Raw genomic sequence first — 141,104 nt, 5'->3', positions numbered from 1 at the left:
TTATTTTTATTTTACATATAAGAGCTTTTTGCCTGAATGAGTGCATGTGCGCCACATGATGTCTGTGCTTCCAGGGGTCATAAGAGAGCATCAGATCCTCTGAAACTGGAGCTACTGTTATAAGTCACCATATGGGTGCTGGGAACCCAACCTAGGTCCTCTGCAAGAGCAGTCAATGCCCCTAACTGTTGAATCATCTCTCCAGCCCCCTCCCACTTGAAATTCTTAATTCACTGAAAGTCTATCTCTGAATCCCATATTGAGAAAGGATCCATCTTTTCTCGTTATTATTTGATGTCATCTTAAGTTTCTTTTCTGTTGCTGTGACCGAACACCCTCACAAAAGTGACTTCGTTGGGCAAGGGTTCATTTCAGTTCACAGTCATTCAAAGTTATGGTCCATCAATCTACCGTGGCAGGGCAAGAAGCCACAGCCGTAGGAGCTGAGGGTAGCGATTCACGTTGCGTCCGTTGCATCCTTTCATCCTTAGCATCCGTAGCATCCGTAGCATCCGTAGTAAAGAAGCAGAGAGCAGAGAGTCCAAACTGGTGTTCTTTCCCCACGGACACGGTCTGGGATCCCAGTCATAGAATGGCACCACACAGAGGCACCCGGGACGGTTTCCAGACAGTTCCCTGGCATGCTTAGAGGCTCATCTCTAGATGATTTGAGATTTTGTCAAGTTACGTTCGTCACCACAGCGATGGGATTGTTTTCTTGTTGCTGTGTGGAGCTCTCTTCAATTAAGCTGTCACATTGTCATATGTAAGTGAACTTGCTTCAGAGCTGGTTGTTTTGTTTCAAGACAGGCTCTCTCTTTGTAGCCCTGAGTGTCCTGGAACTCATTGTTTACACCAGGCCGGCCTTCAATGCACAGAAATCCTCTACCTCCTGATATTTTGGAGCCTTTTAAAAAAAATGTTAATCCCACCGGCCTGTTCCTGTTATTAACTATGGTTTTGTAGCTGTAGCTGTTTTAGTTTTCAGTCCTGCAAGTCTCTCCCTCTCTTTTTATTCTCCATTAAGAAGTAGAATTTAACTTGGAGAGGAATGACATTTTTGATATTAAAATCATCCCAGCCCCGGTGGTGGTGGCAGACACCTTTAATCTCAGCACTTGGGAGGCAGAGGCAGGCGGATTTCTGAGTTTGAGGCCAGCCTGGTCTACAGAGTGAGTTCCAGGACAGCCAGGACTACATAGAGAAACCCTGTCTCGAAAAACAAAAAAAAACAAAAAACAAAAAAATCCCAGCCAAAAGCCTGAAATATCTGTCCAATTATGCAGATCATCATGTATCTCCTGTATTAAATGTTTATGGTTTTATATATGAAGGCCTTCTGTATTATTTATTAATTCAATACTGTGATATTTTATAATTTTTATTAATATAAAAATATATTTTATTACTTTAAATGTTATAGAGTTTTTACTTGAAGTAAAAAGGCTGTGTTGTGTGTGTGTGTGTGTGTGTGGGTGTTTTGTTTTAGTTTTTTGAGATAGGACCCTGCTTTGTGGCCCTGGCTAGGCTGGTGCTCACTATGTAGATTATCACAAACATATGACAATCCTCCTCCTTAGCCCAAGTGTTGGTATTACAGGCATGTACCACTAGATTCAGCAGCTATTCATATTTATAAGTTGTTTTGGATTCATAAATTTGGTGAAGTATACTATATGCACTATTTATAGCTTGGTTTGGTAGTGTTTGCCTAGAACCTCAGCATTTCAGAGGCAGAGGCTGGAAGCTCAGGAGTTCAAGGTCATGTTCAGCTAAATAAGAAGATCAAAGCAGCCCAAGCTATCGGAATCCTTATTTTAATATAACAGCAAAGGCTGTGCAGAGTGGCCCATGCCAGTAGCTTGTGCTGGAAGGCAGAGGCAAGAGGATCAGGAATTTAGGGTCATCTTCAGCTGCTTAGTAAACTCAAGGCCAACCTGGGCTACATGAGTCCTTGTCTCAAAAACACAAACCAAACAATATGTATGTGTGTATATATTAGATTTGTTGGGAATGTCTATTACTATCACTTTCATAGTTACTGGTTTAATCAAGTAAGGTCTGTCTTTGTAAATTCTGGTCATTTATGTTGCATTGAGGAGCAGGCAGGCTTTCAGCACGTAAGGGACACTTCAGTGGAAACATGCTCTGAGCTCATTCTTCCTCACCTGGAAAGCAGGCATTTTCTAGCCACAATTGGCCTAAATAACCATCAGAGAAAGGAGAGAGAGAGAGAGAGAGAGAGAGAGAGAGAGAGAGAGAGAGAGAGAGAGAGAGAGAAGACCTAAAAGAATAATGTCTATTTGGGAGAAGCAGAGCACTGTAGGGAAGTATGTATAATATAGTAAATTATGGCTGGATTCAAAGAAGCCAAGAGAGAAATTGGGACTGGAGAGATGGTTCAGAGATTAAAAGTACTGGCTGTTTTGTTTGTTTGTTTGTTTGTTTTGTTTTGTTTTTTTAAGATATGAGTTCAATTCCCAGCACCGACTTGACAGCTCACAACTCTCTGTAACTCCAGTTCCAAGAAATTAAACTCCGTCACACAGGCATACATGCAAGCAAAACACCCATGCATATAAAATAAAAATAAAACAAAAACTTTAAAAGAGTATATATTTAAAAGAAGAATGAGAAATTTATGTGGGCTATTTGGACTCAAAATTTATAGATGTGAAGCACGAGTTTGCATCAGTTTATTGGTTGAAGGGCTGTCACTAGGCAGATCCTCTTTTGGGACAATCTTGACTATAAGGTTGCAGTTTTAGAGACATTAAAGATAAACCTGTAGAATCTGTACATACTGAGGCATACAACAGACATTTGATTCATGAAGAACAGTAGTTCTCAACCTTCCTAGTGCTGTCACCCTTTAATACAGTTTCTTACACACTGTGGTGACCCCCAACCATAAAATTGTTTTCATTGCTACTTAATAACTGTAATTTTGCTACTGTTATGAATCATAATGTAAATAAACTGTTTTCTGATGCTCTTAGGTGACCCCTGTAAAATGGTCCTTCAACCCCTAAAAGAGTCGTGACCCACAGGTTCAGAACCACTGATATAGAAGGACTCTCTTGTGGCACATGTGGTCTTTGGAACTCTATTTATCTCCAGCATCAGGAGTGACTGCTCTCCTTGACTCTGATGTTGAGTGTAAAAAGACCAATTTTATCTCTGTATCTGTATCTCCTCACAGCATCAATGTGTCCTCTGAGCATGTGGCACTCTAAGAATCTTGATTTTTTTTTTTTAATAATGTCTTTTTATGGGACATTTCTTTGTGCCAACATTGTTACCAACTCATTTTTTTTTTACCAATGTGACAGTGAAATGAGTTTCAAAGTAGCCTCTGAGTTTTCACTGTTGCTTTTCAGTGTTTTTCTTGTAGGGAGTCAGTCTCTCTCTCTCTCTCTCTCTCTCTCTCTCTCTCTCTCTCTCTCTCTCTCTGTCATTAGTTCAACCAGAACCTGTAAAATTAAAAGAACTTCTTTGAGATCCTATACGTAAATGTCCATAAAACAGGAGCAGAAGGGCTGGAGAGATGGCTCAGAGGTTAAGAGCACTGACTGTTCTTCCAGAGGTCCTGAGTTCAATTCCCAGCAACCACATGGTGGCTCACAACCATCTATAATGAGATCTGATGCCATTTTCTGGTGTGTTTGAAGACAGCTACAGTGTACTCATATACATAAAATAAATAATCTTTTTTTTTCTGTTTTTCTCTCCTTTTTAAATAATTTTCTTTGTTTTGTTTTTTAATTCATTGTTTAATCTTTGTTTTTTACAATCCCGACTTATACTCCTCCCGTTTGTCCTCCAACTGTTCCACATCCCACAACAGCTGCAGTGTACCCATATACATAAAATAAATTAATAAATCTTTAAAAAAAAAAACCAAACAGAAGGGCTGGAGAGATGGCTCAATGGTTAAGAGCACTGACTGCTTTTCTAGAGGTCCTGAGTTCAATTCCCAGCAACCACATGGTGTCTCACAACCATCTGTAATGGGATCCAATGCCCTCTTCTGGTGTGTCTGAAGACAGCTACAATGTACTCATATACATTAAATAAATAAATAAACCTTAAAAAAAAAAAAAAAAAAAAAAAACCAGGAGCCGAATACCTATGGATATGTGTCCCAAGTCTCTAGTCATCTGACCTGTCCATGTGTTTGTCTCAGACATCCACAGTGCAGGGTGGAGGTGACCAAGCTCCCAAAGCAGCAACATTGGAAGAGAAGAGGCTCCATCAGTAAGCTTCTGGTGCTCCATTTTGGAAAGTGTTCAACTTAGCTTTTATTGTAACCTTACTTTTCGCAGAGGATAAACTACATTTTAAAAAATGCCACATTCTATTCAGTATCTGTAGGTATATCACTGTGCAGGTGTTTCCAGATTATTTAGGTCTGTGATGTTTGATGATCACATGGAGATACGTATGCAGAAGGATCTTTGGTAGACATATTAACTGAGATTTCAACACCACTTTTGTTTTGTATCTTAATGGTTTCATCATGAACATATATTATTAAATAATGCATGATTAAGCAAGCATAAAATAAGTTAAAAGCTATCAAAACTACCACTTGATATATTTAGCTCTGTCACTAAACCATGGACTTACCAAATGCTCCAGAATTGTCATCCAGGCTCTTTAGATATTGATGCCGTGATGCAAAAGGAAGGAGTACCTATTTGTTTTATTTTAATGGTGACAAATGTCATTAATAATACCCTTAAACTGACTGAGGGCATCGCTGCAAAGTCCCAGGAGTTTACGACTTTCTAGGAAGACCTTACAGGATAGAATTGAACTCCTAACACCAAGCATCCACCAATTCTCAGCTTCTCAGCCCCATCTCCCACAGCTCAGCAAAAGTACACCTGAAAATTGTCGCAGGGCTCCAGACCTTAGCACAACTCACTCCATGATGCAAGTGCCATTCAGGTTGTAAAACTCAGCACCTAGACAGTACCACCCGCCAAAACTAAAACAAAGGCCTAAGCCACCAAAGTCCATAGTTCTTGGAGTCTCAAAATGTACTAGCCTCACTTTTTGGCTTCTGTTTCTGGCTAATTGTTCCTGTTAACTAAAGTATGTCAACCCAGAACATGGGTTTTGTGCTTAAAAGGTCACCCTGAAGAAGGCTTGGGGCTACACTGGGATCCTGAACATTCACTGTAGTTGCCGAGTGGCTAATAACGACTTTCTGTTGGCTTAAAGCCGTGTCTATCCAGTCTTCTGTGGTGAATGCCCCACCACAAAAATTACAATATGCCGTTTTCAGTGATGTCTTACTAGCTTATAATGTTCCTTTTTGCCTAGAAATTAGCTGACTCTCTGAGCTCTAGCACAAATGGAAATTTATGGAGTAATTCTTCCATTCTGTTTAAGAAAATTAATCAAGGTCTTCTGCATTCACTGATGCATTTCTATTACATTTACCACATTTAAAAAAAATTTGTGTGTGTGTGTGTGTGTGTGTGTGTGTGTACAGGTGTGCACATGTCATGGGACATAGAGAAGTAGAAAACAACCTGCAAAAGTCAGTTCTTTCCATTTACCCTTGAAGGTCATAGATGTAAGTTGACAAGGCTTGGTAACAGTCACCTTTACCCACTGAGCTGTTTTGCTGGTTCCCACATGGTATCTTAGCTGTTTAGGTGGCTGCTTTCCTTACTACTGCATGTCTCTAGAGTACAGGGTTCACATTTATCTTTAGTCTCAGTATGCCAGATAATAATCTAGAACTTAGATTTTTAAACAACACGTTAATAACATGTATGAGTGTGTGCATGCATGCACAAATGCCATAGTGTGCATGTGTAAATGGGAGAACTTATGAAAACTGCTTCACTCCTTTTACTAGGTGAGCTACAGAGGTGGAACCCAGGTCCTCAGGATTGGTGTCAAGCACCTTTGCCTACAGAGCCATCTCATTGCTTCTTTATTATATTTAATAAATTATTCACAAATAAATTAGTAACTAATGATATGATTGTAGAAGACAGCTGAGTTAATACCTGATATAAAACATATCAATATCCCATGGGCAGGATGAGATGTACTGTCAGTAAAATCTCCAATCTATAACATAAATCTAACTTTCTTATTTGTTTTTTTTTTTTTGTGTTTCTCTAGGCTTCAATGCAACATATTCTTTTTTTTTTTTTTTAATGGAGTGAAGACATTGTTCAGGGTGACCTTGAACAACTTCTTTTTTTTTTTTGATTATTTATTTTTTATGTATGTTGAGTGCACTGTTGCTGTCTTCAGACACACCAGAAGAGGGCATCAGATCCCATGGGTGACAGATGGTTGTGAGCCACCATGTGGTTGCTGGGAATTGAACTCAGGACCTCTGGAAGAGCAGTCAGTGCTCTTAACCACTGAGCCATCTCTCCAGCCCCAATGCAACATATTCTTGAACAGATCAAGAAACTCACAGGTCAGAATGACTCTATCCCTTATTGTTAGCTCAAGGCTAATGTCAGATCAGCTGTGTTTCTGCTTTAAGACTCTGGTCTTTGACAGCGAGTGGAAGAAAGTTGAAAAAGAGGGTGTGACTAGAGTAGAGCCATCTTTCTAACATCTTCACTTCCAAAGTCATGCAAACAGCCCCATAACTCCTCCACGGTCCCTTTCCCTGTGCTTCTGTGTCCTGTACGTTTTCATGGAAAGCCCAAAGTATGGGAAAGAAACTCTTCAGAGGAAATGTTCTTTACCTCTGAGACCAGGTGTTATCTGGACCCCTCAAGATTAGTGGCTGATACCTAATGCCAGGCTACTCCAAAGGCCTAACAATGGAAAGTTTAAAAACCCCTACATCAGCTGTAGTCTGAGGAAAGGAGAACACACCCTGTTTGTTTGTTTGTTTTAAAGGATGCTTACAGGGTAGGGCTTAAAAGAAAAAGTCAAGTGGTACAGGTATGTAAGACGTGTCTAAGCCAGTGTTCTATTCTTGTGGAAGACACCGTGACCTTGGCAACTCTTACAAAGGACAACATTTAACTGGGAGCTGGCTTACAGTTTCAGAGGCTTAGCCGATTGTCATCATGGCGCAAGCATGACAGCATGCAGGCAGACACAATGCTGGAGAAGGAGCTGAGAGTTCTGCAAAGATTTGCAGGCAGTAGGAAGAAAGAGACTCTAGCCTTTGAAACCTTAAAGCCAGCCCCCAGTGACACTTGTCCTGCAACAGGGACATACTTCCTAATCCTTTTAGATAGTGCCACTCCCTGGTGATCAAGTATTCAAATCTATGAGCCTATGGGGACCATTCTCATTCAAACCATCACAGAATGTCAGAAAAATAACCCCCAAACCAGATGTTCCCAGCACCCAGGCACCCAAAGGCATGCACAGAACCTGGAGAAGACTCTTGCTGGATTTCACTCACATGCCCGTGGACTCAGTGCCAAATAATTCCTGGTTTCTGCAGACTCCTTTCCAGGATGGAGAGAAGCTCTGCCATATGAAATAGAAAAAGCCCCCGGGAGCAACAGGGGTGCTGCTCTAAAGTAAGTCCCCAGTTGGGCTACCTAAAAGTTTCCAAAGTGACCACGGGCCTCCTTTCAAGGTAAACACTGCTGAGCTCGGCTGAAGCCTTGGGAATTGAACATCATCTGCATGGCACTCGGGATCATTCAACATCACCTGACTGCCCCTGTTCTCTGGAAAGGTGGCAAAGGTTAAAGGGCACATAAGAAATAACTGAAGAAACTCAGTCTCCACGAGCTCAGGTATTGCCCCTGGTCTTCCTCAGACTTAGAAATTCACCTAACTGCCAAGGTCCCCTGCCTGCTGAAGCTCTGTATGGGAGGCCATCCCTCACTAATGACCCTGAAACATTCAACTGAATTCCAACAGATTTCAACAGAGCCATGGATTTGACTTCCCAGGGAACAAAAGGAACCAGCGTTTTTCTGTCTCTGAGAGACATTCTGCTTGTCATAAATGCCTTTCCCACCTCTCATGGGAGTATCTGTGTCTCTGGTCTCAGTCTCTGTCTCTCTCTCTTCCTCTGCCCCCTCTCTCTCCGCCTGCTACTTTCAGATCAGATATAAGCGGCCTATGCCCGCCTGCTGCCATGCTCCTCACCATGGTGATTATGAACTAACTTTCTCAAACTCTCAACAAGCTCCCAATAAAATTCTTTTTTTTTTTTTTAATAAGTTGCCTTGGTCGTGGTGTCTCGTCTCCTCACAGCAACAGAACAGTAACTAAGACACCAGTCCAAGAGCTCAAGACAGTAATGTATTATTTGAGTGTTTATTGTTAAACAGTTTTTCATTTCTGATTATGCTACTATCAAATAATAATATAACTAATTAATATATCATTAAATAGTAAATATATTTTTGCTATACAGTAGTGTATTCTATCTCAATGTTTTATGACTTCAAGCCAAGCACAATGGTTTATTCCCATACTCAAGTGGCTAAGGCAGGAGAATTATCACGTAGCCAGGCAGGCTAGACTTAGCTACATACTAAGTTCCTAGCAAGCCTGGGCTACAAAGAGTGCCTCCCCGCACCCCACCCCCTCCAAAAAGATATTTACTTCTATGCTCATGAGTTGAATTATCCCACACTTTCTTTTTCTGGTTGAGAGTCTTGATTATGTAGCCCAGGTTAGGCTGAAATTCACTGGGTAGCTCAGATCAGCTTCAAATTCATGATCACCTTGCTTCAGTCTCCTTGAATACTGAGGTTAGAACATGTACCAAGACCAGATGCACTCTCCTCATTTATACTCGGTTGATGCTCTTATAAAAACATATTTAAAATTTTCGTACTTTAAATGTTTGAGGTTTTTTATTTTCTTTTTGTTTTCGTTTTTGTTTTTTGTTTTTTTGCTTTTTGTTTTTTTGGGTTTTGTTTTTGGTTTTGGTTTTCCAAGACAGGGTTTTTCTGTGTAGACCTGACCATCCTAGAATTCACTCTGTAGACCAGGCTAGCCTCAAACTCAGAGAGATCAACCTGTCTCTGCCTCCTGATTGCTGGGATTAGCACCACCACCACCATGCCTGGCTGTTTGTTGCTAGTTATATTTAGTTGGTTGGTTTTTTGATATGTGTCTCACATAGCCCAGGCTGACTTGAGATTCACTTTGTAGCTGAGGATAACCTTGAACTCCTGATCCTCCTGATCCTGTGTTGCTGGAATTACAGGCATGCACACCACCATGCCCAGCTAATGGCATTACGAAGTGCATTTAGGAAGGGTGTTATTCTATGCTCACTCTGATATCATATATGTAAGTCTAGAATTAATTATTCCTTGAAGAATGCTGCAACAATGATGCCCTGCAGCCTGGGGTTTTCTTCAGGGTAGATTTTCTTATTTCTTGAGTGGAACTACAACTAGTCTCAATGGCCATGAACATGTTATTTTGAAAAGTTCTTCCATTTTGGTTAAGTGGTGAGAATTCCAGAGACCAGAGTAATTAGCATCCCATAACTAAAGCCCAGATTCCTGCCAGACCACCCTCCCTGCACCCACACCCCACCCCTGCAAGCCCCTACCAATGTCTGGCCACAAGAGATGGCTCAGTGGTTAAGAGCACTGACTGCTCTTCCAGAGGTCCTGAGTTCAATTCCCAGCAACCACATGGTGGTTCACAACCATCTGTAGTGGGATCTGATGCCCTCTGCTGGTGTGTCTGAAGACAGCTACAGCGTACTCACATACGTAAAGTAAAAAACTAGTTATTTAAAACAAACAAAAACCAATCCTGAAGCTGCTAAAGCTGGGCACAGGGCTCTGTGGAAAGAGAGGCACTGTGCAAGTGTGAGAGCCTGAGTTCAAATCTCTGGCATCCTCATAAAAATCACACAGGGGCTGGGCAAGGCAGCTCAGTCAGCATTCCTTAGTTGCCTATAGTTCTTGGATTGAGGCCTCATGGAGATGTCGTTTGTGCCCCGCCCCCACTCCCATCCACTTTGGCCTGTCTGTTTTTGTCCTTGTTCAGCTCTTGTTCCGGCAGTCCTGTGGGCGAGACTTAATGGATATAGCTTCTGACATTACCAAGAGACAAAATCTCACAGCAAACCCCTGATCCTCTGGCTCTTACTGTTGGCATTTAGTCTAGACTCCGCCCCACAGTTACCTGACTCACTATAAAAGGGGCTGTTTACCTCCTCTCTCTCTCTCTTGCCTTCTTGCTCTGTTCTCTCTCTTACCCCTTACCCCTTCTCTCTCCATGTGCTCGTGGCCAGTCTCTCCTCCTCCTGCTCCTCCTCCTCCCCTTCCTCCTCCTCCCCTTCCTCCTCCTCCTCTTCCCTCCTCCTCCTCCTCTTCTTCTTCCTCCTCCTCCTCCTCCTTCTTCTTCTTCTCTTTCTCTCTCTCTCTCTGTCTCTACTACCCTCTCAACTCTCCTTCCCATGTCCTGAATATGGTATTCTATACTATATCATCGTATGGCTGGTCCCTCAAGGGGAAAGAATGCCTCAGCATGGGCCTGCAGATGCACCCCCTTCTCCAACACCTAACTGCACACCCACCATATTCCTCCTCTCCCTATATTTTTATAAACACAACACTTACAGTGCAGACTTTGTCTCAACAAAGCTGAGGACCTTGTGTGAAGGCCAGAAGGGGAGGCACAGTTTCTGTAAGAAGGATGGCCATGCTTCCAGGCTCTTGGGCATCTTCACATATTTCTAGAAAAGGAAGAGTTCAACTCTGGAGCCCTGGGAGGCAGAGGGAACAAGGCAGGCAGTGTGGCCTGAGCTTCAGACCACACTGTCCTAAATGGGTCCACAGGTGAAAGCAGGGCTCCCAAGACCCAGAGTGATGGGGAGGCCACCGGCAAGCTTTGGCTGAGGGACCAGCAGTACCCATCAGTCGCATCAGAAGCAGTTTCTGCCGTTGGGCTCCATGATTCTGCTCTGGAAGGTGGCACTGTCCAAGGCTGATTCCCATCGGTCAGGAGGTTAAAGAAAACCTGGGAAGGCACTCTGGAGCAGCAGGATGGTTACAATAATAAGGCCGACACACAGCACGAGCAGGAGCCATATAGGAACACTCCCTGTGGGCAGATCGAGGGAAGAGGTGAGTGGGCAAAGATACTTTGGAGCTTGAAACCAGAACCCTTAACCGCTTTCATTCAAGGAGGGGCAGATGGATGGGTAAAAACAGTCTATTTTCCCGGGGACAATTTTTGCTATAGCGAAAGATGAAGTTGTACCCTCCACCCCCCCCTGCCCCCACACACACCACCACCACCACCAACGATGATGACAACGACGATGACGAGTCACGCCGTGAGGGCAGCAGGTTCAACTGGCAATGACTATCCACAGCCACAGAGAAAAGAGCAGTTTCATGGGGCCCAAGAAGCTTTGGCCCACAACCCTTCTCAGGTAGAAAGGTCACATCTGTCACCACAATGCCATGGGCCTCCTTCACATAATACAGGCGCTGGGGGGGAAAGCAGTGAGGAAAGCCGAGTTGGAGGCTGCCTTCCGGAAACATGCTCCACAGTCCTAACAGGCTTCCCCTGTGGCCTGGGCCACATCCTTCCTGTGTAATCAGGGCAGAGTGAGCTTGGAACCCTCCCATGGGTTGTGCCAACCGCTACCATTACCTGGAGAGAGAAAGCTATGTAGATGGCGACAGAGCCAGTGACCGTGCCTAGGCCTAGGAAGGTACCCGATTCACTGTAACATACAACAGAGGATTCATTGTTCTGGAAGCTTGTGCAGAAACCCTCTCCCTCAACAGTGGTCCTTAGAGACTGAGTCAGGACTCATTCCCGAGCTCCCTCAAGTGCCCACCATCTCACCAAGCAGTAGGACTTCACACCTGACACTGAGGCAGGAAATGACTTCAGGGCCACAGGACCTGGTCCAAAGAGGCAAGAAGGTGGAACTGTCCCAGGCTGTGAGGTAGCAAGGTAGGGGCTGACTTAGGCGCTTGTGGGCTATCTGCACTGTGAAGAGTCTCAGCCCACTGGGCTGATCTGGAACCTGCCCAAACTTCTCCTTCTCTTCCTCCCCTCCTCCCTCCCTCCCTACCCCCCCCCCCGTGTCTCTCTCTCTCTCTTTCTCTCTCTCTCTCTCGTGTGTCTGTGTGTGTGTGTGTGTGTGTGTGTGTGTGTGTGTCCCCACTGAAGACAGAAGAGGGCATTGGATCCCCTGGAACTAGAGTTACAATTGTGAGTTGCCCAGTGGGTGCTGAGACAGCATCTCTCTAGCCCTTCTGAAGGAGCCTTCTAGTTTCTGGTCTGTTCGTGTGCTATACATGATACTTGTGCTCTCCTAGAATGAGTCGCTAGCAATGTCCTTCCCTGTGAGGACAATGAGCCACTGTGTCCTAGTCAACCCAGGCTGTCCCTGGAGAAATAGACCTATTGGCCTAATCTTTGATTCCAATTGTGTGTCCACGGACTTGAATTAAACACGAGAAGGCCCTTGTAGAGGTCTCTAAGCATCAGGTACTAGAGTGGACTCAAGTACGTAGCATTTGGTGTCCTTCATCCTTCCATCCCCCGGCCTTGTGTGGGACTGGCCTTATCCCATAGCCATTGATTCTGCCCTGTGGGCATAGTGGACGCAAACACAAGATTCTCAGAGTTAGGCTTTATTGGATACACTGAAGGCTAAATGAGGCCTTGGGTGCCTCTGGTCTCGTCAACTAGGGGAGTTCCCAGGGTTCAGAGCAGGAGAACACACCTGGCTTCTGGCCAGGCAGCCCTTCAAGGTGTCTCTGTGCCTCCCCAAGGTCTGAGGAGGCCTGTTTGGGAGGATGGGGTTTGGAGGGGGTACTCCAGAGGGTCTCCGCTGCTCTGGAATTAAGATGACGACTTTCGGAGAATAGACTTTAGGGGCACAGACCTCTTTGAGACAGAAGACCTGGGCTTTGGGGATGCAGTGGCCTGTCTTGTCTCCTGAAGTAGAGACCTGGAACACTGGCTGGGTTTTGGTGATTGAAGGTCTACAGACTGGAGGCTCCCGGCCTGGAAGGATGTGCCAGAAATAACTGATGCCTGACTTGCAGGCTTTTGACTATGGGAGGCCTCTTCCTGGGACTCTACTCCCGTCGGACATTTTTTGAGCAACAGATGTAAATCCTTTGCCTGGCGCCGAGACAGGTGGAGGCTGAAGCCAATGCCCATTTGGAGGCACCCAGATTCCAGGCCCTGGACACAGAGTTTAGGGAAGGCAAGCAGCCGGGGTATAGTCTTGTACTTGGAGGTGGGGCAAGATGGGGTGCGGAGCTGGAGGCACACTAGACATATGGGGTACTCCAGGACTGGGGCTGGGCCGGTTGTGCCTAGCCACATGCGCTGCAGAAGTTCTAGCTTCAGGTCTCCTTGAATTCTGTGGTGCCCCACATGGTCCACCAGGGCTTGGGTGAGGGCCTCTATGTCCTTGAATTCTGCAGGGGCCACCTTGCTTGGCACACATCCCCCTGCTACCCCAGAGGACCTGATGCTTCTGGATGGAGGTCCCTGCCATGCTTGCTCGGTACTCGGAATCTCTGGAGAAGGTGAAGTGGGGCTGGGGGAAGTGATCGTGGAGCTTTGAAAGTCCTGGAGGCAGGAAGAGGACTGGTAGGAGTGAGGAGAGGAACTTTGTAGCTGGGAAAGAGAGGAGGAGCGGGTAAGAGGGGGAGAGGGGCAGACCTGATACTTGGAGGGAGACGTGGAATGGGGGGAGGGAGAGGATCTTGGGCGAGAGGAGTAGAGAAGAGGAGCAAAGTCAGAATTTGAGTCCGAAGAGTAGATGTGAGGCCCAGGAGTGAGGGTCTGTGTCAGAGGAGAGAAAAAATATGCCTGCGTGGTGGTGGGCAATGGCAAGTGGGAAGAAGGGAGGGTCTGATGGGGAGAAAGAGATGCTAAGTTGGGTGGAGGGGAGTCCACGAACTGTGAGAAGACCTGAGGGGGACACTCTGGGGGTGCTGCGTTCTGTAGCAGCACCTGGTCCTTGTTTTGAGGCAACATTGCCTTGAATCAGGAGGGAAGGGGATGGGGTGACAAGACCAGTGGTTAGAAACACCTAACAGTCAGTGTAGGGATCTCTGAAGCCAGCTGTGGCTGGTGGCCAAGACTGCCTTCTGTGCACAGTGTGGCTGCAGCAGCCTCGTTCTGCTGCAGGCATCAGCAGCAGGCCAAGGGGACACACAACCTCTTCTACCTGGCTGTGGCGTGCTCAGTCCGGAGCCTGCATCTAAGCTTGGCTCCTCACGTTTCCTCAGCCATTCGCTGGGGATGTATGGAGACAGAGAATGAGAGCTGTCCCTGGGGAGCTGAGGGACAACCGCAACTCTGTGGGTGGAATCAGGAGGAAGACACAGTCTGTAGGACCTGTGGAGAAAAAGACAGAGGTCAAAATGTCGGGATGATTGGTCCACTTCTAGATTCTGCGTCAGGTGCTCAATTCCAGTGTGAACTCAAGACCCTCAAAGTGAGGTCTTTGGATGTAGTTCAGCTGGTACATTGTTTGCCTAGCATGCATGAAGTCCTTGGCATGATCCCCAACACCACTTAAGGGTGGCATGCTGGCACAAGCCTGTGATCGCTGTGGGGATATAAGGAGCTCGAGGCTAGCCTGGGCTCCATGAGTCTGTCTCAAAACAACAAAGACTAGCAGTTTGTCACCTTTGAGGTCAGAAAATCTGGCAAGGTGCTGTAGAGAAGGCTAGAAAAGTGGAGATTGCGGCTGGAAAGAGGGAGGGGCTGAGGGGAAACGGGCAGCAAAGAGCAGCGAGGGCCCAGATGGGGACAGGACTGGAGAGGACTGTGCAGTGCTTTACCAAGGCGCGTGCCTTCCACCGTTTCAAAAGACACGTCACCAAATAGGGGACCTGGAAGAGAAAGCAGAGTCACGAAACAGTCTATCTACCCGCGTCCTGCCCCCACACTCTGACCCCTAAACTGACTCTGACCCAGTATTCCAGTCTGAGTGGTGCCCTCAGTCCTTCTTCTGGTACACAGAGCTCTTCCGTGGCACAGGATTTTGCCCTAATCCTGACACACAGATTTTGTAAGCAACCTGGTTTCCTGGCATGCTGGTTCCCCTGGCCTCTTGTCACCCTCAGCACCTCAACCCTCAATCTTCTCCCTCAGGCTGGCCTTGGTTGAGAAGGATTATCAGAGCCAGTGGCAGCAACAGTAGGGCCAGCTGGTGAAAGGCTCCAAGAGACTGAGGCTTTGCTGCCCCCAGTGAGAGCTGAGGGGCTCATTCCCTGAAAGCAGCTCTCTCTCTGGCATCAAAAGCCTATGTCACAGAGGTCAGATAATGACATCATAGATTCTGCCTTCTCCTTGCCCTCAGTGCTCTGGGTGTTTCTCAGGGACCTGCAAATGATGTTTTGATAAAAATTTTCAGGTAGAATGGTTTGATGTATACCCACAAACCCAGCTCTGCTTGTCTGCTCTTAACATTTACAGCTCTCATCAGTCTCCAGGAGGCAGGGCTGAGCCTTGCACCTTCCTCATAGGCTTGCTGTCTGAGGGAAGTAACTGTGCTCCGTACCCTTTCGTCTTTGGAATATTACTGTATATTTTAATAGCTATTTTAAATGATTTTGTTTATTTAGATGTATGTCACGTGCTTGCATGTGCCCTTGAAGACCTGAAGAGGGTTGGATCCCCTAGAGCTAGAGTTTTAGACATTTGTGAGTTGCCTGATAATGGTGCTGGGATCTGAATTCCAGGCCTCACAAGCAGTGAGTGCTCTTAACACTTGACAGCCCCTTAGCTGTTTTCTTTTTTAAAATTTTATTTTATTAAATGGTTTATTTGCTTATTTTATGTGTATTGGTGTTTCACCTGTATGAATGTATGAGGGTGTGTCTCGGGGTTTCTATTGCTGTGACTACCACGACCAAAAACCAAGTTGGGGAGGAAAGGGTTTATTGGGCTTATACTTCCAGATCATAGTCCATCACTGGAAGAAGTCAGACAGGAACTAAAGCAGGGCTGGAAGGAGGAGCTGACACAGAGGCCATGGAGGGGTACTGCTTACTTCATATGGCTTGCTCAGCTGGCTTTCTTATAGAACCCAGGACCACCAGCCCAGGGGTGGCACCACCTACCATGGGCTGGGCCTCCCCCATCAATCTCTAATTGAGGAAATGCCCTACAGGTAGATCTAATAGAAGCATTTCCTCAACTGAGGCTCCTTTCTCTCTGATGACTCCAGCTTGTGTCAAGTTGACACACAAAACCAGCCAGTACAGGATCAGATCCCTTGGAACTGGAGTCACAGACAGTTGTGGGCCACCTTGTGGACTCTGGAAACTGAGTCCTCTGGAGGAACGGCTAATGCTCTTAATCACTGCACCCTCTCTGCAGAAACAGCTATTTTCTTAACACTGTGCAGTGTCTGTGTTCATGTGTGTGAGTTAATGCACATGTGGGTGTGTTCATGTGAAAGCTAGAGACCGCTGCCAGATGTCTTTCTGAATCACTTTTCCACTATATGTTTTGAGACAGGTCACTCACTGAGCCTGGAGTAGCCTGGCCAATGGATTCTAGTGATCTGCCTGTCCCTTCCTCCCCACTGCTGGATTCTAGGAAAACAAAGTATTTTCATGTGCTTACAGATTGTTTATATTCAAATGTTTGGCCCATCATTTAATTGGTTTTTGTCATTGAATTCATTTTTTAAGGTTTTATGTGTATGGCTGTTTTGCTTGCATACATGTCTAAATGTAATATGTTCATGCCTGGTGCCCTTAGAGGCCAGAAAAGGGCATCAGAGCCCTTGTGACTGGATGTCCAGATGTTTGTGAGTTGCCATGTGTGTGTGCTGGGAACTGAAGCCCAGACCCTCTGGAAGGGCAGCTGGTGCTCCTACATGCTGAGCTCTCTCCAGCCCTTGCATTTATTCATTGTATGTGCATAGACACACAGCACACAGCACACATGTGGATGTCAAAGGGCAAGTTGATCCCTCCCTCCACATGTAGGTCCTGGAGTCATCAAGTTCAAGGCAAGTGCTTTTCCCTGCTGAGCCATTTTGCTGGCCCCAGTATTTTTATTGCTTGCTTTTTTGATTCCCTGGAGCATTTTTACCCCAATAATGGACCATAATAAAATTAGGAATGAGGACTCAGCATGGCTTGTGTAAAACTGGAGAAGGTGGGCGCTGGGGAGATGGTAAAGTGCTTCTTGGACAAGCATGAAGACCTGAGTTTGGATCCCTAGCACCCACATAAAGCTGAGCACAGAGGCTCACATACATCTCCAGGCCTCCCAGCCCTGGGTGACTGAGGCAGGGGGATCTTGGAGGCTTGCTGGCCAGCCACCCTAGCTGAAATGATGAACACTAACTCTCAATAAATAAATAAGGTTGTCCACCTTATTTATTGAAAACCCTTGGCACTGACCTCTGACCTCCACATGCACACAGGGCACCATCTCCTCCATATCCCCTCCTCCCTCACACATACACAAGAGAAGGGCACTTGTAAAAGGACGTGTAGGGCTGGAGAGATGGCTCAGTGGTTAAGAGCACTGACTGTTCTCACAGAGGTCCCGAGTTCAATTCCCAGCAACCACATGGTAGCTCACAACCATCTGTAATGGGATCTGACGCCCTCTTCTGGTGTGTCTGAAGACAGCTACTGTGTATTCATATACATAAAATAAATTAAGTCTTTAAAATAAACAAAGGAATATAGACATTGAGAGTCCTGGCCACCAGGACTGGCAAGACCTGAGGCTATGCACAAAGATCACAAAATCCCAGATAAACTGGGCTATTTGGTTACCCTACTATTTAAGTCTTTTGGGAACTTGTTCTCATTATAGGGATGTAAGGACCATAATTTGAAGATTGCTTATATTTTAGTATTTGATGTCTTTTGCTATTCCTAATGAGCCCCTGTCAGCCATCCATGAATTTATACTACCATGATGTCTAATGGACCCATATTCAGCTGAACAAACCAGGTGATTAGCAGAGGCTAATTTCAGGCCCATTTACTAACCTTCAGGAAGGAGGGAGGAACTGGACACTGAATTCAGTCACCAATGGCCAATATGTGCCCATTTGATGAAATATTCATTAAAAAAAAAACTCCTAGACTATAGGGATCAATGAACTCCCAGGTTGGTGGTCTCATGTAGGTGCTGGATGGATGCTGTGCCCAGAGAGGGCAAGGAAGTGCTGCACCCCTCACCCTTCATCCTCCACATACCTTGCCCCACACATCTCTTTTCTTCGGCTATTCCTGGGTTCTACCCTTCATGACAGAAGAGAAAGCCTAAGGAAGATGGAACCGAGTTCTGTGTGCTGTTCTGACAAGACCGACAGAGGAAGTCATAGAGACTTCTGGTTCCCAGCCCGTTATTTACAAGTACAGATGGTCAGGACTCAAAACTGGAGACATTGGAGACAAGATCCCTTAGGATTGGTCCCTTTGATTTATGGGATCCAGTGTGAACACCTGTGGGTTCGTGGTGTTAGAAATTTCATTGAATCGTTGGACACCTAGTTGGTGTCTGAGAATTGGAGATGTGTCTGAAAACACCCCACATTTGGTTTTAGGGATGTCAGAAGAAGCAGAACTTCTCACTGTGTGAATGAGAAGCATCTAGGCAAAAACTCCAGTTCACACTGGCCACTTCTCTTACTTGGTGTCAGTTCCCGTTCATAAACCACTGTAGAGCAAGTGAAAGGAAGGTCTCTAAGCACTTGGCAGCCAGGCTGTAATGAAGTTGTTTCAGTTCGATGGTCATTTCTGGTTGTAGATATTATCTACCACATACTCTTCCCACCCAAATTCCTCCAGCTCTAGGCAAGAACATCATGTGCTATTTCTCCTGAACCTTCTACTGCAAATGGTCATTGAGAGGATGGACAAACACACTAACCGGAGTTGGCTAAGAGAGTTTGATCCTGACGCCTTTTCTTCCCTCTTGTTTTTGTCCAGGGGACAGGGGGTCATGCTCTGTAGTGTCCGTGCGCTCAGAGGTCATCTTTCAGGGTTGGTGACCTCTTCCCCTTACTGAAGTGTCTACGTATTTATCACTGAGCCAAGCAACTTCCTCTTGTAGAGCTAATAAACAACTTGTGTATGTAAATAAATGTGCTCGACTCTCCAGGGGTGAAAACTCCCAGCTCTACCTGGAAGGACTGCTCCTTGGCTGAGATTGAATATAGGGATATGTGCATCCTTACCTGCCCAGCCTGGCTGTCTGCCAGGATCACCCCTTGTAGAGACAGATGCCTGATTTTGTTCCCAGTTTTCATCAGAACCCTTTGCTGAACAGTTGCCTTTTGCTTTTGTTTATTGGCCAGAAACCACTTGATTCTGAAACTGTTGTGAGAAGACAAGTTGAGAAACTAAGTCAAGTGGTCGGCCCACAAGGGCAGAGGGAAGAACAGATTATCTTTATTTTTTGTTTGTTTGCTTTTCTTTTTATTTAGTTTTTCCAGACAGGGTTTCTCTGTGTAGCCTTGGCTGTAGTCTGGCCTTGAACTCATAGAGATCCACCTGCCTCTGCCTCCTGAGCACTGGGATCAAAGGTGTGTACCACCAACCCCTAGAAGCTTATCTTGTTTTGAGGTACAGTCTCTATTTTTATTTCTGCACCAAGCTGTGTACTGTAGTCTAGCTGGTCCTTGAGCTTCTCATGTCTCAGCCTCCTATCTCACCATAGGAACATGGGACTTTGGATTTTTTTTTTTTTTTAAACATTGGTCCAACTCAGAATGTTAGGATTGCAAGGTAAGAACCTTCACCTGTGGAGCCTTCTCTCCAGCCTCTCCTCTTTTGGAGTGGGGTGTGTGTGTGTGTGTGTGTGTAAGCTGCTTGAGGAACTACCCTGAGCATCCTTGGAAAAATTATAACTGAAAAAGGTGCCGAGCAACCACAGATAGGCAAATGTTCAAAGAATGAAAACATAATTTCTAGAATTTCAAACCTGTAAATTTCTAGCTGCTGGTCAACAACATTTTCAATCACACTAGTGAATGGTATGGAATGCCTTTGGGAAATGGCCAGGTTCAAGAAAGCAACGTGTGACTTCTATTACTAGTGAATGATATGGAATGCTTCAGGAAACGGCCAGATTCAAGAAAGCAACGTGTGACTTCTATTTCCCCCCCACCCCCCCACCCCCCCACCCCCACCCCGGCTTATGTGTTGTATCAGCAGGGAGAGCGGATGTCATTTGTGTTGCTATGAAAGAATCCCAGAGCCTGGGCAATGTAATGAAGAACAAGAGATGTTTGTAACAGTTCTGGGAGGTCTAAGGTCAGGGGTCTTTATTAGGGTGAAGGTTGGCCAGCTTGCCTCCCTCCTCCTCCTCCTCCCCCTCCTCCTTCTAAAGTTTTTTGAGACAGGGTCTCACTATGTATCTTGGCTGGCCTGGAACTCATTATGTAGATTAGGATGGCCTCAAACTTCTAGACATAATGACATATGTCACCTTTATATGCCACTGTGCCTGGCTAGGGTTTGGGTTTTTTGTTGTTGTTGTTGTTAATTTGGTTTTGGTGATTTGAGGCAAGGTTTCTCTGTGTATCCCTGGCTGTCCTGAAACACACTCTCTCTCTCTCTCTCTCTCTCTCTCTCTCTCTCTCTCTCTCTCTCTCTCTCTCTCTCTCTGTAGACCAGGCTGGCATCGAACTCACAGAGATCCATCTGCCTCTGCCTCCCACATGCTGGGATGAGTCACCTTAGGGCACTGGGTTGGGCTACCAGGCACACATAAGAACCAGTGAGGTAGGGCCTGCTCAAATCCCAGGAATCGCAGAGATCTGAGTCTGTAGGAGTGGAGCTGCTCCTCCCAGCCTCTCATGCCTGCTCTGGAACAGGTAACCATGACCACCAACTGAGAGGACCACCCACCTGAAGTTCTCCATGCTAAGGAGGTATCTAGATAGCCTTAGCCTTCAGCCAATGACCTTCTTGGATATTCTCACACTCTTCCCCCTGGTTCACCCCAATAAAGTGTATGCATCTGTACCCACTCCCAATAAAGCAATATGAACAAGGATTGTTTCAGAGAGTTGCTTCATTACAGATTGCTATGGGGAAGGCCTTGCTTATCCCTGGTGCCTTTCCCCTTCCTGCTTGGTATGCAGACATGAACGAGGGGAAATGAGGACCTAAGGCTCTTGATCCTGAGTTCCTCTCCAGGCAGTACACCTGCAACACCCTGGTACCCAGAGAGGAGGCCCGGGAACTGCAACACTCATCTCAGACCCCACGTTTCCCTTCAGGTCTGGTGAGCAGCAGAAGTGTGTTGACCCTCCCCCAAAGGGAAACATGGGGTACAGATTCTCATTCCAGACTTTGCCCCTTGCCTTCTCCGGGCCAGCCTACTGTGAATACTGGCGATGCCCTAACACCCCTCATAGAGAGGCAGAACTTGGTACCACACCCCACCACTGCCCCTGGCCCTGGGCCAAAGTGAGAAGACACAGAGTATATGTGGGGAATTGGGGAGAGAGCACATGAGTGCCAGGGTATTTAAAGATTATTCATTTATGTATTTATTTATTTAATGTGTATGCATGCTCTATCTGCATGTACACCTGCATGCCAGAAGAGGGCATGAAATCCTATTACAGATGGTTGTGAGCCACCATGCGGTTGCTGGGAATTGAACTTAGGACTTCTGGAAATACAGTGAGTGCTCTTAACTGCTGAGCCATCTTTGAGAAGCTAAGAGTAGCGCCCCTTGCGTGGGCATTGGTGGAAGGAAGGAAGGCTGCAGCAGGATACATGTCAACAGTCTCTGGCACAAGGGCTGGAGATCCAGAGTCCCAAACGATGGACTTGAACCCCAACCTGAAGTGGCATGTCCATCAGAAGATTACTCTGTCAGGGTTAGTCATGGTGTGGAAGGGCACTCTCTTCCTAACCCATCTTCCTGCCTTCCAAGTACGGGCCTTGACCTAGGGCTTGGACATTCCCAGCATGCAGTGCCCCCACCCCTCAGCCAGGATATGTGCCACAGGCAGGCGAAGGCTTTTTGCGGGGGCTGTGCTGGGTGGGCAGTTTTCCCAGAGCAAGGAGTGAAGTAGGACTGAGTTGGTGCCAGCTCCTTCAGATACAGACGTTGCTGGCTGGATGGCCACCCTGTCAGGGCGAGCTTGAGCCCAAGGATCTGTTGGGTACTGTGCCCCTGCTCTAGGGCCTACAGCCCCATACCTCACCATAGTGGCATGTCACAGGAGGCCACAGAGGCACCAGCAATGCCAGGAGCAGGGCATGGGCATAATAAAGCCAAGGCACGGTTGCTTCTAGGCACTGACAGGAAGAGGAGCTGCCTCAACAGGACAAGGCAGGACCTGTGGGAAGACACTAGCTGGACAACCACAGATTCAGCAGAGCCACCTCTGCCCCTCGAGGGACCAGAGCTAGGGGAACAGCTCATGGCAGGGTAAGAACACTCAGAGGAGGGAGCTGGGGAAGGAAGGGTTTGGAGGGCAGTGAGGTGCCACCTCTGAAGGAAGAGCTTTGATCAGTGTTGATGGATCTGCCCAGGAGTGGGATGCTGGCTCCTTAGGTTCCTGGTAACAAGCTGGAGGTGGCAGGACCGGTCAGAGCTTCCTCATAGCAAAGCTCAGAGAGTTGATGTGACTGATTTCTACTGAGGAAACTCAGGACCAGAGGAGATATGTGAATGGCCTGATGTCCCTGAGCAGCCTCCAGTGGCAGGGAACCTGGGACCGAGACTGAGGTTTTTGGTTTGTTCATTTATATGTATGTAGTTAGAGCTGGAGCCTCGCATAGCCCAGGCTGGCCTCAAACTTTTCCTGTACCCTAGAACTTGGACTTCAGATCCTCCTGGCTCCACATTCCAAGAGCTAAGAGTATGTGCTACCACACCAGGTTTATACAGTGATGAATAGGGACTGAACCCTGGGTCTCTCACATGCCAGGCAAACATTCTACCAAGTTAGCTAAGTCTGTAGCCCAGGACTGTGGGGTTTGATCTTTGGTGCAGTCTTTCCCTCTTTACCATGGCAACCCCTTCATCTCAGGACCTAGTTAGGTCAAGGGTCAGCCCTACTAAGCAGGGGCGTGGCTCTATGCTTCCTATGGCACCCAGAGTGCCCTGAGAAGCAGGAGCCACACACTCCCATGGGAGTGGAACAAACGATAATGGGGTAATAGAAAGAAAATGGGGTTCTGAGCCAAGTGTTGCCACCTTCCAGGCATCTGATCCCAGCCTAGGCCTTCCTTCGTTTGTATTATGAGGCATGGCTTAGACCCAGTGAGACCCATGAGTTTCAGCAGAAGACATGGCACTAATGGACCCTTGGAATTCAGGGTCAACCAGGTATAGCAGTATGTCCCTACAATCCCAACACTTAGGAGGTGGAAGCAGTCAGATCCTAAGTTCAAGGCTATCCTGGGCTACACAGGGATTTCAAATCTAGCCTGGGCTACATGAAACTCTGGCCCAACAATAGCAACAATAACAAGAAGCCAGGGTTAGATGGGAATCTGTGTCAGATGCACTCATGGGTCCTCTCTGCAGAGTGAGGCCAGCCCGGAGAACACAGCACGGGAACAGACTCTGGTGAAGACACTACGTCAGGCCTTTCTGCCCCTGCAGGCTGCTCTGCCTGCAGTACCACCTGACACCAAGCTTTCCAAGTTGGATGTGCTAATGCTGGCCACAAGCTACATCGCACACCTCACCTGAACACTTGGCCAAGAGTTGACTGGCCCTGCCTGGCCTCCCTTCCTCCGTGGACTCTGTTACTTGCACCCTTTTAAGGTAGGTCACTGGCCTAGGAACTTGGTCATGAACCTTGGGACACAGAATAGGAAGTGAGGTCATTTTCTTCTAGTTCTCTTAGAAGGAGGCTAGAAACCCTAACTAAGATATCACCTTAATTGTAAGTGCTAAAAGTATAAAATACTTGGTACTTTTACTTCATTTACTATGGTAGCAATTGTCTCATTCCTAAATTAACTTTCTATTCTTATTGGTTAGCTTTCTGGTACTTTGCTATCACTTCAGTTCCACTGACCTACCCTGCTGTGTCCAGTATTTCAGGACTTCCTATGGGCTGGAACTGTAGAGTGAAAAATTATAAAGACACACACACACACACACACACACACACACACACACACACACACACACAGGCTTTTTCTTTACCCTAGACCTGAGCAAAAGAATGTAAGCTCCAGAAAGCGGAACTGAATGTAAGATTTTCACTGCCCCAGGACACATTCCGGGTGGAGGACATTACCCCTGAATCAGAGGACACTTACTGGATTACATTCCTCAAGCCACAGGGAGTAGACCCCACCTGTGGGTGGGAAAAGCTCAAAAGGCAGGAGGACACATTCCTGACCACAGAGAAAGATGCAAGCCATCTAGGTGGGGCTATAGCCAGAAGAAGTGAAAATAGTTAACCTGAAATAGTTGGTAATGACATGGTAGAACTACATTTTTGAGAGGAATGAGTGTGCAGAGTGATTTTCACATGACTCTAATCATTGAGGGTGAGTACCTCTGAAATGTTCCAGTATTTTTATGTTTTGTATCCTTGACAACCCCTCACCCCCCTTCCCACTCCCCTGGTTTGTGGTTTTTCCCTTTAAAACCCTCCTCAGACTGGCTGGCGGGGTCGAACTCTACTCCTGCTCGAGTGTGTAGTTAGACCGCTGGCTGCCAGCTTTCTTCCCTAATAAACCTCTGCTGATTGCATCCAGGTATGGTTTCTTGTGGTTTTTGGGTGGTAGTGATTTCTTGAGACTTGAGGAAGGGTTTCCCGGGTTTGGGGGTCTTCAGAACCAGGGCTATATATTATGGTCAACAGACAAGAGCCTTCAACGGATCTTCCAACATCTAGAAAATGCAAGGTCAGGAAAAAGATTTTCTGGGTAGGAGATAGAGAAATACTTAAAATATAAGAAAGGAAGGAAGGAAGGAAGGAAGAAGAGTAAAGAGGGTGGGGAAAGAAAAGCTTTTGAGTCGTAAAGAACTATTTTTTGAGATTTATTTGTATTTTATGTGTATGAGCATTTTGCATACATGTATGTCTGTGTACCACATGCATGCCTGGTGCCCACAGAGGCCAGAATAGGGTATGCAATCCTCTGGTACTGGAGTTCCTGATGTTCACAAACCACCATGTGGGTGCTGAGAATCAAACCTGTGTTGAAGTAATTATTTAAAACGTCCACTGCTCAAGCGGGTATCTAAGCTGTGGCAACTCTGCCTAACTCAGCAGCCATGTTCTGTGGCCAGAGGCCACGTGCACGCGGCAGCTAGAAACAGACAGCCAGGGCTGGAGAGTTGGCTCAGTGGTTAAGAGCACTGACTGCTCTTCCTAAAGGTCCTGAGTTCAATTCCCAGCAACCACATGGTGGCTCACAACCATCTGTAACAGGATCTGATACCCTCTTCTGATGTGTGTCTGAAGACCCCTACAGTGTACTCACATACATAAAACAAATAAATCTTAAAAAAAGAAAAGAAAAGAAAAGAAAAGAAAAAGAAACAGCCAGCCAGAAACACCAGCCCTGCCACCCATGAGACGCCAGCGTGGGAAGTGGCTCTGCCAATCTTCCACTATGTCTCTGCAAGGCTGAGCATTTCCCAGACCATCCCACCAACCACACAGGCTCAGTACAAATGAGACTCTAAATGCTTAGATGACCCAAAGGCTTATATATTTGGTAATGATCAATAACAAGATGCCCACTCAATCAGAGGTGTAACCCAATACCCAACCTAGATATACCAACTACCTTTGACAGCCAGAGACACATGAACATCCACCTCCATGTTCCCCTCTCTCCTCTCCTCTCCCTTTCCTAGCTCCTCCTCTTCCCTCTCCTGTTCCTCTCCTAGCTCCTCCCACTTTAGCTCCTCCTACAAACCTGTATCTTCTGGAAGAGCAGTCACTGCTTTTAACTACTGACCCATCTCTCTAACCCCCAAAGCAGTGAGGTTGTTTTTTGTTTTTAAATTAAAAATACACTTATTTATTTATTTTTCTTTCTTTCTTTCTTTCTTTCTTTCTTTTGGTGCATGTGTACACATGTGTGTCACATGTATATGGAGGTCAAAGGGCAAGCCACTGGTACCAGTTCTTTTCTAACATACAGATCTTAGGGACTGAACTCAACTCAAGTCATCCAGCTTAATGGCAAGTTGAACGGGAGTGTGTGTGTGTGTGTGTGTGTGTGTGTGTGTGTGTGTGTGTGTGTTTGTAAAACTTAGGTGTCATTCCTTGGATCTGCTCACCTTCTTTTTGAAAAAAAGTCTCTCAGTCAGACTCACTAGTTAGCCTTGATTGGCCAGTGAGCCCCAAGGATGTGCTTGTCTCTGCTTCCCCGACACTGGGCACCATGTACTTTTATTGTCCTGTGTGATCTGGGGATGGGGCACAGCATTTGTATGGCATGCACTTCACTGATTCATCTCCCTCACTTCTGGTAGAGGGATTCTTTACAGAAATAACTGATGCTTGTGAATACACCCCCTTTTCCACCCTCACCTCCCTTACACCAAAAATAGTTTGCACTTGAAATGACCACTTCTTTTGTTCTGTACTAATTTTCCCACTACTGATTCCAAAGAAAACAACAACAACAAAAATCTCTTTGTTTTTCAGCTCAACACGTATGGAATTCGATTTACCAGAATCCCATGATATGTCTTCTTCCTCCATCTTTGACACTGTGGCTCAGGAGATTGTCCTACCTCACTGTTACTGTGAAAATGGGAAACATTCTACTGACTATAGTATATCTTCTGAATCCTCCAACAACAGCTCAATCCTGTCTTATGTTCCAATCTTTTCTGAAAGAACAACTTGGCAAATCCAGAGCAATAGTGTCCCCGATTCCCCAGAAAAGAAGTTGCCCATGTGCAGGAGCCAAAGCACACCACTGCCTACCTTTCAGCTGGCAGATACTGAAAAGTCACATCTTTTCCAGAATTTTGCAGCCCTTCCTCCCTTACAAGCTCAAAGCTCTTTTATTAGCCTGATTTTACAATCCTTAGATCCTGGTAAACAACAGAAAACAAAAGATAAGGAAAAGAATCATTTGCTATCAGATCATGGGTCAAATTGTGTTTTGAATGGGAGACTGGGACCCTTCATCTGGGCTCCACTCCAGCTCTCTCCTTTAGTCAGAGGAGAGCTGGAAGGACATATGTCTCAGGTCTCCACCTTGCAGAAACAAGTGGTACTTCTGCCTGTGAAAAAATCATGGGAAATACTCAATCATCCGATGGATGCACAGGAGATCCCCGAGACTCATTTACCTACACCCATCCCTCAGAGCACTAAGCCAAGTACCAACAGATCTTCAGATGTTCCATCAATTCATCTCCATGCAAACATTGGGGTGAATTCTGAAGTAAACAGGACAGAAGCAAGAATGTCACAGCCACTTACCACCAACAAGCAATTAGAATCTGAACAGGACCACCAAATCATTAGCTACAATCCTTTAGTAATATCAATGGACATGCCACCTTCCAGAAATGTAGAAGTTGATGCAATTTGGGAAGAAACCACTTTACAGAAAAAGGATCCAAAGCCTGTGTTAGAGCTGAATATAGAACAGAGGGTCACAGGTCTTCCAGAAGAAAGGATGCAGTCATATAAGGCACAAGGAACTAATGTGGAGCTGACACCCAAGGTACCATGTTCAGCCACAGACAGCATAAAGGTCACTCTGATGGCATTGCATCAGGTTATGGATGCAATGGGAATGATTCCAGATTTACATTCAGAGGTAACAGACTCTATGGAAAATTCACCAGCCTCAGCATAAAGTTGTGAAAACATTAAACATGGACTCGGGATCACAGAATCAAGCCACAAAACAGATCAGGTTTACTCCTAGGCCACTTCAACGCCTATGGCCACCACCTAAAGTCCTGGATTCATCAAGGATGATTCCAGGATCATCTAAGAAATCCACACATGCTCTAAAGATAAACTCAATGGTACAAGAGTCACCCACAGGAATGATCACACCACTACAAGCTGGTTTGACTGCACAGTCAGTGGCTCAAACCAAAGAATCTCTAGAGTTGCCTTCTGCCTTCAAGGTTCAAGTCAGAGACTCCATAGGGATGACACCACATCAAGGTACAAAGTATGTGTCATTGACTCCAAAACTGCCTCATCAGGTCATGGACCCTTCCGAGTTCACCCCACAGCACCAAGACTTAGACTGTTCAGAGGTGAGCCCAAGGCAAAGTCACAAAATGACAGAACCTTTGGGGTCGACCTTTGATACCTGGCCACAAAAGAAGAATCCTACAGAGATGACACCATCACATCATCAAATGACAGAATCTATGACAACAGCCCCAGGGGCACCAGATCTAGGGACAGTAGCTATAGGGATGAGCCAATGACATAAACTTGTAGAGATAAAAACAGATGGACCGCTGACCCCAATGGTGGTACCTACAGATTTGACCCCAGAACAACATCAGCAGAGCATACAGTCTGAGGAATTAACCACCATACCACAATTACAAACTGAGAAACCTGTCCCAGCAGCCCCAGAGTCTCAGCTTCAAGATGTGAAGTCTGGCCAACTGACAGTTGAACCACAACTCCAAAACATACAATCTGCTGGGGTGGCCCCAAATCCACAGGTGCAAAGTGAATTCAGTAAATTTGATTCCTGGTTCACAGTCTCAAGGTATGGAAGGTGTTCATTCGGCTCTACCACAGGAGGTACAAGAAGATGTAAAAATGGTGGCATTGACCCCAAGACTACCACTTGAAGATGTAAAATCTGCAAACTTGGCTCCAAAACCATGTCCACGAAACACCAGCTCTGATAAGATAGCCCATGTACCACCACTGCTTGAAGATATGGAGATTCCATTGGTAGATTGTAGGAGTTTAATTCCTGAGACCCTGGTGGAAAGCATGAAAGTTGGTGAGTTGATTACACACCTTTTTGCAGTAAAATCTTCAGATGTGAGCCTCAACTCAAGTTATTCTTTCCCAGAACCTGAAGGGCTGACTGAACAGCAACAAGCCTCAGAAGCAAGGGTGACCTCTGACCCTTGTCATCAGGTGAAAGAATCTGCTGAGTTGACACAATCATCAGCAGGAATGACTCCAGCACCAATGAGCCAAACCTCAGAATCTATGGAGATGAGCTTACCACCACTCCACGATACTTTTGAAACTAGGACCGAGTTTGTAAAAGAGATGAAGGAGACTCCAGAATTACAATCCAAAATTAAAAATGTTCTGAATTTGCTACCAGAATTAGAACTGCCCACCATAAACCCAGAAGTGATGGCCCCAGAACCACAGCCCCTGGATGTGAACTTTGTTCATGTGATGCTAGAACCATGTCCAGAAGTTACTAACCCATCAACAATAAGACTATATGAATACACAGAAAGCACCAAATTGACATTGCCTGAAGCTGATGATACACAGGGGACTATTGTAGAAACAGATTTATAAATGGGATCTCAGGGATTGAATCTAGAACCAAGAGTGCAATTCGAGGAATCAGAGTCATTGGCAGAAAAATTGAAATTTGAAGAATTAATCTCTGAACCATCAGTACTAGTTGTAGAACCTGTAGAGTTAACTACAAAATCCGCACCACATATTATAGATGTGATCCCAGGGCCACAGCTCCACAATGTAAAGTTTATGCAAATAGATTCAGAGTTACAAATAGAACTAGAGTTACAAAGTGAGATATCTGTGGATGTAGTACAACAGTCACCTATTGGAGTGGCAGATCATGAAAAGGTAAAACCAGAGCCAGGGTCACAGAGTTTATCACCAAAGGAGTCAGTTGAGGGGACACAGATTCCAAATGTGAAATCCATGGATTTGAATCTGGGCCAAGAGCAACCAATTGTCAAATCAGGATTAATTCCAGGGCCACAACTGCAAAGTGTCAGATTTCCAAAGTTATATCAAGGGCAACTTTTTCAAGGTGAAAATCCAGCAAATTCACATTATAGTGTGAAATCTGATGAAACAATATCATATTCCCCAATACCAGAAATCAGATCATCTGGTTTTATTCCAGGTCCAAAGGTTCCAGAACCACAACCACAACATGTGAAATCTACGGAAGTAAATCTAGGACCATGTTTGCAAGATGTAAGATTTTCTGATTCGATCCCAAAACCCAAGCATCAAGGTTTCAAATATACACAGTTCATACCAGGTTTTCCGCTTCAAGAGAGGACGTCTCAGGGATTTATGCCAGAATCATTTTTGCCATTAAGCTAAGAGCCAAGGTTTGAATATAGGAAGCTTGCTCTGCCTACACAAGGATCAGAGTTTCACAGCATGAAATTTGCATCACAAGCCTCTGAACTACAGCATCCACACGTGATATCTGAGGTGGTCAACACAGGACCTCAGAAACAAGATATTAAATTTTCTGAGCTGGCTTTAAGACCAAAATTTCAAGGGGTCAAATTTGGGAAGCAAATCTGAGGATCCATGTTTGTTATTGGAAGTTCTACAACTCTAGAGTTAGGGATACAAGATCCCAGATTAGCAAAGATGATTCCAGTGCTACAAGATACAAGGCAGGTAAGTTTTAACTCAGGGCCATGGCTGCAAGATGTCAAATTTTTGGATATAATACCAGGAATTCAACCTCAAGGTGTGAAAACTTCAGAGCTAAACTTGGGGCCACACTTAGAATGTGTAAAAAATTTTGAGTTGACCACACAGCCAGAGACGCAAGGGAGAAAACCAGAATTGACAGTACAAGAGTCCCCATTTCAAGATGTAAAATCAAAGTTGGCTCCTGGGAGACACTTAGCGAATGTAGATTATTCTGAGTTGATCAGAAGACCAGAGACCCAAGGCATAGCATCTTCTGAATTGATTGAAGGACAGCTTTTGGGACATATAAAACCTGTGGAGAAGAACACGGTTTCAAAGCAAGAAACTCTTGACATCTGTGGAATTAACACCAGGGCCATATTTGGGAGGTAGTAAATCTACAAAGTTAAAGTCAAAGTCAGAGCTGGAGCATGTCAGATCTATGCTGTCAACGCCAGGGATGCAAGCAGGAGATAGGAAACTTGAGCGGCCTCTGGGCACCAGCTTGAAGGATTTAAAGCCAAAGTTACTACCTTCAAAGCCAAAAGTAGAAGATAAGAAATCTGTGACCTTAACTGTAGAAGAATGTCTCAAGAGGATAAAATCTACTGTGGTATCCCCAAGTAGTTCCCTGAGAGGAGATATGAAGTCTGTCAAGTTGATTCCAGGTCCAAGAATTCAAGATGTGAAAACTAAGGGGTTGGCCCATGGTACACATGTTCAAGATGTAAATGCCATGGACTTGAAACCTGAACCAAAGAAGCAAGGGGAGAGTCCTGTGACTTTGGTACCAAGGATGTTTTTTCAAGAAAAGTCTATGAAGTTGTTTCAAGGGCCTCAACTGCAAGGTATAAAACCCAAGGGACTGAATTCACAGCTACAAACACAAGATAGGAAACCTGTGATCTCCCCATGTTGGAAACAGCAAAGTCTAAAACCTCCAACTGTAGCCAAAACACAAGGGATCTGAGGAGTAAAATTTGTAGATTTCACCTCAACACAACAAGGGTCTCAAGGGATGGCACCCATGGACTTAACTCTTAAGTCTAGACAGGATGACCAGATAACTGTAAAGTCACTAGAGTGGAAAGGTGGGATTTTTGACCACAGAAAAAACAGCTTGAATCAGAAAATACATTGCCCATGGAGTCAGATCAAGAACCCAAACCTGCAGATATGAAACCCATAGAGATCAACTCTCAGTTACTATACAACCTCATTTGTATTGGCTCCTGAGCCAGTTGTTCAAAGTGTAAAAGCTGAAGAGTTCCAACATGAACTACAGGTGTTAAGTATGAAACCTTGACAGTTGACTCCAGGGTCCCAGATGGACCAAGAGAAAGCCTTGGAGTCAAAGTTGGACCCACAGCTTCAAGGTATGGAAACTGAGGCACTGAATACAGAACCCCAAACTGGAGGCACAAAGTCTATTCAATGGATACCAATATCTGAGTTTCAAAGTGAGAAAGGTACAGGGTTAAACTCAAGGTCACAGTCTCAAGATGCCACACCTACAGAACTGAAGCCGCTTATGCTATGGAGAGGTGTGAGGTCATCTGAACTGACTGCCAGGTCAAAAATTCAAGGAGAAAAATCTGTGGCATTTCATCTTGAGCCACAATTACAGGGAGTAAAGACCTCTCCATTAGCAATAGGGTTGCAGGAACCAAAAACTTTTATCTTGACTTCAGAGCTACAGCCTCAAGGCATCACAACCAAGGAGCTAAACAAAGAGCCACAGGCTGAAAGTGTGAGATCTGTCCAGTGGATACCTCAACAGGCATTCCACGGTGTGAAGTTTTTAGGATCCAATAGTGGGTCACCATCTCAAGGTGTCAAATTGACAGACCAGAAACCCTCCATAAAACTGGGAGGTAGGAAGCCATTGAAAATAGCTCAAGGGCCAAAATTTCAAGCGAAAACATCTGGGGATTTTAACCTCAGGCCACAAGAACAGTGTATGAAGACCCTCCAGTTGTCACCAGGACCAGAGCTACAAAAAGGGGGGAAACTTTGTAACATCTTCAGAACCACAGTCTCAGTGTGTGGAAACTGTGCCATTGGACCATGGACCACAGCTTGAAAATACAAACTCTGTCTTCCAAGATAAGAAATCTATGCAGAATCTTGGGTTACAGCCTCAAGGATTCATATCCAAAGAGTTAAAACCCTCAGTACAAGAAAGGGATGTGAAGGCATCTGAGGAGTTGATGACATGGCCCAAGACAGAAGGTAAAGAACTTTCCCGGTCAGTCCAGGAATGCTTGTCTCATGGGTTCAAAACTATTGATTATAAGTCTGAGCTGCCATTTAGAAGTATGAAAACATGTGACCCAACCTTAAGGTCAATGATCAGTAATATAAAATCAATGACATTCAAACCCAGGTTCCATATAGAATGCAGGAGCTCTCTAGAATTGACCCCTGGGACACAGTCACAAGAAGCAAAGGCGTTAAAGTCATCTTCAGGTATACAACAGCCTCAAGATTTGACATCTTCAGTGTTTAAACAAGAGTCACAGTCTTCAGGAGCGAAATCTGGGGTATCAGGCCAAGGGTCACAGTCATAAAACAATAAAAATATAGGATTGAAAAGTGAAAAATCTTCTGAGTTGGCACTTCAGACAAAACCTCATGGTATGAAATCTGAGATGAAGTCTGAGCCCCAGGGACAAAGTACAAAATGTTCTGACTTGACACCTGAAACAAAGTCCCAGAATATGAAATTTAAGTTAAGTCCCAGCTCACAGTTGAAAAATAAATCATTTACTAATTTAATCATGGGGACCAATATTCGAAGGGTCAAGCTAGACTCTAAACCTAGGCCACAGTCCCAAGGTATAAAATTGGATTCAGTTCTGAAGACAAAGCCTCAAGAAATGGAGATGGAAAACTGTGAATCAGGCCCACAGTTACAAGATCTGAAATCTCTGAAGACAATCCTGGGTGTAAAAGTCCAAAATGTCAAATCTATGGGCTTCAGTCCTAGACCACAATTAGAAGATATGCCATCTGAAGTCATTACAGAGAAGAATGTTCATGGTATGAAGTCAGTAGAAATCAAACCTAGTCCAAAATTACAAGGTGAGAAACCTGAGTTCACCCCAAGGAAGCTGTTTTTAGGCACACTATCTATAGGGATGGATTCAGACCTTAACTTGCAAGATTTGAAAAATTCCGAGCTGATCATGGGCAGGAAACTTCAAGATGTAGACTCTATGGAACAACACTTGACAAGTATAAAACCTTCCGAGGTGATCACACAGATAAACTCTCAAGGTGTAACAGCAGTGAACTTTGATTCCGGACCACAGACACAATATAAAAATCCTTCTGAATTGTTTCAAGGAGAAAAGCTCCAAGATATGGAATCAATTGAATCTGTAAAGTTAAACTCTGGCCCTCAGTTGCAAGATAAGAAATATTCTATGTCAATTCTGGGGACAGAGCTTCAAGATAGACGATCTTCAGAGATCAATTCTGGCTCACACTTACAGGGTGTAAAGTCTTCAGAAGGGATTTCAGGAGACACAGTTCAAAAAGAAAAACCCATGGCCCTTGTGTATCAGCCACTTGGGCAAGATGTAGAATCCTTTAAATGGATTTTCTCTAAGGCACTTGATGGGAAACCTTTGCAGTTCAAGGTACCCTCTGAGTTACACATCAGGAAACTAAGTTAAAACCAGAATTACACCTTCAAGGTATGAAGACTGAGGCTTTCAACCCTGGATTAAAGCTGGAAGATGTGAAAGTCCACATATCCACAAACAACAAAGGATAAGGAGGTCAATTATGATGCAGACTTGCAGGTTGTGGTATTCTCTGAGTTGGCCTCACCAATTTATAATGTGGTACCTTTTGGACTCAAAGCCAGAAATCAGAAGCAAGATGTGAAACCTCACAAATTAAGTCAAAAGCAACAGCCTCAAAGTATGAAATCAACAGTGTTCAATCATGAGCCACATTTGCAACATATCAAGTCATCAATCAGACTTGTGTGCAACACTTCAAGACCTGAAATCGATGGAATTCAACTCAGAGCAAGAGTTGCAAGATGTCCTCTTGAGTTGGGCCCGGGAACAGGTACACAGTCTTTAGGGTTCAACCCTGGGCCACAGTTACAAGAGATAAAACCTTCTTCGGTAACCACAGAGGTCAAGCTGCTGGAAGAGTCATCTCCAGAATTCAATCATGAACCTAGATTGCAATGTAGGAAATCCTGTGACTGGAGTCACAGTAAAAATGTTATGGCACCCAACACCGGGATACAAGATGTAGAATCATCTAAGTTGCACCCTGATCCAGACCTTCAGGGTATAAAATCTAAGGTGTTCTGCCCTGGGTCACACTTGGAAGATGTGAATTCTGCATGTACTCCCAATATAAATTCTCAGTATGTAAATTCCAGTGGGTATACATCTGGGCCATATTTGCAAGATACAAATTCCTCTGCATGCATTCCAGAGCCAAACGCTCAGTGTATAAGCTCTGAGTGCAATACTGGAATACATTTGCCTGGAAAGAATTCTTCCTCATGCTTTTCAGGATCAAAATTGCAATGTGTAGATTCTACTGGGAGCAGCCCTAAGTCACATTTGCAAGACATAAATTCTAATGAATGCACCCCAAAGCCAAGTCCTCCATGTGTACAGTCTACTGAGTGCAATCCTGAATCACATTGGCAAGGTGTGAATTCTTTTGTATATACTCCAAGGCAAAATCTTCTGTGTGAAAATTCTAATAGGTATAATCTTGGGCCACCTTTTAAAGGTATGAATTTTTGTACATTTCCACCACCACAAATTCTGTGTGTAAATCCTGTTTGGTGCAATATTAGAATACACTTGCAAGATATAAATTCTCCTGCATGTACTCTAAATCAAGAATCTCAGTCTGAAAATTCTATTGGCTACTACCCTGGGCCACATTTACAAGCTCCAAAACTTCAAGAACAGCACTTGAAGTCTGAATTAACTCAAGGGTCAAACGATTTGGGTATAGCACCTATGGAATACAACCCTGGTCCACAACATCAAGGTATGGATGGTATGAATTCTTCCAGGTTTAATCCTGAATCAAAACCTCAATGCATATGTTCTGTAAAGCCCAGTTCAGGGCCACAGTTGCAAAGCATTAAGTCCTTTGACTTGACCCCAATGATGAAACCCTTGACTTGAAACCAATGATGGCATCAGGACCACAGTCCACCAAGAAGCTCTTAGCAGGACCAGCACTGATTAGTGTCAAATTTTCAAATTTGTCACTGAAATCACAGCAGCAAAATATGAAATCTTTGTTGTTTACTTCAGAGCCAAAGTGGCAAGGTGTAAAACATGTGAAATTGTCATCAGTGTCTCTGCCAGAACCTGGAAAATCTGTGGAGTTACCACCAAAGTCAATTTTTCCAAATATGAAATCTGGGAACCTAATGCCACAGACAATTGATCCAGTCACAAAATTGACTAAAGCAACATATAAACCAGAGCGACAGGTGGTGGATTTTGCAGAAATGATCATGAAGCCTAGGTTGATGTCAAGTCCCTAAATTGGTGAACTTTACCACCAATTTATCAAGATGTGGAATCTTTAAAAACGACAAAAGGATTGGGACAGAAAAGCACAGAAATGATGGGAAAAAATCTATGAAGTTGAACTTCAAACCAACAGATAAAGTCATAGAATCATTAGATAAAGTCTTAGAATCATTACAGATGCCCTTGAAGCTAGTCCTTCAAGTACCAGAATTTGTTGATCTGACTCCACACTAAGTGATCAAGATTCAAAATCCTCAGAGCCAAACCTACAGAAAAGCTACCAGATCCCAGAAACTCCAGAGTTACCGTCTTGGTCATGGCCTCAATTTCAAGATTTCAAGAAGTTACAGACAAAGGAAGTTACAGAATCTGATAGAATGACCCTCGACTTGAAGAATCATGTTGCAGACAAGATAGAGCTGACTTGTGAAGCAAGACAGCAAGGGAAAGAATTTCTTAGAATGACTCCAGAGCCAGTAAATAGAGAGACTGTATTTGTAGAAAAATCTCCAAGGTCATGACCTCAAGACTCAGGACCTCTGGGGGTAGGCTCTAGGAAAAGATCTCTAGGGAACAATCTGTAGTATCAACACCAAGGCCATTCTGTCATGTCCCAGATTCTGCTTCAGGAATAATGCCAGGGCCAGGACCTCAGACTCCCAAATCTAAAAATTTAGCCTCTATGCTGTGGCTGCAGAAAGAATCCTCTGAGTTATTATGCAAGCAAACCAGTCAAGTTGTGGGAAATACTGACTCTGTAGAGCTCACCTTTGGTACACAGCAGCCAGGAGGGGTCTAACAAAACCTCAGAATCTGTGCCTGGAAAATGCAAGCATCACTCCAATAGAATCACTGGATTAAATGATATACTTTGTAGGGGTTAGTCCAAAGCCACGAGATCAAGTGACAGAATCTGCAAAGACACAGCTTCCAGTTCCTCAATCAGTTGTCCTCCAAAAAGTTTCTGAAGCTGTAGAAGTGATCCCTGAACCACCACTTCAAGTTATAAAGTCTATGATGATTCCAGAGAGTATCCCTCAAGAGTCAAACTACAATGATTTGACTCTCAAAATACATGATGTGATAAGTTCAAAATTTGCTCCAAGCCTTTGGCTACAAAATGTGCAGTCCAAGAAATTAATCATAGATCCAACACATCAGGTTTTAGAAACAAAACGCTGGCCAGGCTTTCGAATTATAAAGACTGCATTAACTCCCAAACCACTGCTTCTGTTGGTAAAATCTGAAGAAGTGGCACCAGGACCTTGTCCTCAGACTGTAGAACTAATAGGACTCACCACAAGATCTAGCATTAAAGTAAGAGAATGTTTGAATTTACACCTAAGACCACATCTTCAAGACCTGGTAAAACCTATGGAGTCAACTCCAAGGGCAGATATTCAAGTGACTTCTGCAGAATTAGTATTTCAGCAAACATCTCACCTTAAGGAGCCTACAGTGTTGACTCATGAGCAAAGGCTTCAGGCTGGAAAATCTCTAAGCCTCAAAACAGAATCTCCCAAAGTAATGAAAATTGAGGATTCCAATCAAGGATCAGTGTGTCAGAATAAAGACTCAGAGATGATCACATCAGCAAAGTTACAGGCAGAGGACTACTTATCTAGGTTAATACACAGCCCTCCAATCCCATTTCTCTCAAGCATTGACAAAACAACTGAATTAGAGCACCTTCAGGGTTCTGGGGTGCCAGAAGTTTCAAGAGCTTTTGAAAAACCTTGGTGTTGGTATTTTGCAGTTTTCAAAATTCTATACAAACAACTATTATGATAAAATCTTCATTTCTTCCCTTGATCCTTCAAAATCTATCCTCTGATAAGACAGGGGACACCAAGGAAGCCCCATATCCTGAGATCTGGAGCATGAATATCTTATCTAAGGAAGAACATGAAAAGGAGAAAATGGAGGAATTCCAGAAGTATTCTTCATATTCATTCAGATTACTATCAGAAGAGTTTCAGGCAGGATTAGGGGCTTGAAGAAGCTCTATCCGTTCTTTCGTGGGCATACAACAGAATGTCTGGGAAAGTCATGTCTGCAGGCAGCAACTACCTAGGAAATACCTCTCAATATGTTACTGCTGGGGAATGTCCTGGGAGCCACTATGGAAAGGAAGCCTTGTTCTCAATCATTTTTAACAGAAGGATCCACTATGGACATCTGTCAATCTAATCAGAATTTATTTGGGGTTTCAGCTGAACTGATGGAATTTTTTCAAAGCCGGCTAGAGAGGGTTCCAAGGACCATTTCTCAGACTTCAGTGGTTAAAAACTATATTCAGAGACATATTTTATGTCACAGTAATGAGGGGGAAAAATGCCTTTAAAGATGTGGACACTCGGCTCCATGTCTTCCATAATACAGCAATACTCTGGTACTAGATTAGAAGGAAAGAAAACAAGCTCAAAGCTCAGCAATATATTCCAGGAAATCACTGAGCATGTGTCTGTGTCATGTACTGGGGCCCGGCTTCATGCCTGATTTCAAGATACTTTACACTAGGGAAGATTCTGTTTCCAGGGAGCAGAGTAAAATCTCACTATGTGGTTCACTGGCTGGGACTTTTGAGTCTCAGCCTTCCCTCCAGACAAGTTCTCTCTCACAGTCCAAAACAGATATCTCAAAACAGCTCCAACTGCTAAAAGAACTACAGCTACAAAGAGCAGGAAAACTCCTAAGAAGTCAAATACCCCACAATGTCCCTCCACCTCTATCGTCAGGTCTTGTTCTAAAGTATCCCATCTGCTTACAATGTGGCCGATGTTCAGGACTGAATTGCTGTCATAAGTCACAGTCTGCTTTTGGGCTGTACCTTCTTATCTACCCACAACTCTACCTTTTAAGCACCCCTGAAGGCTATGGTGAGATTCCATTGCATCTTCCATTTAAATTGCAAACTGGGAAAAGAGCTCAAGACTCAAAGTATTATGAAAGAAACAGAGCAGATCCACGGAAGACTGCTGCATCACCATCTCGAAGGACAGCTAGATTCTCTACCCTGGCTTCCAAGAGTCCTAGTCCTAGAAGAGGTTTCCAGTCCAGATCTTCCCTGTCTCCTGCTTCTGTTCAAGTTCACACTCAACAAAAGAATAGGCCTGTGGTGTGGCAGGAAAGACAACAGCCAAAAACTATGAATTCTGTCAGATTCACTCCGTATCAGAGAAAGCAATCAGGATGAAAAATGGGTTAAATCAAGCCTCAGAAAGACCTCTGTCTTAACATATCCAGTGAAGAAAATCGCCAAGGGACCTAAAACACAAAACACAAGGCTCTACAAAATCCTTACAAGCACAAAAAGCAGTCAGTCGTCCTAGAACACTGAGGGGTCTGCCAAGAAGCAGAATTCAAACCACCCAAGCAAGCACTGTTCCTTCCAAGGGACAACCTAAGAAATTCTCCCAGCCCAATTCATCCGACTGCTTTTTCACGGCCTAAGGAAGGCATTCCAAGCAGCACATAGAATTGTGACTTTTACCAGACAGAAACTTGAGTACAAGATGAGGCCAGACAATTTGTGGTCAATCAAAAACTTGCACCCCAAACAAAGAGCCAAGGATTATTGCTTAATGGGAGATAGCAAAGGAGCCAGGACCCCAGTTGTCGGGCACAGGTCAACACTCTCAACCCCTAAGCAAAAGGACAAGTTGCAGGGAGCAAGGGAGTGGGGTAGACAAGCTCAACATCCCAAACAGGCGAGCCCTTTCCTACCCAGACCCTTGCGATTGCAGAAGACCGTGGCTTGTGGATGGGATGTCTTTAACCAAGCTAAGTCAGTCCCAGAACCTTTGAAGAGAATTCAAAATGTCTACAGTATAGCAAAGAAAGGCTGTAGTCGGGAAATACTCAGTCTAGAGGCTAAGAACTGTTGTTCTAAAGTAGGAGCCAGATTTCAGGCCCAAGAGAGGATTGTATCTAACCCACTCCTGAAAGGAACCCTGCAGAGTCACTTTGGAAAGAAGCCCATACACAAGGAAGAACAAGGCTTCCTCAGGGAGAGAACCGTATGCAATAAGCCATTTGAAAGGACCCATCACAGGCTCCCCCAGAGAACTCATGGGCAAAGTCTCTCTGACAGGAGACATCACAGTCCTTGTTGGAGAAGGCATAGCAGTTCCTCTGACAGAACCCTTAGAAGTCTTTCTGAGAGGAGTCATCGCAGTCCCTCCCAGAGAAACAGTCTTAGCTCCTCTCTAAGAACCTATCATAGTCTCTCTGACAGAAGCCATAAGTCTCTTTAAGGGGAGAGGCCACAGTTCCTCAAGGAGGAACCCTTGAAATCCCTCAAGGAAGAGCCCTCACAGTCCCTCAGGAAGGAACCTTCGCAGTCCCTCAGGGCGGAGCCCTCACAGGCGCTCAGGGAGGAGCCCTTGTAGACCTCTGGAGAGAAGAGGACACAGTCCCTCTGTGAAGAAGAGTCTACACAGTCTTTCTGGGCGGAGCCAACAAGGTCCCTCTTCTCTGTGATGCCTCAGTCCCTCAAAAAGGAGCCATCTCAGTCTCACGAGGAGGTCACTGGGCAGTCGCTCAGAAAGGAGCCATCCATGTAGTTCATCTGAAAGATCCTTTTCCATTCCTTCTGGCTGGAAAAGACATGGTTCTGGAATAAACCAATACACTTTCCCTAATCCCAGGCTACACAGGCATTCTTCCACACTCAGCCGCAGCCATTCTGAGAGAGCTCGCTATAGTCCCTCTGAAGGCAGACACAGTCGTTCTGAGTGCCTAAGTCATTCAGAGAGGAACCAGCACTGTCACTGTGACAGACCCTATCACAGTCCCAAGGACAGGCTCAAGCATCCTTTTCCTAAGGAGAGATCCAGAGGTAGCTTGGCTAAAGAGTTCATGTCTTTCAGGGACCACACCAAAAAATCCAAAAGCTGGACAAATTTGGAGGTGTGAAGTTAGTGGATAAGGAGAGATCTGCCCCTATTAAGTGTATTCCTGCTCAGCCACTGCCTGCAGCCTCAGCAATGAAAGAGCAATCTGGGAGGGAAGAGGAAGGGAATGGGTCTGTAATTTGAGATCAATAAGGGGAGATTTGAACTCCATTTGCATCCGTAAGACCACCTGTGGGATGGGTGGGACGCCGGTTCAATAGGAGCCCTTAAATCTTCAGACTCCACCCATTTGCTCCAACCCTCTGGGCCCCACAGCCTCCCTACTCCCCTTTGCGTTGGGGGCGGGGTCTCAATGGAAGCTGAAGCTGAGTCTTCACGTGACTCCTTTCCCGCCGCAGCCCCCTCGGAAGCCGCTAGGCGGAAGTAGATGTTCAGAACAGGGCCAGTCGCCGGCGAGACCACATCCGGGAGAGGCGAGGAGAGCGGAAGTGGCGTTGGTCTGGCCGGAGCCCTTGGGTGAAATTGTTAGGCGTGGAGGGGGAGTGATGTCTTCCAGACTCGGTGCAGTCACCGCCGTGAGTTTCTTGGTGTGACCATTATACTTTAGAGATAGAACTGTCGGGCCGAGAACTCGCGGTCCTTTGCTTTTGTCTTATACTCAGAGTTGGGTTTTTTTCAGAGCCCATCGTAGGCCCCACCCTTTTATATCAGATTCACTTACCCCCTTTTTTCCCCCCATTTTTATTTTTATTGCCTATTCCTCGTATCCTTGGACTCAGTTCCTCGACAGATTGTTATTTTTTTACATTCCTTCAGCATCCCCAGTACCTCCCGTTTCTATATAATATATAATGTATATTATATATATATGTATATTATTTTTCTGTCTTTTCCTTTCAAGCCTCCATCTAGGATAGGGTTTTGAGAATGGGCAAAGCTGAAAGCTTTGCGTATTGTCAACCTGTCTTTACATTTTAGAAAAATACGATGGCACACGTTTCCTAAAAAGTGCCCCCTTCGGTCCATTTGAAGTAGTTACCTGGGACAGCTTCACATCTAGGTACAAGGGGGATTCATCTCTTTGTGGATGAGGTTCAAAGCTCCCTAGCACTCACCCGTGTGCTTGTGATTTGCTAGACCCCGGGACCCACATCCCTTAAGCAGCAGAGGAGCACCAGGATCGTGGGAGCTAAGAAGTAAGTGAGGTTTTTTGAGGACATTTTTGTAGTGCTGCTAAAGATGTTCTGTGTCTGCACTGTGGAGCATCATAGTCACCAGACAGGTGTGGCTTCTGGGCACTTGAGATGTGGCTAGTGCAATTGAATTACAAATTTTATTTTGTTTTAATGGACTAAAACTTCAATAGCCATCTGTATGTAGGTGGTGGCTACTGGATTAGGTAGTGCAGGTATCAGTCTAGTGTGGGGGAAAGAAAATCTAGCTTGCAATTAAAATGCAGTCTAATAAAAATGGAGTGTGTGTTTCAGTTAGTGGTATTCCTGCATGTCCTCTGCCCCCACATCACGTATGTGCTCATATTAATTTGATGGACTCAAGGAAAATAAAAATAGCTATAAGCAATCTTTAAATTTCCAAGCTACTGGGTTGCAGCACTGATTTATTATTTTGTGTAATGAATGTGCTAAGTTTGTCCATGGCTAATACAAAAGAAAAGATTTTATTAACTTGGACCTCCCTGGTGAGTTCATTCACTTAGATAACACTTAGGAAATGTCTGCTCTGTACCAGCTGTGTAGTAGGTTGGGCACCCAGGCATGAAAACAGAGCTGTGGGTTCAAGCGATGAGGTGGGTAATAGTGGCAACACAATCCAGTGTAACAGAAAAAAACTATTTTTCGAGGTAGGGGCTCACTATCTGGAAATTCCCTGTGACACTTAGGTTGGCCTGTAACTTGTAGTCCTCATGTGTCTGTCTCCTGAGTGCTGGAATCACAGGCCTGTGTCACCACATGTTCCTGTTTTTGTTTGAGACAGGGTTTTACTATGTAGCCCAGGCTGACTAGGAGCTTACTATGTAGCCCAGGCTGGACTTTAATTTTTGCAGTCTCTGCCCTCAGCCTTCCAGTGCCGGGATCACAGGCATGTGCTGTGCTTTTAATCTGTGCACTGCTAGTAAATATTTTCATAATGGAATTTAATACCACTTTGGGGAAGTGGAGTGACGATTTCAATATTACCAGAACATTCCACTCATAGACAGAGGCTTGAAGGTCAAAGAATAATGCAGTTAGCTAGTGAGGAGTCCCAACCTCCTGTCCCAAGAGAACAGAATTTGAACTGATAAAAGAAGTTTATAATAACTAGTTCTGTATTGGCATGGGGGATGATAGGAGGAAGAGGGTATTGTGGGTCATCGTTAAGGAGAAATAGCAGGAGCAAGGTCCATTAGGGCATGCTAAGATGCTGCAATTGTAATTATCGTGGAGGGGAAAGGTCACCTTTGAAGAGATGGATTGAAAAAAGTGTGAAAGCTGGCACCAAGACTATTTTACTCAAACCCAAGGAAGAAAGTGAAACAAGAAAGTGAAACGTGTGTGATTGTAACTGAATGTGAAACGTGGCATGTAATTATAACTATATCACAGATGCATGTGATGAGAGAAGGTGAGAGTTAAGAGGGGAAACAGGATGTCGACAGGTTTCTGTCTTTGGCAACAGTTGGATTTTGGATTCATAAACCAAACTGGGAATTTCTGAAACGAGATGTAACATTACCAACAAAATGAATGGGTTTGCACTTAAATGAAGAGCTGATCTGAAGTGCAGACTCAAGAATTACCTTCTGTGAATAATAATTGGGAACATGTTATTTTTTCCTCCACAAGATGAATGCATTCATAAGGTCTTCTAGGAATTTTTGTAAAAGCGGTGTGTGTGAGTGTGTACCTCGAGAAAATTGTTAAGCAGTATGAAAGCAAATGTGTCCGTCTCTTAACCAGGGTTAGAGTCGCTGGGAGTGCTCACCTAAACCCTTTAGACTTATTTATATGTTTGTCGTTCTCACATGAATGTGTGCACCACAGACCCATGGAGGTCAGAAGAGGCCATTGGATCTCCTAGAACTGGAGTTACAGGTGGTTGCGAAGCTCCATGTGGGTGCTGGGAATCAAGTCTGGGTCCACTGCAGAAACAAGTGCTCTTAAGCACTGAGCCTTGCCTCCAGCACCAGGAATACTCACTCATTCTTAATTATCTTCTTAGGAGATTGCAAAGTTTGAGAGCTGATGGTTTGAAGTGAGACCTGAAAAGAGAGGGAACACATGGAATATATTACTCTTTAAAGATAAGTCGAATAGGAAAAGACTACAAAGGATGCTTAGACAAACCAAAGGCTGCTTAAAAAATGAAATCTACATATTTGTACTTAGAAGAATGGGCTACGGAGCAGTGGTTCTCAACCTTTCCAATGCTGTGACTCTATAATACAGATCTTCATGTTGTGGTGACCCCCAACATAACATTATTTTCTTTGTTTCTGCATGACTAATTTTGCTACTGTTATGAACAATAATGTAAATATTGGTGTTTTTCAGTGGTCTTAGGATACACAAGTTTAGAACCACTGGGCTAGAAGCTCTTAAAAATTCTTAATCCGGGCTGGAGAGATGGCTCAGTGGTTAAGAGCACTGATTGCTCTTCCAGAGGTCCTGAGTTCAATTCCCAGCAACTACATGGTGGCTCACAACCATCTGTAATGAGATCTGATTCCCTCTTCTGGTGTGTCTGAAGACAGTGACAGTGTACTCACATAAAATAAATAAAGCTTTAAACAAACAAACAAACAAACTAAAGGTAGTAGCCTAGGTGAGACTCTTAACCATCTTGATTTAATCTGCCGTGCTAATCACGCTGATCCTGTGAACTATGGACATTGCCCCTGCTCACGCTTATTCATGAGACAGAAGATGGAGATTTCTAAGTCCTTGTTGATAGTAAAGAAATTGTTCACAAGACTTTTCTAAGAGGGATCCCATGGGATTTGTCTCTTAATGGCCTATTGGTGTTGTGAAGTCTTTATTAAATAGAGATGGTTCTTATCTTTTGGAATGCTGAGTTTCACCTCGAGGTCTGTCAACTCCTATTATTAAGGTGAAATTGACATATAGTAGTTGCATTTGCTTTATATGCACACTATGTTCAATATTGATATAAGAACAAATCTGTAAAACTGCAACCAGAATAACAGACATTTCTATCTATATCCCCAATTTTTTGTTGTTGTTTTTTGTTTTTCAAGAACAGGGTTTCTCTGTGTATCCCTGGCCATCCTGGAACTCACTCTGTAGACCAGGTTGGCCTAGAACTCAGAAAACTCAAGAGATCCACCTTCCTCTACCTCCTGAGTGCTGGGGTTAAAGGTATGCACCAGCACCACCACCTGGCTCCTCCCAATTTTTTTAAGTATTAAGTTTAACTTAATTTAATGTGTATGGGTGTTTTTCTTGCTTGTACATTTATACCATCTGTGGCCTGGTGCCCACTAAGGCCAAAAGAGGGCGTCAGATCCCTGGAACTGGAGTTATAGGCCGGTGTGAGCTGCGATGGGGATACTGGGAGTAGAACCTGGGTAAGCTGCAAGAGCACTGCTCTTAACTGCTGAGCTGTCTCTCCAGCCCCTCCAAAGTTTTTTTTAAAGACTTATTATTTTAAATTGTGTGTGTGCATTTGTATCTGTGTGGATGTTATGTAGTGAGTGCTGTATGTGCAGAGTTATGAGGGTTGGATTTCCTGGAGCTGGAGTTACAGGCATTTGTAAGCCTCCCAAATTGTGTGCCAGAAACTGAACCTGGGTCCTCTGGAAGAACAACAAATGCTCTTAACTGCTGAGCCATCTCTCCAGCCCTCCCAAAAGTTTCTTGTGTGCTTTTGCAGTCTGTTTCCCTCTTTACCCTGTCCCTAAGCACTGATGACCTGTAAGTAGTGCACTGTAACTGTACAGTGGTTTACATTTTCTACAATTTTATATAAATTCACATCTCATCACCTTGTCTTTAAAAAATTTTTTGCCAGAACAATAATTTTTGATTTGAAAGTAGTTATTAATTACCAAGTAGAATTCCATATGGTTACACCACAATTTGTGTAGCCTTTATGAAAATTCAGGTTGCTGGGCTATTTTTCATTTGGGGAATTACAGTAAAACTATGAGATTCATGTGTCAATCTTGGGTAGACAAGTGTTTTCATTTCACATGGTAGATACCTAAAATAGCATTAAATCCTGGGTTGATTGTGTCACATCACAGCATTGTGTTTAATTTTTTTATTTAAAAATTATTTTCATACTATTTATTTAGATCCTATTCTTCCCCTCTCTAAGTGCTCCCAGATCCTCACACCTTTCTCTCCACCCAACTCCATGGTCTTCATTTAAAGTCCTTTTGTCCTTTGACTCCTACTTTTTTTGTATGAATTAATGTTGTATCTAAGTACTGTGCTGAAAGTGTTTCTCATCTGTAGGAGCTTCCTGGTGGAATTTTTAGGGTCACTGATATAAACTATCATGTCATCTGCAAGTAAAAATACTTTGACTTCTCTTTCAGTTTGTATCTCCTTGATCTCAGATTGTCTCTTTGCTCTATTAAGACTTCAAGCACTATGTTGAATAGGTATGGAGAGAGTGGGCAACCTTTTCTTATTCCTGATTTTAGTGGAATTGCTTTGAGTTTTTCTCTTTTCTTAAATTGATATTGGCTATGGGCTTGCTGCATTTATTATGCTGAGGTATGTCCCTTGTATTCCTAATCTCTCAGACACTTTTATCATGAAAGGTATTGGATTTTATCCAAGGCCTTTTCTGCATCTGATGAGATGATCATGTAGTTTTTCTCTTTCAGTTTTTTATATGGTGGATTACATTGACAGGTTTTTGTATGTTGAACCATCCCTGAATCTCTGGAATGAAGCCTGCTTGATCATGGTAGATGATTTTTCTTATGTGATCTTGGATTTGGTTTGCAAGCATTGAGTATTTTTGCACGTATGTATTTAAGGGAAATTGGTCTGTAATTCTCTTTCTTGTTGGGTCTTTATGTGGCTTGGATATCAGGATAACTGTGGCCTTATAAAATGAATTGAGCACTGTTTCTTTTATCTCTGCTTGTGGAATAATTTGAGGGGTATTGGCATTAACCCTTTTTTGAAACTCTCTTAGAATTCTGCACTAAACCATCAGGTCCTAGCTTTTGATTTGAGGTCTTTTAATTACTGCTTCTATTTCATTAGGGGTCTGTTTAAATTACTTATCTGATCTTGATTTCACTTTGATAAGTTGTATGTATTAAGAAAATTATCCATTTCTTTTAGTTGTTTGGTTTTTTGTTTGATTGGGGTTTTTTTGTTGTTGTTGTTTTGTTTTTGTTTTGTTTTGTTTTGTTTTTGTCGTTTTTGAGAGAGGGCTTTTCTCTGTGTAGCCCCAGCTGTCCTGGAACTCACACTGTAGACCAGACTGGCCTCAAACTCAGATCTGACTGCCTCTATCCTGGGATTAAAGGTGTGAGCCATCACTGCCTACCTGGAGTACAGGTTTTTAAAGTATGGAGATGAAACTGGGAGACTTGGACTTGGAGATATGGAGGTAGTGGTGAGGGTCTGCATTAGCCAGAGTGACCTAGGGTTCCAAGGAATGCTTGTTGGGAGTTGAGGGCTGGGATAAAGCAATTTATTGGGGGAGAAGGAACTTAGGAGGGGAAGATCTGTGTGATCAACTGAAAAGGGAGAGAGTGAAGGGGTGGAGGGAGGCCGCAGCGGGTGGTTGCTACAGAGCAGGGAATAAGACTGAGGAATTGGTTTTGGAAGAGCCAAGGGAGAGGTGAAGAACTGCAGTAACCTACCTGCTCCGCTGGTTGGAGTGCCAGAGGCCTTTGTAAAAATATTCACTTGTGTTTCTTCTTTGTGTGTGTGTTGAGTAAGTGCAGGTGCATGAACATGTATGTGTGCCTGTGGAAGCTAAAGGTCCAAGATAGGTGCCCTCCTCTATTTTTCAGACAGAGTCTCTCACAGAGCCTGGAGCTCAGTAATGTTTAGACTGGCCAGTGAGCTCCTGGGATCCAGTTGACTCCTCCCCTTCCCCCATTGCTAGAGTAATAGATACATTCATCCACAACTGGCTTTTGTGTGTGTGCTGGGGATTTGAACTCAGATCCTCATACTTGCACAGCAAAACTTTATCCACTAAGCCAGCTTCTAAGACTGCATCTGGGTTTTTTTATTTTTAAGGTTCCTATTTAAGAAACCTTTGCCTCCCATGATTGCAGAGATTTCTCTTTCATCTAGTTTTTTCTTGTTTTGTTTTTTGTTGTTATTTTGTTTGTTCATTTGTTTTGAGTTTGGATTTGGCCAGGAGCTTGCTATGTAGACCAGGCTACCCTCAAACTCAGGGAGTTGTGCATACTAATCAAGCCCTGGGCTATATTCTTAGCCAAGGTTCTCCATTTAATGCTTATTTCAAAGAATCAAGAGTTTCTCTACCAGTACTGGAGAGATGGCTCAGAGGTTAAGAGCTCTGGCTGCTCTTCCAGAGGTCCTAAGTTCAATTCCCAGCAACCACATGGTGGTTCATAACCATCTCTAATGAGGTGTGATGCCCTCTCTGGTCTGCAGGCACACATGCAGGCAGAATGCTGTATACATAATAAATTAAAAAAAAATTTTTTTTTCCTAGTTTGTACATTAAATTGTTTTTCCTTCTTTGGTTAAGTATGCTTTCTTAAAGATGTCTTTAACTGACCTTATGTCCTTGACTTTGATCCTCCTGAAGGGAGCAGTTAGAGCTTTGTGTTCCCTCCCAGGTGCCCTGCTACTTGTCTCACACCCTAGGATAAGTGCATCTCGGTTGCTCACTATACAGTATCTCCAGTGTCCTTTATGACTTCATTTTCATCTGTGAATTATTTAGGAATAGGTTATTAAATTCCTAAATATTCGAATATTTTTGTGTTTTGTTTTAGAATATCTTTTTGTTTTGTCTTGTTTTGTTTTGTTGAGACAGGGTTTCATTGTATAACAGCCTTGACCGTCCTGGATTCACTTTGTAGACCAGGCTGGGCTCAAACTCAGAGATCCACTTGCCTCTGCCTCTGGAGCACCGGGATTAACACACCTGGCTTGTTTTAGAATATCTTACTACTCTTAGTTTCTAACTTGATTCTGATACAGTCAAAAAACACATGGTGATTTTCCTCCCTTCGATAAAAAAGTTAACTTTTTTTAGTTTTGGTTTTGTTTTTCGAGACAGGGGTTCTCTGTGTAGCCCTGGCTGTCCCGGAACTCATTCTTTAAACCAGGCTGGCCTCAGAAATCTCTCAGAAATCAGCCTGCCTCTGCCTCCCAAGTGCTGGGATTAAAGGCATTTGCCACCACTGCCCAACAAAAGTTAACATTTGAGACCCAAAATATACTCCATTTTGGTAAATACACAACATGAACTTGAGAAAAATGTATATCCTTAACACAGTATTTTGTAAAGCTACTGGCCATGAGGTATTCTGTAAATACTAAAGACTAATGATATGATTCAGATCATTTATTTCTTCACTGAAGTTTTATCTTATTGTCCGATCAGTTGCTTGGAGAGAGGACTGTAGTCTTTAAGCTTATGGAATCGTCTGCTTTGTCTAATGCTGTCGGTTTTCAATATGTGTAGTTTAAGGCTCTATTATTAGATGTTGCAACACATCATTATGTCTTCTGAATAATCTGACATTTTGTCATTAGGAAGCCTGTCTTTTATATCTGGCAGTACTCTCTGTCCTGAAGTCTGTTTTATCGAAATTAAAATAGCCATCACAGTTGTCTTATGTTTGGTGATTACATACTATAGTTTCATTATTGAATTTAAAAATGTGTAGGTGTGTGCTATGTGAGTATGCGTATGTGAGTATAGGTGCCTGCCAACAGCAGAGGCATCAGATCCCTCTGGAGCCAAACTTACAGGTAGTTGTGAGCCACCTGATTTGGGTACTGGGAACCAAACTCAGATCCTCTAGACCTTAGCACATACTTTTAAATCAGGAGCCATCACTCCAGCCCCGTTTTTTTTTTTTTTTTTTTTTTAATATTACAGGTCACCAGTAATAGGTAGCATATACAAGTATGATATCTTTGTCTTAGGTGTTTTACTGCTGTGAACAGACACCATGATCAAAATGACATTTAATTGGAGCTGGCTTACAGGTTCAGAGGTTCAGTCCATTATCATTAAGTCGGGAACATGGCAGCATCCAGGCAGGCATGGTGCGGGCAGAGCTGAGAGTTGTGCATCTTCATCTGAAGGCTGCTAGGAGAAGACTGGCTTCCAGGCAGCTAGGAATAGTCTTAAAGCCCACGCCCACAGTGACACACCCACTCTAACAGGGTCACACCTTCTAATAGTGCCACTCCCTGGGCTAAGCATATGCAAACTATCACAACTGGAGTGTTTAGCCCGAAAGCATTTGAATTAATATTAACAGGGTTGGATTTGGGTCTTCCTTCTTATTTTTGGCTCTCTGTCTGTCTATGGTTTGTTTCTATACTTCTTTTGGGTCAATTGAATGCTTAGGGTCCCTTTTAAACTGTTAGTGTTTGTACTGTTAGTGGCTGGATAGATAGATAACTCTGGTTAAGAGTGCATACTGCTCTTGTAGAGAACCTGAGTTCAATTCCCAGCACCCACATTGGGGAATCTGTACATTTTTTCATAGTCTATTTAGAGTTAATGTCTGCTTCTGCTTAAATGTAGAAACCTCACAAACTCATAGATTCCTTCCTTCTCCTGTCACCTACCCTTATATAGTCATTTTGGATGTGTTGTCTACATATAGTCTACTGAAAACCTTATAAACAATGTTAACATTTTGCTTTAAATGATTTGTAAAAATGTTTCCCAAACTGTTTGTGCAAGCATACATTCTCATATTGGGAAAGCAAGATGTGCACATCGTTCCTGTCTGCTGTTGCTTCCTTCCTTCCTCCCTCCCTCCCTCCCTCCCTCCCTCCCTCCCTCCCTCCCTTCCTTCCTTCCTTCCTTCCTTCCTTCCTTCCTTCCTTCCTTCCTTCTGTCCTTCCTTCCTTCCTTCCTCCCTCCCTTCCTTTCTTTGTTTCTTTTTTCTTGCCTGCTTTCCTTCCTTCTTCTTCCTCCTCTACCTTCTTCTCCCCTCTTCCTCCTCCTCCTCTTCTTTCTCCTCCTCCTCCTCCTCTTCCTCCTCCTTTCTTCTTCTTCTTCCCAACCCTCAGGCAGGGTTGTACTCTGTAGCTCAGTTTGAACTTGAGACACTTCTCCTGTCTTACCCTCGTAAGTCAGGGATAATAGTTATGAGCTATACATCTGGCTGTCTGCTGCCCCTTCCTTCTCCCTTACCCCTTCTATTTAATTCATCTATTATTGAACTGTCACGATGGCCCAGTGGGTAAAGGCCGAACCTAAAGACATGAGTTCAGTTTCTGAGATCCATATGGTGGAAGGAGAGAACAAACTTTTTCTACACATAACTTTCTCCTTTTTATGTAGTCCAGGACCCAGGAAATAATGTCCATTTCTAGGGTGGATCTTCCTATCTCAATTAGTGAAGTCAAGATAACCACTCACGGGCAGGCCCAGAGGCCAGCCTAATCTGGATAATCTGTCACACAGTCCCTTTGGTGATTCTCAATCCTGTCATTTGACAGTATTAATGGTTAAAACTCTACCCCTTGTCAACTTGACCCAAACACATCAAGCATATTTTTTATCACATTTTTTGTTTGTATATGTGTGTACATGTGTGAGTACCAAGGTACATGTGTGGAGGTCAGAAGACATCTTGCAGGAGGAGTCAGTTACCACCACCATGTGGATCTTGAAACTCAAAATCAGGTAGTCATGTTTAGCAGTATCGAGCTTTACCTGCTGAGCCATCTTGCTGGCTCCCAAACACATCAGTCTTAATCCACACTCTTCTGCTATTTGTCTTCATAGGTTCATGCTACCTCTTAACACAAAAATATACTCAGTCAAACTTCAAAAGTGTCCATAGCCTAACAGTTCTGAAACTTCTAGGTCTCTTGTGACATTTCAGGGAATGTCTTAACTCTGAGCTTCAGCATGATTGAAAACAGGTTACATAGTTAAAGCATGAAGGTATACAAAGTAAACATTCCCAGTCCAAAGGGAAGAGTGGGAGCATAGCAGTGATCAGACCAAGACTGAAACCCAGCAGGGCAAACACCAAATCCTGCATCTCTGTGTCCAGCATCTTGGGATCATGATGGAATCGTCTGGGTTCTGGGGGTGCCTTGAGTGGCTTCTTCCTCCAGCTTCACCACCTGTAGTCTACATCCTCTAACTCCACTCTGTGCCTCTCACTTGCTTTCCTCTCTGTAAGTCCTGTGTCTTTACCTTCACAGCTTCTCACAGTGGGATTGTGGGGCCTCCATCTGAGAGCCTGACCCTGCCACACATTGCCAACTTCAGGGTGGATTTTCCCACTTTGATTAACCTAATCAATGTAATCCTTCATAGGCAAGTCTAGGCTAATCTAATCTAGAAGGTTCCTCACAGGTATGCCCTCACATGATTCTCCAGCCTCTTGAGTGAAAACTCTCACAATTAGCTTACAAAAGACCAGGGGATGGCTCTGTGGTTAAAGTGCTTTCTGTGCAAATGTGAGGACTGGAATTTGAATCCCCAGAAACCCTTGGAAAAGTTGGATGAGTTTGGTGGCCCACCAGTAATTCCATCAGCTAGCTCTGGGTTTGATTGAGAGACCCTGTCTCCAATGAATGAGGTGGAAAAACAATTGAGGACTGTTTTTGACATCAGGCTTGGGCCTCCATCTACAAACATGTATACAACACATGCAATCACACATGAAAATGGAGAAAGGAATAAATCTGAATTTACAAAACAGTAGACTTCCATATGTCATTTCCATACACCCTTAGGCTCAGTGAATCCCATTCCTCCTCCTTCCGCCCCCACCCGGAACCAGCTTAACCCTTTCCACCCCCAGTAGCCGCCGATTTATTCATTCTTCAAACCCAAGTCTTCCTCCTGCAGCCTGGTCTTCTGGAGTGATTTGCTCACACATTCTTACAGATCTACTTGATAAGTTATTTGTCTGATGGTGAAATGAGCCAGTTCAAGCCAGATTCAATTATATTAAATACAGGTTTATTGGCCTGAAGGACAGAAGCCAGGGAAGTCGCCAAAGGAAGGAGGTGGGGGTTAGGGAAAGGAAGAACGCTCTTTCTAATTTCTCCAAAAATTTCTAGATTATATAGGGAACAGCATCTTTTGTGGGAAGGGCAGCCCAGCCTCTGGGCTGGAAAGTTCAGGGTTGGGGGAAGGGCATACTGGGTAGAGAGTGAGGAATGTTAGGAGATCATGGAGGCCAGGTCTGCTTTGATCTGTAAAATATGCACTTAATCCCTGTTTCATGGCCATAACCAAACTTCCAAAACCAAAATCTTAATTTTTCTTCCTCTAAGAAATATTACTGTAGGAACTTTTCACTGAAGCTAGAATTCTGAATTGACAAGTCTTTTCCTTTAAGATTTTTAAAACAGGCTGGAGAGATGGCTCTGATCTTCCAGAGGTCCTGAGTTCAATTGCCAGCATCCTCATGGTGGCTCACAAGCATCTGTAATAGAATCCAACGCCCTCTTCTGGTGTGTCTAAAGACAGCTACAGTGTAGTATATACATAAATAAAATAAATCTTTAAAAAGTTTTTTTTTTAAAAAAAAAACAGTATTGAATGGCCCACTGACTTCTTCATTTCTCTTGGGCATCCATGACCCTATGGGTCACTGTTTCCTATGTTATAAAATGCTGCTTTTCTGAGGCTAGGCTCTAGTTTTGTTTGTTTTGTTTTGTTTTTTAAGACTTTTGTCTTTCATCGTTTCATTAAAATGCATATAGCTATGCTTTTCTCTGAGTAATCTTACAGTTAAGCTTCTTGAATCTTTCAACTTATGTCTGTCAACAAATTTGTTTTTTTTTTTTCCAAAACCAGTTTTTATTTTTTTTTCCAAATGTGTTTTTGTGTGGGTGTGTGGAATCCATGTATATGCATGTGTGTATATGTGTGTGGGGGCAGAGACTAATGTGTTGTCTTCCTCGCTCTCCATCTTCTTCATCGATTTAACTGTGAGGGAGTGCTGCTGGAGAGATGACTGAGCAGTTGAGAGCGCTTGCTGCTCTTGACCAGCACCTGACTTCTAGTCCTAGCACCACATGGTGGCTGACGGCCATCTGTAACTCCTGTAGTTGTAGGGATCCAAAGTCCTCTTCTGACTATGCAGATGCTGTGCACACAATGGCGCGAATACATCATCTCAAGCAAAACATTCAGGCTCTAAATAAAGGTCTAGAAAAATGTGCTGACATTTTGGTTTATTTTAGTGGGGCGGTGGTCATTACCACCTTGTGAGGATGTTAGAGCAGAACCTGCAGCAAAAGTTCTTTCCTTTTTCTATGTGGGTATTGGGGATCGATCTCAGGTAATCGGGCCACACTAGGAGAACTGCTGGATACTGAGTGACCTAGAAGAATGTGTGATACTTTGTATTTTCTTAGTAATTTTTCTTTCTTTCTTTCATTTTTGTTTTTGTTTGTTTGCTTGCTTTGTTTTCCAGAGAGGGTTTCTCTGTGTAAAACTGGCTATCCTGGAACTCACTCTATAGACCAGGCTGGCCTCAAACTCAGAAATCCACCTGCCTCTGCTTTTCAAGTGCTGGAATTAAAAATGTGCACCACCACTTCCTGGCTCAGTAGTTTTTCTCAATGAACAGTGTGATTTAGAAATCTGAGTCTACAGCTCAGAGGAGAAGGGGGATAGGGGAAGGATTGTGGGAGAGGGTGACTGGAAGGAGGCCAGTGAGCAGAACATAAAGTGAATAAGTAAAAAAAAAAAAGAAAGAAAGAAAGAAAGAAAGAAAGAAAGAAAGAAAGAAAGAAGTCTGAATCCAGCTGTTAGGGGGTGGTTTTGTACACTGTGTATTCACAGCTGTTAGGGGGTGGTTTTGTACACTGTATATTCAGATGTTAATTTCTGTGCCCAGAAATCTGATTGCATCTCTGGTCTCAATGTTGTGTAAAAATCGTTTTCTGTTATCTCTGATTGTTTAATAAAGTGCTGATCAGCCAAAAACTGGGCAGGACTTCCAGTCCCAGTTGAGAGATGAGAGACAGAGACAGAGAGAGAGAGAGAGAGAGAGAGAGAGAGAGAGAGAGAGAGAGAGAGAGAGAGAGGACACACACACCACACACACGGACAGACAGACAGACAGACAGACGGATGGATGGACAGGCACAGAGAGAGGAGAAGTGTGGAAGGACCAGGAGGAATCACCATGAGGACACATATGGAACAGAGGGAGTCTGAGCAAGACTCAGATTCAGATTGCAGGTAAAGGATCACATGGCTAGCACAGGGTTAGAATAGGTGAGTACCTGTCCGGTTATAGGGCTCACAACTTGTTAATAAATTTATTAGGTCTCTGTGTTGTTTATTTGTCAGCTAAAATGGGGTAGAGTGGTCATAGGAAACCCTGTTTTTATTTGGGAGCAAAAGGGGTGAAGCAAACCCCTCATAATTACTTTTTTATTAATCATTTCATTCATTTACATCTCAAATGATATCCCCCTTCCCAGTTACCCCTCCACCAACCCCCCATCCCATGTCCACCCTCTCCTCCCTCCCCTGTGCCTCTATGAGTGTGCTCACCCACTCTTCCACCCTCTCCCACCCTACCGCTCCAACATCCCCCTATGCTGGGGCATCAGGACCCCACGGGACCAACGGCCTCCCCTACCATTGATGTCAGACAAGGCCATCCTCTGCAACATATGTATCTAAAGCCCTGGATTCCTCCCTGTACACTCCTTGGCTGGTAGTTTGGTTATTTCCCAGGATTCTCTCTGGCCACTTCACTAAGACAAGATTGCATTGTTTCTAAGCTATGAAAGTAAAGGATTGTGTTGTAGAAGTAGAGCAGAGCCCCTTATCAGTGTTGGGAAGGGAGACAGGAGGAGGAATGGGAGGAGGGGGTTGGGTCAAACCAGAGTCCACAGACTATACTTTTCCTTTGTGCTGAGAAGCTTTTTGATTATGGTCCTTCTATCAAAGAGACAGGACAGATGGGATACATGTGGTTATATTTCCAAGAAGCCCTATCACTCTGCCTACTCTGTCTTCTCAGAGTAGCCTGGGAAGGCCCGGGCTGCAGAGGGATCAGTTGTGTAGCCTGCTTATTCGGACTGCCTTGGGTGTAAGAATTGTACACACTGTGTTGAATTGATTTGTCGTTGTTATGTTTTAACCCGTGTTCTGTTTTGTGTGTATGTGTTTATTTTATTTTATTTTTTGCTTTTTGTAAACAAAATAAAAACCAGTCTTCATAGTTTTGCACAAGTTGGTTGTGCAAACATAACGTGGTTGTGTTTTTACAATACAAGAAAAATTAATAGGAAATGTCTCCAGCTTCTTCTCTGTGGTGCATGTCTTTGTGTTGTGTCAGTAATAGGACCCAGTGCTCCATAAAGGATAATAGCTTCCAGTACACCATCCCTCATGAGGACTCCTTGAGTGGCTCGTCATCCGCCTCCTCGTGTGAACCAGTGAGTGACTTCCCGGCAACCTTCCGAAAATCTACCTACTGGATGAAGATGAGAAGAGTCAAGCCTGCTGCCACTTCACAGGCTGAAGGTATCCATTTCAGATTCTCTGTTCTGAGACAGGAGAGTGTTATCTAGTGCACTTGGAATTTTGGTATGGCGTGGTTGTTTATCAATAGTGATTAGATGAGATTTTTGTTTGACACAGGCTTTTCACCATGTGGCTTAGGCTGGCTTCAAACTCAGTGTCTGGTTTAAGCTAGCATCAAATGTATTATGACCTCCTGCAGTGGCCTCCATGGGATTTCACCTTCTTTTTCTTACTCTTTTGTTTTCCTCTGATTGTGAGGATGTGAGGGCTGGGTAGTGTGTTGTCGTGGCAATGTATGCCAGGAGGTCACCGTCAGTGATTGACTCATAGGTGTCTTTGACTCATAGGTGTCTTTGTTGAGTTCTGCTCCTGTAGACCTAAATCATAGTCAAGAGACATGTTTAAGCATAAGGAAGATCTGATGGTTTCTGAGGGAAGACAATCTCCTGAGGAGAGGGAGACTCCATGAGTTAAAAACTGTTCACACAGGCTGGAGAGATGGCTCAGTGGTTAAGAGCACTCACTGACTGCTCTTCCAGAGGTCCTGAGTTCAATTCCCAGCAACCACATGGTGGCTCACAACCATCTGTAATGGGATCTGATGCCCTCTTCTGCTGTGTCTGAAGACATCGATAGTGTACCCACATACATAAAATAAATAAATCATTCTTTAAAAAAAAAAAAAAAAAAAAAAAAAAAAAAAAAGTTCACACTAAACAGTTTGTCCGAGCTGTTCTGTGAGGAGCACTTAGTGGTTATCTGTGCCCTGTGGTACTGTGATGAGGTTTCAGAGGCAAGCCAAGTGGTCATTTACAGACTGCTTTGTTGTTGTGCGGAATGTCAGCTGCAGGTGAAAAGGAAAAGGAGAAGGCCAAAGGAAAAAGGAAAATCAAGCAGGAAGAAGATGAAGACTATCACGAGCTTCCTCAAAAGAAGCACAAGCTGTATGGTAGGGTCCTGTGCTGTCTGACCTTCCGTGGGAGAGCAAGCTTCACCCTTTAAGTCTGGAGGGAGAAAGCCTTTGCTTTGGAGGCTTGATTGGCTCTGGAGTCCCTAGAATTTGAGCAGTTGGGGGGGGGGTATGACCATCACCGCCTTCTTGTACACTTTTATTCCATCCTGTGTGAAAGGAGGTTGAGGGAGTGGGGGCTGGTGTGCTGAAGAGAAGGGGGAGGGGATCTGTAAGATTTCTAAGTTTCCATCTTATGCAGGGAGGAAGCAGCGGCCTAAAGCTCAGCCTCACCCCAAACCCCAGGCTCGTCGGATTCGGAAGGAGCCGCCAGTCTATGCAGCAGGTACTCATCTCTGAATATCTATGCTATTTCTGTAAGGGATGAGGCTGTCACCTATTTCTCCCTCCTTCCTCCCTCCCTTCTTTCTGTCTCTGTGAGAAATTGAACCCAGCACTTCATTCCTGATGGGCAAGCATCTACCACCGAGCCTCACCTGCATTTTATGGGAGCACAGCTGCTGCTGGTTTGGAGGTCACATAGACTTAAGTTTCGGCACTGGGTGCCTTCTGAGCTGCCTAGGTCTGTCCCATGTACAACCCTGGGCTTTCTTGTATCTAGACAGGGAGTATTACAATGATGAAATTTAAAATGACATAAAAACATTTAGCATGGTCTCAGGCACATGAAAAAAATCTGAGCAATTTTGTATATCTCAGTATCTTTTTCTTACATAGTGGTCTGGAGAGTTGCCCCCAGTTCTGACTCACTCCTCTGGACTTGGGAGTGAGCCGCAGATGGGTTTTTCATGGGGAAATGGGCAGACATTTCTGAAATGAATGGAAACAAGTTGGAAGCCATATACTGCAAGAGTATATTTATTGTCATCTGCCGAGACAAACCACTTACAGTCTTTCCCTCAATTGTGGACTTAATACTGCAGATTACAGTGTCCTGTTCTTTCCATTGTAGGCAGTATGGAGGAAAAATGGTACTTAGAGATCATGGATAAAGGCAGTGTGTCCTGTCCTACCTGCCAAGCAGTGGGGAGGAAGACTATAGAGGGTTTAAAGAAACACATGGAAAACTGCAAACAGGTTAGCTATTTTGTGGCATCTCATGACTGTTAGGATTTTTTTTTCCCACTTAAACTATAGACATCTGGTATTGTGTGCAGTCTATTATAGCTAATTAGGGGTAGCATTGTGCATTAAAGAAACAGACTTTGCATGTACAGGCTTGGGTTTGCATGTTTATTTAATTGTACTATTAGTTGCGTTTTTAATGTGTGAATGTAGAATGAAATGACAACTGCTTTAATGTGTTCATTATTTTATACCACTGTGAGCAGATACCTGAGCCAAAGAGCTAAAGGGAGGAGTTTGCTTTGCCTCAGGGTTTGGGAGGGTAGAAGCCTGTCAGTGGCCAGGAAACCATACTGGCTTCAGTGGCTCTGCAGGTACCAGACACTTGTCAGAACTTCTCACAGGGTGCTTGAATCAGGACTCAGAACAGGAGGGAAGCAGGCCATAATTTACAGAGGTCCACTCCTAAGTGACCCTCCTCCACCAGCCAGACGCACGCCCTCCCCCCCCTTCCCCTCCCACGCTTCCTAAAGGCTCCACAACCTCTCAGAACAGTGACACCAGCCAGGGACTCAGTGTTCCACAGATGAGCCCCTGGCAACATCAGGTTCAAGCCATAACACAATGAGAAAGTAGTGACACGTGCTGGTGACTGGCCAAGCTGAGGGTGATTGGTGACTTTCTGTTTCTCCTTTGTACATTTAGGCTCTGAGCACTGACCTCTTTTCCTTTCAGGAAATGTTTACCTGCCATCATTGTGGGAAACAACTTCATTCACTGGCAGGAATGAAGTACCACGTCATGGCCAATCATAATAGTTTGGTAAGAATTTCCTCTGTTCTTTGTGAGCCTATATGATGGTTATATACACACATGCAGCCTATGTGATGGTTATATACTCACATGCCATACAGACACACAGATATACATATATACACACAAACACACAAATACACAAGGACACAGTGCACAGGCCTGTACAGTTCTTCTAAAAGAAACGTTTTTTAAAATTAATTTTTAAAAATACAAGAGATGTGGGGAAAGAGGAATCTTTGTCCACGGTGGTGGGACTGTGAACTGATTGAGCCACCATGTAAGTCAGTGTGGAGATTCCCTCAAAGCCAAAGGTAGAACTACCGAATGACCCAGTTACATCATTCCTGTGCATATAGCTAAAAGACTATAGGACAACATATCAGATACTTGCACACCCAGGTTTATTGCTGTATAATTCATGAACACCAAAATTAATGTAAAAATCCCTCCCTTCTGTCCTTTCTCCCTCTTTTCCTTCCTCAGGTTTCACCCAGGCTTGTTTGAAATTCACAAATCCAGACTGGCAGTGAATTTGTAGCAATCCTCTGCCTCAGCTTCCTGATAGGCATGAGCCTTTGGTCACTGTTTTGAGAGCTCTATTGTACCCCTGGCTGGCCTCAAACTCCCTGTGTAGCTGAGGCTGACCTTGAACTCCTAATCCTACTGAGTCTCCCTCTCAAGGACTGGGATCGTAGAAGTGTAGCACCATACCTACCTAACTGCCTGTGAGAATTCAGATGTTCAGTTACCACGTGAGAATGCCCAATCCTTTGGTCATCAGGAAAAGGAGTATTCAAATTCTGGCAAGGGGCAAAGCAAATGTTAAAAGGACACAGTGCACAGGCCTGTACACTTCCAGCTCATAGAAAGCTGAGGCAGAAGAATTGCTAGTACAAGGCCATCTGGCTGGGCTACATAGTGATTGAAAAGGCGATTTTTTTTTTTTTTTTTTTTTTTTTTTTTGCTTGGAATGCTAGGAATGAGAACAACAGGCTGGGCCCCTAAAGAGCTTGTGAGCAAGAGCTTGTGAGCAGTTATCCACGGAAGGAAATACACTCACAAGCATCAATTCCACTTACCCACTGGGGACCACAGACAGCAGGATGAGGATGTGTGAACAATAGCTTGTGTCAGCTCAGTGAAAACAGCAAAGACATCTCTAGCAGATTAGAGGGTGGTGCATGCAAAAGACAGAGAGTGAGTGCGATTGGGATACATTGGATGAAATTCCCAAATAATCAATAAAAATAGTAGGTTAGGAGAAAAGTAATAAATCTTTTAAAAAGAAAGCAAAAGAAAGAAATATCCTGGGCCTGATTTGTCCATGTCTACAGTGCCACCTCCGTTTTGGTATCCTTGTGTCAAGTGAGAGACTAGACATTTTCAGGCTTTGAGGGCTGAGGGGAGCTCTGTGGAACCTGGGGAGGATGAGGTATCTGGTAGAAGGTTGTAACATAGGAGATCTAAGGCCTGGCTGCAGATATGACCACTGGGAAGTCCTCCTGGGTAGCCCAGAACAGAGCAAGAGAAGCTGGCCTCTTTTTTGGGTAGGAATTCTTGGGGTTGGGTAGAGGGAGCACTCCACCACTGGAGTCTTCTCTGCTGTAGAGAAGCATCTTGGAGATTCTAGGCTGGATGTTGAGGCCATGTGAGGATCTTCCATCAGCTCCTGTCGCTGCATTCAGAGCATTTGTTGTTGGTGCTGCAGCAAAGGATGTGCAGGCTGGTGCCCAAAGACACATGCCCACACTTGGTACTCCTTCATGCTGCTGGGAGGCCCAGGTCAAACAAGCCTGTAGCCAGGGCAGCAGTCCATCCTGAAATACTTTTCCAGTGCATGCTGCTGATCCTCACTGTAGATCTTGGCATGGAGATGCAGAGATGAGGAGCCAGTAAATTCCTGGCTTTTCCATCTTGACTGGTGTTCTGTGTTTGGGTATCTTCTACTTAGTACAGGTAGTTCAGTGAAGCTGGACCTGACTCTAGTACCTCATAGGAGAGTGTGTAAGACTCTTCATTGGTGGAATTACATAGGATGGATTTTTGAGCTGGACCATAGGTATTTGTGTATTTAGGTTATCCTGTACTGCGTGCAGGGTAGAGAGCAGAACTCGAGTATCCATTGTATTTACTTCGTGCCATCCAGAAAATGGAACCAGAACTTGGACTCAGCAACCTCAGTATAGCTCATAGTTCAATTCTTGATTTTTCTGGCGGGAGGGGGCTGCTTTGTTTTCTGTTCCATGAATCATGTTCCTCTGTTTCTTTTGTTTCCAGCCAATTTTGAAGGCAGGAGATGAAGTAGATGAGCCAAGTGAGAGGGAACGGCTTCGAACAGTTCTAAAGAGAATGGGAAAGCTCCGGTGCATGCGTGAGGTGAGAGCCAGGGCGGCAGACCCCACCCTGGAGCCAGGTCTGTCTTCCTGTTGGTCTTCCCCTTGGTTCTCTGCTTCCCTTTCATGTTTCTTGCTTCTCTGCCCCTGGTGGCATAGAGTGGAACCTACTTTTCCAGGGCTCTTGCAGTCATTAATAGTTCTTTATTTTTTTTTTTTTTTTTCCTCTCCATAAGTATATCCCCCTCATCCTCTTTTCTCGAGGGGGCTTTTTTACCATCATTAAGTGTGATGAATATGATTCTCGTGAGCTCATTCCGTGAGGAGGTTGATGTTGCTGGCTAGATAATACCGGGATGGGATTGGGTCACATTCAAGAAGGAAGCTCTGACCTGGAGTAGGTGTGTGGTTATGTTTGCTCAGTGATTACTGAACTGATTAGCCATCTGACCTATAGGCAGGATTACCGAGGAGAAGGAGGGTTGTGCCAATGGGAAATGTTGGTGAGCGCTCTTTTTTTTTTTGGTTTGTGGTGCTTGGTGATTTCTGACAAATTTAGGGATCATGTGAAACATACACAATTCTAACATGGCTTCTTTCCTGCGTTCAGAGTTGCTCCAGTACCTTCACCAGCATTATGGGATATCTGTACCATGTTAGAAAATGTGGCAAAGAAGCTTCGGAGCTGGAGAAGTTGGCCCTGAAATGTCACCAGTGTGGGAAAGCATATAGGTCAAAGGCTGGGCTTGCATACCACATGAGGTCAGAGCACGGGCCTGTGAGTATTGACTCTTCTGTAGCCATTGAGGGTATATGCTGTGCCTGTGGCTCCTACCTGTGTCTTCTGTGTGTCCTTGCTTCCTCATCTGCGTCTGGTTTTTGTTGTCCGTGGAAGGGAGGGGGTGACAGAGTATGATGGACATGTGTCTCAGTTACCAGCGCAGCTCAAGGAAGTGCTTAAAGATTTATTTATTTATTTATGTATTTATGTGTTTATTTAATGTATTCAACATTGCTCTCTTCAGACACACCAGAAGAGGGCATTGGATCCTATTACAGATGGTTGTGAGCCACCATGTGGTTGCTGGGAATTGAACTCAGGACCTCTGGAAGAGCAGTCAGTGCTCTTAACCGCCGAGCCATCTCTCCAGTCCACAAAGAAGTATTTAATTAGGCTCATGGGTTCCGTGCCAGAGCATCTGAGAGCTCACATCTTCATCTACAAGTGGAAGGTGGGGCATGGAGGGGAGCACTGACTGGAAATGGCAAGAGTGTTTTGAAACCTCAAAGCCTGTTCTCCAGTGACACACCTCCTCAAACAAGCCCACGCCTCCTAATACTTATCAAACAGTTCCATCAACTGGGCACCAAGTATTCAAACATCAGATCTCATGAAGCCCATTTTCATTCAAACCACCACAACATATGTGTGTTTTCCTGTGTGTAAACACACATGTATCTGCAGATGCACACACATGTATGTGCACATGTGTGAAAGCCTGAACTTGACCTTGAGCATCTTCCTTGATCACTCTATCATGTATAGAGAAAGGGTCTCTTGCTGAATAAACCCAGAGCTTACCAGTTCCAGATGATCTAGCTAGCCAGCTTGCCTTTGTCTCTACCTTCTAAGTCCTGGAATTATTGGTGGCCTGCTGTTCCCACCCAGCTTTTATGTGGGTGCTAGAGATACAAACTCCAGTCCTCCTGCTTATGTGACAGGTTCTTTATCCACTGACCATCTCCACAATTCCTAATTGGTACCTTTATTTTACATGAATGAATATTTTCCCTGAGTGTATGTATGTGCACCATGTTGAGTGTCTAGTGCCCATAGAAATCAGAAGAAGGTGTCGTGTCCCATAGAACCGGAGTTACAGATGTTGTGAGCCACCATGAGGCTGTTGAGAATCAAACCCTGGGGCTGGGCGGTGGTGGCGCACGCCTTTAATCCCAGCACTTGGGAGGCAGAGGCAGGCGGATTTCTGAGTTCGAGGCCAGCCTGGTCTACAGAGTGAGTTCCAGGACAGCCAGGGCTACACAGAGAAACCCTGTCTCGAAAAAAAAAAAAGAAAGAAAGAAAGAAAGAAAGAAAGAAAGAAAGAAAGAAAGAGAAAAAAAGAGAGAATCAAACCCTGATCCTTTGCAAGAACACCAAATACTTTTAACTCTGAGCTATCTCCAACCCCCATTATACATATATTTAAAACTAAAACATTGCCTCTTATTTAGAAATTTTTTGTGGAAATCTGTCTCTATTCTTCATTTTCTTGTATATGTCTTGACTGTTTTTATATTATATTTCCAGGCTTGTGTATATGTGTGTTCCTGTACATGTACACATTTGTGCATGTATGTACAGGAGTGTGTGTGTGTGTGTGTGTGTGTGTGTGTGTGTGTGTATTTGAAGGACAGAGGATAGCTTCAGGTGTCATTCCCCAGTAGCTGCCCACCTTTTTCATTGAGACAGGGTCTTATTGGCCTTGGGTTTGCCATTCGGCTAGGCTCCTGGGCTCTCTAGCCAGCCGGCAAGCCTCCAAGATCTGCTGTCTCAGCTCCTCTGGTGATGTGGCTACAAGGGTCTTTTTAGTGTGGTTTTGGGGGATCCAACTTAACAGACTGAGCTATCTTCTCCTGCTGCCTTACCTCATATGTGGTAGGGATATGTGTTTGTGTGTGTGCAAACATGTATGTTAAGGTGTGCATACATACCTGTGTGAGCATGCTTGCTGAAGTCAGGTCTACATTGAGTGTCTGGAGCTGGCCTTTGTTAACTAGACTGGCTGGCCAGAGAGCTCTCTCTGCTCCCCTGTACAAGCATCACAGGTTTCATCCTGCAGAAAAGCTGCCTGTCAGCCATGTTTGCATGTCTCCCTCTTGCAGGTCTTCTTCCCAGAGTCAGAACAGCCAGACTGTTTAAAGGAGATGAGTTTGGAGGCAAAGGGTGGAGGCCGAGTCCAGCGACGTTCAGCCAAGATAGCTGTGTACCATCTGCAGGAGCTGGCATCCGCTGAACTAACTAAGGAATGGCCAAAGAGGAAGGTGCTCCAGGACCTGGTACCCGATGACCGGAAGGTAAGGTAGTGTGTCGCTGATACTCAATATTTTGTAGAATGTTTTCCAGCATGGATTTGTGAGGCACCCATATTTGGCAGCTTGCAGCAGCCTGTAACTCCAGCTCTCCAGCTCCATGGAGATCTAAAGCCCTTCTCTGGTCTCTGCAGGTACCTGTGCTCACACTCCCAAACCCACACAGAGTTGCACAGATGTACATGATGAAAAATATAAAACATCACGCCCCCCCATCATACATACACATACACACACACACACACACACACACACACACACACACACACCAAGACAGGGTTTCTCTGTGTAGCCCTGGCTGTCCTGAAACTAGCTCTGTAGACCAGGCTGGTCTTGAACTCACAGAGATCTGCCTGCCTCTGCTTTCCAAGTGCTGGGATTAAAGACGAGTGCCACCACACCCTCCTGCCTGACCCCTTCAAAGTGGATATGAAGCTTTGAGCATGTTCTGGTTAGGAGCTGCATTCTTGTAATCCAATGTTTCTTTATTCTAGTTAAAATATACTCGCCCTGGGTTACCTACCTTCAGCCAGGAAGTCCTGCACAAGTGGAAGACGGATATTAAGAAGTACCATCGCATCCAGTGTCCTAACCAGGTGATCCTCCCTCTGTCCTATCAGTAAAGTCCTCCAAAGTCTGCTGTGTTCCTTACTGATTGCTTCACTGTAGAGGACGGGCACAGCAGTTAGCTTGCTTAGAACTGAGTAACTCCATGAACCTGTCAGTCATCAGGACAGCTCCACTGACACATGTAGCATCATTTGAGATCATTCGTTGGAGCAGTGAACCAGGCCTCGGATGGGACTGCCGTGTCCTTTGTATTCAGCATGTCCCTCCATGTGGTCTCTGTCTCTTTGCAGGCTAGCTGGATTGCCAGTACATTCGTATGTGACTAACTTGAGACACAAAACTAAAAGACTCAGTTCTTTTAAGGTCTCATTGCATAATTTCTACAGCATCTTTCCTTAGTGTCCTATTTATTAGTCAAAGACATCACAGGCATATTAGTTACATTTCTATGGTTGTGACATCATGACTAGAAGCAACTTACAGAAGGAAGAGGTTGTTTGTGTTCATAGTTCCAATGAGACCAGTGTCCATTATGGTGGTGTGTTAGGCTTTCATTGCTGTGAAGAGACACCATGACCAAGGCAACTCTTATAAAGGCAAACATTTAATTAGAGCTGGCTTATGGATTCAGAAATTCAGTCCATTAAGCATCAAGGTGGAAAGCATGACAGCATCCAGGTAGACATGGTGCTGGAGAAGGAGCTGAGAGTTCTCCATCTTGATCTAACTGCAACCAGGAGAAACAGACTCTTCCACACTGGGCAGAGCTTCAGAGCCCACCCCCACAGTGACACACTTCTTCCAGCAAGGCCACACCTCCTAACAGTGCCACTCTCTGGGCCAAGCACATTCAAACCACCACAGTGGGATGGATAGCATCAGTGGTGGGCATGATGTACTTCCTCCAGTAAGGCTCCACTTCCCAGAGATTCTGCAAGCTCCAAACAGTGCCACCAGCTGGGGACCAAGTGTTCACATGGGAGCTCTGGAGGACTGAATGAGAATAGCCCTGTAGGCTCATGGATTAGAATGCCTAGTTCCTAGTTGGCAGAACTGTTTGGGAAGGACTAGGAGGGGTGGCCTTATTGAAGGAGATATGTCTCTGGCAGGCTTGGAGGTTTCAAAAGCCCATGCCCTTCCCAGTTGGCTCTGGCTCTGCTTCCAGCTTGTGGATGATGTGAGCTCTAGCACCACGCCTGCCTGTGTGCTGCCATCCGTTCTACCATGATGGTCATGAACTCACCCTCTAGACCTATAACAAATCCCCCAATGAAATGCTTTCTTTTATAAGATGCCTCAGTCAATAGAATAAGACAAATCTACAGGGTATTTTTCTTACTTAGACCATCACAGGAGGGCTAACCCAGACTTACCGAGAGTGTGAATGGACTCCACTTCTCCATAATACAGTGGCAGAGATTTCACTGTTAGCTTCAAAACTGGCACCAGAGCTGATGGTGTAGTCCTTTTAGAATAAATAAATACAAATAGAGTTGATATACTTACATCAAATTAAACGAAGTTAAAATATAACTCTGAGGAGCTGAAGAGATGGCTCAGTGGTTAAGAGCACTGACTGCTCTTCCAGAGGTCCTGAGTTCAATTCCCAGCAACCACATAGTGACTCACAGCCATTTGCAGTGGGGTCTGATGTCCTCTTCTGGTGTGTCTAAGACAGCTACAGTGTACTCACATTAAATAAATAACTAAACCATACACACACACACACACACACACACACACACTTTGAAGCTGTGTGTTGTGCTAAACATCAGCGAGAAGACCAGGGAAAGGAATAGTTAGACGTTGTCTTATCTTTCCTGTTTCCTTCTTGCCTCTGTGCCTTTCATGTTTGGGTTTTTGTTGTTGTTGGGTTTTTTTCTTTGTGTGTTTTGTTTGATACTTGGTTTATGGCTCCAGTGATTGATCTTCTACCTCCAAATGTAGAGTTGGTTCATATAAGTGATTGCTAAGAGAAGGGTTCTTTGTGGCCCAGACTCACGTCTGCCTCTCTTTTCCAGGGTTGTGAAGCTGTCTACAGTAGTGTATCTGGCCTGAAAGCTCACCTGGGCACTTGTACATTGGTTTGTAACATTTTCTATTTACTCTCTTAAAGTGTCCTCTTTGGTAGTCTGGCATAGAAGAGGGCTCAGTTTAGGTGGGCAGCCGGGCATCCTGTTGGCCATCATCAGAGGCTGCCTTTGGCCTCAGGATCATGGACATTCTTGGTCCTTTTGGGTTGGGCAGCAGGTGCGTCTAGGATACAGATAAGATCAGCAAAGTTATGTCATACCCCTTGAAGGAACTGGAAGGAAAGTCTAGGAATTTGGAATGCCAACCAGAGATTGCTTCCTTTGCCCTGGTCCTCACACACTGGGCCTACCTTGCCATATTTTGCCATAATCTTCCTAAGAAGTTTGTTTAGACTGGTGAAGATCCTCAAGCCAACCCATCTGCACTCTACTGGCCTCGGGATGGGGGACAGGACAGAGTGTCAGGCATTCACCTCCCTGAATCTTTTCCATGTTGACCCAGGCGCCCTACCGCCTATGAACCCTGAGAAATGCTGTACTTCCCAGGCCCAGCCAGAAGTTTCTCCTCTCCCAAATAGCACCACTGAAACCTGCACTGCAGGCAGGGAGAGGGAAGTCTCAGTTGAAGGTGCCAAGGACATCGTAGGCATCTCAGCCAGATCTGGTTAGCAGTGCTTAGGACAGTGTCATTGGGAGAGTTTCTGAGTCCAGAGGGATTCTGGGTTTCCAAAGCGCCCTTTGCCACCATGGGAAGGACTATTCCATGGTGTCTCTAATGACCCTGGGGCGTTTGATCATTTGTGGAGAGGAATCAAGATTGCCAACAGTGAGGTGGAAGGGAGCAGAGAAGTTGGACCATGTGGCTCAGGATACAGTGGAAGCAGGGGCATGGCGGGCTGTGCTGCATGAGTTCCGGTGGAGAAACTTCGTCTTAGCTAGATTTGGTAAAATCTATTGCCATTTTGGATGATTTCCCATGGTTTCTGATTAAGAGACTCCCCATTCCTTTTCTCACAATCACCGCCCAAGGCCCATGTATCTTTTTCTGAATTTACCCATGATTCTCTTCTTTCTGACTTTGAAACAGGGCACCTTCGTGGCTGGAAAGTACAAATGTCTTCTGTGTCAGAAAGAATTTGTGTCAGAGAGTGGTGTCAAGTATCACATCAACTCTGTGCACGCCGAGGTACGCTCCCCAGTTTCCCCGAGTGTGTGTGTGACCCTGTGTACTCCATCTTGAAGCTGTAAGAGTTGACCTTGGCCCTGGCTTCATGTTCTAGGACTGGCAAAAAAATTCGTGCTGAGAACTTGCCAGAGTTAAAATGCTCTCTGAAATTACATGAGTGTAAATGAGATTTTCTTTGAAGAAAAATTAGATAAAGTTCACTGTGGCTGGCATCTTTGAGCCCCTATAATCCTCTTAACTATGATAAATTAAACGTTTGGGAACCAGGTTGAAGTTACATGGTTGATCTTGTTTTACAGCATTTACTTCTGATAAACATTCAGATGTTTTAATGTTTTCCAATAATCAGGAGTCTTTAAATTATCATCAGTTGTGTGTAATTTTAAAAACATGCTTACTCTTTCTTGGGAGCTCTCCCTGAGTTCCCAGTGACCTCCAATGCTCGCCTGTCCCAGCAGCCCACTTTCTCCTCCCACCTGAGTCACCGTGGATGAAAAACACCAGGCAGCTTTACTATTTTAAAACCAGCCAGATAACACAGCTGCTGGGTGAAGAATATCGGGCTCCATCTTCAGCCTCCGCAGCTGCTTGCGGAGGCTACAAACTGTCGGTCCCCAACCTACATGTCTGCCATTCCTATCTGCTCCACCACCTGGTCCACATTCTCAGTCCTCTCTGAATCCTTTTCTCTTCCTCCTGGGACCCAGAAATCCCACCTTATCTTTCACCCAGCGATTGGCTTTTGCCATCTTTATTGACCCAATCAAGAAACAATTGGGGAACTAGATTTTAGTTGTCAGCTCCTCCCCTACAGTCATCACCACCACTGCCACCGCCACCATCTACATGACTGTTTTGCTTGAATGTATGTCTGTATCACGTGGATGTCTGGTACCCTGGGTAGTCAAAAGAGGGCAGCAGCTCCCCTAGAACTAGAATTACAGATGGCTGTGAGTCATCCTGTGGGTGCTGGATCCTCTGCAAGAACAGCCAGTGCTCCTGACCCCTAAGCTCTGTCTCCAGCCCTCCAACAACTAGTTTTTAATGCTGTTTACATTATTGCATAAGACAGCTCAGAATGAGAGGCTTATTTTAAATCAAATTACACTTAGCCTGGGTGTAGATGCCTGCTATTCTAGCACTTGGAAAGCAGAGGGACATTGATCAGGAGTTCAAGGTCATCATGCTATCTTTTAGGTATAAAAGTGTGAGCTGCATATGCTAAGGCAGTGGCATCATGAATTTTGAGTTCACCTGGACCACACAAACTTTGCACCACAGGAGAAAAAGAAAAGGGGAACACAGCAAAGTGACCGCATGCAAAAGCAGTTCTTTAGCCCAGTATTTTGGAATATTGCTTTTACTATGTCGATAAAGTTAGCAATAAGATAACAGTGTCATCTGTAACCCTGACACTCAGGAGGCAGAGGCAGACCTTTAGCAGTTTGAGGTCACCTTTGGCTACACATGAAGTCAAGGCCAGCCTCAGCCCCATTAGCCCTGTCTGAAACCTAAGTGAATAGGAGCAAAGTATTTGATATGTTCTGCTGCCAAGTCTTCCTGTGTGTGTCTCTGAAGCCATATCAGTGTGGACTCTCTGAGGTTCAAGAGCCCCATCGGCACAGCGGCTGTGGCTGTCTCCTTTCCTTGTTGTCGGAAGGCGGCTGTTGTCCAAGGCTTCACTTCCCTCATTTGTTTGCTTCCAGTCTTTTTTTTTTTTTTTTTTTTTTTTTTTAATTTATCACTTACTTATGCACACTTGGGGCTCTGCTGATCCGTTCTGTGGTAGTGCTCCTCTACCTACGGTTGTGCTCCCCTGTCCTAACTGTTTCCTGGAGTTGCTGTTCTGACCTGGGAGACTGGATTACTTAGATCCAGCCTTTTGCTTTTCCAGAAGAATACTTTATAATAAGTTTCTTCCTCCACATAATTTTCTATAATGAGGCTCAAAGAGATGGAGTGACTTTCAGGAAGTCAGAGGGAAGGGAGAATGGTACTCAAGGGGTCTGCTTGGGAATCTGTGCTCCTGTCCCAAGAGGAGGTGACAGGTGATAGGCTAAGTAAGCACTTAGTAACCACAACCTTCTTCTTTTCTTTCTCTTCTCATTTCTTCTTCTTCTTCTTCTTCTTCTTCTTCTTCTTCTTCTTCTTCTTCTTCTTCTTCTTCTTCTTCTTCTTCTCATCCTCCTCATCCTCTTCTTCCTTCTCCTCCTTTTCTCCTCCTCCTTTTCCTCCTCCTCCTCCTCCTCTTCCTCTTCCTCCTCCTCCTCCTTCTTTCTGTGTAAAATTGTGTTCCTGCATGTATGTATGTGTACCACCTTGTGCTGGGGACTGCAGTTGTCAGATCCTGGATCTGTAGTTATGGGTGGTTGTCAGATGCCCAGTGTTAGTGCTGGAAACAGAGTGCTTTTAATTGCTGAGCCATCACTTCAGCCCAGGTTTGGGTTTTTGAGACAGGGTCTTGAGCAGCCCAGGCTGTTCTCAGACTAGCTATATCTTTGAAAATGATCCTTCTGCCTCCAGCTCTTATGTGCTAAGACTCCAGGCATGCACTGCCACATCTGTGTCCTGATCACATAATAAATCATCAGAATCATGCATTACACAATCCACATTTATGAGAGCTGATGCATTTCCTCAGAATGGTACTCTAAGGTCCGTGCGCTCCTTCATTCCTGTGCTGTATACCTAACACTGCTTCTCTCCATTCTTCCTGTCCCTTCATTTTGTCCTTTATGGGGTTTCTGAGCAGTCCTCGTGTCTCTTTCCCCTGCAGGATTGGTTTGTTGTGAACCCAACAACCACGAAAAGCTTTGAGAAGCTGATGAAGATAAAGCAGCGGCAGCAGGAGGAGGAGAAGCAGCAGCAGCAGCAGCATGGAAGGCGGCGGTCTCTGAGGAGGCAGCAGCAGCCCCGCACTGAGCCTCCAGAGAGCCAGCCGGAGCCGAAGGTGGGGAAGGAGCAGGGCGGGAATGAGGAGCTGGTGGGATCCGAGCCGGAGCCAGTGCCAGTACAGCCCCAGAAAGCTGAGCCTGCCAGGACCACTCACAAACGAGGGAGGAAGTAGACAGCCATTGAGCATGCTCCAAGGAGAGTGGATGTGATGCAGTTGTCATGGGAACACGTGCAGGGGAGGCCTGAGTCAGGCTAGATGAAGATGCTTTCGTCTATTGCTGTTGGGCTCTGGCTCTCAGCTCCTCTGTGTAAATTTCACAGTCTTCCTGCCTCAGTAGGTTCATATTCCCATGGAGTCCTCTTGCTTTTCTGTTGCCCGAGAGCTCCCGTGGCAAAGCAACTGCAGGTCCCCTCGCCTGTGCAAGGTTAAGAAAGAAGTCTTCAGCTGGTTTTCTTCATTCTTTCCTGTCTGGGTTATGAATGTTCTTGGAATCTCCATTGATTTAGTGGCTCCTCTTGTTATTTAGCTTATAAAACAGTTCAAAACTAATTTTTTAAAAAGATGTAACAGGTTTTATCCTCCTGTGTTTGTGACATAAGAGGACTGGAAAGGAGAACTGCCACGTTTGTTACAGTGTGGCCCTGAACTGCAGGAAGTGGAGCCTGACAGAGGCTGCTTGTCTTTAATTAGGTTTTACTGTTGAGAGGAAGAAAATGATTTAGGATGGAAAAACTAGGAGCTCACTATGCTTGCTTCTGGAGCAGGGACTAATTGAACCCACAGGCAGGAGAACAGCCTGAGGAGTCTGTGTCCCAAACACTAAGATGGCAAGGGAGGGGCCCTACCCTCCTAGACTGCCAGCATCCCTTACTGTGTTGACTTGGTGCCCTGGCCTCTGGCAATGACACTGAGGCTGCAAAGCAAGGTGTGCTGTCCCTCTCCCCTGTGCTTACCTCACTTGTTAAGCCACACCCACTTAATTCGTCCATGGCATTAGCTCACCTCTGTCTGAATGTTCTGAGAATTCTGTCCTGCTGTTTTGTATATGGAGTTCTATCAGCTTTATATTGTGAGATTCTGACACTAGATGTAGATATTTCTCTGGAGCCGGAAAGAATGGTCTCTGTACCTCATGCCTGTCTGGTGGTGTTCAGTGGACTCTTCCCCTGGAGGGTGGATATCTTGGAACATGGGTTAGAATAAGTAGCCTTGTTGTTGTGTTTCTGGTTTCTCTTCCTCCTTTTGTGTAAATATTGTTCTTCTATATTCCCACCTATTGTGTGGCATATGCCACTTACCAAGCTAACCTTGTTATGGACAAATACCACCTTTCCAAACTCTGAAAGGCAATTTGCCACCCTTGAAGTCTCTGTTCTCTGTGCTCTTCTAAATAGCTTTATCATGTGTGCTTTGTGAAGCCCATGTTTCAATAATGGGGCATTAAAACTTGAGTTGGGCACTGCCAGAAGGGTCATTTTGAAATAAGTCAAGGAAATGATGTGTTTGTGCTGTTCTTCATTCCTGCTTACACCCGTAAAACTCCGGTAGTAGGTGAGGGTGAGGGTGGTGGGGGAGAAAGAAGAAGCTATGTGAAGTTCTGATGACAAGGACTTGGAGAATATTTGGCAAATAAAATGACTCTCTCAGAAAGTCTCCGGTTCTCTTTGCTGCCACTCTGTTCTCGGACCCCTTGCTGACACATGGGACTCAAGACGGCCAAGAACCAGGGGAGTTCCGGGTCATCTCAGCGTTCCTCGGCTCCTGAAACCTGCTGGTCACTGTGATTGCAATAAAGAGAGCTGGTGGGGGATGTGGCCTGTTTTCTGTGGGCCTTCTGCAGCGAGCCATTTTTTTTCCCAGAGCCCGGAATCAACAAGACTTGTATAGACCGTCATGTTCATACCATTCAGTTTTTAAAATTCATTAGAATGATATAAACAAGGGTGGCGGTATTTGATACATATAGGATATTAAACAGAGTGTGTGTGTGTGTGTGTGTGTGTGTGTGTGTGTGTGTGTGTATAATGGATACAATTACTTTGAAAATGACTTGGCAGTATCTGATAAAGCTGGACACAAGTAAGATCCATCCACAGGTGTGTGCAGAGGACTTCTCTTGCCCACCTGTGTAGGAGACTTGCATGAGAAAGACAAGATGCCTGACATGTCCACCAGGGACTACCACCTGCCCACCAAAATCTTTTCTCACCTTCCAGAATCGTAGGTCAAAAGGACACATGGCTAGACTCCATTTCCTAACTGTTACTCTTCCTGCCCTCCATATGGCAAGTGAACAGCCAGCTCATGTCTGTTGGAGTCTGCAGAAGTGATGTGTGCTTTGGAGACTAGGTAAGAGGAGAGGGCTATAGCTCTGTGATTAATGGCTGACTAGCTTGTACACAGGCCTGTGTTTGGCCTCTAGCACTGGGGTCAACATTATCTTCATTCACTTCTCTGCTTCCTGGTGCCAGGAGGCAAACTTTTCTGGTCTGCCACACTCTGCATGTCTGATAGACTAACATATCCAAAAGTGTGACTGAATAAATTCCCCTCAACGGAAAAGGAAGATAGTGTGCCACGCCCTTCTTTCTACCTCAGCCAGTTAGATGCAATAGAGATGATCCCTCATAGGACAGAAGTGTACAAAACAGAAGGTAGTGGACTGAGTCAGCTCCTCAAGGGGGGCCAATTGTCAAGAACATCTGAGACACTTATTTTCTTCTTTTTTAAAAATCAAATCTGGTATGTTGTTTTCCCTCCAGAGGGTGGATAAAATGTGATAGTCACACAGTGGGATACTTTCCTAGTTTGGTTTCTGTTGCCATGCTAAACACATGACTAAAAACAACTTGGGGAGGAAAGGTTCATTTTATTCACAGCTTATATTCTTTCACGAAGGGAAGCCTGGACAGGAGCCCAAGGCAGGAACCTAATGTCAGAAATGAAGCAAGAGGCCACAGAGGGATGCTGCCTCCTTGTTCATGGTTTGCTCAGCTTGTTTCCTTATGCAGTCCAGGACCACTTGACCAGGGGTAGCCCTACCCACAGTGGGCCAACCACATCCATTTATAAGAAAATGTCTCCAAAGGCTTGCCTCTATATAGGCCAGTCTGCAGGACATATTTTCTCAATTTAAATTCCCTCTTTACAGATGACCTAAGCTTGTGTCAAGTAGACAAAAACCTAACTAGCATGAATAACTATATATATATTACTAAGTCTCTATCAGACATTCATGCAAAAAAATCAAATCATTATAAGAAAAGATTTCCGTACAACTCAGGATTTCTTCTTTTAACAGCAAGTGATATTTCTAGGCCTACTGAGACACCTGGATGCTGGGCTTGGTAATCTATATAATATAGATTAATGTGGAATGATTAAATTGGTGTGTGTGTGTGTGTTTGTGTGTGTGTGTGTGTGTGCGCGCGCGCATGCTCAAGCACCACAGTGAGCATGTGGTGGTCAGAAGACAATGTATAGCTCTGTGATTAATGGGTAACTAGGTTGTACACAGGCCTGTACATGGCAGCATCTAGGCAGGCATGGTTCAGGAGGAGCCGAGAGTTCTACATCTTCATCTGAAGGCTGCTAGGAAAATACTGGCTTCCAGGCAGCTAGGACAAGAATATTAAAGCCCACACCCACAAGACATCTACTCCAACAAAGCTACACCTTCCATCAGTGCTACTCCCTGGGCCAAGCATATACAAACCATTACAGTATGGGAGTTGGTTCTTAAAATGTACCATGTGATTCTAGATATCAAAACTCAATAGTTACCAGGGCCTCAGTGATGATTGTCCTAAGCTGGCCAGGTGAACACTTCAGTCTGTCTGGGTTTATCAATCAAGACATACTTGGCTCAAGAAAACCACTAAAGACGTGTTCTACGTGTGCAGTGCTGCAGGACAGTGCCCAGTGCTGATCCCAACACTGCAATGACATCCACATGTGTGCTTTCTGAAGCTACATGTGGGTGCTGGGAACTGCACCCAGGTCCTCTGCGAGAGTAGCAAATGCTCTTAACCCTTCATTCATGTCAATAAAAAGACATGAGACAGGGTCTTATGTATCCTAGTCTGGCCTTGGACTCGCCATGTAGGAGAGGGTGCCCTTGAACCACTGGTCTTCCTGCCCCCACCTCCAGAGTGCTGGGATTACAGGTATGCGCTACCACTCTGTTGGTACTGGAGATTGAACTCAGTACTCTGCACACCAGTAGGCACTCTGACAGCTGAACTACACTCTCAGCCCCTCTCATTCATTTAAACAATCTCTCTCTCTCTCTCTCTCTCTCTCTCTCTCTCTCTCTCTCACTCTGTGTGTGTGTGTGTGTGTGTGTGTGTGCGCGCGCGCGCGCACAGTGGTTCCCACACCCTTAAACAGGTCTACACATAAACACGTGCTCCATCTATGCTCAACATTCAACTCTTGGCTCAAAAGCGAGTTTAATTACCCACCAAATGGCGTCTCCCTAACTTCCTCACCTCCTTACTTGCTTTCTGTATGAGTACAGGCGTTTCTTCACACCTTTTTCCCAGACTGGGTTTCTCTGTGCAACCCTTGCTGTTCTGGAACTTAATCTGCAGACCAGGCTCACAGAGATCCACCTGCCTCTGCCTCCCGAGTGCTGGGACTAAAGGTATATGCCACCACTGTGCCCAGCTTTTCACACTCTTCCATGAGAACATTTAACTTCATAACATGAGGAGCCTTGTTGACTTTAGTTTTGCTCTTTGTTCATTCCCAGAACGTGGTAGGTCCTGCTTTGACAACTCCTCACTGCTAACATGACCGCTTTCTCTGTAGTCAAGGCAAGGGTTACTCTTATGTCCTGGCTTTTAAGAAGCTGTTTATATCATCCTCGAGACAACGGAAAACATGAACAATTACACCAACTGTGCATTCGGGGGATACAGAAGATAACTCTGACCCAAGCTTAGACCCCAGGTTACCCAGAGAAAGGAACTGCAGTGGTAGTCAAGTTGCCCAGAAGGCAACTACCTGAACTCTTCACCACTCCAGAGACCCTTCTCTCTTCAGCTTTCTCCTTGTACAGTCAGTCTCCTGACAAATCCCTACCGCATCTCCTCAAGGTAGTCAGTCATATCTAGAAAGGTAGTTCTTCTGGACTCCCACCATTCCCAATACCAACAGACACACAGAGGTCTGAGGTCCCATGAGGTCACCGACTCCCCAGAAGCTGTAGTCTAGCCCCTCACCATAGAGACACCATCACTAGAGAAACTTCTGTGACATTCCATGAGGCCATTGTGCAGGGAACATTTGACCCCAATCTGAAGAAAAGGATAGAGCAGTAGGCCAGGGAGTCTTCTGTGGGTTTTACCTTGCTGGGGTGGACAGAAGGTACATAGGGTGCCTGAAAGAGAGTCGGTGGTAGCCGAATGGGATGTAGGAGGAGGGGCAAGGCCCTGCTCCTCAGGAGTGAGAGAGGAGATGGAATCCCAAACGCAGTGCAACTGCATTGCACAAGACAAAAGTCCCAGGTCTGGGGGCAAATCCAGTCGACTTACCAGGACTAATTTGGTAGCTGAGACTAAGAAATTATGTGATGTCAACCCTAGCTGTGCAAAGTCCCATCCTGTGTACCCCAAAGTAAAGGCACCTCTTGAAAATCGTGTTCCCCAAAGGCAGACATGTGGCACTAGTTCTTTGGCAAAGATCCTTGGTGAGCACCAGACTCACCTCAATAAATGCCTGAGTTCTGAAACCAGGTAGGTACTGAGGGGGGATTGATGTGAATAGAAGATCTCCTAAGCTTGGTAACACTGATGGAAGAAGAGGGCCTGGGAGATACTTTAGTGGCTCAGGGGCCTACCATATGGCATAAAGAAGACCTGAATTCACATCACCAGTACCTAGTTACAGAGCTGGGCAAGGCCACACACGCTTGTCACCCTAAGGTTGGGATGGGCCATAGAAATAGGCAGATCCCAGTTATGTATTGTCCATCCACCCAGACTAACCTAATCATTGAGTGTCATGTGTAGTGAGAGACCCTGCCTTAATTAGGGTTTCTACTGCTCGGACAAAACACCATAACCCAAAGCAGTTGGGAAAGGGTTTATTTCATCTTTCTTTTCTGTATCACAGTTGGTCATCTAAAGGAGTCAGGGCAGGAGCTCAAGACAGGAACCTGGAGACAGGAACTGAAGCAGAAGCCACGAGCATTCATTGCTCATTGCTCACTTGCTTGGACTGCTTTCTTGTTCAGTTACAGACCATCAGCCTAGGGGTGTCACCTTACCCTCATGGGCTGCACCCACCCACATCAATCTTTAAGAGAGAGAGAGAGAGAGAGAGAGAGAGAGAGAGAGAGAGAGAGAGACATCTACAGATAATCTGATGAGTCACTTTTTTTCAATGTAGTTCCTCCTCCCAAATAACTCCTGAATGTACCAACTTGCCAAACATCTAACTAGCACTGACCCTATCTGGCGCAAGATGGAAACCCAAAGGTTTAGTTTCTGGTTACTGCTTTCTCAGTTGTGCCTAAAGAACTGATGAAGGAATATTTCTTTTGTTCTTCCTCCAGGTTTGCCCAGAGTTCAAAAGGTTCTCCTCGGCCATCAGCGTATTTTACTTTTATAAATGAACTTTTTGAGTCAGAGAGACTAATGAAATTAGAGAACAAGGTAAAAAACAAGACATTCGAGGAGCTGGAGAGCCTGAACAGAAAAATAGAAGCAGCCAGGCTCCAGCAGGAGCGCCTGCTGCAAGACAGCAGGCTGCTGCAACGCGAGATGCTCTGTGTGGAAGCTGAGAAGAAGAGCTTCCTGAGTGTCCTAAGGAAACAAAGTGAGCAGTGTGAAAAGAAACACGAGCAACTGTGGAATCAATACGTTCAGGAATGTGGGGAGATTATTGGAAGGAAACAAGAACTGACACTCAGGTTTGCCCAGCAAACCAAGGAGCTTCAAACACAGCTCTTGCAGGGAAGATTCAAGCAGTCCCATCTGAGGCAGCAATTTCAGTCAATGGAGCATATTTCCTCCATAAAGAAGAACCAGGAGATGGCAATCCAGATGTTAGAGAAGGAGCTGGAGGAGATGAAAGCCAAGATGGCTCAGGAGGACCACCAGGCACACTTGAAGTTCCTGCAGCAAAAGACGAACCTCATGAGACAGATACAGGAACTACAGTTGCTGAAGGCTGGAGACCTTAACACCACGGAGGTTAGGCAGAAGGCCCAGCTCTTCAAGTCCACAGCCAAGAAAGTGAATTCAGAAGTTTGCGTTAGTGTCTGCAGAGAGAACCAGGAGTTATGGGAGGACCTATTGAAGCTCATCCAGGAGTACCTCAAGCTACAGTCGATAAAGAGGAAGCTAGTGATGCAGAAAGAGTGGCTGAAGGAGGAACAGTGTTATCGAGATGCCTTAGTTAGGGGGAGAGAACAGCTTAAGGCAAAGAGGGAGAGAAGTCATACTTGTGACTCTTGCCCCCCAAACCAGGGTGTCCTGAGGCCACATTGAACCATCCTTCCTGCACCAAATCAAGAATAAATCCAATGTAGTTTATTTATTAGCCAGAAAAATAAGACTTGGAACTACTAGGCCCCGACAATGTGTTAGTCTACTAGGGAGGCTGTTGGATGGTCAGTGACACTGGGCCAGCTTGGGAAAATCACTGAGATTTTTCCTGATTCTTACGTGTTCCCATGGAGAGACACTGGATAACATGGGGTCATTGTTATAAACCAGTATTCAATAAACACCAGTGCAATAAAGCACTCTTCCCTCTCAGTCTGCTGTAATACTAAAAACAGAGCTACCTTCTCATCCATGGAGGAAATGAAACTGGGTAATGTTCAAAAAAGTGAGTTTAATGACAGGAAGCTAGACTTGAATATTAAAGCCTATTGAGAAAACTGAGGAAGAAACCATACCCGGAAGAGACAAATACCAAGCATGGAGGCCTTAAAACCAGAGTAAGGTAGCTGGGCAGTGGTAGCACACACCTTTAATCCCAGCACTTGGGAGGCAGAGAGAGGCAGGCAGATTTCTGAGTTCGAGGCCAGCCTGGTCTACAGAGTGAGTTCCAGGACAGCCAGGGCTACACAGAGAAACCCTGTCTCGAAAAACCAAAACAAACAAACAAACAAACAAAAAAAAACAAAACAAAAACCAGAGTAAAGTGAGTCGTTAAAAACAAACTGTGCGGATAACAAAAGTGTAACTAGCAAGGCTCAGATGATAAAGATGCTTGCAGCCAAGCCCAGTGAGCTGAGTGTGATCTCCTAAACCCAGCATAGAAGAAAGAACAGACTCCTCCAAGTGGTCCTCTCGCCTCCACATGAGCACCAGGCACACATGCCCACATGCATGCATATTCATTAAATATGAAATCGCATTTTAAAGAAGTATGCTGATGAGTGATCAGAGAACTTGGGTAGAGGAGGGGAAGCTGTTCAGAGATACTGAGAGGCAGAAGCCAAGGAGACCATGAAAATGCTGTTGGTTTCCACATCTAAACACACAGTGGGACCAGTTTGTTCCAGAATAGAAGACATGTCTAGGGCTGAGAGAGAGTTAAGAGGAAGTTCTCAGTGAGGAAAATATCTAAAGTACTGCCTTTAAAAAGGAGGTGGGAGAGGTATATTGTTCTTTCTTTTGTAAACTTTTTTCCTCTCTCTCTCTCTCTCTCTCTCTCTCTCTCTCTCTCTCTCTCTCTCTCTCTCTCTCTCTCTCTCTCTCTCTCTCTCTCTCTCTGAGACAGGGTCTCACTTGATAGCTGAGGCTATCCTGGAATTCATTATATAGTCATTGTGTGGCCCTGAACTCACGGCAGGCAAATCCACCCGTGTCAGCCTTCTGAATGCTACAGTTACAGGCACAAGTCACTGCACCCAGCTGCTATGAACTTTAAAGTTAGTTTCTGAAGTGTAAGAAGCTACAGTTCCTTATCCTTGCTCAGAAATAAAATATGCATTGGGCACAGCATGGTATCTGCAATCTGAGAGGCTGAAGCAGGAGGTCAGCCTCAAGCTCAAGAGTGAGTTCAAGGCCACTTTGGCAACATTATAAGCCAGTTTAAAAAAAAAAAAAAAGAAGGAAAGAAGGAAGGAAGGAAAGAAAGAAAGAAAGAAGGAAAGAAAGAAAGAGAGAGAGAAAGAGAAAGAAAGGAAGGATACAAAGTAGTGGCAGAGTGTTAGTGTAGCAAGGGGAAAGCCCCTAGGGACAGTCCTCAGTGCTAAAAGAAAAACATGAAAATTCAGTCGCAATCTCTCTGAATGGTAAGTTTGGTGTTTCTTATTCCTGTTCAACAAATATATGTAGACACACACACACACACACACACACACAATAAAACTGACACACTTGATGTGCTCCATAAATTGCTTTCCCCAGATACCCAGTATAGTTTAGGTTTATTCATAATTATTAGGAGAAACCTTTATTAAATTTATAGCTCATATAACCCAGTGTGTGAATACATTACTTTTTATTCTTTATTCCGGACAGACAAGGTTGTGTACCATGTGTTCTTGTTTTAAGAAACAAGAGTGTGCAATGTGGCAACAGACACTTTTCTTGCCTCCTTTATTGTAGCTGTCCAGCATCCAAAGACAAACTGGGTTACCTGAAAGGGGTAGGATTGGGAATGAAAAGGGGGCGGGGGTCGAGAGAAGAACAAAGCCAAGACAAGGTTCTGATCAAGGCTCCAAGTTTAATATTCAGCACTGCATTTCTATAGGGAAAGCCCACAGAATCCATCCTTTGTTTCAGCTGGATTATGTTGCAAAGCAAGGTCAGCGGGCAGTTTATTCTTCTAAGTTCCTGTGGGAACTTACACATACAACCAAGGCAGATGACTCCACCAAGGTTGATAAAGTCCACTGTGGCAGGCGTTCAAGGTCTGTTCAGCCTGCTCAAGGCTGGGAAGGCCACAATTAATGGTTTCAGATAGGTGCTCCTGGTTACCAGGTGGGTCCCCTTCACAAGACCACACAGGGAAGCAACAGTCTGCCATCTGTGGGCAGTCTTCTATTATGGGGCCCTATAGGGTCATCTGATGTAGCCGAGAATGGGGGTTTGCAGGGAGGAAATGTAGTACACAGTTTCAAGGCTAGAAGCAGCATGTCACCTTTACTAACGTTCTACAGGGAAGAGTGCTGCTGGCCACACATTTGCTGCTTGGAGAAAGGCGACAGGTGGCGAGTGGGATGCACCCATTTGTCTATAATTTAGGAAGATCGGGAAGATTTTGGAGGACAGTGGTCTTCTCAGATGAATGTTCCCAGCATGCACTGTAACTTCTGCCACCCTTGTATATCTCCCTTGGTACACCAAAGTGAGGGGTATTTCTCCACATATGTCCACACAACCCAGCCTTGTGGTACAGATTCAACTTCAGCAATTACTTATGAATCATTTTTAAATGACTTATTAAATCTGAATATGCTAGGAGAAAGATCAAATCCAAGACTGTCTGATTAAAAGACGCTTTATTTAGAGATGTACCCAGGACGACTGGTTACACGGCTGACTCATGATATGCAGGGAATATTTAGAGAGCAGCCCTTTTTTTTTTTTTTTTTTGATCCCTTTTTTGGGGAAAAGTTAAGGTTAATAGAAAATAGCTGTAATGTGTAACAGAGATAATTGGCTGTTAGAAAAAATACAATGAAAGGAAGAATAAAAGAATATATATTCTGTGGAAGGGGAATCATACATTATGGGGTCAGTGATTACAGTATAGATTGAGATTTCTTGAAAACATTTTGTAAAGCAAAGGGGAGTCACATCCATCATGGGGTCATGAGTTTAGTGCAGGTTGAAAATCATGTTTTGCAGGGTACATTAGGTTTAGGAAACAGAAATTTATCCTTGTAAGGTATGGAGACTAAAAGAGGTTCCTGTTCTGGCTTCACCCTGTATCAATTCACATTTCAAAGTTGTGCTCCTTTGCTTTCTGTTGTGATAAACACGGTGGCCAGAAGCAAGAAGGGAGGAAAGGGTTTATTTCACCTTATACTTCCATCTTTGAGGGAAGCTGTTCTATGGCTATGACGAGACACCATGACCAAGGCAGCTCTTACAAAAGAAAGCCTTTAACTGGGGGCCTGTGTCCAGTTTAGTCCACTAGCATCATGGCAGCTTGCATAGCACTGCTGAGAGCTACTACATCCTGATTCTCAGAGAGAGAGAGAGAGAGAGAGAGAGAGAGAGAGAGAGAGAGAGAGAGAGAGACAGACTAGGTCTGCTGCTTTGGGTTTTTGAAAACCTCAACCCCCTGTGACACACTTCCTCCAACAAAATCACACCTCTTAATCCTTCTAATCCTAGGGAAGAGTTCCATTCCCTAGTGACTAAAGATTCAAACATATGAGCCTTTGGGGTGCGAAGGGAGGGAGGGCAGGTGGGGGAGAGTGTTCTTATTCAAACCACCACAGAAGTCAAGGCAGGAACCTGGAGCAGAAGTCACAGAGGAATGCTATTTGCTAGCTCCCTCTGGACCCTCCTACATCGGTTAAAATTCAAGACAATCTCCCACAGACACTGTCACAAACCAATCTAATCTGGGTTATCTTTCTTTCTTTCTTTCTTCTCTCTCTCTCTCTTTCTTTCTTTTGTTTGTTTTTTGTTTTTCTTTTTTTCTCCGCGGCCCCCCCCCCCCCCCGCCCCAACAGGGTTTCTCTGCGTAGTCCTGGCTGTCCTGGACGTCCTGGACTCACTCTGTAGACCAGGTTAGCCTCGAACTCAGAAATCCACCTGTCTCTGCCTTCCAAGTGCTGGGCTTAAAGGCGTGCACCACCACTGCCCGGCGTGGGTAATCTTTCAATTGAGACTCTGTCCCCACAGGTGACTCTTCCTTGTATCAAGTTTATACTAAAAGCTAACCAAGACAGAACCATATTTGAGAGATCATATTAATATCAATAACCTATATGCATCTAACATAGCCTCCTGGTTGTAAATGTCCTACTGAATTTTTAGAAGACTAAACAGTGTGGTCAAGATACTCTATAGCATGTCCTCAGATCACTTTCCTTGGGGAGGAAAAGAAAAAGGAGTCCTGAAAAAACAGGAGACGGGGTATGGTGGCACCACGCAGGTCTCCCTCACCTCAAATTACTCATGACCTGCAGGTTTAGGAGCTAATCTGCTGTGGACACAGCTGCCTTTAGTTCAGTCTCTCATCACCTTTTGTTTTTCATACTGACCTTGAATTTGGCTATTTTACTGCTTCAGCTTTCTGAGTGATTAAAGTACAGGTGTTATATAAAAGACCTTAAAACAAATTATCCTCAGGTTCGAGCTTCTACTGCTACCCCAATCTTTTTTTCTTTTTCTTTCTTTTTCTTTTCTTTCTTTACTTTTCTTTTTTTTAAACAGCAATGGGCCTGCTTTTATTTCCAACATAATGGATGGGATTTCTCTTGCGATTGGAAAATGATTGATAGTCATTTATGCTGAGACAGTAGGAATTTCAAAGCTTGCTCTTCTCCTTTTTCTCTCCCTCCTCTTCCTCTTCCTCCTCCTCCTCTGCTTTTGTAGAAAAGTAGAAAGGAGATCAAAGGTCATCAGAAAATCTCCTCATACAAAGTTTCAACTTGCCACATTACTGATACCACAGCCAGGAGATGGGTGAGTAATTACAGGTATTTACAGTCACTATCCATTTGTTATTTGGAGATGACATTGCTCACTGATCCTAATTATTTGGCTGCACTAGCTGGCCACTGAGCTCTAGGGTTTCTCCCATCTCTAGCTGCCTAGCACTGGGACTATAGGAAAATCCACCATGCCCAGGCTTTTATGTGAGTGCTGGGGTCTGAATTCTGGCCCTTACATTTGTGCAGCAAGCACATTACCAACTGAGCCCTCTCCACAGCCTGCACGCGTCATTGTAAAAAAGTATATATATCCTTCTTTTTGTTCTTAAGAGTTTTAGCCTCTCTCCAAGAATTCCAAGAATGTCAACAAAACCCAGGGCCACCTTTGACCTACAACCCTAGCCCTTTACCTCACTCTTAAAGGGGATTTTTTTTTTTTTTTTTTTGGAGTTTTCTGGTTCACCATCTAGTCTTTTCTTCTTCTCTTGGACAAATGGCCATACAGATGAGCAAATAAGACTTTTGGTCGCAGTCTCTGTCATACGGGCTTTTCCTCATGAGATTCATCTTCCCTTTCTCCACCCATATCCTTCGGTATTAATTACTCGGCTACACTTGAGGTACAAACACCCTGCAGTTCTTTCATCCCCTTTGTATTCGGTGATGACTGCCAGAAGAAGAGGTTTCTTTTTCTGTTATTTAAAGTACACTATTCATGCTATCTTTCAAGTGTTACGTTAATTTTTACCTAATATTTTCTAGACCGAAAGAACGCTTAAATTTTGTTTTTCTTCTTAGCCAATAAAATAAAAGGTGGAACGATACCTTAGTCTGTTAACCTTAGGATCTTGACAGAGCCTGTCTTGGGATCCCACCTCATTACGCCCGTGGGGACACGAGCTTAGCCTTCCCTGAGTCCTACCTCACCGCTGTCAACCCTTCCTGGTTCCCTGTACTCCCCGTCACTTGTCCAAAGCCACTATTGGCAGCTACAGCATCTAAGGAGTTCTGCAAATCGGATGCATAGAAGCCAGTTTGGTGTCCACAGCAGTAGGTTCGAGCGGTTTGGTTATTCCGGCCAATCGCAGCCCTAAACTCAGAGAGGCCAGATTGTCCGACCAATCGCAGCCCTATACGCAAGAGGACGGATTTTCCTACCAATCGCAGCCCCGAGTGCTGCGAGTCCGCGGCCCATCCTTGAGTGGTGGGCGTGGCCGAGAAAAGATGGCGGCGCCCGCGACTCCTGCCGAGCCCCAGGCTTCCGGGGCTCCTCAGCTCCCCGTGTGTCTGTTGGTGTTGGGAATGGCGGGATCTGGGAAAACTACCTTTGTACAGGTGACATGCACTGTGTGGAAGCGGCAGTTGTGCCTCAGGCCCGGGAGGAAGGAAGGAAGGAAGGAAGGAAGGAAGGAAGGAAGGAAGGAAGGAAGGAAGGAAGGAAGGAAATTCTCTGGGGAATTGGAGGGTCTGGGCGCGTGGTTTTTCTGGGGGCTGGCCTCTGACTCCAGTTCCTTCCTGAAGCCTCGAACCCTAGTCTGGGTCACTTGAGGCAGTGTCCTGCGTAAACTTAGTGCATGCTTGGTACAGCTGAAATTGTCTTGCTGCCAATTGGCGGCTTTCCGAAGTCCTGGGCTTAAAGAGTAGGGGGATGTAATGTCAACCACTGGTTTTACGTGAGGAGCTGTGAAAGAATCACTGCGTTCGCCCTACCACGTTCTAAGCTCGTGAGTACACAGCGGCAAAGAAATCGGCGAGTAATTATTTTCACGGAGTGAATGTTTTAGTAGAGGAGACAGGAAAAACCCTTGCAGGGTCAGAGTTGACGCGGTGGAGGCTAGAGGACAGGTACTGGAACTAGATGGCTTTTAAATCGAGAGTTCAGTATTGAACACGCTGAGGGAAGAAGGAGAGTGTTACAGATTTTATAAGCATGGTCAGGAAAGGAATGAGAATTCTTTGGGCCCCGTCCTATCTTTTGGTTATCACCCTCCAACCCTGGCTCCTGTTTTTGCAGAGGCTCACAGGACACCTGCACAACAAAGGCTGTCCACCATATGTAATCAACCTGGACCCAGCTGTGCATGAAGTCCCTTTTCCCGCCAATATTGGTGAGTGCTTCTCTCTTTCTCTCTCTCTCTCTCTCTCTCTCTCTCTCTCTCTCTCTCTCTCTCTCTCACACACACATTGGAGGAGAAAATATTAGAAATACCCCAAATATACAAGTTAAGGGGGGCGGGGGGAGGAAGGGTATCTTGTTTTAAGAATCGTAGATTAGGTCAGGCAGTGGTGTGGTTCTTGCCTTTAATCCCAGCACTCAGGAGGAAGACACAGGCAGATCTCTGAGTTACAAGCCAGCATTGTCTGTAGAGAGAGTTCTAGGACATCCAGGGCTACACAGAGAAACCCTGTCTTAAAAACAAGCAAGCAAACAAGAACAACATAAAAAAAAAATCACTGATTGTTTTGGAAAGATTAGGCAACAAGTTTTCTATTTAAACTAGAGGATAAAAATGTAATATTGCTCGTCTACAGACTGGTGGGTAGGTTTTTTTTTTTTATTATTCATTTTTATTTTATGTGTATGGGTGTTTTGTCCACAAGTGTCTGCATCATGTGTGTGTCTGGTTCCTGCAGAGGCCAGAAGAGGGTGCCAGCATCCCTGGAACTGAATCTACAGGTAGTTATAATCTGCCTTGTGGGTGCTGGGACCTGAACCTGGGTCCTCTGCAGGAACTTAAGTGCTCTTACCCACTGAGCATCCTCCAGGCCCTGGTGGATAGCTAGTGGTAGATCTTAGGAGACAGGCTCATTGTTCCTATGTCTATGAATTGCCTTCTTTACCATGCAGCAGCTAGTAAGAAGTCTTCTTTTCTTGTTTTTTTGTTTGCTGGTTTTCCTGTGTACGCGGCCCACTACCATTGAAATTATCTAAAACTTGTAATCTTGTTTTAGATGATATCTATCATAACTAAGAGCTTCTGACCTAACTGTTTGTTTGTTTGTTTGTTTGTTTGAGGCAGGGTCTCTCTGTGTAGTTCTGGCTGTGCTGGAATTGCTCTAGATTAGGCCAGTCTTGAACTCACAGAGATCCACCTGCCTCTGCCTCTCCTGTGCCCTTGGATTAACGGTGTTCACCACCACACCCAGGAGCCTGATATTCTTCATAGGATACTTGGCAGTTATCTTTAGTCAGGAAGAAAGTGTGGAGGAAGGTGTAAGAAAATGCTGGTAAGATGCGGTGGCACTCGTATAATCTCAGCACTCGGGAGGCTGAGGCAGGGGAGCAGCTTGGGCTACTTGGGAAGTTGAAAGTCAGCCCGGCCGAATGAGATCGTGCTTCAAAGAGTAAAGTAAACCAGTGTCTCTCTTTTCCCTTCAGATATTCGAGACACAGTGAAATATAAAGAAGTCATGAAACAGTATCCTTTTCCTTGTCTGCTGTGGGATCCACTCGGTCATGGCACACTGCTCTGTTTCATTGCTTTGGGGGTGTGGCTTTGCCTGTCAAGTTGCGACAATACGAGTAGAAAACTCACTTCCTATTAAGTAATCGTATTAAGAGGATGTATGATGAATAAGATGAACGTAGGATAGACCAGAGATTCCAGTAGTACCTCCCGTTTTCTTTTCTTTCTTTCTTTCTTTTTTTTTTAAGAATTATTTATTTGTTTTATTAATATGAGCACACTGTAGCTGTCTTCAGATACACTAGAAGAGGGTGTCAGATCCCATTACAGATGGTTGTGAGCCACCATGTGGTTGCTGGAAATTGAACTCAGGACCTCTGGAAGAGCAGTCAGTGCTCTTAACTGCTGAGCCATCTCTCCAGCCCCCTCCCGTTTTCTTAATAACACTTGAACTGACTAAAGTTCAAGTGTTGTGACTAAAGATCCGAGAAGATGCGTGGCCAGCTGTTGACTGCCTGGGTCCAGGGAAGTGATGTTGCCTTGGATGAGGTAGTCATTGGTAAAAGTTACAGAAATTTAGACCAGGAAACTCAGACAAACATACTGAGTTGTATTCTTATGGATGGATTTCAGCATGACATCTGACTCTCTTTAAGTAACCCTAGGAAGGTTGCTTGCCTAGTGAGAATCAGAGTAAAGAGTGTTACTTGCAGCCCTGGCTGGCCTGAAACTCAAGAGATCTTCCTGCCTCTGCCTTCTGAGTGCTGGGTTAAAGGTGTTGAGCTACCATGCCTGGCTACATAGATGATTTTAATCGCCGATACCAGCAGCCTGTCACTGTTTAACATGTGTGTATTCGTTAACTTTTGGTCACACTATTGTCTTTATCTTGTGTGGCCAGTCCTAAAACAAGTTAGCAAAGGACCTTGCTAGAAATCACTAGGGTTGTTTGGTTATCAAAGACTGGGTTTCCAGCATCCATTAATTGAACATCAATACCATAATGTGTTGGTTGGATGACAACCAAGTACTAACTGTGTAATCTCATATGTGCAATTTAAATCCGTAACCAAATGTTCAGATACGGACTTGGGCCAAACGGTGGCATAGTGACCTCACTCAACCTCTTTGCTACCAGATTTGATCAGGTATGGTGTTACTTACACTTACAGACATGACGCTGTAAGATTCCGACTCTTCACATGCTCTACCCTGATCACATTGGTAGAACGGCAAAGAAGGAGAAATCCCCCAAATAAGCAGGCGTTTGTGTAGACCAGGAGATAGCCTATGAGGGAGCTGGGGTACTTCACATTTTATGTTTGTGAGAAAATAAAAATCCAAAAGGCCTGGGTTCTTTCACTGGCCTCTTATCAGCTTATGGTGTTACATTGGACCTGGAACTGAGGACACAGGGCACTGTGATCAGCTACAGCAAAGAATGGTGACATAGTGATGCTTTTTCTCTTAAGTATTTGTCATCCTTTAGGATTTCTTGATCACTTCCATGGAAGGAGGTTGTAATCATTGTAATCTGATTCTGCCACTTGAGACGCTAACATTTGATCAAAGCCAGGTGGGATGGTGGCGTGTGCAAGGGACCCCTCTGTAACAGCGACAGGTCGGCTCTGGGCTCTGAACTCTGCAGGTCGCAGGGCTGTAGCTGTGGCTCTGCTTCCTTGCGTCAAGGAGTCCAGTACTTGGTGCCCCAGGTTGTGCTTTGTGATGGAACCTGTAATACAGGCCTCCCTGGTGGGGGCCTCTGGTGTTGTAAGTAGATCCTGTTATAAGGGACATCTTTTTCTTCTAGGTGATGAAATTTATTGAGAAGGCCCAGAACACATTCAAGTAGGTGATTTCAATTGACTACTGATTTATTGTCTGTCATCAATCATTCTAGACTTTTGAGAGGATTGGGAGACCTTTGAACCCTGAAGCTGTTGACTGAGACAAAGTCATTAGAAATTAAAACAAAGAAAGGTAGACAAGACAATCGTTGAGATGATATATAATGCAGAGGATTGCTCCCAATTACTGTGACCCCAACCTCACCCACGTTACGTTTTACATGATGTGGAGAAACTTTCAGAGGAAGACTTCTGCTCACAGTTTGAGGAAGCGCAGTCTGCCATTTGGGGATGGACATGAATATTATATATATGTATATGTGTGTATGTTTAATCTGACTATCATTTCTCACTTACCTATTACTAAATTTTTAATATGCTTACTTTCCTAAGGGAGAAAGATTAAAAAAAAGAGAGAGAAAGAGAGAGAGAGAGATGCTCATTATAAAAAATTCAAATCATGGGCTAATGAGATGGTTCCGAAGGCAAAGGCACTTGCCACCAACCAAGCTTGATGACTCAAGTGCGACTCCCGGGACCCGGGACCCGTGTAGAGAGTTCCTACAAGTTGGCCTCTGGCTTCCACATGCTTGCTGTGGCTCTTACGCATGCACACTAAATGGCATACGAAGTTATTGTAAAAGAGTATATAATACTGGAAACCTGAGCTGGGCAGTGGTGGCACACACCTTTAATCCTGGCACTTTGGAGGCCAGCCTGGTCTACAGAGTGAGTTCCAGGACAGCCAGGACTACACAGAGAAACCCTGTCTTGAAAAACAAGCAAACAAGCAAACAAACAAAATGGAGATCTGAAGTTGTCATTGTCAGTCCCAGTAACAACTCCTATTACCCAGTGATTGGCATTGAGGTAGATTTTTTTTTTTTTGTTTTCATTAGAAAAATAACAAAACGGGTGTTTTTTTGAGATCACCTCCTGTAAAGTTTTTTTTTTTTTTTTAATAAAATGTGTTATATTTACACACTGCTGCATGAATCGCTATTATTTAATTCACACCTCTCCCCACTCACCCAGTCAGTCACCCTTAAGTTCCCGTTCTGTTTCCCTAGTGCCTGTCCTGTATTTGTTTGCTCCCTCTCTTACTGGTTTATTTTCATGGGCATTGGACCCAGGGCGTTGAACATCCTAAGCCCACGAGCAGCCTGTCTTCTATACTGACTTACAACAGTGTTCCCAAGTTTGCCTGTTTTTAAATGAATTTTTATTAAGATACTAGTACATCCACAGAATTGTGCACAGGGCTATATAACTATATCTGTAGTCAATTTTACAATATTGTCTTCAGTTCAGATAATGCTCTAGAGGCAATAGTCCTCATTCCCCATCTATCCATTTCTTTCTCTCCTTCCCTCCATTCCTCATCCTCTCCCTAAGAAGTCAGAGAGTTGCTTTCTGGTTTTGCTGTTTTGTTGGCAGTGCAATGTTTCTGTAATTATCAGTTTCTTTCTGACTGTTTGCCACAGCTTGTACTGTGCAGTTTCTTGTCGTTCACATATTCTCTCTGGAGCAAAGTCTTGGGAGTATGCAGCTTTGGGGCACAGTGGGACTGCTTGGCAGTACGCAGAGGTTATTGCAATCTTGGATCATCGGACATTGAGCATTCTCAGAGTTGCCAAAGTCTAACATTCCTTTAATGATCTCCTTGCCCCAGATATGTCTTGATTGACACACCAGGACAGATTGAAGTATTTACTTGGTCAGCTTCGGGGACAATCATCACTGAGGCCTTGGTGAGTGTTACGGATCTTGTTCATGAGTGCATCTAGTGGGTTGGCATCTCAGCCTCTGTTCATGCCTGGGGCTGAATGTGGGAGGGAGAGAGAGGAGGCTCTGCACACCCTCTCAACAGTGGTTCTCTCTTGCCAAGGAAGGGAGGAAGAGAGTATGGGAGCAAGTGATGAGCTCGTGATTAAGCCTTCCTCACCTGTTGTGTGGTTCTAGGCATCCTCGTTTCCAACAGTGGTCATCTATGTCATGGACACGTCGAGGAGCACAAACCCAGTGACCTTCATGTCCAACATGCTTTATGCGTGCAGGTAACTGATGACTGGCAGGCGGGGTGTTGTCAGGTGTGCAGCCTCGTTCTCTTTCTCCAATTTATTTCTTACGCGATTTACTTACTTTGTCTTTTTGAGACAGCATTTCTCTTTGTAGCCCTGGCTGTTCTGGAACTCCCTTTGTAGACCATACTGGTCTTGAACACATAGAGATCCGACTGCCTCTGTCTCCTGAGTGCTAGGATAAAAGACATGAGTCACCACTGCCTGGCTCCTTATTTGTTTGTTTGTTTGTTTGTTTGTTTGTTTTATGTATAGCATAGCGTTTATTCAGGGCATGGGGAGGGGAGCCAGGAGGGTAGTAGAAGCAGAGGGTGGGGGAGGGGAGAGAAATAGAAGAGTAGAGGAAGGGAAGGGAGGAGGGGCGAGGGGACAGAGAGAAGCTAGAGGCAAGAGATCAAGAGCTTATTTATTTATTTAAAAAGATTTATTATATATACATACATATATGTATGTATATATATATACATATACATATACATATACATATACATATACATATACATATACATATACATATACATATACATAGTGTTGCTGTCTTCAGACACACCAGAAAAGGGCATCAGATCCCATTACAGATGGTTGTGAGCCACCATGTAGTTGCTGGGAACTGAACTCAGGAAGAGCAGTCAGTGCTCTTAACCTCTAAGCCATCTTTCAGCCCTTTTTTTCTTTTTTTTAAAGACATTTATTATTTATTTGTGTGTATGTGAGCCTGCATGGGTGTACGTGTACCACATGTACCACATGAATGCAGGAGCTTGTGGAGGGTAGAGGAGTCAGATCTCTTTGACCTGGAGTTACAGGTGGTTGTGAGGCACCACGTATGTGCTGGGAGCCGAGCCTGGGCTTCCTATAGAAGCAGTAAGTGCTCTTCACTGCTGAGCCATCACTCCGGCGTCCCTCTATCTGACCATATTCCCCCGTTGGTTTTGAGTCCTGGTTCTAGTACCCTGGGTTGTGATTATTTGCATTTACTACTCAGTTGATTGGCGTGAGTTAGGGGAAGGCTAATAAAGGGAGACAAGTACATTGGCATTCTCTCTCAGCATCCTTCTCCCTTGCCTGTCAGAGAGAGATGTGGGAGTTACTCCCAGCTGAGTGAGATTCAAGACTGGATAGAATAGAGTTCTCTGGTGTACATGGTGCTTAGGTTTTGTATAAGTAGCAAAAAGAAGTGTAACATGAAGAGACACTAGGAATAAAAAGTTTCATCCAAGCCAAGTACGGTATTGCGCTCATCATCAAGCCAGGAGGTGAAGGGAGTAAGATTGCCATAGCATTAGAACAATAATAGCAGAAAGGTCTTAAGAATCCAGGCGTGTACTATTTTATCCCAAACATTGCATTGGGAGAGCAAAGATGCTTCATGGGTCACTGTTCATTCAGAGTGTCGTTGAAGGAAAGTGCTATAGAAACTGACAGAAGTTAATTTGGGGAATGTATGAGAAGTCTGGGAACAAACATTATATTGGATACAAGAAGTCCTGATCCACCTAGAAATTTCATGAAAGGTAGCATTGTTCCACAGTCATATTAATGAATGAAAGACCCCTACTTGATTATCCTGAGTAGTCATTTTAGGGTGTATGAATAGCTCAGTGTCAGAGGACTGGGAATCCAGCTCAGCAGTCGAGGGTGTGCCTTGCATGTTCAAGGCCTGGGTCTGCCGTCAGGACTGCAGACACTAAATCAATAAAGGGTAAGCGAAGATCAACTTTAAAAACAATTTGTGATGCATACTTTAAGTATATGTAATTTTGTTCATCTACCTCAAGTAAATGTGGGAAATTTTCAATCTGTAGGCTGATACTTTTAGAGATTGGGGCGGAATTGCTATAAATTCAAGGACCAGCCTGGCCTGCATACTATTAAGTTCTATGCTAGTGTAGGCTACAGAATGCTTTAACTGTAAATTATATACATTTACATGGCATTTGTGTGGATTAAAGGAGATACTATATATAATCTAAAAGTGGCTACCAGAATAACCATTCCCATAGTGAGTATTCAATAAGTGCTCATTCCCTCCATTTGGGTAAAAAAAAAAAGCTAGAGTTGTTTAATAAAATATTAAGAAAGATGAATATCAACCCATGGTGTGGGCTTGGAGTGTCAGTTTCTGGCTGAATGTTGGTGGTCATTCCCCTTTGGGAGAGACTGATTTCTGTCTGAAGGTTTTCCTGTTCTCTTTACTTAGTCCCATGAGCTTAAGTGCCTTTTAGTTATTTTTGGAAACAAGTGCTGTCTGTATGCCCAGACTGGGCCTGACCTTGTGAACGTGCTGCCTCTGCCTTCTGAGTGCTAGAACTACAAGTGTGCGACATTATGCCTGGCTTAAAAGGCTTTTACTGATGCTGGTTCCATGTTTGATTTTTTTTTTTTTTTTTTTTTTCAGCATCTTGTACAAAACCAAGCTGCCTTTCATTGTGGTCATGAACAAAGTGAGTGGTGCCATCTGTGGGGATTTCAGCATGCCTTTAACAGCCTTGGCCGACGTTAGGTCTGGCTAGCAGGCGTGAGGAGTGACTTCAGGTGCAGTCAGCACTTTGGATTTTCCTACAGAAAGTCACAGGCACATTAGAGAAGTGAAGGATGCCACGTGGAGTGGGTATTAGTACTGCCTCTAAATCACCCAACGTGATTGTCGGGTAGACAGAGTAACCCTAGTGTACCAGTCATCCTCAGCATCCGAGATTCTGTGTCAGTAGAGGAATAAGCAGTCTACTGGAAATACTGCTCAGAGGAAGCTAGATGTCTTTATGGTTGGTGGCAGTGGGGCTGGAAGCGGGCCAGAGAAGGCAAATCTATAAATGATGAGTTCTTGCTATTAGCACTTACTTAAGGAAACGTTTTTTTTGCCATGGCTGTTAGTTCATGACCTTCATCAGGTCGATGATGACTGCCTTCTCTCTGGCACAGACCGACATCATTGACCACAGCTTTGCGGTGGAATGGATGCAGGATTTTGAGGCTTTCCAGGATGCCTTGAACCAAGAGACTACCTACGTCAGTAACCTGACTCGTTCCATGAGCCTGGTGTTAGACGAGTTCTACAGCTCCCTCAGGGTAAGCTTTATCTCTTGAGTGACAGACAGCTGCTTCCACAGCCATACTTGGCTTTGAACCGGTGTCAGAAGGACATTCTACATTCTATGAAGTGACCCCCACACTCCATTGTTTTGTAAAGGTAGTTGATGGCTGGCATGCAGCTCTGTGGCAAGAGTACTTCTCTAGCATGCAAATTAACAAGGCCTGGGTTTGATCCTCAACATTTCAGAAAAAGACAAAAAGTGTGGAGCTTCACAGGGTCCACAGGAGCCCCTCGTCAGAGTTTATGATGCAGTTTAAGAGGGTCTGTGGGGAAGGGATGTATGATGTGGCCTGTGGCTGAGGGGAGACGGGCAGTTGGCTCTGATGGTTGTGGCCTAGGCAGTGGTATTGAGAGAATGAGAGTATTAGGTTTGGTTTGATGAGGAATAAAATTGTACAGAATTCTGCAGGTTTGATCCTAATTGTTTTCTTTCTTTGTGTTTTTGTTTTTTGTGTTTTGGTTTGTTTTGGTTTTTTTAAAACAGGGTTTCTCTGTGTAGCCCTGGCTATCCTGAATCTCTGTCTGTAGAGCAGGCTGGCCTGGAACTCAGAGCTCGGCCTGCTCTGCCTCCCCACAGGCTGTGCTTAGCTGATCAGCTTACAGTTTTCTTTTTAATTGTTTATTTTCATTGACGAATTTTCATCAATTCCTGGCTAGGTAGGCCATTTTGTTCAGTTTGGGCTTTGCTTTTTGCCAGAGATGTCTTTAAGTATTCAAATGTGTTTTATGACTCTTTTAATGACAAAATTTTAGAAGCACAATGCTTAGTATTTTAAAATACAGGATGCTTCTTGGCAGGTGGTGGGTGTCTCTGCTGTGGTGGGCACCGGCTTCGATGAACTCTGTGCTCAGGTCACCAGCGCTGCAGAGGAGTACGAAAGGTGAGATGGGGGAGGGGCCGTCAACTCGCCCTCTCTTCTCAGTTGCCCACCATTCGTCTGGCAGTCATTTTGTCAGCAGTTGCATGCTCTGTGTAAAGTGTATTTGCCTTGCACATGTGTACTAGACCAGACCGTGCTCAGGAGTGACATGTTTCTGTTCCCTTCTTTACGAAGACAGAAGTATGAAGCGTTGATTGGACTGAGAGGCTGCGAGCCTGGGGTCATCCTGCCTCTTCTGTAAAGATCCACTTGGTAGACATTACAAGCTTTGTGGGTAGTGTCTCAGTTCTGTCATTGTAGGACAGAAGGCCTGTAGATAGTTCAGCGGCTATGTCATGGTTATGCTTCTGTAATACATCACCTGCAGAAACAGGCTCGGTGTGATTTGGCACCTCCGCTGCTGTATTATTTGAGGAAGTATATGCAAAGTCCTAATAGTTGCTGACACATAGAGACACTTCATGAATGCCAGCTACAACTGCTGTCATTGTCAGTGGGATCCCATCCCCTTAAAGGAAAGTAGAGCTGGCATCTGTGACCCTGGGAATATGACCTCAGAGGCTGCTTGGTGGCATGCTGCTTTGGTTTCTCGTAAGGACCACATCATGGTTGCCAGGCAACATTTTTTTTTTACCCCTGGTTAACCGTCACGGGTTGCGTGTGTTTCGGATGCTCGCTGAGGATGGCATCTGTTCTGTTGTCACTCAGGCCCGTCACTTCCTTGTACAGTGGCTTCCAGAGCAGCAGCCCATCTTCTCCCTGCTCCCTCACTCTCCTCAGGCAGGGTGCTTCATCCTTAGTCTTTGCAGCACAGGCATCAGTGTAGCAGGACACAGGGGCCTTTAGTAGTTAAAGCTCAGGTGACCAAGCCCACTCAGTCAGTCACCAGGTTCTCCAGGGCAGGAGCAAGGATTAAAAAGACAATTAGACAACATTGCAGCATGACCTCAGCCAGTTCTGAGACTGAAGGCGGGTTTACTTTTTCCAATCCGCTTTTATATAATTTTAATTACATGCAAGTAATAAGGTCAAGCAGTACAATAAACACACATAGTCAAGGAACAAGCAAAGCAATAAACAAAGTCCTGTGATCACTGTTTCTAAGGGCTTATCAGGATGACCAAAATATCTGAGCCTACTTCCCTGTCCTAGCTCAAAGTCATACTCATGCCTGAAGCCTGCTTCTTTGTTCTAGCCTAAAATCAGATTTCTCCCTGAACTTACTTCCCTGTTCTAGCCTAAAGTCAGATTCCTGCCTTGTCCTTGGCCAGTGTCAGATTCCTGCCAAGCAGCCCCAAAAGCTTTCCACACTTAGATCTTTGGCTGGGCAGTCTCCCAGCTACTCTAACCGGACCACTCCTGCCGGCACTACGTCCTGCTGTGTGGCCAGCTCTCCTTCTCTGCTGCAGTCTGGTTCAACCGCTCGCCTCCCTGTCCCTGCCCAGTTTCCCACTCTGTTTTCTCTCCCAGCCTTCCTCTCTCTGCCTAGAAGATGCGGCCTCCTTTTCTACCCAGCTGTTGGCTATTAGCTCTTTATTACAGCCAATCAGATACAATTCTAGATTGCTTTAAGTAGGTGAGGAGGAATGAATATTTACAAAATATGAGACCAATGATGGGCCATAGAAGTGACAGTACCAAGATCCTGCCAGCATTGAATATCCAGAGACACACCTTCACATGGTGTACCCAACACACCAGGAGTTGTTAAATTCCTCAGGGGTAGACTCAGCAATGAGGACAGTGCACAGGGCACTTCAGGGAGTTCAGGTCTTTTGCTTTTCTGTTTTAAGAAAACAGAAGCGATGGGTTCAGGATGCGAAGTGTGGGTTGTTCAGGAGAGGAACTTAGAAGATATGTCTTCGTTTCTTTTTCCAGGGAATATCGTCCTGAATATGAGCGTCTGAAGAAATCACTGGTAAGAGGAAGATGATGTGTTTTAGAGCTCACAGAAAGTCTTCTGAACCCACCCAGGGCACAGGCCTGTGGGCCTAGCCAGTCACCTGAGACTGATAGGGGAGTTTTGATTGGAGAAGTTGGGGACCAGCTGGCATGCTGGCCCGTGGTGTAATTAGCACTTGTTAGTAGGGATGGACAGGAAAGAAGTTTAAGGCCAGCTTTAATTACGTGGTGAGTTTGAGGCCAGCCTGGACTACATGAGACAGTAACTCCCAAAATTAAGGGGAAAAACCTTAAACTTAATTAACTCTAACTCCCCCAAACACCCATCTTAGTCATCTTGGAATGGATGCTTTGTTTAGGCTCTCAGTGTACATTTTAAATTTGTCTTCATGTGCTTTTTATTTATTTCTAGCTCTACTGAGATATATTTGACTAATGAAATTTCAGTATTTCTTTAAAATTCCTGTAGTTTTGTTTGGTTTGGTTTTGGTGCTGCTCTACGCACTGAGCTGTGTGCTCAGCCCTGTCTGGTCCTGTTTGGTTTGGAGTTGAGGTCTCATTGTACCCCTGGCTGGTCTTAGAGATCTTCTGACTCAGCTGTGTGATACCACAGCCCATCTCAGACATGCTTTCATTTAAATGGGTAGCTGTGTGTGCTGTCTGTGTGCAGACAGGCCTCTGAACAGCAGCCCCCCACCCCCTTGTTCTTTTTTCTTTTGCCTCATCCTTCTGAGTGCTGGGATTACAGCACAAGCCACCATACTGGCTTTGTATCTAAATTTTTAGAATTTAGAATTTTCCTGAAATTCATATACCAAGACCTTTTTATGCCCCACCTCTCCTGTTCTCTGAGGTCGGTTTAAAGGGTAGTTGTAGGGTTTTGGAGAAGAGAGCAGTCTCACAGCTCTTACCCAAAGTGTTCACATGAGACTGCTGTTGTAGAGCCTGCACTGGATTCTTTGTCACAGAACTTTCTCAAGCTCCACTTGAGGGTTGTTGGGTCATGGTGTAAGTTCTGAATGGTTTCATTTACCATGCAACAGGAAATCTGCTGCCACTTGGGACCATACACTACTCTGCTTCGTCTCCATGTCTGTTGTCCTTTACCAGCTTCTGGTGTTTTAATCATTTCCAATCTCCTAAAAGGCTGGCGTCTTGGGACTGGGGACTGGTTGAGTATCTGCTTAGCACGCACAAGACCTTGGGTTTGTTCTTTAGCACCAGACAAGCATAGTAGTGACTCCTGTTCAGTCCAGGGTCATTTGTGGTTACAGAGTGAGTGTGAGGATGACCTACACTGAGAGAGGGTGTGAAACTGTTTGTGGAGGTCAAAGGATAGCTAGCCGAGTCAGCTCTCTCCTGTCACCTGGGGCCCACAGACGGGAAGCACGAGCACCTGCTAAGCTACCACACCAGTCAGGATCTCTTGTTTAACTTGAGGACATGTTCCCCCGCCTCCCCACCCCATACAGGCGAGCACCCAGAGGAATCAGCAGAAGGAGCAACTGGAGCGCCTTCAGAAGGATATGGGTTCCATAGCTCTGGACCCAGGAGTGGGCAAAGGTATTGGAAGTGCTGTTTGAAGGGAACGGAGGGTGGATCCACTCAGGAGCAATGTGTGTATAAGCAAGTGAGAGAAAGGATAGGGGAAATGGAGACATGCATAGTGTGTCTGTAACGTGTCTGTATGTGACCTGGAGCAGAGAATCCCAGAGGATGGTGCATGCCTCACACTGCTCCCAGTCTTGTTTGAAAGTTTTTGTGCTTCACTTTGGCAAGGGACTTTGGCTTTTTTTTTTTTTTTTAACAGTGTGTTATCCCTAAATTTTAGATATACAGAAAAATTCTGTCTTTAGTATAAAGAACTGCTGTAACTTTTGAGAGTCCCAGAATGTTAACATCTCCATTTTCTTTTCTGCCTCTTCCTGCTACATGTGACTTTACATATCACATAGTATATATTACTTTTCCCTAAATTACTTAAAACTCATGCAGATACAGTGTTCTTTTATTTTGAATCTATGTATTCTTTCTAAAAATAATGATATAATTTTATAAAACCCCAGTGAAGTTATGAAAAATCAAATTAACATGGGCACAGTATTACCTAATACATGGCCTTAGGTGTAGCCATTGCCTTCAGAGCAGGCTTAGCTCATCAGGTTGGGGGCCGAGCGCCCGTATCCACTGAACAGCCTCGCTGGCCCTGGAAGGTCTGCATATTCTGCTGATTTCTTTCCTTATATGCCTGCACATGTTTAATTAGGTGGCGGTCTTATAAAAGGCTGCAGTGTCTGCTCTTCCTGTGCTGTGTCCTCCCCTGGCTATTCTTGCGTTCTCTTTTCCACATGCACATCCACACCGGCTTACCTAGTGGCCTCGCATCTTCCTCCTCAAGAGCAGGAAGAATTTTTGTGTTTGGCAGGTCTTGAGTCTTTCTGGAATGTTATCTTGTATGTATTTTACACATTTCTCATTACACTATTGAGTGAATTTTATCTTCTTTACTACATGTTGTTTTACTCTGGTAACTGGTGTGAGTTTGCGCTGTGGTTTCCTCTCTTGGTCTTTGTACCCTGCTGCCTTACTGACTCTTTGTCCCTCCCTTCCTCTCTCCTTCCCTTCCTCCCTCCCCTCCCTCCCCTCCCTTACTCCTCTTTCTTTTCTTCATTCTGTTATTTTTATCATTGACCCTCTGTGAATGTCTAGGATATGCTTTATATTAAGAAAATATATACTTGTGGGGCTGGAGAGATGGGTCAGCAGCTAAGAGCATTGTTGCTCTTGCAGAGCACCCAAGTTTAGCTCCCAGCACCCACGGGTGGCTCGTGACCACCTGTAACTGCAGCTCCAGAGGAGCTGATGGTCTCTTTCACTTCCATGGCAGCAGGCTTGCTTGCGGCTCATAAATATACATGTAGGCAAAACACTTGTACACAGAAACCAATATAAACAAATCTAAAGTTACATATATATTCCCTTCCTTCTAGAGAGGCAGGATGATGGACTGCCTGTAAAAAAGCATGGTAGAGCCAGCTGTGGTGGCTCACACCTTTCATCCCAGCACTTGGGAGGCAGAGGCAGGCGGATCTATGAATTCAAGGCCAGCTGGCCTACAGAGTGAGTTCTAGAACAGCCAGGGCCACACAGGGTTTTTACCCTGTCTCTAAAAAAAAAAAACAAAAGCAAAACAAACAAAACAGTATGGAATTTTTTTTGCAGCTCAGTGAGCCCCAAAAACCACATAGATGGACTTTATTTTTTTAATATATTTTAAGTTCCATTTTATTTATTTATTGTGGTAGTAAATTAGATACATTCATTTTTTTCATCTTTTAATAACAGTTTTTCTTGGGGTGCTTTATTATAAGAATGAAGCTTCTATTTGTGACCTCTGTTCACTAATGTCTATTAGTGATCAGCGAAGGGGGAACCTGCCTGGGTACCCAGGAACTTGAGTGTTTCTATGCTGTTCTCAGCATATACCTCACAACCTTTTGTGTGTATGCAGTGAGGCCCTCCAGAGTCACTCTTGGGTGCCTGAAAAGGCAATGTCAAATCTGCTGCTGCTGTATCCAGATGAGCTGTTGAAGAGGAGGAGAGTTTCTGTGGGTGATTTGAGACGACACCAAGTGTATTTGGGGAATTCTTAGCTGGGCGTGGTAGGAAGCATTCATTGTTAGCACATCCTGTCTTCATCCTTGTGTAGGATTCTAGGCCCCCTGCGATCACCCACCTCCCCGACAGACAGGGTCTTATAGAGCTCTGGCTGTCCTGGAACTCAATCTGTAGACCAGGCTGGTCTTGAACTCACAGCCTGTCTCTGCCTCCCAAAGTTTTGGGACTAAAAGTGTGTGCCACCTCGCCCTGTTGGCCTCTGAGATTTTTTTCTGTCCCTGTTACTGCCTTCAGTCTGTCTTATATCCTCCACAGCTGATCTCCTGGCCTCACAGGCTCCTGGACTGTGGGCAATGGGCAGAACCTCCTATAGTTTCAGGTCCTCATAGAAATAACTTCTACTGAGTCCTGTGCCAAGAATTCTTGGTTAGACTTTATTCTCATTCTTGGGGCTCAGTCCTTAGTCACTGAGTAGGGAATGTTACCTCCAGGATTTGATTTCCCTGATTTTACCCTGGCTGTCCACCCTGACATGTCACCCTGTACTTGTTTCCAGGCCTCCCTTGAGCCTGTTTTCCACCTAGAAGCCTCAGTGCCCTGGGTCGCCATCTGTCTTATATTTCATTTTTCTTTGGAAAAAAGCATAGCTTCTTCCTGTCTGTGTACCAGTGAAACAGAGTGCTGGGGTTTCAGAGACATGTTTCTCGGGTTTTCTTCAGTAGAAAGAAGGGGACTCGAAATCGCTTTGTGACGTAAATTTAAACCGTATTAGGAATGACAAGTGCAGTTACACTTAGGAGACAAACTCTCCGCGTGTCTGCTGGTCAGGCATGCTCTTGTGCTGCCATCTGATGAGCATGACAGCTCAGTCAGCTCAGAAGACCAGTGTACTGATCAGTGTTTTCACCCTAGACAGTGCATCTCCTGTGCTGGATCCTTCTGACTTGATCCTGACTCGAGGAACCTTGGATGAGGAGGATGAAGAAGCCGACAGTGACACAGATGACATTGACCACAGAGGTGAGAGGCAGCCAGTGGACACAGCAGCTGCCCTGTCTGCTCAGGAGGTTGTCACTGTTGAGAGGAGATACTGAGCAAATGGCCAGGGACAAGGAGGGGGAAGACGGTAGAGCATACTGTGCCAGCAAGGGGTTCCATGTGAAGAGTTCTGACCTTGCTATTTGTTCTAGTTTCAATCTGTTGCCGTGGCAAAATAGCCCGAGGGAAAGCAGTGCAGTGGAGAAAGGGTTGTTTCCACTCATATTCCAGCTTCCATCACTGCGGATGGAAGTCAGGTCACATCCAGATAGGAGCAGGGAAGTGAATACACACACCCTCACTTGTCTGTGTATGCTCGACTTGATTTCTCCTTCATACAGTTCAGGACCCCTATCTAACAGCAGACAGAGTCTGTCCACACCCCGACACCAGTACCATACCTTTTATGTCTTCTCACTTCTGAAGTTCTGACTCAGTTAGAGTTGCTGTTTCCGTCTGTTACCAGTTCTTTGGTTGATAAGTGTTAAGGTTGTATCCCAGGACTTCTTACTGCTGAAAGCATTGCTGCTGACCTACATCCTGAGTCACTGATGTTGGATCTTAAAGATGTGTCTGTTTTTCCTTTCTGTGTTTGAGTGTCTTGCGTGTGTGTGTGTGTGTGTGTGTGTGTGTGTGTGTGTGTGTGTGCGCGCACACACTCCTGGTCCCCACAGAGGTCATAAACTCCCTGGAAATGGAGGTACAGATGTGTGCCACCATGTGGATTCTGGGAACAAACCTGGGTCCTCTGCAAGAGCAACAAGTGCTCTTAACTGCTGAGCCGCCTCTCCAGCCCCCAGTGTTTGAGTATCTAACAGTCAAATGTGGTGGTTCCCTATCTTATTCCTAGCTCTTGGGTGGCTGATGCTCTATGGTAAATCTACTATTTTTTCTCTTGCCTACCTGAGCAGACCACATTTCAGCTATTTATGAAGGGAGTATTTACTTTGATGCTGCATGTTCTGGAAGCCATTTCATTGACTGAGGGTGAGAGTATGTAATTCCTTATAAGTACTTTCAGCCAGCTGTGAAGACGCATACATGCCTATAATTTCAACGTTGGAGAGACTGAGGCAGGAGGACTATGGGTTCCAGGCCATCTTGGGATCCATAGCAAGTCCCTGTCTTGAAAAAGTGAAAAATAATTTTTAAATGTGGTTTCTGTGTGTGTGTATCTATAGCTCTGATTCATTGTCTGCAGTGAAAGTTTTAAAAGCAGCATTCTTTTCCCCTGCAGTTACAGAGGAAAGCCGTGAAGAGCCCGCATTCCAGAACTTCATGCAGGAATCAATGGCACAACACTGGAAGAGAAACAAATAGGCCCTGCCCCTTGCTGCATGGGTCTGATGTGCTGGGTCTCCGTGCAGAGGACGTCCTGCCTGTGAATCAGGGCTGCAGTCAAGAACAGTTTTCTCTCAGATGGCTACTTCTTTGAGGGAAACTTGACTTAGATGAAGTCTGGTTGAAGGCGGAGCTGGCAGTTGGATGCCCATCATTGGGTAGCTTCTCCTGATAGTTATGCAAGGAGGTATTCTCACCGATCTGCAAGCTGATAACTGTTCAGCCTATAACTTCACGTTGCATTGTTTGAACTCAAGTATTTATGCTGTTGATGGGACAGAGCTAACTTCTGTTCTGAAGACGACTTTGGATCTTGACTAGCTGGATCTGTGGACATAGCTTCCTTAGTGCTGTGCTCCTGACTCTGCACCTCAAATTGCTATCCTTTAGTAAGATGGGAAAGGAAGATGCCTTTGTACAGAGGGGCAGCACCGTGCCCTTGGCACCCAGGTTTCATGTGATCCTGCTCATCCGAGGTAGTGCATTTTCAAGAATACTGTTGGAATGGTGACTTGCATAAAGATTTTAACTTTAACTTTGTGGTAAACTTTTCTGTCATGATTTGATATTAGAAGGTATATGATCACTAACAGATTCACCACTGTTAGTTATGACATGGCTGGTAGGATGTAATGGGTAGGTTAATTTCCCATGTTTATCCACCTAACCATGCCCAAAACCATGTCCTCCTTATATTGTACTTAGAACAATACAAAGCATTGTTCGTCACCAGGATTTGGTCCGTTCAGTACATACATAGCTAGAAGGGTTTGCCCTGGTTCTCAAGAGTGTAGTCTCTGCAAAGAAGTAAAATCATCAGCCAGGAAATTCTTACTGATACACCTTCAAATTGACTTTATTAGAAATGAGGTGGGGCCCAGTAGGCTGTTTTTATAAGCCCTTCAGGTGACTGCTGTGCTCTTTGCAGAACTGTTTCAAGTCAGCCTGTGACTGAATCCCAGGCCAGGTGAATCAACCACCTAATCCTCATAACATGCTTTCTCAGGCTTCTTATATTTCTTGACGTGGTGCCTGTTCTCCAGGATTATTTCAGAGCAACACAGAATTTTATCTTGCTATTATTAGTTATTTAATATTTCATAGCTAGTGGGAAATGCTGATTTAAAAACCTCACCCTTTTCTTAAGACCTTTCTGCCAGGTGTTATGGTGTGTGTCTTTAATTCCAGCATGTGGGAGGCAGAGACAGGTGGGCTTCTATGAGCTTGAGACCTGTCAGGGTGACATACAGACATAGTGAGACCCAGTTTTAAAAAGGACATCTCTGCCTCCTGAGTGTGAGGTCTATAGGGCTGGGCTGTTGTGCTTGACCTATTCTTTTAAGGGGAAAGCATACACAGAACATAACTGACAAGCTTGGCTCTTCTCCATGGTGCCTGCTCTTCCTTTCTTAAAATGCTACCCCTCTTTCCTGCTGGCAGCTCTCCAAGGGTCTTGTTTTCACATCACTTGTACAAGACTCTTATGGTGTGGGAGAAAGGTGTGCTAATTAAGGTCACGGTCTAGAATGTCTGGATAGCTCCTGTGAGCTCAGTGCAAAATGGAGAACTCCCTTTCTCCCCAGTCTGGGGGGCTTGGCCCCAACACCCTCTACTTGGGAAATTGGCAAACCTACAAGTTCAACTTCCTCTTTCTGGATAAGTACCTGGCCTCCGTACATCCTCTCCATACAAAGGAGGCATTACTTTAAACTCCAGCCAATGATTTTACAATCACTGTGAAAACTCCTTCCCACTCTCCAAGGTTCATACATATCCCTTGTCATCCCTCAATAAAGTGTATGTGCACCAGCTGCTTCACTGAAGATGGGCTAACAGAGCTGACTCATTCAGTACCATCTAAAAGAGCTAGAAACTAAAAACCTTGGAGAAGCTCTCTCCATCCCCCCACTCTGCCTCATCCTTCCAGCCTGCTGCATAGCAGCACCTGGACACCCTGAGAGGGAGGAAACGGAGGACACATACCACGATATGGAGGTGCTTAATGAATGCTTCCTAAGTAAGTGAATTAAGTACACTAACTGCCCCTTGGCCACTTTGTTTATGAAAATAAAGGTAAGATCTGTCTTACTGGGTTTCTATTGTTGTGAAGAGAAAGCATGACCATGACAACTCTTAGAACAGACATGATGCTGGAGCAGCTGAGAATCGGCACATCTTTGTAGCAGGAAAGGAATTGAGACTGGACCTGGCTTGAGGATATGAGACCGCAAAGCCTGCCCCTGTTAACAGGCCTTCTCTGACAAGGCCAAGCATACTCTAGCAAGGCCACCAGCAAGGCTACCTCCTAATAGTGCCATTCCCTATGAGCCCTGGTCTATTTTCAAATTACCACAAGATCAAAACAAGATAGATTTTAAGTGTTAAGGATTACTTTGAGAAAATCCTATTTTAAAATTAAGTTATAACTTCAAGAGGCAGGACTGTAGGAGGTTAGTCTAACGTACACGATCTGACTGTCTGAAAACCGTGAACTTGGGATAGCGAGACAGTTTAGTGGGTTAAAGGCACTTGCTATGCAAACCTGACACCATGCCTTCTGCCCCTGGGGCCCACGTGAAGGTAGAACGAGAGAACTGACTGCACACAGCAATTGCCTCTGGCCTCTCTACAGGCCACACACACCATGCACAAGCACACACACGTAAGAACCCTCAAACACTGAGGAGAGCTCGCCACTGATCTTGGTTTTGAAGAAGGGAGTGTGCCCATTCTTTGTCAGCTGCTTTGCCATCTGAGATAGCTGCTGTGCTTGGCCTTGCGCAGTGGGCGTCAGTGAATGCAGAAACCCGTAACTGGCTGAAGAGCAGAGGAAGTGATGGTAAAGGACTAATTAGCACATCAGTTCTAACCCCCCTACAACCAGAGAAAGTCATGTGAGAGGGGTGAAAAGAATTTAAGAACCGGAGGATAGGGAGATAGCAGAAAGATATCTTCCAGCTATGATGCAGCACTCATCAACTGCAGCAGTGCTTATAGGACCTGCACAAGATTGGCCTGGCAAGGTTTCATTGTGATGAGGGCACCTTTGAGACACCACCCCTCCCAGGGCCTGCTGGCAGAGAATGGTTGTTGAGGGCAGGGGTGTGAGTAGCTGCTTGGTTGCCCTTGCTCAGTAAGTACGTTCCCACTCAAGCTTCAACTCTGATGAGCTTTGGATCGCACACAGAAGACATCAAAGGGGGAATCCCTGCTTGGAACAAAGGAAAATCCCCTCCCTTATGTATGTGTATGAAATGATCAAAGAATTTTAAAAAACAGAACTGGAATAATTCAAATTACTTTTTCCAAAAATAATTTATTTTTAAGTGTGTGTGTGTACACGTGCACACACATGCATGCACCATGGCATGTAGAGGGGAGTTGGTTCTCTTTTTATACCATGTGGGTCCCCAGGATCAAACTTAAATTGCAAGTGACTTTACCCACCAACCCATCTCTCTGGCTCCTCAAATGTCTTTTTAAACAAAATAACCAAAACAAACAAACAAACAAACAAACAAAAAAACCCTGAAACCAACAGCTGTCCTGAAACAGCCAGATGCTGACCATCCAGCAGCCGTGGCAGGTCCTGTCTGCTGCCTTCACAAAGGAGAACAGCAACAGTTGGAAATGTGCAGGGTGAAAGATACTTAAAACTTGGAGTCAGCAGAGGAGTGTATGAAAAGTAAACACACCGAGGCTGGCTGCAATATTCTAGAAAAGAAAGAACTGTGGGGACAGCTGCATAAGGATGATGGCTGTCACCACAGGGCTCTTGCTCTGTAAGAGGCTTTTGAGTAGCAAAACTAGTTTTGAAATCTGACTGACAAACTTTGTTTAGCTATTTTCTATCTTACTACTGGATTCCCAGTGATGACACAAAATAGATGAATGAATCCCTGACTTCTATAATAGCATATATTTACACGAATATATGCAAACTTTGAAGTTTAAGCAGAGCACCTCAGCATCCCTCCTCTCTGTAAGAAGCATTAAAGTGGCACAATTCTCGAGTATGCCCGGCTGGGAGGAGCCGAGATGTGTGTTGTCCCACAGTAAAACCAGCTGGGGACAGGACTTTGGTCTGATTACCAGGCCAGTATCACAATCCATCTTCGAACAGTGGCTGAGTTGTTCTGAAAAAGTACAATGATGCCAAAGTGAACTGTTACTAGGTTAAGAACTGTTTTTCTAAAATTAGGAAAGGCCTCAACTGAAGAACAGAATCAAATGACTACTTATGGAAACAATTCAGACACTAAGGCTCCCTGCTGGCTGTGTGGGTCTGGATTCAGTGTCCTTCTGCAGTTAAATCTTCCTCATCCTTTTCTTGCAGCGCTGACTGAAAACAGGCGATGAGCCCATGAGGCTGTCAGTGGAGTGGGATCCATAGCTGCTGTCTGAGTCCTCAGGGCTCTGAGGGATTCCAGCTTCACTCATTCCTGACATTGGCTCCTCAAAGACATCACTGCCCAACACCCCGTGTGCGGACACATTGCCTTCTTCACTTTCTTGAGGCTCCATTTTCACATGTGCCAGGTTCCAGAGAGGAGAAGCATTTACCTCTGTACCTAGAAATGAAGGGAAAGATCATGAGCTCACGGTGAGGCAAACAACACCTGCATGTCCTGCACTTGCTTGACTAGTGGTCTTCACACTGCTTTCCTTGCAGTACCCCACATGGATTGAGGGTGTCACTGTTAGTCTGGGGTTCAAATGCCACCTCCAAATTACCACTTCCTTTCCATTTTCATGTTTTTCCCTTCACCTTATCCACCTCCATTTTTCCTATTCCAAAAAAAGTAAAACTGGGTGGAAAGATTATGTTCAAAGCATAATCAAAGGCACATACAGTTCTACAGTCTACCCTGTCCTGTGCCCCCCTCCCCACCCCGTGTGTGTGTGTGTGTGTGTGTGTGTGTGTGTGTGTGTGTTATACACATGAACCTGTAGGTATGTGTGCCCATCCATATGCACGTGGAAGCCAGAGAAGGATGTGAGCCATCTTTTGTTGCTCTCTCATTGCCTTGACCTGGAAGCTCAATTTTCACTAAGCTGGCTGGCCAGTGGGCTCTTATCTCCCAATGTTGGGATTACAGGCACACAACACACAGCCATCCATACCTTTTACATGGGTGCTGGGATGTGAACTAATATTCTCACGCTTGCACATTAAACCATTACGCCATCTCCCTAGCTCCATTTCCTTTTCATGTGGCTATTTTCCTTTTATTTGAGACTCTCTCTAGGCCTCTCTTGCATTTAAAGACTATGTTCATACATGATGGTAACATCAGTTCTCTGCTTGTCTTTCCTGACAAAAGACACGGTCATTGGTGTCCTCTATCTTTCTGTATGTATTTTGGTAGTAATGCAGTTCTGCTGTTAACTATTATTTCTTCCTCAGAGAAAAACCTCTTCTCAGCACTTCTAACACTGACCTAACTTTGTTTGGGTCACATCCGAGGTTTTGATATTTAAATTTTTTGTGTTTACATTTGTAAACAACTAAGTGTCCAAACTAGTTTGCAACTTAACTGGGGGTAGGGAAGCATAGCAACCCCATTACATGGGAGGCTGAAGAAGGAGGCCTTGAATTCCAGACCTACCTAGACTACATGGCAAGACCCTGTCTCAGCAACTAAACAAAAATACGATTGCCTAAAAATAGAAAATTAACGAGCCAGTTCTCCAGAGCCAGTTCTCCAGGTTCCTAAAGACAACAGACTGGCTCCGTCCAGCACAGCAGAACAATTTCATTCCCTTTGATCTGCAACGTTCTAGAAGTCTCTACAAGGAGACAGCCCCTTATACCAGAGAGCAAAGCATTCACCACAGCCATCTGCTCCAGCGGCTTCTGTTCTGCCCATGCCTGCCTTTCTCCCACTTGGAGTTGATTTGAAAGCATCAGGAAGTGCTAAGATGGGAGAACCAGATGCAAAGTGAATACAACTTTCTTTCTTACTCGATGCCTGTGGCGAAGCCTCCACCTCCAGGTTGGATGGGAAGCGCTCACTCTGAGCCCCGAGGACCCCGATGGGTAAGGACTGGTCTCCAGAAGCAAGGTCGGCTTCCAGCTCCTCGCTGACAGGAAACGTGATGTCACTCACAGGCTCCTCCTTGATCTTCACAGGTTTAGTGTCTTCTGTGGCCTTCTCTGGATTCACAATCCTTTCATATTCTTCAGACAGCTGCTTACTAATCTATTGGCAAGCAAGAGTTAGTTTTCCAGGGCTATTTTAGAATTAGATTGGATAATGAGCTTGGAGTAACCCAAGGAAAACTAGGCAGGAGTTATCAGATGAGTTGTTCTTTCTGGTGTGTGTATGCACAAGTGTGTGTGTGTGTGTACACATGAATGTGCGGAGGTCAAAGAGTCATCTCAGCTATCATTCCTCAGGTGCTTCCACTTCTCATCTGGGAAAGTGAGCCTCAGGAACCCGCCCGTCTCTGCCTCCCATCTTGCCATCGATGATGGGCTTACAAGTGTATGCCACCACACCTGGCTTTTTACATGGGCTCTGGGGATCTGAACTCAGGATCTTATGCTTTCAAGACAAGCACTTTACTAACAGCCAACCTGAAAGGTGAGTTTACAACCTCTACTGCTGGCTGGAAAGTGGTGGTGCATGCCTTTAATCCCAGCACTTGGGAGGCAGAGCCAGGTGGATCTCTGTTGAGTTCAAGGCCAGCTGTACTACAAAGCAAGTTCTAGGATAGGCAGGGTTTTTACAGAGAAACACTGTGTTGAAAAAAAAAAACAAAAAACAAAATAACAACAATAAAACTTCTACTGCCAGGGCTGGGGTGCCGACAGTGGAAGAGTGCATGCTTAGCCTCTGCAAGGCCATGAGTTCAAATCCAACACCATCAAACAAGGACAGATGCCACTGCCAACAGAAGGAAGTCATTTAAGGGTTTGGATCTGAGTTTATATAGACACATAAGTTACACAAGGCAAAAAAGCCAGAGCTGAGGCAAAACACTACATTTCTGTCTATAAAAACTAAAAATTATCTGGCCATAGTATCTGGAATTCCATCTCTTAGGAGATTGAAAAGAAGGGAGAGTAAGGCCAGCCTGGCTGCTCAGGGCAATCGTGTCTCACAGGACAGAAGCCTCCCGAGCATCTGGCATGCAGACCTTTTAGGCAAACTGTGAGTGGAGCAAGCAATCTGGGTCCTTTTGTTAGACACTGAAGGTTACTGGTCACTAAGTGCCTAAGCCTCAAGAACTGGAGAGACAGTGCTCTTACCTGAACCCTCCTGGTACTCCACTGGTTTTGTTTACTTTTCAACACACTCATGCTATCTGAAATAGTTGTGCTTATTACTTGTTTGCCTGTTTTTGCTTCCCATGAACACTGCAAGTTCAACAGAGTCAATTCCCCTTGAAAACTACTATCTCCCACAATGCCGGACACAGTAAGTCCTCAATAAATACTTGTTGAATAAAATGCTAGCAAAACAAAACAAGACTTCCAGAGGAAGTAATGAGGAATGGGCTACCCACTGACTGAAAGGGGCCCTGTCTTCTCACTGGGCTAGTAGTGCTGAGAACAGAGAAACACACAGGCCATTAGAAAATCGCGTCAAGTGCATTCTGCTCCCGGTGCCCATGTGCCGTGCTCCAGAACATGTGCTGTAGACCCTGCTAGAGGGGACGCTTTGCCCACGGCTCCCAGGGTCTCCTCACCTGCAGCATGTAAGTGTGGTAGTCCTTGACGCGGTGCTGCCAGAACTTCTGCAGGGAGAGCACACTGCCAATGCCCACCTCGTGGAACACCTGCTCCATGACATCAGGGAAGGGAGTCTGGCCCAGCAGGGCCTCCCGGTCCACAGCGAAGCGCAGCAGCTTGGTGAACTTGAGGCAGTACTCATGTGCCACGTCAGTTAGGGTCTCCAGGACACTTTCATTAGCACACTCAAAGCCTGCGTGGGCCAGGATTGTGGCAACTGCTTGGTAGAGGAGCTGCCGACAGGAGTGCCAGCTCAGCTCAGTCACCGGCTCTCCTTTCCCACTGAGAGAGGAGACAAGCGGGTGTTATTCGAGTTCTTGCTAAGGGGTAACCAGCCTGGCTAGAGAGCCTCAGGCATGTTTGTCTTTGACTCCCCATGCTGAGACTATAAACGTAAGCCACCATGCCTGGGTTTTCTACATGGGTTCTAGGGACAGAACACAGGGTCTCATCAACCACCTTACTGACTAAGCCATCTCTCCAGCCCCTAGGTTCTTAACAATTAAAACAGAAACTTGGCAAAAAAACTAGAGTTGTAGTAATGACACAAATATAATACGATTAATGATATTTTATTGAATGATGTGAATATGCTGGGTTTTTTTGTTTTGCTTTGTTTTGATTTCCTTTGTGCCAGGTCACTGCCTTATCAGCCCACGTTTTAATATTCATGTATCAGTGTGTTATTTCACATCTAGTAAACTGTCTGGAATTAGCAATCAATCAATAAATGCCTATTGTGCTAGAAAATTTAACAAGTAATCATCCCAGCACTAGGGAGGCAAAGGCAGGTAGATCCCTATGAGTTTGAGGCCAGCCTGGTCTATAGAACTAGTTCCAGGACAGCCAGGGCTACACAGAAAAATTATCTCATAAAATAAAAACAGAAACAAAAAGAACAACAACAAAACTACAGACTAGCTTGTGGCGATTTGGACTAACTCAGCTCCACTAATGACTAATGAGCGACATTAGCCTAGTCAATCACTTCCATCTTCAGTGGCCTCGTGTAGAAGTGGAAATGCCACCATAATCTTAACAGGACCACTGGGAGAGGAGATTACTTAAGAAAAACCACCACAGCAGTGCTCTGTCTTACCGGTAAAAGTCGCTCTCTGGGTCACTGTGCCGGATCTGGAATGGTGCACTGGGATTTTTACAATCTAAAGGTTGGAGGTCATCAGGCAGAGGAGGTGACCCAGGGCAGGAGGGAAGAGGCTCACTCTCTTCAGTCTTCACACCCTCTGTCTGCTGTTGATTCTGGGTCTGAGCTGTGGCAATAAGGTTTCGAAGACGTCGGTTGTGCTGGATCAACTGAATGGTATGGATGGTGAGGCTGCAGGGTTCTGAGGGGATGTCCAGCATGGTGGGGGGCTTTGGCTTGTTGGCTGAGGGCTGGTGCAGGGGTGGGTCATGGACTTCCACCAGACGGAACTCCCGTGGGAGCAGATCAAAGGAACTTCTGTTGGTCTGTCCTGAAGGTATTGGTATCTCTCCCCAGTACCTCAGCATTTTAGAGTAAACAGAGAAGAGCTCTGGGGCTCACTGTAGCTGATACCCTAAAGGTGTGTGTTTATGTCCCCGGCAACTGTAGATCATAAGCTTCTGTAGTGAAAATAGGAAGTCCAGGCAGTTCTGATATAAAAACCAAGCTAAGATCACTTTGAAAAAGGTGCTAGTAAAACTCTAGGACAAAGGATGTTCTCCCTGAAGAAATGAAGAGAAAAAATAACTGTTAGATGCCAGCCACACAGGACAGCTCCTCTTTGAATTAGAAAAGGACAATCAAAGTCATTAATAGGTAAAGAGCAGTGACTGGTGTGTGGGACTCTTAACATGTACACCGCCTATGTCACAGCACACATTGATCACCAGAATACCCATCATGCCTCATTCTAAATTCTTGACAAGGCAAGAAACTTAAGTGGGAGGGAGTACTTTCAGAGTATTTCTACACAATTGTGCTAGATTAATAGGAAAAACAGAGTAGCATTAAAAATACTAACAGCCAGCCAGACATGATGTTGCACTTCTTTCTCCCAGCACTCAGGAGGCAGAGGCACACAGATCTCTTTGTTCAAGGCCAGCCTGGTCTACAGTTTCTATATTGTGAGTTCCAGGACAGCCAATGCTACATACACAGAGAAACCAGATCTCAAAAAACAAAACATACTAATAGGTGCTTTTTAATCTGTGCTGTGCCTGGTAGAAACATTCATGAACCTTTAATCTAGCCTTATGCTTCTAAATTCTGACATATACACGAACAAACAGAGGTTCTTTGTGGGTGTGGAGGTCAAGGATAAGCCTCAGGCAACATTCCACCTTGCTTTTTCATATAGGATCTTTCACTGGAGTCTAGGGTTTGCTGATTACTCTAAATCAGTGTGTGTGTGTGTGTGTGTGTGTGTGTGTGTTTGTGTGTGTGTGTAGTTTTATTCTACCATCTTTGCTCTGGGACTGTCAGAGTTACCAGCTCCCACCCAGCTTCCCTTTTGCTATACATGCCTTTAGCTCTGGGAGGTGACCCAGCTACCAACCCCTTCCCCCCTTCCCTTGAATCTGTCGATAAAAGACACACACACAGTGTTCCTTTATAACTTGCCTTCTTAACACAATTGCTGGGTGATACTGTCTCCCCCCTAGAAAAGCATGCCCTTATTAATATTTTTATCTCTCCACCTGCCCCAAACTTCAGTGGCTAATCCCACCTAGCCCCTGCCAAACATCCATGACCACCTCGCCTGTAGCAGTGGCCACAGGCCCCAGTTCCCCTGTGACCTCACATGGTTGCTTCATTCTTCCTCCAAAATATGGCAGAAAAACTTCTACTTCCTTGTGTCTCCCTTTCCCTCCTGGGACCTGGAAGTCCCATCTGTACCTTCTGCCCAGCGTTTGGTCCTCAGCTTTCTTTAATGGCAAATCAAGAACCAATTGGGAAACAAGACCTTAGCATCAGAACAGCCCCCTTCACCAGTGAGTTCCAGGGATCTGCCTGTTTCAGCTTTGCTCCCTACAAGCTATAAGCACATGCACCTATACCTGGATTTTTTAAAATATGGGTTTTAGGGATTGAACTCAGGTCCTCATGCTTGCAATGGCAAGCATTTTATAAACTGAGCTGTCTCCCCAGATTGAATCTGAGAGACTTCTGCTGCCTTCTAACAAGTATTCCTTTCTCTAGTCCACTTGTTCTCAACCTGTAGGTCATAACCCCTTTGGGGATCAATACACACTCTTTCTTTGTATCCTCATATCAATTTGCTTTTATCCCTGAAACTTGACTTTAGTTGACTTATTCATCTGTATTCTCCTACTTGTTATGGCTACCATCTTGGTATAGTGTTGGGGCCTCTGTCAAAGAGTTATAATATAAACTATTGCTTAGTTCAATTTTCCAACCATCTTATGAAAAATAACACTACTACTTCCAATTTTTCAGATGTGGAAGTTGTGGTCCAGTGTCATGGCAATGTCATAAATACAGAGAGAAAGAGAAATGAGGTTTCGATGCTCAGGTTCCAAAGCCTCATGCTGCCTCAATAATTTGTTCCGAATAATAAAAGAATGAGCAAACAAGAAATTGCTTCTTCCCTAACTTCACAAAAGGAGTAAAGGGGTTATCAAGCCCAAGTTCCGGGAGCTGCATGATAGGGGTTCCTTGCTCCGGATCTGCACGCTTAGGCTTAGGCGCCAACCACAGGATCCTGGGAAGTCTGATTTACAAGGCAGCAGGAAAATGGTACGCCCTGGACCTGAACCAGAAAATAAAGCTCAAATACTCACCGCCCTGTCCCAGGAGTGGTCTACGCGGCTGCCTGATTCTGACGGGTCTGAGTCGACGACTAGATCAAGCCTAGGAGCCTTGTTTATTGATTAATGGTCCAAGGCCACCGGAAGCACTTCTTCCCAATCGCCCTCTGCCGCAGGAAGTTATTTATTACTAGCCGGTTGCAACGCCTAAAAATGTTCGTGTTCCGCACAGCACTTTGAAAGCCCCTCCCTCCTTTCTGGTATTGTGACTCCCTAGTGCTATTCACATCTTTGAAACTCTGTGAGTCTTGAAAGAGGAACGCCAACATTGTCGTTCAGAGAAGCGTCAGGGAGCTGGGAAAGAGGAGGAGAAGAGAGCGGGAACGTGGAGAGAGGGGGCAGCGGTTTCCGAGGGACATATTTTGAGATTGCACCCGGCTGAGGATGGCTGATACTCCTCAGCTAGAAGCGCCAGCACCTCAGCAAGTCAGTAGCGAGTTTAAGAAACCTGTTTTGCCGGTGTCTCCCGCAGTGCGGAGTAAGGCTCCGGCCTCCAGTCCCTCGGTTCCTGAGGATGTGAGGAAGGAATGTCCCACGGCGCAGCTGGACTCTGGATGCGGGGAGCCTGAGGTCCCGCCCCCGCAGCGGGACAGCGAGGAGACTGGGGAGCCACCGGTGGAGCAGCTCCGCTCCCCGCGGGTAGCTCCTGCTTCTGGTGGTCCGACCCGGGCTCCTCCATACCAAGAGCCATCGTGGGGCAGCCCAGCCACAGCTCCCTACAGTCTCGAAACCCTGAAGGGTGGCACCATCCTTGGCACCCGCTCCTTGAAAGATACGAGCAGTTGCCTTTTTGGGAGACTTGCTAGCTGTGACATATGCCTGGAGCATCCTTCCGTGTCTCGGTACCATGCTGTACTACAGCACCGGGGGTCGGATCCCTGCGGAGACTCTGAGGGTCCAGGGCAGGGCTTTTATCTCTATGATCTGGGAAGTACCCATGGCACTTTCCTCAACAAAACTCGCATTCCACCCCGCACTTACTGTAGAGTCCATGTCGGGCACGTTATTCGCTTTGGAGGCAGCACTCGGCTCTTTATCCTTCAGGTAAGTAGAAAAATCTAAAATCAAAATCTTGAGACTTTACTGTGCTGGGATTCTGAGTTTCTTTAAGGTTTAATTGAGAGAAGGATTTTTCTAGTAGCCAATGACAAAAGCATAAGGCTCAGTCTGACCCACAGGTCTGTGTGCATTGCTGTATCTTGGAAAGTAATTTCTCCACTTCTGAATCCATATATGTCAATATTTTCCCCCTTGATTCATTAGGGACCAGAGGAAGACCGAGAGGCAGAATCTGAATTAACAGTAACACAGTTGAAGGAACTTCGCAAACAGCAGCAGATGTTATTGGAGAAGAAGATGTTAGGTGAAGACTCAGATGAAGAAGAGGAAGCAGATACCACTGAAGGGAAGAGAAATACAAGTGGTCAAGATGATGAGATGGGCTGCACGTGGGGAATGGGTAAGAAACTGCTACTGAAAGTTCTGAGCTCATTCCTGGTGGCACTCAAGTGCTTTTGATCATACAGCTCAAAAACCCTACAGCTGAAGTAGGGTAAATATAATTTCCAAGCCCAGGGTCATTACCTTTAGTGATTATAAAAATTTGGAATTATGGGCATTATACATACACTCTTTCTCACTGTGCAATTTGCTTATTGCTTTTATCATGTAAACACACATACACACACACACACACACACACACACACACACACACAGAGTTCCGAGTGCTAATTATCACCTGGAGGGCATGAAAAAATTTACTTCATTCCATTCACTGAGAAATCAGTATTTGATATTTTTTTCATCTCTCAGGCTATTTTTACGAAGTGCAACACATTCAAGAGGATATTGCATAGCTCCACATTTTGGATGCTTGGGTATTCAGGCCTATAAAAAGATAGTTGGGGGAGGGGGCTGGAGAGATGGCTCAGTAGTTAGAGCACTATCTGCTCTTGCAGAGGACCTGAGTTCAGTCCTCAGTAACCACATGGTGGCTCATAATGATCTATAGTGTGATCTGAGGCCTCTTCTGGCATGTATGTGTACATACAGATAGAGTACCCATATACATAAAATAAAACTTTAAAAGAAAAAGATAGTTGGGGCTAATAAGGCATCATGATGCAGTCCTTTAATCTCAGCACGTGGGAGGCAGAGGCAGGTGGATGTCTGTTAGTTTCAGGCCAGCATGATCTACATATTGAATTTCAGGACAGCCAGAGCTACATTATAGAGAGACCCCAACTCAAAAAACAAACGAGAGAGTGAATGAAAGAAAGAAGTTGCAGTCTGATGAGCTTGCTCGACAGGTAGAGGTGTGTGTTGCCAGTTGTGCTGACCTGAGTTTGACCCTGGGAATCGAGCACATGGTGGAAGAAGAGGATGGTTCCCACAGGTTCTTGGCCCTCCGTGTCCACTGTGGCACCTGTATGTGTGGCCTGTAGATGTCAAGGCAAAACAAATGCAAAAATACTTAGGCTAAGAATAAGCCAGAAACCATTAGCATGCTTGAGCTAGTGTCAGAAAAGGAGTCAGTCGCTGGGATCTTAGTTAGAACTACGCTATTCAATAGCTGTCATCTATATGTCTAATGCGGCTCATCCAAAGGCATGTCTTCTAAGTGCAAACTACACACAGAATTTCAATGACAATGAAAAAACAAAGTATTATCATATTCTTGTAATAATTATTATGGTAAGATGGCCTTTTTAAAGTATCTAACAGGAAACCCAGAATTATACTCATAACACATATTTCTGTTGGACAGTACTGATTTAGATCTCTTGGAAAGTGTAAGTTATTTAACTCTTGTTTGTTTGTGTTAGGGGGCATGGCCTGTAGGTGGTGGTCAGAGGACAACTTGCAGGAGTGGTTTCCCTTTCCCTCCATTTACTTTGTGGGTTTCAGGGGTCAAAAGCAGGTTTTCAAGCTTGGCAGCAGGAACCTTTATCTGCTGTCCTATGTTATATATTTTTTAGATAAGAGTTTCAAGCTGAAGCCAGGGTAGGGGTGGGAGTACACGACTTTAGTCCCAGCGCTGTGGAGGCAGAGGCAGGCAGATCTCTGTGAGTTTGAGGCCAGCCTTGTCTACAAAGTGAGTTCTAGGACAGCCAAAGATACATAGAAACCTTGACTCTGGGAAGAAAAAAAAAAAAAAAAAAAAAAAAAAGAGAAGAGAAGAGAGAAGAAAAGAGTTTCAAGCTAGAACTTGAAGGAAAAGAAGAGTAGTTCTGGTAAAGCTGCATGCCAGCATTGGTGCTCAGGGCAGAGACTGTTGGTTTTTAAGGGAGTGTTGTGTTGACCATTCTGTTTGTCAGACTGGAGAGTTACTAATAGGCAGTATTGGAATCAATAAGACCTGAGTAGGAGAAAAAGAGACTAGGCTAGATAGCTCAGTGGTTTTTCAAAGTGTGGTGGGTAAATGTTTCTAAAGTGATGAAAAGAAGAAAAAGCCATGGAAACAAGTCTTGTTTGTTACACAGCTTAGAAAACAGATATTCATAATGGTGACATTGTGATTGTTCCAACCTATGCCCCCAGATATCTTTCTTTTAACCACTTTCAAATATGGATAAATAAGTGTGTGTGTGTTTCTTAAAACATTGTCTTTATACAGTCAGGCAATCCTCCTGCCTCAGCTTCCTGAGTACTGACTACTGGTGTGTGTCGCTGTGCCACCTCATCTAATTATATCCTGATTCAGCCTAGAAGGCTCATGAATCTCATTCACGTACCCTCGTCTCATATTTGTTCTTTCTTGTGTCTCCTGCAGGAGAAGATGCTGTAGAGGACGAGGCCGAAGAGAACCCCATTGCCTTGGAGTTTCAGCAGGACCGGGAGGCGTTTTATATAAAGGATCCAAAGAAGGCACTTCAAGGCTTCTTTGACCGAGAAGGTATGTGAATGACTGTGGTTCTGGCTGTGACATTAAAAGTCGTTCACAGCAATGCCGCTTCCTAAAGCTTTGACTTTTGCCTAATAGTTGTAAATAATGTATTTTGTCTGTTGTCTTCCTCATTCAGTTCTTGCCCTGTGATCAGTTTTCGTCACTTTCTTTGGCTCTGTTTGCTTTTATTTTTTGTGGGTTGCTAAGGCTCTGATCCTGAGTGTGTGCTGGGAAAGTGCTTTCTCTATTACTGAGAGAGAGATCTCCATCACAAGTCCCAGGTTCATGTTGAAAATAATAAGATTCTTGTCTTCCTTTCCATTTTAAATACTTTTCTCCTAACAACACATTCTTCTCAGATCTTAGATTTAGTGGTAGGAAAATGAAACAAAGCCTTAGAATTTATTATTCCTAGTTCACATGGTCTTTCATAATCAGTATTTTTTTTATGTATGTGTTCTAGAAAACCTTAGGTGTAATTCTCAGGAACACCATCTTACTTCCTTTGAGACAAGGTCTCTCATTGTCCTGGAGCTCACTAATTACACTGGACTGACTAGCCACTGAACCCCAGGAATCCTCTTGTCTCTGCCTCCCCAGGGCTGGGATTACAGGTATGTGCCACCATGCCCAGCTTTTTTACACGGTCTCTAGGACATTGAACTTGGATGCTTACGCTCTCTAGGCAAGGGCGTCTCCCACGGAGCCATCCCCTACAGCCCCTGTTTACAGTTCTTAGTGCAGATTCTACCTTCATATGATAAGAAATGTTCTCAGGGAGAATTGTTTCAGTAGATATATTTTGAGAGAGCATTGATGCATATTTATGTATAAATTTATGTTTTATGTATACATTAACACATACATAGTTATTCAGAGGGATTTTAGGGGGATTAATTCCAAGATGCTTCGCTGTAGATACTAAGATCTGAGGATGCTTAAGTTTCTATATCAAGTAGCATAATATTTTCATATAAACTACATACAGCCTCCCATATGCTTTAAATATACTCTAAATTATTTATAATACTTAATATAGTTTAAATGTATGCACATGGTCATTATACTGTCCGAAAAAAGTGTACATGTTCAAAGCACACAGTTCTTTTTTCCTGTAATTGATTGAATACCAAAAGGAAAGAAGAATCCAATCTGTCTGTCCGTCTATCTCTGTCTCTGTTTGTCTCTCCTCTCTCTCTGTATACCTGTATGTGTATGTATGTACACACACACACACACACACACACACACATATATATATATAACTAGAAGTATATATGAACTAACTGCTTTCCACACATAGTATTTATGATTCTAGTCAGTCATAGTGGCTGGTATCTGCTGTTCCAGCACTTTAGCAAGTGGAAGCAAGAAGACCAGGAGTTTAAAGTCATACTTTGCTTGTCTCCATAGCATGTTTAAGGCCAGCCTAGACTACATGAGGTCCTGTCTCCAGCAGCAACAACAAAATGAGTATTTATGCATCTAAAAACTAACTGTCCCTATGAAAGTTGAGGCTAGTCAATAAGGTGCCTGCTAACAAGCAGGAGGTCAAGAGTTTGGATCTCTAGAACCTACATAAAAAAGCTGGATATGGTAGCATATGCCTATAAGCCCAGTGCTTGGGAGGCAGAGAGACAATTGGGTTCTTGGAGCTTATTGGTCAGCCAGCCTAGCTGAATTGATGGATTCTTGGTTCAGTGAACAATTCTAAGGTGGAGAATGACTGAGGAAGATACCCAGTCTTAACACACACACACACACACACACACACACACACACACACACACACTATTGCATAAGTAAAAGTATATATGGAGAGATGATTGGTTTGGGTGTTTTGTTTTGATTGTGTTGAGATCAAATCCAGGACCTTGCTCATGCTAGGCAAGCATTCTGTCACTAAGCACAACTGGAGACCTCCATCACCTGGAGACCAGGTAGACATGGAGGTATGATTTTCTTGCCTCAACTTCTGAATACCTAGTATTATAAGCTGTATATATAAGTATACACAGCCAAGATTGTGTTTTGTGGCCTCTGGTTGAACATAAGGCCTATATGTATTTCAAGCAAGCACTCTGCCACTGAGATGTATCCTAACTCTGTTTCTCTGTCTCTCCCCCTACCCCCTCTTTCTCAAGTGATAGGGTCTCAGACTTTCAGTGTTACTCAGGCTGGCCTTGAACTCGAACTTCCCTCCTGAGTGCTGGGGTTTTAAGTATGAGCTACCACATCTGATTCTAGCTCTCTTTTTTAGTTGGAGGTTGTGTTAGTCAGGGTTCTCTAGAGTCACAGAACTTATGGATAGTTTCTGTATAGTAAGGGAATTTGTTGTGATGACCTACAATCTGTAGTCCAACTAACTCAACAATGGGCAGCTGTGGATGGGAAGTCCAAGAATCTAGTAGTTGCTCAGTCCCATGAGGCTGGTTGTTTCAGCTGGTCTTCTGTATGAGCTGGAATCCTGAAGAAGTGGGTTCCAACAGATGTGTTGGCAAGTAAATGCAAGCAGGTGAGAGAAGTGATTCTTCCTTCCAATGTCCTTATGTAGGTCTTCAGCAGAAGGTGTGGCCCAGATTAAAAGTGTGTCCCACCACACCTGGATCTGGGACTTGCTTGTCCCAGGCTGACCTTGAATTTAGAGATCTCCTTGCACTCTTGCCTGGGCCTAAGCTTTTCATGGGCACTATGCCTCAAGAGCTGCATGCTAAGATCCAGGTCAGAAATTTGTGTATTCCAGATATAGTCAAGTTGACGACCAGGAATAGCCATTAAAAGGGTGTAGATTTTTCTTTTTCAGACAGGGTTCATTAAGTCGCCCAGGCTGGCCTTAAATTCACCCTATAGCTCATCAGGCCTTACGCTTGAGATCTTCCTGCCACACCTCCTGAATAGTGGGATTACAGATCTGTGCTGTCAGACCCTGCCGAGTTGATTGTTTGGATTTGAAATGATTTTCTTGTATGTCACATTCATTCTAGTCTGATTTCCAGGTAATGATCCCTAGCTGTGCTTGCTGTGATGTTAAACTTGATATCTTTGACTTGATACAGTCCTCCTTACTGTATCAACTGGTAATTTTCAGATCTGGCTGATACTGTTTTTTTTTTTTTTTTCCTACAGGAGAAGAATTAGAATATGAATTTGACGAGCAGGGACACAGCACTTGGCTCTGCAGGGTGAGGTAAGTTCTTCTTGTTTGTTTTTAGCTGTGCTTTGAGACGGGGTCTTGTTTGAAAGTAGCCAGTTTCAAGTTAACATGTGGTTGCAGGGAGTAGCCCAAGAGTAACTTTACTCTGCACTTTAGGCTACTTCCAAGTTTGGGCCTTGATAGCTCAATAGCACTGGGAGTGGGGGCGAAATGAATAAAGCTGGAAGGGAATGATTTGAAGTCCGACCAAGGCAAGACAGTGCAGTTATCTGAGAGCATGGCATGCCATCGTCATGGACACTCAGCGTCTTGATGGCTGTTTTCCTGAGAGTCAGAGCTTTCTGCTGAGCTCCAGCCCCTGTAAACCAATGCAGGTTACCTGTAGATGATTCAACTGGGAAGCAGCTGGTGGCTGAGGCCATTCACTCAGGAAAGAAGAAAGAAGCCATGATACAGTGCTCCCTGGAAGCTTGTCGGATCCTTGATACATTGGGCTTGCTACGGCAGGAAGCAGGTCAGTGTATAAAAATCTTTTTCCTTTTAAAAAACAAAGAAGGAAAATATACTGCATAATTTCTCAACATAGATGTGTGTAAACTGTACAGAACCTTCTGAAGCAGAGAGAAGCATTCCCTCAACATCCTAAGATGGTTGTTTATATTGTCTTAGACGGTTTTCTGTATGTAGGTGAGTGTAGATTTAAAACTAAACATGAAAACTGAGTGTGTTGGCACATACACCTTTGATCCCAGCATTGAGGAGGCGGAGGCAGGCTGATCTCTGTAAGTTCAAGGCCAGCCTGGTCTACAGAGCAAGTTCCAGGACAGCCAGGGCTATGCAAAGAGAAACCCTATCTCAGAAACAGAAACAAACAAACAAACAAAAAAAACCCCAGAACCCTGGCTCCTGAGCCAGACATGGTGGTGCATGTCTGTAGTTGTCAAAGCAGACACAGGAGGATAGTTGTGATTCAAAGTCATTCTGGTCTATGTATTCAGGTTCATATTTATTGGCTTATTTCTATGGTTAGTGATCTTTTTCTTATTATCATCTTTCCTTTTTATTGATTGATTTCTTTTTGTTTGATTGTTTTTTATTTTTTTGAGACATGGTTTCTCTGTGTAGCCCTGGCTGTCCCAGAACTTGCTCTGTAGACCAGGCTGGCCTTTGCCTGTGGAGTGCTGGGATTAAAGGCATACAACCAACATGGCCAGCTTTGTTTTTACTGTTGATTGTTGTAAAACATATGTAGCATAAAACATGCTGTAATTTAGTAATATTAGGTATATTTAAGTAACAATTACTGCCTAGCTCAGAACTTTTCGTTATCCTTGGTGCAGTTATAGCCTGTGTACATTAATTCCATTCTCCTTCCTGTCAGCCCATGGGTCTGCCATTTTGTTCTCTGTCTCTGATTTCACTTCTTTATAAAGTGTGGATATCAGAGGTTGGTGTTGGGTATCTTCTTCAGTCACTCCTCACCCTTTATTTTGAGGTAGGATCTCTTATTGAACCCAAGCCCTAGGTTTGTTTAACTGACCAGCTTGCTGGGGATGGATTTCTCTGTTTTCTGTGTCGGGGGATTACAGGTGGGCTCCTGCCCAGCATTTGCATTATGAACCTGGTCCACACTTGTGAGACAAGTACTTTGTATACCACATCATCTTCTCAGCGTACATTTGACTACTGTAGGTTCCTCATATAAACGTCATGATAGGCACCCTTGTGTGTGACTTATTTCCCTCTCCTCTCCTCTTCTTTCTTTCTCCTCTCTTCCTTCTTCTTCCTCCTCCTCCTCTTCTTCTGACAAGGTTTTGTGTATCCCAGATTGGCCTCAATCTTGTTATATAGCCGAGGATAGCCTTGAACTTCCATCCCCCTACCTTTACCTCCAAGTGCTGAATTATAGATTTGTTCCCTTGCACCTATCAAACCAATGGCCTTGTGCATACTATGTACACTCTACCAACTGAGCTATATCCCCAGCCTCCTGTTTTCCCTCCCTTTCTCGTTCTCAATCTCTCAAACAAACAAACAAACAAACAAATCCTTTGTTATGGATTGTTTTATTTTTAGTATCTCGGAAAAGGAAAGCCAAGAACTGGGAAGATGAGGATTTTTATGATAGTGACGATGATACATTCCTCGATAGGACTGGCCTGATAGAGAAGAAGCGCTTGAACCGGATGAAGAAGGCTGGGAAGATTGAGGAGAAGCCAGAAACTTTTGAGTCACTGGCAAGTTGTTCATAGAAGTAGCTACTTTTATGTCATTATAGCTTTTAAAAACAACAGCATAGAAATCTAATACTGAGTTACAGTTTCTGTGATCTCAATTCAATGGTAAGAAAATAACTGGAAAAAGTAGTTTACTCACTGCCATTCACTTTCCTCCAGATTTGTATTGATCTTTTAATGAACATTCTTTGGATATGGCATTGCTTCCCATATCCCCCCCAAAAAGAAAAATTTCCAAGTTTGGGTGTTCACAATGAAACTGACATTAGGCCCCAGCATTTAAGAGAAGTCAGAAGAATGGTGTCACCTTAGTCTGGAGTGGCTATGCCATTCAGGAACTTGCCTTAAGGTGACATGCATTGAACACTATATTTAGCAATATTCCTAGCTTAAAACATTCAACATCTACCAGTAACTATTCAGTTACTCATTCTATTTGAGTTTTTTAATTCTAAAATTATTTCTACTAGAATAAAGTAAACAAATGAAATATAAATTCCATGAGGAGCCAACTTAGATGGACTTCTGAACCAGTCATCTTAAACCTTGTAATAGTATTGACAATGGGAAGGTGATGGGAAGGAAAACACTTGCTAACCCTGTTGATTTGGGCATTATAGGTTGCAAAGTTAAATGATGCTGAAAGAGAACTCACCGAAATTTCTGAAAGGCTCAAGGCTTCAAGCAAAGGTAAGCCTGTCATCCAATAGTTGTCAAGCACCTGTCATATAAGTATGTACTGCATCGTGTTAGGCACTGGGATACACTGGAAAGTGAAGGCTTTGGAGGTACTTTTAAGGAGCAAAATAGCTTTTTATTTTATGTGTGTTTTTGAGTGTTTTGCCTTCATACATGTGTACCAATGCATGTGTGGTGCTCATGGAGGCCAGAAGAGGGCACTGGATCCCCTGCAACTGGAGTTAAAGAATATTGCAAGTTGCCATACGGATGCTGGAAACTCTACCCAGATCCTCTGCAAGAGCAGCAAGTGCTGAGCCATTTCTTCTTCCACAGTGTAACATTGTAAAGCTAGAAAAATATTTTTTAAAATGTTTGGTTTAATTTCCTTTATTTAATAGTTGACAGGAATGACGCCTAAATCACCTCCCAAGGTCTCCCACAGCTATAACTTTTTGATTCATTCCTAATATCAGTGGTGTTGGCTGTTCAGCTTTATATTTGTGAACCCTTTGTGGATAGTTTCACTGGATTTAAAAGTATTTGGACCATCTTTCTAAACATGTCTTATTCCATTTGGACAGTTCTATCAGCAGCATCATCTCAGGATTCTTTAGATGCGTTCATGTCAGAAATGAAGTCAGGGAGCACATTAGATGGGGTGTCCCGGAAGAAACTTCACCTGAGGACTTTTGAATTACGAAAAGAACAACAGAGACTTAAAGGGTTAATAAAACTTGTAAAGCCGGCAGAGATCCCAGAGCTAAAACAGTAAGTATGAGTAGTTCTAGTTGAGAAAAATCAGAGACAATAGCCCATGTAGCTAGCCTGGTCTCCACAGGGTACAATGGCCCAGCATGACCTCTGTTGTGTATGTGTGGTGTGCACATGTTGAGGTCAGGGGTCAACTTTGGTTGTTGGCTTTTTCTTTCCATCATCTGGATTCTGAGATTGGACTCAGACTTGGGGTTAGTGGCAAACATCTTTACTGTCTGAGCCATCTCTCCAGCCTAAGGTTGAACTTTTAAAGAAAACTTTAGTAAATTTGTGTGTGTGTGTGTGTGTGTGTGTGTGTGTGTGTGGTTATTTATTTATTTATTTATTTATTTATTTATTTATTTATTGGTTTTTTCAAGACAGGGTTTCTCTGTGTAGCCCTGGCTGTTCTGGAACTCACTCTGTAGACCAGGCTGACCTCGAACTCAGAAATCCACCTGCCTCTGCCTCCCAATGCTGGGAGTAAAGGCCTGCGCCACCATTGCCCGGCAGTAAAATTTTTATTCTCTGAGAATTTCTTATAATGTATTTTGATCATATCCAACTCCTCTCCTTCCCTCAACTATGTTTATCCAGAGGAATATGTGTATAATTTAAAAACAATTATATTTGGCTTCTACTTCCCAAATGTGGATATGCCACCACATCTAGTCTTATTTATCTTTGTATTTAATAATTATAGAATTATTTTTTTTAGTGGTTTGTTTTGTTTTTTTAGTGCTAAGGGTCAACCACAACCTCACACATTGTAAGTACATATTGTACCTCTGAGCCATACTCCTGGTACAGACAACCTTTAGGGACAAAAGGATGGGGCTGAAGAGATGGCTCAGAGGTTAAGATCACTGCCTGCTCTTCCAGAGGTCCTGAGTTCAATTCCCAGCAACCACATGGTGGCTCACAACCATGTGTAATGGGATCTGATGCCCTCTTCTGGTGTGTCTGAAGACAGCTACAGGGTACTCATACATTTAAAAAATAAAGTAAAAGGACTATTTGTGAACTATAGATTGCTAGAGGATTCTTCATGGATATTACATGGATTCTTGGTTAATTGGAATGATATGAAGTTTTTTTAAGCATTTAAAAATAATTTTTATTTTTGACAGTTTCATAAATATTTTATATGTAATGTATTTTTATTAATATTTTTATTATCTTTGATCTTTTTTTACAGTCTAGTCATTATCCCCCTCCCGTTCTGCCCTCTGACAGTTCCTTATCCCATTCCTCCTCCCCTGTCTCCAAAAAGATGTCCCCACCACCCCCCATACCCCACCAGGTTTCCCCATTCCTTGGGGCCTCAAGTTTCTCAAGGGTTAGGTGCAGCTTCTCTCACTAAGGCAAGACCAGGCAGTCCTCTGCTGTATATCTTTCTGCAGAGCAAACCTTTTTTAAAAGCAACATGCATGAAAGACTCGTACCTTCAATATATAAAAACTTTGCAAGGTAATAGATAATCAGCCACAGCAATTGAAATGTACACACAAAGACCCGGGCATGGTAGTGCGTGCCTGTAATCCCAGCATTTGAGACGTAAAGGCAGGATGATCAGTAGTTCAGAGCCATCCTCTGCTATGTAGCAAGTTGAAAACAAGTTTGGGCTATACTTGGCAATGTGTGTGTGTGTGTGTGTGCTTAGGCAGAGACAGATGGATCTTTATGAGTTTTAGGCCAGCCAAGGTTACACAGTGACACCCTGTCTCAAAAAAAAAAAAAAAAAAAAAAAACCCACAAAACCCCACACACAACCAAAACAAAAAAGGAAGAAAAAAATCAACGTTTAGGGCTAGAGATCTTGTAGTTCAGTGGTCGAGTGCTTGCCTAGCATGTATAGGCTCTGTGTTCAGTTCCCAATACTGCAAAAAAAGGAAGAAGGAAAAGATGTAGATTTATTTATTTAGGTTTTGTTTTGTTTTGTTTTTGAGACAAGGTGTCACTAAATAGCCTGGGCTGAACTGGAACTCACTATGTAGACCAGTCTAGCTTCAGACTCAGATGATCTGTCTGCCTCTGTGGCCTGAGTGCTGGGATTATGATATGTGCAACCACACTTGGCCTATTTCTAGACACTTGTCTTTACATACTTAGAAAATTACTAATATATAATATTGTTTACAATAACAAAATACCAATCACATAAATGCTTATCAAGAACAAAATTAAATATTATACAGTAGGATACCATGTAGCTATTAAGATAAGGAAGCAATTATTTTTGCAAATTGTGGGATTGTTATCAAAATATAAGTAGCAAAAGATATATTAACTATAAAACAGTGTAATATATGTGTAGAGGAAGGATGTGAGGTAAGGAGTCATAGCTTCTGTATGTATATACATGTATATATGTATATGTCTGTTTAGTCAAGTTCCTTATAAGCACACTTTGAGATGGGGAATTTGTCTACAAATGACTTACTCAAAGATTACTTGCAGCTGCTCTAGAGAAATCTGTATCGAAGTAGAGGAAAGAACAGGGAACAAGCTGGGCAACGATGTGCTTTTAAGAATTAGAGTGGCACCACAGATGTCCTGAAGGCTAGGGGCTTGGACTTTACCCTTCTGCACACCAGCATTGACCACAGGCTTTGGGAATACAAGCAGTTCTGAGAAATATTTAGACATGGACCTTAGCATACGACGTCTGCGGTAGCTGGTCACTCTAAAAGGGAGTGAGCGAGGTTCCCAATGGCATCTGCTATTCTGTTTCTGGACATATTTATAAAAGCTGATTGAGTGAGTGTCTCTGGGGAAAGGAACTTAGTGACTGGAGGACAGCAGTCAGAGAGAGACTTGACAGTATTTAAATTCTTGATACTTTCTATGTCAATGTGTGAGTAAATTTGCACCAAGGAGAATCTTGCACCAAGTAGCCATAGTGTTTTAGGTTTTAAAGTATGGTTATGTGATAACATAACCATAAAGTTTTAGCTTCGACAATTTGAGTTTTTAATAAACAACTAGAAAACCACATTAACAGTTGTATTGCAGTATGGACATGATGGTGCACACCTATAATCCTTGCATGAGGGAAACTGACCAGGTGGTTCTCTAGTGAAGCCAGGTGCACTAGAATAGTAAGTTTCAAGCTAGCCTGGACTACAGAGCGAGACAGATGTGTATGATGGCTCATGCCTGTAATCTCAGTGCTTGGGTGGTTGAGAAGCTGTACTATGTAGTATAATACCCTATAATATTAAACAGTATATACTATAAATTTTTTTAAGTAAAGTTTTAAAAATTCAGTTCTTCAACATACTAGTCACATTTCAAGTACTCAGTCCCCAAATGTAGTTGTTATTTAATCAAATGGATAATACAATATAAACATTACAAGTTTTCTACCATTGCATAAAGTTTCATTGTACAGAGCTGCTTTAGGTTGTCAGTGACCATGTGGTATGCCCCTCATCCCTCTATGAAACCTTTAACTCTTATGTAAGAGCATCTAGATGTTAAGATAGGTTGTGTGCCGGGCAGTGATGGTGCACACCTTTATTCTCAGCACTGGGGAGGCAGAGGCAGTGGGATCTCTGAGTTCAAGGCCAGCCTGGTATACAGCATGAGTTCCAGGACAGGCAGGGCTACAGAGAGAATCCCTGTCTCAAAAAACAAAGTTGGGCTATACTTTTATTTTCCTTCTCCAGTGGCTATCGTCACTGAAGTCACCATTTGACAAATGGAAAGTTCTGTGCCATGTTGGGAATTACAGCCTGAGGGAGCCGTATCACCATCACTTAGTAGGCTCTCAGCCTTCTTTCTTGTTTATGTATGGATTCTCATCTTGTGGTCATGTCTGTTTCTCAGAAGTGTCCTTGTCAGTTTCTTGGTGTTTTTAAAACTGTCTTCCTTATTACTGTGTTTGTTGCAGGTTGAGGTATAGTACAATGTGTGGGGGTCAGAGGTCAACTTTGTGGAGTCATTTCTCTCCTTCCACCTTTCTGTGGGCTCAGAGGGTTGAACAGGTTCTTAAACTAGGCTGCCAAGTGCTTTTGCCCGCTGGACCATCTCGCCAGCCCAGTTTCATGGCATGTAAGATAAAACCTTGAACTTAACTAGAATATATATTTATAATTGTTCTTCTTCCTAGGACTGAACTTCAAACTACAAATGCAGACAACAAAACTAAGAAACTTGCATTGCCTCTCTTTGGTGCCATGAAAGGAGGAAGCAAATTTAAATTAAAAACTGGAACAGTAGGGGTAAGTTGTGAGTTAGAGTGTGTTGAACTTGTAGTCCTTGAGCTGTCCTTGAACTAGATTTTCTATCGTTACTCCCTGGCTGTATGGGAATGGACTGTTGGACTAGCATGGGGACCTCTTGGACTGTTGGATTAGCATGGGGACCTCTTGAACTGTTGGATTAGCATGGGGACCTCTTGGACTGTTGGCCTAGCATGGGAACCTCTTGGACTGTTGGCCTAGCATGGGGACCTCTTAGACTGTTGGACTAGCATGGGGACCTCTTGGACTGTTGGACTAGCATGGGGACCTCTTGGACTGTTGGCCTAGCATGGGGACCTCTTGGACTGTTGGCCTAGCATGGGGACCTCTTAGACTGTTGGACTAGCATGGGGACCTCTTGGACTGTTGGACTAGCATGGGGACCTCTTGGACTGTTGGCCTAGCATGGGGACCTCTTAGACTGTTGGATTAGCATGGGGACCTCTTGGACTGTTGGACTAGCATGGGAAGGACTGTTGGCCTAGCATGGGAACCTCTTGGACTGTTGGCCTAGCATGGGGACCTCTTAGACTGTTGGATTAGCATGGGGACCTCTTGGACTGTTGGACTAGCATGGGAAGGACTGTTGGACTAGCATGGGAACCTCTTAGACTGTTGGATTAGCATGGGAAGGACTGTTGGACAAGTATGGGGACCTCTTGGACTGTTGGACTAGCATGGGACCTCTTACACTGTTGGATTAGCATGGGGACCTCTTGGACTGTTGGCCTAGCATGGGAACCTCTTGGACTGTTGGACTAGCATGGGGACCTCTTGGACTGTTGGACTAGCATGGGAAGGACTGTTGGCCTAGCATGGGAACCTCTTGGACTGTTGGATTAGCATGGGGACCTCTTGGACTGTTGGACTAGCATGGGAACCTCTTGGACTGTTGGACTAGCATGGGGACCTCTTGGACTGTTGGACTAGCATGGGAACCTCTTAGACTGTTGGATTAGCATGGGACCTCTTGGACTGTTGGCCTAGCATGGGGACCTCTTGGACTGTTGGCCTAGCATGGGGACCTCTTGGACTGTTGGACTAGCATGGGACCTCTTACACTGTTGGACTAGCATGGGGACCTCTTGGACTGTTGGCCTAGCATGGGACCTCTTGCTGAGAATTAGTGAGCTGGATCACAAAGATGACTCAGGGGTCACTCCCAAGTGTGAGGACCAGAGTTCAGGTCCCAGTACCACATGTAAGTGAAGCATGGCCCTGTGCAGACTCTGACTTTAATCCCAGTACTCAGGAGGCAGAAGCAGGTAGATTTTTATGAGTTTGAGACCAGCCTGGTCCACAGAGTTCCAGGACAGCAAGGGCTACACAGAGAAACCCTGTCTTCTTCTCCTGGCCTGCAGACATGCATGCAGGCAGAATGCTGTATACATAATAACTAAATGAATCTTTTAAAAAGGCTTTTTAAAAAAGATTACTTAATTTTTTAATATTTAAAAAATATTAAAGGACTAGCTAGTAGCCTGGGTGATAATCTTTGCCTGGGAGGATCATTCCAGACTTGAAGTCAGCCTGGTCTACATAGTGAGTTTCAGGCAAACCAGCACTGTTTAGTAAAACCTTGTCTCAGAGTATTCAGAGGGCTAGGGGAGTACAGTAAAAAATGATTTCTTTCTTGAAAACATATATTTGATTTACTTCCCTGAAGGTCTTGTAATACATCAAAGTCCTGTGATAGCAACGGTATGACAGGATTGGATCCTGCTGCTGTCACTCACCTGCAATAGTGTTCTTTTTCCCTACAAGGTGCTTCAAGTGTCTTATATTTAATAACCCTGGAACCCTGTGTATTCCACTGAAGAAGGAACACGACCTTGCATCTGCTAGGCAGGCACACTGCCAGTGATCTGTATACACGGTGCTGCGTTAATAATCTTCATTGATTTGGTTTTTGGTGTTGCAGATCCAGTTTAGGTTCTTATATATATTGTTTAGTAATCTGTGGCCTAGAAATTGCTGCAACGTTTGCTGAGATTTATAGATGAACAAAATTGCCTTTGGAGGCCACACTTCTAGCAGACTTCTGTGGGGCTTATTAACCTGGAGAGGCTGCCCTGTGTACATTTAGCCTAACCTCCCAGAGGAGAACTGTTTCTTTTAACCCTCATGAAGAACTTCTGGTTCTTGGTTTTAATTTCTCTTGTAGAAGTTGCCACCCAAGCGTCCAGAACTCCCTCCAGCTTTAATGCAAATGAAGGATGAACCTGAAGTAGAAGAGGAAGAAGAAGAGGAAGAAGTGGAGGAGAAAGCAAAGGAAGAGCATGAAGAACGAGTGGAGGATGGAGGTGTCAGGCTACCTCAGGAGCCAGAGCTGGAAGCAGCAGTGGAGCACCCGAGAGCTCCCTCAGAGCCCTCGTGCTCTAAGGAGACGAAAAGTCATGGTAGTGTCTATTTCCCTGTGCTGGCTAGTCGGGCAGTTGTATTCATTGTGGTTGAGTTAAAAACACAAAACTGGTTATGTTTGTTGTTACAGAGGATCAGAGTGTATGTATGCACATGTGAAAATAGCAAGGTTTCCTCTTTTTAGCAAGCCTTACATTCAATTAGGCAGCTGTTGGTTATCGCCAACAGAGGAGCCACTGCAGCATCTTCCATGTATCTTGGCGTGTTGGACTGTGTTTTTGTTCACACTTGTTGCAGCTCGATAGGACTGTCAGTTAGGACTGTAAGTTGCTTCCTTCCCTTGTCAGTTTGTGTAGTACTTTCTGGTGCTCTGGAAGCTAGACTACAAGAACAAGGCTTCCAGATAGATTCAGCTCCAGCTGTCCAATCTTGTGTCCTAAGTATGCAGTGTCTTTAGCAATAAGGACTTACTTTCAACCTCTGGGAATCAATGGAGGGCAATGGCAATAGCTTTATTGCTTGTGGAATCACTTGGACTACCTTGACCATCCACTTGGGTAAGAGTTTCTCGTGCCTAGGGCTGGGATTTTAGGTAATGTATAGTCTTCTGAGAATTGTCAGCACAAATGGAATACCATTATTTAAAAACACAGGTTTTAAATAATGGCATTTAAAAACACAGGTTTTTAAATAATAGTCTAAAACCTTAGAGCTTGGTCTAAAACCTTAAAGCTCGGGGACTGGAGAGATGGCTTTAGGGGTCAATAGCACTGACTGCTCTTCCAGAAGACCCAGGTTTAATTTCCAGCACCTACATGGCAGCTCACAACTATCTGTAACTCAAGTTTCAGGGGATTTGACACCCTCATATAGACACATGCAGGCAAAACATCAATGCACATAAAATTAAAACCAAAACCAAAAAACCCAAAACAAAACAAAAATACCTTAAAAGTTAAATAATAAATTTACAGTTGATGAAAGATTATTCTACACCTTTGGACCTCTGTCTTCTTTTTTTTTTTTTTTTTAACGTAGAATCATATTTAATCTATAACCTGCTTTTTTCCTATGTCCTAAAAATATTACTTTTTAATTTTTAAAATTATATTTATTATCTATGTGTTTATGATTATGTGACTACTATGGCACACATGTGTAGGTCAGAGGACAAAGGGAGCTAGATCTCTGCTTCCACCATTGTGGATTGTGGGGAGTCAAACTCGAGCCGTCGGGCTTGGTGGCAAGTGCCTTTACCTGCTGAACTTTCTTACTGGCTTTGTGAATCAGATAAGGGATAATAAAAATATTATTTTTATAATATGATTTTCTCTTACTAAGGGTCATAGTGGTCCAGTATATGTATACGTCATGATTTAATTACTTTTTACATTTTAAGCATGTAAAGTGTAATGTAAAGTAAAAATATATTTTTTTCTTGAGGTTAAATTTGTAAATTAGGAGGTAGATATGTACGTTTTCAAGACTTTTTGTTGTAAGTGTTAAAGTGGAATTTCAGGGGTTCTGCTAGGCATCCGGGAACTCCTTTACTGAAGACTTTAGGGTGAATTGAATCTGCTGTAGTCAGCTGAATGACATAGAAGTGTGTAGCTGCTCTTCTTGTCTTTGTGCTTTTGGACTCTACCATGAATTAAATAACAACAATATGCCCCGGCACTGCTTTTTATAGAAAGCATATCTCAACTCAGCCACGTGGAACAGAGTAAAGATTATCAAGAGTTGGGCAAAATAATGTCATCATGTGAGGACCCTTCAGGTGAGTCGGATAGCCAAGTCTAGTGCTTCTTCACACACAGGTGCTACCTGGTTTTATAAGGAGGGAGGTGGGAGGCAGGACAGACAGTGGTGTACAGATGCTAGGGACAGACAGAGATTTGTGTTCGGTACTATCTTACTTGCCTGTCCTATTCCTAGCCTGTTTCCTCCCCATCTATCCTACAAAGCATTCAGTGCCTCATGCCCCTCTCTGATCTGAAGAAGCCTCTCCAGCATCACATCTCTCAGGCCGTTGTGTCCTACTGTGGAAATGATTTAGTAATAAATGGGTTGATAGGTTGGTTGGTACTTAGAAAGGCTGCTTGTCTCTGGCTTTGCCTGTCACAGTTAGACTGTGGGACAGGAAAAGCAGCCTTGTCATAACTTACCTTATAGCCTAGCTTTGGTATTTAAAACTGAAAGATACAGTGAAAGGGAATTTCTTATGAGTGTATGAGAGTGTGTCTGTGATTATATCCTACATGTATGCAGGTGCCTGCAGAGACCAGAGGTGTCATCAGATTCCCTTGGAGCTAGATTATAGGTGGTTGTTAGTTGCTTGACATGTGCTGGGAACCAAACTCTGCTCCTCTGAAGGGCAGCCTCCTCCTCTTCTTCCTCCTGCTCCTCTTCCTCCTCCCGCTTTTTCTTCCTCTTCATTTTTAAAAAAGATTTCTTTATTTATTTTATGTATGTGAGTATACTGTAACTGTCTTCAGACACACTAGAAGAGGACATCAGACCCCATTACAGATGGTTGTGAGCCACCATGTGGTTGCTGGGAATTGAACTCAGGACCTCTGGAAGAGCAGTCAGTGCTCTTAACTGCTGAGCCATCTCTCCAGCTCCAACTATTTCTTCTTAATATACATTTTTTAACAAAGAGTTTATTTTTGGTTATGTGTGTTGGGGGGTATATGCATGTTGGTATGTGCACATGAGTATCAGTGTCTGTGGTATCCAGAGGTGTTGGATCCTCTGGAGCTGGAGTTACAGGGAGTTGAGAGCTCTGCCAGTAGGGGTTGGCTGCAGATGTGCTTAACCACTGAGCCAGCTCTCCAAATTACTGAGTGTCTTATGGCTTCAGTTACAGCACCATCTCAGGGGGAGCTTCAGTCTATAATATGTTTACTTCTGATAACAGCTATATCTACTTTATCCCCTCTTAAAGCAGCACCAGAGAATGAATATAAAAAAGACAAAGAGGAGTTGAAGAAAAAGAAATCTCCTGGGCCAGGCAAAGTAAGTACTTGACTTTTCTGAAAGCAGATTTACTGTGGCGGGTCTTTGACTCTTGAGACTGCCTTAGAGTTTCCAGCAGCAGTAGCTCCTCGCAGAAATCTGGACTCTTCTTCATTTTCATTTTTTAATCTCCATCTACCCTGCTCTTATTAATTTATTAATTGTTTTTCATATCTTGTATGCAATGCAAAGAAATTTGAGTACATGTTCTTATCTCCCACTTGTGACACAAAAGTATAATTAATGTTCTCCATTGTAATCTTAATTTTTAACCTATTGTGGAATTCGTATTAATATCTCAAGAGCTTCCTACTTCACTAGCTCCTCAGAGAGGGCCAAGTGGGTTGTTATGTCCCGTCCCGGGATCATCCTGGGGTGACTAACTCACAAGAGGACTGCGTAGCTTGGTGTGCGGTTCTGCTGGCAGCTATGACTCCTTACAGCAGAAGGAAAGTGGGGACAATCAGCAACAGGAAAACGCACTGGGCAAAAAAATGTGTGCAACCATATGCAAGGCTCAGAGTCCTCATGTACTAGAGACACAAGAAGTGCTTAGTTTCCCTAGCAGCTAGCTGTGGCAAGTTTGCTAAATGGAGAAGCTCATTCACGGACTCAGAACCAGGATTTTATTGGGTGTGTATCATGTAAGGCATTCCCTGCCCAACATGTGTCCACTTTCCATACTGGCAAGAGGAACATGAGCATATTGAGTGCACAGTGGACACCATGCCTGTTAGGACCCAAGTCTCCATCCAAACCTTAGACCACAGTCCAGCCAAAGGCAGGCCTGTCAACAACCTCACAAAGGTTAACAACAGGCTTGCCGGGCTATCTCTCTGTCTGCTATACCAGGTCAAAGACAAACACCAGCCTTCTCTTACCACTCCTTTTATTTCTCTTTTTCAGGAGTGTGTGTGTGTGTGTTACTATTTGGTTTTGTTCTTTTTGAGGCAGGGCTTTCATTGTAGTGCAAGAGTGTCTCATATGCCTTCTGCCTCAAGCAGCCAGATGTTAACACCACTTTACAGGGTCTTATACTGGCTGCAGAGATGGCTTAGTTGGTGAGGTGCTTGTGGGGCAAGTGTGAGGACCCAGGTTTGGATTCTCAGCACATGTCTTCAGCTTCACTACTGAGGAGGCAGAAGGCCAACCAGCCTAGCCATGTCAGTGAACTCCAGGTTCAGTGCAGAGTCACCTGTCACAAAAGAATGGCGGGTGGCTTTGTGCAGATGCTTGCTGTCGAGATCACAGCTTGAATTTGGTCCTGTCCTCAGATGGTAAAAGGAGAGAACTGACTCTGGCTAGTTGATCTCTGACCTCCACATATGCCCCAGGACATGCACACTCCAAAGCACAAATAAATAGAATTTTAAAAGTTAAAAAAAAAAAAAAAAAAAAAAAAAAAGCCAGGTGTGGCGATGCATGCCTTTAATCTCAGCTCTCAGGAGGCAGAGGCAGGAGGATCTCTGTGAGTTTCAGGACAGCCTGGTGTATGTAATGTGTTTTCAGCCAACTGGGGCTTCATAGAGACTTTGTCTCAAAACATGAAGAGCAATTGAGGAGGACACTTGGCCCTGACCTCTGGCTTTGTAGGAATCAGAGTCATTTACGGAAGCTGTTCTTAGTTTTGTTTACTGACAGGCACAAAGACAATCATTCTTACAGCTAAAAGTCTTTAGAGTCAGATATGATGAAACAAACTTGTAATCCTAGGTAGGGTGATCACAAATCCCAGGGTACCCTGAGTTACTTAGTGACATTCTGACTCAACAAACAACTCTGGTGAGTAAAACAGTATTTTTCTTCTTTGCAGTTTCCACCCATACTTTCTTCCAAATATCCTGAGGATGACCCAGACTACTGTGTGTGGGTCCCACCTGAAGGTATAGTGTTTAGTTTTCTTTCCTTTAAGATGTTTACATATGTGTACACGAGTGCCTACATGTATGGTGTATACAACATGTGTGCCTGTTGCCCATGGGAGACAGAAGAGGGCATTAGATTTGCTGGAACTGGACTTGTGGGTGGTTGCGATCTGCCATGTAAGGTGCTGTGGACTGAATGCAGTCCTCTGCAAACGCAGCAAGTGCTCTTAGCCTCAGAGCCGTCCTGGCTCCCGTTTATATCAAGTAGGTTAGTTATTTAAGAAAGTCACAAAGTGTACAGTAAGTCTCCCTTTGGAATTAAAGGATGTAAAGAGACACATGAAGTGAGTGGAATTGGTGCATCCTGTGTAGATCCTCACTTAACTTGTAAAAACTATAGTAGCCTAGTGTGTAGCTCAGTTGTAGAGCGCTTGCCTAGCACTCACAGAGCCTGTGTTTTATCCCTAGCACTGCATGAGCCGGGGTAGTGACATAGGCCTGTGATCCCAGCATTCAGCCGGAGAAGGAGGAGGATCAGAAGTTCAAGGCCAGTTTTTACTACATAGCAAATATGAGACAAATCTTATCTACACAAGACCCTGCTTCAAAAATACATAAATAAATATGTAAAAATAATTTTGTAAAGTAATGAGACAGTCACACACATTTGAACACTGTCTTGACCAAGGCAAGTCTTATAAAGGACAACATTTAATTGGGGCTGGCTTACACTTTCAGAGGTTCAGTCCATTATCATCATGGCAGCATCCAGACAGGCATGGTGCAGGGGGAGCTGAGAGTTGTACATCTTCATCTGAAGGCTGCTAGGAGAAGACTGGCTTCCAGGCAGCTAGGATGAGGGTCTTAAAGTCCACGCCCACAGTGACACACCCACTCTAATGGGGCCACACCTAACAGTGCCACTCCCTGGGCTGAGCATATACAAACCATCACAAACACTAACTAAATATTGATGATAGAAATTTTAGTTGACTCTTTTAAAAGTCTGAATAATGTTGAATAATGGCTTTTGAAAAATGTCCTTATGTTCTAGACATGTTCACAGATATAATGACACCTGAGATTTACTTTAAATGCTCTGGTGGCAGAGAATAAGAGAGCCTGATGGGGATAGTAGATGGAGAGGACTGGCCACACTTCGTTAACTACTAAAGCCAGCTGAGGGAGGCATGCGCTCTTTACAGTTTTTTTGCTTATTTTTGCAAGAATTTTACATTTTATTAACTAAAACTAAAAATTAGATTCTGACGCATCTAGTCATTTTTTTCTCTAAAGTTAATGGAATAGTATCAGTTTCTTATTAATTATTAACTCTTAATGCATTATATAAAATGCCTATACAAAAGATATTTTAGAACCTTTTCTACACAAATGGGGGTTTTGTCTACTTATTATTTGTTCTTAGAACAATTATTTCTTTTTTCTCATTTAATTGACACATAGTTGTTTTTTGAGCATGAGTGTGTGTGTGTGTGTGTGTGTGTGTGTGTACACTTGTACATGTACACCATGGCATGCATTTGAAACTCAGTGCGATGTGCAACGGTTGATTCTGTCCTCTCAGTGTGTGAGTTCTGACTTTACCTACTAAGCCATCGCACTGGTTCCTTGTTCTGCTTTCTTGGCTGTTTTTTATTTTTATTAATTATTGTTGTGTATATCATTCACAAGTATGATAGAGATGGTGGACTGTGTGTTCTGTGGTGAACATTTGGAGATTGAGGCAGGAGGGTTATGAATCTGAAGCCAGCCTGGTCAGACAGGTATATGGCACTGTGTCTGACTAAACGGCACTATAGTTCTTTTTTATGGCAGACTTTGTTATTTAAATAGTTACCTCATTGGATATTTGCTGTGTTTCTAGTCTTTTGCTACTCATTACAAACAACTCTATAATAAGTAATCATACTGGATGAATTAAGTCAGTTTCAGAAAGACAAATATTGCATGTTTTCTCTAGATATAAAATCATGTGTGTATAAATGACAGGAAGCTGTCCAGAGGAACAAAGGGACTGATGGGCCAGGGAGAGAGGAAGGGTAGTGGAGTATGGGGGATATGCTCAAAGCATATTATATATACCCATGAAAAGTCCTGTCTAATGGAATAAATCAATAAATTAATAAATTCTAAAGTTGAAAAGGATAAAGATTACTGGACAAACAAATAAATAAAATACACCAGGTATAGAAATACATCTGTGGGAAAATGCCGACGTTAACATCCTGGGTCACTGGGATGCCCAGAACTGCACTCTGAGGATAGATACTGTGCCAGCTCGGTGCTAGTGGTCAAATGCGGGTGAGAGATGGCCACCTCTCCCATGCTGCTTCCTTGGTGGATGATGTTTCTAAGACACTTGTAACTACTATAACTCTAGGTCCTAGGAATGTTTTTTCTCATCTACTAATAAATGCTGAGTAAAAAGAAAGTATATTGTAAGATTTTGCCCAAAAAGGACATTTTCAGATCAAAGTACTGTCCTTAATCCCAGCCTTTGGGAAGCAGAGGCAGGCAAGGCTATACAGAAAAATCCTGTCTTGAAAATCCAAAAATTAAAAAAAAAAAAAAAATGTTTTTCTTTGTAGGTAAATGTTCTGTTATAACAGAAACTGCCTGATTTGTTTTGCTTTTGACCTACTGGTATCTGAATATTTTTTCTTCCTGACTTTGGAAAGGTAAATACATTTCTTCTTTTCTTTCCTTTTGATCTAGGTCAAAGTGGAGATGGCAGAACCCATCTTAATGACAAGTATGGCTATTGATTGGTACAGAGTCCCAAAGGAAGACCTTGTGGGCCACAGGATGTTTGGGAGGAGACATCAAGTCATGGCTTGGGAAGTTCAGATGACCGTTTGTAAAATACGGTGACCAGCTTTTTCTTCTGTATCCCTGGCTTCTTAAAACTACCTGCCCATTGGATTCTCCTGTGTTTATATTAAGTGTTTGTGTATATTTGTAAAAAAGAACCATGCACACTGAGTCAGTAAAGAGGCGTGACCCATTGTGAACTGAGGTGATGATGATCCCCTAATGTTGATTTAAGGTTATAGCCTCTAATATAACAGGGCCTGTGCTGGACCCTGCTGCCACTTTGGGCGAGTCCTGTATGAAATCGGGCTGTCCTTGGGCTCAGTGCTGCCTGCCAGTGCTGTGGATGCACAGCACAGCCCTCAGCCCAAGGGCAGGAGGAGGGAGTTTATTCTCAACCAGATGTAGGTGACCGACGATAACTTGTCTCTGGTCTGCAGCATTCCAACCTTTCGCAGTCCCAGAGTTCTAATATGGCAGGCAGTTGGCCTGCCCTTGGAATGCAGAGCCAAGCAGATCTGTGAGTTGGAAGCCAGTTTGGTCCATATAGTTAGTTCCAAGATAGCCAGAGTTACACAGACAAGGACCCCATCTCAAAAACAAAACAAAAAAAACCAAAACAAAACGGAGGGGGTGGTGGGGAAGAAGAACAGTGGCAAATGTTGCAGATGAGGGAAGCAGGCGTTTTAACCCCTTTGTCATCCTGTTCTTCAGCTAGGCTGGATATGGTTTCATTTCTAGTTTGTGTGATTTTATTTATTTTTGGTTTTTTGAGACAGGGTTTCTCTGTGTAGCCTTGGCTGTCCTGGAACTCACTCTGTAGACCAGGCTGGCCTCGAACTCGGAGATCTTCCTGCCTCTGTCTCCTGAGTGCTGGGGTTAAAAGTGGACCACCATGTCCTGCTGAAACTTTATTTTTTTGTTTGTATTTGAAGTAATTTATTCTTGATTTTTAAATCTAGCTTTTCTTGTTGATTCTACAACCATAAACCTTGTGTGGAGTGGCTTTTTCTACTTGTAGAAGCTGTTGGTCTTTAATGTCTAAGGTATTGTAGCTTCTCTGTGACTAGTAATGCTGCTGAGTATGACGAAGTATTAGTCTGAGAAAACAAACGGACAGTTACATTACAAAAGGAATGTGATCACGGTACAGTATCAGTTACTCCTATAAATTG

At 44.3% G+C, this 141,104-nt stretch overlaps 7 protein-coding genes and 1 long non-coding RNA gene across 14 annotated transcripts; 5 read left to right on the top strand and 3 right to left on the bottom strand.

Moving 5' to 3' along the window:
- Window positions 1-11,300: 11,300 nt before the first annotated feature.
- Window positions 11,301-11,910, bottom strand: LOC117717301 (uncharacterized). Its single transcript, XR_004607876.2, has 3 exons — window positions 11,814-11,910; window positions 11,596-11,668; window positions 11,301-11,429 (listed from the first exon to the last, which is right to left on the bottom strand). It is a non-coding gene; the product is annotated as an uncharacterized LOC117717301 (long non-coding RNA).
- Window positions 11,911-12,576: 666 nt separating this feature from the next.
- Window positions 12,577-15,220, bottom strand: LOC117716751 (proline-rich protein 30-like). The gene is made up of 3 exons (XM_034513774.1): window positions 14,898-15,220; window positions 14,766-14,816; window positions 12,577-14,316 (listed from the first exon to the last, which is right to left on the bottom strand). The coding sequence occupies exon 3, from the start codon at window positions 13,951-13,953 to the stop codon at window positions 12,802-12,804; it is 1,152 nt and encodes a 383-aa protein (XP_034369665.1). The 5' UTR covers window positions 13,954-14,316; window positions 14,766-14,816; window positions 14,898-15,220; the 3' UTR covers window positions 12,577-12,801.
- Window positions 15,221-21,743: 6,523 nt separating this feature from the next.
- On the top strand, window positions 21,744-40,968 carry Spata31h1 (SPATA31 subfamily H member 1). Its single transcript, XM_076941782.1, is given in 29 exon segments — window positions 21,744-21,854; window positions 23,461-23,579; window positions 24,681-24,800; window positions 26,561-27,692; window positions 28,610-30,846; window positions 30,848-31,365; window positions 31,504-31,623; window positions 31,626-31,725; window positions 31,727-32,391; window positions 32,624-32,986; window positions 33,104-34,189; window positions 34,192-34,279; window positions 34,281-34,503; window positions 34,505-34,574; window positions 34,577-34,659; window positions 34,807-34,924; window positions 35,713-36,043; window positions 36,093-36,277; window positions 36,280-36,612; window positions 36,615-36,833; window positions 36,836-37,775; window positions 37,777-37,828; window positions 37,830-38,136; window positions 38,139-38,377; window positions 38,380-38,546; window positions 38,548-39,169; window positions 39,448-39,472; window positions 39,475-40,306; window positions 40,542-40,968. Coding segments are annotated over 29 exon segments (11,832 nt in total).
- A 355-nt stretch (window positions 40,969-41,323) lies between these two features.
- Window positions 41,324-73,203, top strand: Znf512 (zinc finger protein 512). Of its 2 annotated transcripts, XM_034514258.2 has the most exons (14): window positions 41,324-41,482; window positions 42,045-42,103; window positions 56,407-56,594; window positions 57,439-57,543; window positions 57,806-57,889; window positions 58,517-58,641; window positions 59,365-59,451; window positions 61,723-61,821; window positions 62,389-62,556; window positions 64,662-64,853; window positions 65,363-65,464; window positions 67,460-67,522; window positions 68,559-68,657; window positions 71,434-73,203. In XM_034514258.2, the coding sequence occupies exons 1-14, from the start codon at window positions 41,453-41,455 to the stop codon at window positions 71,722-71,724; spliced, it is 1,692 nt and encodes a 563-aa protein (XP_034370149.1). In that variant the 5' UTR covers window positions 41,324-41,452; the 3' UTR covers window positions 71,725-73,203. The 2 variants fall into 2 exon arrangements, with proteins under 2 accessions (XP_034370149.1, XP_034370150.1); XM_034514259.2 differs by lacking the exon at window positions 42,045-42,103 and having other exon boundaries at window positions 41,356-41,482.
- A 3,680-nt stretch (window positions 73,204-76,883) lies between these two features.
- On the top strand, window positions 76,884-79,191 carry Ccdc121 (coiled-coil domain containing 121). Its single transcript, XM_034514257.2, has 2 exons — window positions 76,884-77,291; window positions 78,113-79,191. Exons 1-2 carry the CDS (start codon window positions 77,014-77,016, stop codon window positions 79,047-79,049), a joined length of 1,215 nt encoding a protein of 404 aa, XP_034370148.1. The 5' UTR covers window positions 76,884-77,013; the 3' UTR covers window positions 79,050-79,191.
- A 6,126-nt stretch (window positions 79,192-85,317) lies between these two features.
- Window positions 85,318-103,877, top strand: Gpn1 (GPN-loop GTPase 1). The gene is made up of 14 exons (XM_034514589.2): window positions 85,318-85,468; window positions 86,148-86,241; window positions 87,513-87,552; window positions 88,622-88,688; window positions 89,351-89,388; window positions 91,060-91,138; window positions 91,350-91,444; window positions 93,867-93,912; window positions 94,391-94,537; window positions 95,361-95,443; window positions 97,322-97,361; window positions 98,818-98,908; window positions 101,876-101,983; window positions 103,239-103,877. Exons 1-14 carry the CDS (start codon window positions 85,358-85,360, stop codon window positions 103,319-103,321), a joined length of 1,122 nt encoding a protein of 373 aa, XP_034370480.1. The 5' UTR covers window positions 85,318-85,357; the 3' UTR covers window positions 103,322-103,877.
- A 2,761-nt stretch (window positions 103,878-106,638) lies between these two features.
- On the bottom strand, window positions 106,639-115,088 carry Supt7l (SPT7 like, STAGA complex subunit gamma). Its single transcript, XM_034514544.2, has 5 exons — window positions 114,867-115,088; window positions 112,180-112,787; window positions 111,038-111,362; window positions 109,308-109,545; window positions 106,639-107,913 (listed from the first exon to the last, which is right to left on the bottom strand). Exons 2-5 carry the CDS (start codon window positions 112,590-112,592, stop codon window positions 107,651-107,653), a joined length of 1,239 nt encoding a protein of 412 aa, XP_034370435.1. The 5' UTR covers window positions 112,593-112,787; window positions 114,867-115,088; the 3' UTR covers window positions 106,639-107,650.
- Window positions 115,089-115,136: 48 nt separating this feature from the next.
- On the top strand, window positions 115,137-140,133 carry Slc4a1ap (solute carrier family 4 member 1 adaptor protein). 6 transcript variants are annotated; one of them, XM_034514510.2, is made up of 14 exons: window positions 115,137-115,937; window positions 116,157-116,352; window positions 118,668-118,790; window positions 121,908-121,968; window positions 122,310-122,449; window positions 124,012-124,172; window positions 124,793-124,862; window positions 125,435-125,621; window positions 129,721-129,832; window positions 132,018-132,252; window positions 133,905-133,991; window positions 135,165-135,232; window positions 137,046-137,115; window positions 139,834-140,133. In XM_034514510.2, exons 1-14 carry the CDS (start codon window positions 115,278-115,280, stop codon window positions 139,881-139,883), a joined length of 2,220 nt encoding a protein of 739 aa, XP_034370401.1. In that variant the 5' UTR covers window positions 115,137-115,277; the 3' UTR covers window positions 139,884-140,133. The 6 variants fall into 6 exon arrangements, with proteins under 6 accessions (XP_034370401.1, XP_034370400.1, XP_076798386.1 ...); XM_034514509.2 differs by having other exon boundaries at window positions 135,162-135,232; XM_076942271.1 differs by lacking the exon at window positions 139,834-140,133 and adding an exon at window positions 137,566-137,662.
- The last annotated feature ends 971 nt before the right edge of the window (window positions 140,134-141,104 follow it).

This window comes from Arvicanthis niloticus, chromosome 11 (assembly GCF_011762505.2).
Source record: "Arvicanthis niloticus isolate mArvNil1 chromosome 11, mArvNil1.pat.X, whole genome shotgun sequence".
Classification (NCBI taxonomy): domain Eukaryota; kingdom Metazoa; phylum Chordata; class Mammalia; order Rodentia; family Muridae; genus Arvicanthis; species Arvicanthis niloticus.
The sequence above is the reverse complement of the archived record's forward strand: the minus strand, read 5'-3'. Positions and strand labels throughout refer to the sequence as shown.

Excerpts from the sequence above, each read along its gene's own strand:
- Slc4a1ap (XM_034514509.2), top strand. The coding sequence starts at position 115,278 with ATGGCTGATACTCCTCAGCTAGAAGCGCCAGCACCTCAGCAAGTCAGT. Across the intron at positions 115,938-116,156 it reads CTCGGCTCTTTATCCTTCAG|GGACCAGAGGAAGACCGAGA; the intron begins GTAAGTAGAAAA and ends TTGATTCATTAG. Across the intron at positions 121,969-122,309 it reads ACTTGGCTCTGCAGGGTGAG|GTTACCTGTAGATGATTCAA; the intron begins GTAAGTTCTTCT and ends AAACCAATGCAG.
- Znf512 (XM_034514258.2), top strand. The coding sequence starts at position 41,453 with ATGTCTTCCAGACTCGGTGCAGTCACCGCC. Across the intron at positions 58,642-59,364 it reads ACATGGAAAACTGCAAACAG|GAAATGTTTACCTGCCATCA; the intron begins GTTAGCTATTTT and ends TTTTCCTTTCAG. Across the intron at positions 59,452-61,722 it reads TGGCCAATCATAATAGTTTG|CCAATTTTGAAGGCAGGAGA; the intron begins GTAAGAATTTCC and ends TTTTGTTTCCAG.
- Gpn1 (XM_034514589.2), top strand. The coding sequence starts at position 85,358 with ATGGCGGCGCCCGCGACTCCTGCCGAGCCCCAGGCTTCCGGGGCTCCT. Across the intron at positions 91,139-91,349 it reads CAATCATCACTGAGGCCTTG|GCATCCTCGTTTCCAACAGT; the intron begins GTGAGTGTTACG and ends GTGTGGTTCTAG. Across the intron at positions 94,538-95,360 it reads AGTTCTACAGCTCCCTCAGG|GTGGTGGGTGTCTCTGCTGT; the intron begins GTAAGCTTTATC and ends GCTTCTTGGCAG.
- Ccdc121 (XM_034514257.2), top strand. The coding sequence starts at position 77,014 with ATGGAATCCCAAACGCAGTGCAACTGCATTGCACAAGACAAAAGTCCC. Across the intron at positions 77,292-78,112 it reads TGCCTGAGTTCTGAAACCAG|GTTTGCCCAGAGTTCAAAAG; the intron begins GTAGGTACTGAG and ends TTCTTCCTCCAG.
- LOC117716751 (XM_034513774.1), bottom strand. The coding sequence starts at position 13,953 with ATGTTGCCTCAAAACAAGGACCAGGTGCTGCTACAGAACGCAGCACCC.
- Supt7l (XM_034514544.2), bottom strand. The coding sequence starts at position 112,592 with ATGCTGAGGTACTGGGGAGAGATACCAATACCTTCAGGACAGACCAAC. Across the intron at positions 111,363-112,179 it reads CCAGAGAGCGACTTTTACCG|TGGGAAAGGAGAGCCGGTGA; the intron begins GTAAGACAGAGC and ends CTCCTCTCTCAG. Across the intron at positions 107,914-109,307 it reads GGCTTCGCCACAGGCATCGA|GTACAGAGGTAAATGCTTCT; the intron begins GTAAGAAAGAAA and ends CTTCATTTCTAG.